Source organism: Sus scrofa, chromosome 1 (genome assembly GCF_054392235.1).
Source record: "Sus scrofa isolate SSC_HxYL_T2T_F1_AM1 chromosome 1, Sscrofa_HxYL_maternal_Yorkshire_Landrace_v2.0, whole genome shotgun sequence".
NCBI classification, from domain to species: domain Eukaryota; kingdom Metazoa; phylum Chordata; class Mammalia; order Artiodactyla; family Suidae; genus Sus; species Sus scrofa.
The window spans coordinates 97,557,415-97,695,616 of NC_139383.1; positions in this window are offsets into that span (position 1 = coordinate 97,557,415).

The following is a 138,202-nucleotide window of genomic DNA, read 5'->3' on the forward strand; positions in this document are numbered from 1 at the left end:
GTTTGGAGTTGGTTTCCAGCTATAGCGATGACCTGCAAACCACCAGTGTACACGGAGCAGCAGGAAGCCCTGACCCTCCTTGTTCCTATGGCAAGCACTGGGCTAGGGGGGAAACCAGAAAGCGCTGCTTTCCTGAGCAAAGACACATTGGGGCTGAGCGTGGTTTCCCGAGGAGAGTTTCACTTTCGCGAATGCAGCTCCCAGAACCTAGTTTTGTGCCTTTTGTGAGATGGGCCCTAGCTGGGTCCCTCCTTACCTGTAGAAAGGTGAGGGGGTGGGGCCCTTGCACACAAGGCATATTCTGGCCCCATCCGCCTCCTCCCTGAAGTAGAGCACGTTTGGAGTTGGTTTCCATCTCTAGCAATGACCTGCAAAGCACCAGTGCACAGGGAGCAGGAGGCAGCCCAGACCCTCCTTGTTCCTATGGCGAGCAATGGGCTAGGGGAGAAACCAGAAAGCGCTGCTTTCCTGAGCAAAGACGCATTGGGGCTGAGCTTGGTTTCCCGAGGAGAGTTTCACTTTCGCGAAAGCAGCTGCCAGAAGCTAGTTTTGTGCCTTTTCTGAGATCGACCCTAGCTGGGTCGCTCCCTAGGTGGCAAAGTGTGGGGTGTTGGGGCCAGTGCACACAAGGCCTTTTCAGGCCCCATCCGCCTTCTCCCTGAAGTAGAGCACGTTTGGAGTTGGTTTCCAGCTATAGCGATGACCTGCAAACCACCAGTGTACACGGAGCAACAGGAAGCCCTGACCCTCCTTGTTCCTATGGCAAGCACTGGGCTAGGGGGGAAACCAGAAAGCGCTGCTTTCCTGAGCAAACACGCATTGGGGCTGAGCGTGGTTTCCCGAGGAGAGTTTCACTTTCGCGAATGCAACTCCCAGAAGCTAGTTTTGAGCCTTTTGTGAGATGGGCCCTAGCTGGGTCCCTCCCTACCTGTAGAAAGGTGAGGTGGTGGGGCCCTTGCACACAAGGCATATTCTGGCCCCATCCGCCTCCTCCCTGAAGTAGAGCACGTTTGGAGTTGGTTGCCAGCTCTAGCAATGACCTGCAAAGCACCAGTGCACAGGGAGCAGGAGGCAGCCCAGACCCTCCTTGTTCCTATGGCAAGCACTGGGCTAGGGGGGAAACCAGAAAGCGCTGCTTTCCTGAGCAAAGACGCATTGGGGCTGAGCGTGGTTTCCCGAGGAGAGTTTCACTTTCGCGAATGCAGCTCCCAGAAGCTAGTTTTGTGCCTTTTGTGAGATGGGCCCTAGCTGGGTCCCTCCCTACCTGTAGAAAGGTGAGGTGGTGGGGCCCTTGCACACAAGGCATATTCTGGCCCCATCCGCCGCCTCCCTGAAGTAGAGCACGTTTGGAGTTGGTTTCCAGCTCTAGCAATGACCTGCAAAGCACCAGTGCACAGGGAGCAGGAGGCAGCCCAGACCCTCCTTGTTCCTATGGCGAGCAATGGGCTATGGGAGAAACCAGAAAGCGCTGCTTTCCTGAGCAAAGACGCATTGGGGCTGAGCTTGGATTCCCGAGGAGAGTTTCACTTTCGCGAAAGCAGCTGCCAGAAGCTAGTTTTGTGCCTTTTCTGAGATCGACCCTAGCTGGGTGGCTCCCTCGGTGGCAAAGTGTGGGGTGTTGGGGCCAGTGCACACAAGGCCTTTTCAGGCCCCATCCGCCTTCTCCCTGAAGTAGAGCACGTTTGGAGTTGGTTTCCAGCTATAGCGATGACCTGCAAAGCACCAGTGTACACGGAGCAGCAGGAAGACCAGACACTCCTTCTTCTTATGGCAAGCACTGGGCTAGGGGGGAAACCAGAAAGCGCTGCTTTCCTGAGCAAACACGCATTGGGGCTGAGCTTGGTTTCCCGAGGAGAGTTTCTCTTTCACGAACGCAGCTCCCAGAAGCTAGTTTTGTGCCTTTTGTGAGATGGGCCCTAGCTTGGTCCCTCCCTACCTGTAGAAAGGTGACGTGGTGGGGCCCTTGCACACAAGGCATATTCTGGCCCCATCCGCCTCCTCCCTGAAGTAGAGCACGTTTGGAGTTGGTTTCCAGCTCTAGCAATGACCTGCAAAGCACCAGTGCACAGGGAGCAGGAGGCAGCCCAGACCCTCCTTGTTCCTATGGCGAGCAATGGGCTAGGGGAGAAAAAAGAAAGCGCTGCTTTCCTGAGCAAAGACGCATTGGGCCTGAGCTTGGTTTCCCGAGGAGAGTTTCACTCTCGCAAATGAAGCTGCCAGAACCTAGTTTGTGCCTTTTCTGAGATGGGCCCTAGGTTTGTCCCTCCCTAGCTGGCGGAATATGGGGTGTTGGGGCCAGTGCACACAAGGCCTTTTCTGGCCCCATCCGCCTTCTCCGCAAAGGAGTGCACATTTGGAGTTGGTTTCCATCTCCAGAGACCACCAGCACAGCCCCAGTGCCAAGGGAGCAGTAGGCAGCACAGAACTTCCTTGGCCCTAAGGCAAGCAGAGACCTAGGGGAGAAACCGGAAAGCACTGCTTTCCTGAGCAAACACGCATTAGGGCTGAGCTTGGTTTCCCGAGGAGAGTTTCACTTTCGCGAAAGCAGCTGCCAGAAGCTAGTTTTGGGCCTTTTCTGAGATGGTCCCTAGCTGGGTCCCGCCGTAGGTGGCAAAGGGTGGGGTTTTGGGGCCAGTGCACACAAGGCCTTTTCAGGCCCCATCCGCCTTCTCCCTGAAGTAGAGCACGTTTGGAGTTGGTTTCCAGCTATAGCGATGACCTGCAAACCACCAGTGTACACGGAGCAGCAGGAAGCCCTGACCCTCCTTGTTCCTATGGCAAGCACTGGGCTAGGGGGGAAACCAGAAAGCGCTGCTTTCCTGAGCAAAGACACATTGGGGCTGAGCGTGGTTTCCCGAGGAGAGTTTCACTTTCGCGAATGCAGCTCCCAGAACCTAGTTTTGTGCCTTTTGTGAGATGGGCCCTAGCTGGGTCCCTCCTTACCTGTAGAAAGGTGAGGGGGTGGGGCCCTTGCACACAAGGCATATTCTGGCCCCATCCGCCTCCTCCCTGAAGTAGAGCACGTTTGGAGTTGGTTTCCATCTCTAGCAATGACCTGCAAAGCACCAGTGCACAGGGAGCAGGAGGCAGCCCAGACCCTCCTTGTTCCTATGGCGAGCAATGGGCTAGGGGAGAAACCAGAAAGCGCTGCTTTCCTGAGCAAAGACGCATTGGGGCTGAGCTTGGTTTCCCGAGGAGAGTTTCACTTTCGCGAAAGCAGCTGCCAGAAGCTAGTTTTGTGCCTTTTCTGAGATCGACCCTAGCTGGGTCGCTCCCTAGGTGGCAAAGTGTGGGGTGTTGGGGCCAGTGCACACAAGGCCTTTTCAGGCCCCATCCGCCTTCTCCCTGAAGTAGAGCACGTTTGGAGTTGGTTTCCAGCTATAGCGATGACCTGCAAACCACCAGTGTACACGGAGCAACAGGAAGCCCTGACCCTCCTTGTTCCTATGGCAAGCACTGGGCTAGGGGGGAAACCAGAAAGCGCTGCTTTCCTGAGCAAACACGCATTGGGGCTGAGCGTGGTTTCCCGAGGAGAGTTTCACTTTCGCGAATGCAACTCCCAGAAGCTAGTTTTGAGCCTTTTGTGAGATGGGCCCTAGCTGGGTCCCTCCCTACCTGTAGAAAGGTGAGGTGGTGGGGCCCTTGCACACAAGGCATATTCTGGCCCCATCCGCCTCCTCCCTGAAGTAGAGCACGTTTGGAGTTGGTTGCCAGCTCTAGCAATGACCTGCAAAGCACCAGTGCACAGGGAGCAGGAGGCAGCCCAGACCCTCCTTGTTCCTATGGCAAGCACTGGGCTAGGGGGGAAACCAGAATGCGCTGCTTTCCTGAGCAAAGACGCATTGGGGCTGAGCGTGGTTTCCCGAGGAGAGTTTCACTTTCGCGAATGCAGCTCCCAGAAGCTAGTTTTGTGCCTTTTGTGAGATGGGCCCTAGCTGGGTCCCTCCCTACCTGTAGAAAGGTGAGGTGGTGGGGCCCTTGCACACAAGGCATATTCTGGCCCCATCCGCCGCCTCCCTGAAGTAGAGCACGTTTGGAGTTGGTTTCCAGCTCTAGCAATGACCTGCAAAGCACCAGTGCACAGGGAGCAGGAGGCAGCCCAGACCCTCCTTGTTCCTATGGCGAGCAATGGGCTATGGGAGAAACCAGAAAGCGCTGCTTTCCTGAGCAAAGACGCATTGGGGCTGAGCTTGGTTTCCCGAGGAGAGTTTCACTTTCGCGAAAGCAGCTGCCAGAAGCTAGTTTTGGGCCTTTTCTGAGATGGTCCATAGCTGGGTCCCGCCGTAGGTGGCAGAGGATGGGGTGTTGGGGCCAGTGCACACAAGGCCTTTTCAGGCCCCATCCGCCTTCTCCCTGAAGTAGAGCACGTTTGGAGTTGGTTTCCAGCTATAGCGATGACCTGCAAACCACCAGTGTACACGGAGCAGCAGGAAGCCCTGACCCTCCTTGTTCCTATGGCAAGCACTGGGCTAGGGGGGAAATCAGAAGGCGCTGCTTTCCTGAGCAAACACGCATTGGGGCTGAGCTTGGTTTCCCGAGGAGAGTTTCACTTTCGCGAATGCAGCTCCCAGAAGCTAGTTTTGTGCCTTTTCTGAGATGGGCCCTAGGTGGGTCCCTCCCTAGCTGGCGAAAGTTGGGCTGGTGGGGCCCTTGCACACAAGGCCTTTTCAGGCCCCATCCGCCTACTCCCTGAAGTAGAGCACGTTTGGAGTAGGTTTCCAGGTCCAGCGACCACCAGCAAAGCACCAGTGCACAGGGAGCAGGAGGCAGCCCAGACGATCCTTGTTCCTATGGCAAGCAGAGACCTAGGGGGGAAACCAGAAAGCGCTGCTTTCCTGAGCAAAGACGCATTGTGGCTGAGCTTGGTTTCCCGAGGAGAGTTTCACTTTCGCGAATGAAGCTGCCCGAACCTAGTTTTCTGCCTTTTCTGAGATGGGCCCCAGCTGGTTCCTCCCTAGGTGGCAGAATGTGGGGTGCTGAGGCCACTGCACACAAGGCCTTTTCATGCCCCATCCGCCTTCTCCCTGAAGTAGAGCACCTTTGGAGTTGGTTTCCAGCTCTAGCGATGCCCTGCAAAGCACCAGTGCACAGAGAGCAGGAAGCAGCCCAGAACCACCTTGTTCCTATTGCGAGCAATGGGCTAGGGGAGAAACCAGAAAGCGCTGCTTTCCTGAGCAAACTCGCATTGGGGCTGAGCTTGGATTCCCGAGGAGAGTTTCACTTTCGTGAAAGCAGCTGCCAGAAGCTAGTTTTGGGCCTTTTCTGAGATGGTCCCTAGCTGGGTCCCGCCGTAGGTGGCAAAGTGTGGGGTGTTGGCGCCTGTGCACACAAGGCCTTTTCAGGCCCCATCCGCCTTCTCCCTGAAGTAGAGCACGTTTGGAGTTGGTTTCCAGCTATAGCGATGACCTGCAAACCACCAGTGTACACGGAGCAGCAGGAAGCCCTGACCCTCCTTGTTCCTATGGCAAGCACTGGGCTAGGGGGGAAACCAGAAAGCGCTGCTTTCCTGAGCAAAGACGCATTGGGGCTGAGCGTGGTTTCCCGAGGAGAGTTTCACTTTCGCGAATGCAGCTCCCAGAAGCTAGTTTTGAGCCTTTTGTGAGATGGGCCCTAGCTGGGTCCCTCCCTACCTGGAGAAAGGTGAGGTGGTGGGGCCCTTGCACACAAGGCATATTCTGGCCCCATCCGCCTCCTCCCTGAAGTAGAGCACGTTTGGAGTTGGTTTCCAGCTCTAGCAATGACCTGCAAAGCACCAGTGCACAGGGAGCAGGAGGCAGCCCAGACCCTCCTTGTTCCTATGGTGAGCAATGGGCTAGGGGAGAAACCAGAAAGCGCTGCTTTCCTGAGCAAACTCGCATTGGGGCTGAGCTTGGATTCCCGAGGAGAGTTTCACTTTCGCGAAAGCAGCTGCCAGAAGCTAGTTTTGTGCCTTTTCTGAGATCGACCCTAGCTGGGTCGCTCCCTAGGTGGCAAAGTGTGGGGTGTTGGGGCCAGTGCACACAAGGCCTTTTCAGGCCCCATCCGCCTTCTACCTGAGGTAGAGCACGTTTGGATTTGGTTACCTGCTATAGCGATGACCTGCAAAGCACCAGTGTACACGGAGCAGCAGGAAGACCAGACACTCCTTCTTTCTATGGCAAGCACTGGGCTAGGGGGGAAACCAGAAAGCGCTGCTTTCCTGAGCAAACACGCATTGGGGCTGAGCTTGGTTTCCCGAGGAGAGTTTCTCTTTCACGAACTCAGCTCCCAGAAGCTAGTTTTGTGCCTTTTGTGAGATGGGCCCTAGCTGGGTCCCGCCTTAAGTGGCAAAGTGTGGGGTGTTGGGGCCAGTGCACACAAGGCCTTTTCAGGCCCCATCCGCCTTCTCCCTGAAGTAGAGCACGTTTGGAGTTGGTTTCCAGCTATAGCGATGACCTGCAAACCACCAGTGTACACGGAGCAGCAGGAAGCCCTGACCCTCCTTGTTCCTATGGCAAGCACTGGGCTAGGGGGGAAACCAGAAAGCGCTGCTTTCCTGAGCAAAGACGCATTGGGGCTGAGCGTGGTTTCCCGAGGAGAGTTTCACTTTCGCGAATGCAGCTCCCAGAAGCTAGTTTTGAGCCTTTTGTGAGATGGGCCCTAGCTGGGTCCCTCCCTACCTGTAGAAAGGTGAGTTGGTGGGGCCCTTGCACACAAGGCATATTCTGGCCCCATCCGCCTCCTCCCTGAAGTAGAGCACGTTTGGAGTTGGTTTCCAGCTCTAGCAATGACCTGCAAAGCACCAGTGCACAGGGAGCAGGAGGCAGCCCAGACCCTCCTTGTTCCTATGGCGAGCAATGGGCTAGGGGAGAAACCAGAAAGCGCTGCTTTCCTGAGCAAACTCGCATTGGGGCTGAGCTTGGTTTCCCGAGGAGAGTTTCACTTTCGCGAAAGCAGCTGCCAGAAGCTAGTTTTGTGCCTTTTCTGAGATCGACCCTAGCTGGGTGGCTCCCTCGGTGGCAAAGTGTGGGGTGTTGGGGCCAGTGCACACAAGGCCTTTTCAGGCCCCATCCGCCTTCTCCCTGAAGTAGAGCACGTTTGGAGTTGGTTACCTGCTATAGTGATGACCCGCAAAGCACCATTGTACACGGAGCAGCAGGAAGACCAGACACTCCTTCTTCCTATGGCAAGCAATGGGCTAGGGGGGAAACCAGAAAGCGCTGCTTTCCTGAGCAAACACGCATTGGGGCTGAGCTTGGTTTCCCGAGGAGAGTTTCACTTTCACGAACGCAGCTCCCAGAAGCTAGTTTTATGCCTTTTGTGAGATGGGCCCTAGCTGGGTCCCTCCCTACCTGTAGAAAGGTGAGGTGGTGGGGCCCTTGCACACAAGGCATATTCTGGCCCCATCCGCCTCCTCCCTGAAGTAGAGCACGTTTGGAGTTGGTTTCCAGCTCTAGCAATGACCTGCAAAGCACCAGTGCACAGGGAGCAGGAGGCAGCCCAGACCCTCCTTGTTCCTATGGTGAGCAATGGGCTAGGGGAGAAACCAGAAAGCGCTGCATTCCTGAGCAAACACGCATTGGGGCTGAGCTTGGTTTCCCGAGGAGAGTTGCACTTTCGCGAATGCAGCTCCCAGAAGCTAGTTTTGTGCCTTTTCTGAGATGGGCCCTAGGTGGGTCCCTCCCTAGCTGGCGAAAGTTGGGCTGGTGGGGCCCTTGCACACAAGGACTTTTCAGGCCCCATCCGCCTTCTCCCTGAAGTAGAGCACGTTTGGAGTAGGTTTCCAGGTCCAGCGACCACCAGCAAAGCACCAGTGCACAGGGAGCAGGAGGCAGCCCAGACCCTCCTTGTTCCTATGGCAAGCAGAGACCTAGGGGTGAAACCAGAAAGCGCTGCTTTCCTGAGCAAAGACGCATTGGGGCTGAGCTTGGTTTCCCGAGGAGAGTTTCACTCTCGCAAATGAAGCTGCCAGAACCTAGTTTTGTGCCTTTTCTGAGATGGGCCCTAGGTGTGTCCCTCCCTATCTGGCGGAATATGGGGTGTTGGGGCCAGTGCACACAAGGCCTTTTCTGGCCCCATCAGCCTTCTCCCTGAAGTAGAGCACCTTTGGAGTTGGTTTCCAGCTCTAGCGATGCCCTGCAAAGCACCAGTGCACAGAGAGCAGGAAGCAGCCCAGAACCTCCTTGTTCCTATGGCGAGGAAGGGGCTAGGGGAGAAACCAGAAAGCGCTGCTTTCCTGAGCAAACTCGCATTGGGGCTGAGCTTGGTTTCCCGAGGAGAGTTTCACTTTCGCGAAAGCAGCTGCCAGAAGCTAGTTTTGTGCCTTTCTGAGATCGACCCTAGCTGGGTAGCTCCCTCGGTGGCAAAGTGTGGGGTGTTGGGGCCAGTGCACACAAGGCCTTCTCAGGCCCCATCCGCCTTCTCCCTGAAGTAGAGCACGTTTGGAGTTGGTTACCTGCTATAGCGATGACCTGCAAACCACCAGTGTACACGGAGCAGCAGGAAGCCCAGACACTCCTTGTTCCTATGGCAAGCACTGGGCTAGGGGGGAAACCAGAAAGCGCTGCTTTCCTGAGCAAACACGCATTGGGGCTGAGCTTGGTTTCCCGAGGAGAGTTTCACTTTCGCGAAAGCAGCTCCCAGAAGCTAGTTTTGTGCCTTTTCTGAGATGGGCCCTAGGTGGGTCCCTCCCTAGCTGGCGAAAGTTGGGCTGGTGGGGCCCTTGCACACAAGGCCTTTTCAGGCCCCATCCGCCTTCTCCCTGAAGTAGAGCACGTTTGGAGTAGGTTTCCAGGTCCAGCGACCACCAGCAAAGCACCAGTGCACAGGGAGCAGGAGGCAGCCCAGACCCTCCTTGTTCCTATGGCAAGCAGAGACCTAGGGGAGAAACCAGAAAGCGCTGCTTTCCTGAGCAAACACGCATTGGGGCTGAGCTTGGTTTCCCGAGGAGAGTTTCACTCTCGCAAATGAAGCTCACAGAAGCTAGTTTTGTGCCTTTTCTGAGATGGGCCCAGGGTGTGTCCCTCCCTAGCTGGCGGAATATGGGGTGTTGGGGCCAGTGCACACAAGGCCTTTTCTGGCCCCATCCGCCTTCTCTGCAAAGGAGTGCACATTTGGAGTTGGTTTCCATCTCCAGAGACCACCAGCACCGCCCCAGTGCCAAGGGAGCAGTAGGCAACACAGAACTTCCTTGGCCATAAGGCAAGCAGAGACCTAGGGGAGAAACTGGAAAGCACTGCTTTCCTGAGCAAACACGCATTAGGGCTGAGCTTGGTTTCCCGAGGAGAGTTTCACTTTCGCGAAAGCAGCTGCCAGAAGCTAGTTTTGTGCCTTTTCTGAGATGGTCCCTAGCTGGGTCCCGCCATAGGTGGCAAAGGGTGGGGTGTTGGGGCCAGTGCACACAAGGCCTTTTCAGGCCCCATCCGCCTTCTCCCTGAAGTAGAGCACGTTTGGAGTTGGTTTCCAGCTATAGCGATGACCTGCAAACCACCAGTGTACACGGAGCAGCAGGAAGCCCTGACCCTCCTTGTTCCTACGGCGAGCAATGGGCTAGGGGAGAAATCAGAAAGCGCTGCTATCCTGAGCAAAGACGCATTAGGGCTGAGCTTGGTTTCCTGAGGAGAGTTTCACTTTCACGTAGGCAGCTCCCAGAAGCTAGTTTTGTGCCTTTTGTGAGATGGGCCCTAGCTGGGTCCCTCCCTACTTGTAGAAAGGTGAGGTGGTGGGGCCCTTGCACACAAGGCATATTCTGGCCCCATCCACCTCCTCCCTGAAGTAGAGCACGTTTGGAGTAGGTTTCCAGGTCCAGCGACCACCAGCAAAGCACCAGTGCACAGGGAGCAGGAGGCAGCCCAGACCATCCTTGTTCCTATGGCAAGCACAGACCTAGGGGAGAAACCAGAAAGCGCTGCTTGCCTGAGCAAAGACGCATTGGGGCTGAGCTTGGTTTCCCGAGGAAAGTTTCACTCTCGCAAATGAAGCGGCCAGAAGCTAGTTTTGTGCCTTTTCTGAGATGGTCCCTAGGTGGGTCCCTCCCTAGCTGGCGAAAGTTGGGCTGGTGGGGCCCTTGCACACAAGGCCTTTTCAGGCCCCATCCGCCTTCTCCCTGAAGTAGAGCACGTTTGGAGTTGGTTTCCAGCTCTAGCGATGCCCTGCAAAGCACCAGTGCACAGAGAGCAGGAGGCAGCCCAGAACCTCCTTGTTCCTATGGCGAGCAATCTGCTAGGGGAGAAACCAGAAAGCGCTGCTTTCGTGAGCAAACACGCATTGGGGCTGAGCTTGGTTTCCCGAGGAGAGTTTCACTTTCGCGAAAGCAACTGCCCGAACCTAGTTTTTTGCCTTTTCTGAGATGGGCCCTAGCTGGGTCCCTCCCTAGCTGGCGGAATGTGGGTTCCTGGGGCCGGTGCACACAAGGCCATTTCAGGCCACATCCGCCTTCTCCCTGACGTAGAGCACCTTTGGAGTTGGTTTCCAGCTCTAGCGATGCCCTGCAAAGCACCAGTGCACAGAGAGCAGGAAGCAGCCCAGAACCTCCTTGTTCCTATGGCGAGCAATGGGCTAGGGGAGAAACCAGAAAGCGCTGCTTTCCTGAGCAAAGAAGCATTGGGGCTGAGCTTGGTTTCCCGAGGAGAGTTTCACTTTCGCGAAAGCAGCTGCCAGAAGCTAGTTTTGGGCCTTTCTGAGATCGACCCTAGCTGGGTCGCTCCCTCGGTGGCAAAGTGTGGGGTGTTGGGGCCAGTGCACACAAGGCCTTTTCAGGCCCCATCCGCCTTCTCCCTGAAGTAGAGCACGTTTGGAGTTGGTTACCCGCTATAGCGATGACCTGCAAACCACCAGTGTACAGGGAGCAGCAGGAAGCCCAGACACTCCTTGTTCCTATGGCAAGCACTGGGCTAGGGGGGAAACCAGAAAGCGCTGCTTTCCTGAGCAGACACGCATTGGGGCTGAGCTTGGTTTCCCGAGGAGAGTTTCACTTTCACGAACGCAGCTCCCAGAAGCTAGTTTTGTGCCTTTTGTGAGATGGGCCCTAGCTGGGTCCCTCCCTACTTGTAGAAAGGTGAGGTGGTGGGGCCCTTGCACACAAGGCATATTCTGGCCCCATCCGCCTCCTCCCTGAAGTAGAGCACGTTTGGAGTTGGTTTCTAGCTCTAGCAATGACCTGCAAACACCAGTGCACAGGGAGCAGGAGGCAGCCCAGACCCTCCTTGTTCCTATGGCGAGCAATGGGCTAGGGGAGAAACCAGAAAGCGCTGCTTTCCTGAGCAAAGACGCATTGGGGCTGAGCTTGGTTTCCCGAGGAGAGTTTTACTCTCGCGAATGCAGCTCCCAGAAGCTAGTTTTGTGCCTTTTCTGAGATGGGCCCTAGGTGTGTCCCTCCCTAGCTGGCGGAATATGGGGTGTTGGGGCCAGTGCACACAAGGCCTTTTCTGGCCCCATCCGCCTTCTCCGCAAAGGAGCGCACATTTGGAGTTGGTTTCCATCTCCAGAGACCACCAGCACAGCACCAGAGCCAAGGGAGCAGTAGGCAGCACAGAACCTCCTTGGCCCTAAGGCAAGCAGAGACCTAGGGGAGAAACCGGAAAGCGCTGCTTTCCTGAGCAAACACGCATTAGGGCTGAGCTTGGTTTCCCGAGGAGAGTTTCACTTTCGCGAATGCAGCTCCCAGAAGCTAGTTTTGTGCCTTTTGTGAGATGGGCCCTAGCTGGGTCCCTCCCTACTTGTAGAAAGGTGAGGTGGTGGGGCCCTTGCACACAAGGCATATTCTGGCCCCATCCGCCTCCTCCCTGAAGTAGAGCACGTTTGGAGTTGGTTTCCAGCTCTAGCAATGACCTGCAAAGCACCAGTGCACAGGGAGCAGGAGGCAGCCCAGACCCTCCTTGTTCCTATGGCGAGCAATGGGCTAGGGGAGAAACAAGAAAGCGCTGCTTTCCTGAGCAAAGACGCATTGGGGCTGAGCTTGGTTTCCCGAGGAGAGTTTCACTCTCGCAAATGAAGCTGCCAGAACCTAGTTTTGTGCCTTTTCTGAGATGGGCCCTAGGTGTGTCCCTCCCTAGCTGGCGGAATATGGGGTGTTGGGGCCAGTGCACACAAGGCCTTTTCTGGCCCCATCCTCCTTCTCCGCAAAGGAGTGCACATTTGGAGTTTGTTTCCATCTCCAGAGACCACCAGCACAGCCCCAGTGCCAAGGGAGCAGTAGGCAGCACAGAACTTCCTTGGCCCTAAGGCAAGCAGAGACCTAGGGGAGAAACCGGAAAGCACTGCTTTCCTGAGCAAACTCACATTAGGGCTGAGCTTGGTTTCCCGAGGAGAGTTTCACTTTCGCGAAAGCAGCTGCCAGAAGCTAGTTTTGGGCCTTTTCTGAGATGGTCCCTAGCTGGGTCCCGCCGTAGGTGGCAAAGGGTGGGGTGTTGGGGCCAGTGCACACAAGGCCTTTTCAGGCCCCATCCGCCTTCTCCCTGAAGTAGAGCACGTTTGGAGTTGGTTTCCAGCTATAGCGATGACCTGCAAACCACCAGTGTACACGGAGCAGCAGGAAGCCCTGACCCTCCTTGTTCCTATGGCAAGCACTGGGCTAGGGGGGAAACCAGAAAGCGCTGCTTTCCTGAGCAAAGACACATTGGGGCTGAGCGTGGTTTCCCGAGGAGAGTTTCACTTTCGCGAATGCAGCTCCCAGAAGCTAGTTTTGTGCCTTTTGTGAGATGGGCCCTAGCTGGGTCCCTCCCTACCTGTAGAAAGGTGATGGGGTGGGGCCCTTGCACACAAGGCATATTCTGGCCCCATCCGCCTCCTCCCTGAAGTAGAGCACGTTTGGAGTTGGTTTCCAGCTCTAGCAATGACCTGCAAAGCACCAGTGCACAGGGAGCAGGAGGCAGCCCAGACCCTTCTTGTTCCTATGGCGAGCAGAGACCTAGGGGAGAAACCAGAAAGCGCTGCTTTCCTGAGCAAAGACGCATTGGGGCTGAGCTTGGTTTCCCGAGGAGAGTTTCACTCTCGCAAATGAAGCTGCCAGAACCTAGTTTTGTGCCTTTTCTGAGATGGGCCCTAGGTGTGTCCCTCCCTAGCTGGCGGAATATGGGGTGTTGGGGCCAGTGCACACAAGGCCTTTTCTGGCCCCATCCGCCTTCTCCGCAAAGGAGTGCACATTTGAAGTTGGTTTCCATCTCCAGAGACCACCAGCACCGCCCCAGTGCCAAGGGAGCAGTAGGCAGCACAGAACTTCCTTGGCCCTAAGGCAAGCAGAGACCTAGGGGAGAAACCGGAAAGCACTGCTTTCCTGAGCAAACTCACATTAGGGCTGAGCTTGGTTTCCCGAGGAGAGTTTCACTTTCGCGAAAGCAGCTGCCAGAAGCTAGTTTTGGGCCTTTTCTGAGATGGTCCCTAGCTGGGTCCCGCCGTAGGTGGCAAAGTGTGGGGTGTTGGGGCCAGTGCACACAAGGCCTTTTCAGGCCCCATCCGCCTTCTCCCTGAAGTAGAGCACGTTTGGAGTTGGTTACCTGCTATAGCGATGACCTGCAAAGCACCAGTGTACACGGAGCAGCAGGAAGCCCTGACCCTCCTTGTTCCTATGGCAAGCACTGGGCTAGGGGGGAAACCAGAAAGCGCTGCTTTCCTGAGCAAAGACGCATTGGGGCTGAGCGTGGTTTCCCGAGGAGAGTTTCACTTTCGCGAATGCAGCTCCCAGAAGCTAGTTTTGAGCCTTTTGTGAGATGGGCCCTAGCTGGGTCCCTCCCTACCTGTAGAAAGGTGAGTTGCTGGGGCCCTTGCACACAAGGCATATTCTGGCCCCATCCGCCTCCTCCCTGAAGTAGAGCACGTTTGGAGTTGGTTTCCAGCTCTAGCAATGACCTGCAAAGCACCAGTGCACAGGGAGCAGGAGGCAGCCCAGACCCTCCTTGTTCCTATGGCGAGCAATGGGCTAGGGGAGAAACCAGAAAGCGCTGCTTTCCTGAGCAAACTCGCATTGGGGCTGAGCTTGGATTCCCGAGGAGAGTTTCACTTTCACGAAAGCAGCTGCCAGAAGCTAGTTTTGGGCCTTTTCTGAGATCGACCCTAGCTGGGTGGCTCCCTCGGTGGCAAAGTGTGGGGTGTTGGGGCCAGTGCACACAAGGCCTTTTCAGGCCCCATCCGCCTTCTCCCTGAAGTAGAGTACGTTTGGAGTTGGTTTCCAGCTATAGCGATGACCTGCAAAGCACCAGTGTACACGGAGCAGCAGGAAGACCAGACACTCCTTCTTCTTATGGCAAGCACTGGGCTAGGGGGGAAACCAGAAAGCGCTGCTTTCCTGAGCAAACACGCATTGGGGCTGAGCTTGGTTTCCCGAGGAGAGTTTCTCTTTCACGAACGCAGCTCCCAGAAGCTAGTTTTGTGCCTTTTGTGAGATGGGCCCTAGCTTGGTCCCTCCCTACCTGTAGAAAGGTGACGTGGTGGGGCCCTTGCACACAAGGCATATTCTGGCCCCATCCGCCTCCTCCCTGAAGTAGAGCACGTTTGGAGTTGGTTTCCAGCTCTAGCAATGACCTGCAAAGCACCAGTGCACAGGGAGCAGGAGGCAGCCCAGACCCTCCTTGTTCCTATGGCGAGCAATGGGCTAGGGGAGAAAAAAGAAAGCGCTGCTTTCCTGAGCAAAGACGCATTGGGCCTGAGCTTGGTTTCCCGAGGAGAGTTTCACTCTCGCAAATGAAGCTGCCAGAACCTAGTTTGTGCCTTTTCTGAGATGGGCCCTAGGTGTGTCCCTCCCTAGCTGGCGGAATATGGGGTGTTGGGGCCAGTGCACACAAGGCCTTTTCTGGCCCCATCCGCCTTCTCCGCAAAGGAGTGCACATTTGGAGTTGGTTTCCATCTCCAGAGACCACCAGCACAGCCCCAGTGCCAAGGGAGCAGTAGGCAGCACAGAACTTCCTTGGCCCTAAGGCAAGCAGAGACCTAGGGGAGAAACCGGAAAGCACTGCTTTCCTGAGCAAAGTCACATTAGGGCTGAGCTTGGTTTCCCGAGGAGAGTTTCACTTTCGCGAAAGCAGCTGCCAGAAGCTAGTTTTGGGCCTTTTCTGAGATGGTCCCTAGCTGGGTCCCGCCGTAGGTGGCAAAGGGTGGGGTTTTGGGGCCAGTGCACACAAGGCCTTTTCAGGCCCCATCCGCCTTCTCCCTGAAGTAGAGCACGTTTGGAGTTGGTTTCCAGCTATAGCGATGACCTGCAAACCACCAGTGTACACGGAGCAGCAGGAAGCCCTGACCCTCCTTGTTCCTATGGCAAGCACTGGGCTAGGGGGGAAACCAGAAAGCGCTGCTTTCCTGAGCAAAGACACATTGGGGCTGAGCGTGGTTTCCCGAGGAGAGTTTCACTTTCGCGAATGCAGCTCCCAGAACCTAGTTTTGTGCCTTTTGTGAGATGGGCCCTAGCTGGGTCCCTCCTTACCTGTAGAAAGGTGAGGGGGTGGGGCCCTTGCACACAAGGCATATTCTGGCCCCATCCGCCTCCTCCCTGAAGTAGAGCACGTTTGGAGTTGGTTTCCATCTCTAGCAATGACCTGCAAAGCACCAGTGCACAGGGAGCAGGAGGCAGCCCAGACCCTCCTTGTTCCTATGGCGAGCAATGGGCTAGGGGAGAAACCAGAAAGCGCTGCTTTCCTGAGCAAAGACGCATTGGGGCTGAGCTTGGTTTCCCGAGGAGAGTTTCACTTTCGCGAAAGCAGCTGCCAGAAGCTAGTTTTGTGCCTTTTCTGAGATCGACCCTAGCTGGGTCGCTCCCTAGGTGGCAAAGTGTGGGGTGTTGGGGCCAGTGCACACAAGGCCTTTTCAGGCCCCATCCGCCTTCTCCCTGAAGTAGAGCACGTTTGGAGTTGGTTTCCAGCTATAGCGATGACCTGCAAACCACCAGTGTACACGGAGCAACAGGAAGCCCTGACCCTCCTTGTTCCTATGGCAAGCACTGGGCTAGGGGGGAAACCAGAAAGCGCTGCTTTCCTGAGCAAAGACGCATTGGGGCTGAGCGTGGTTTCCCGAGGAGAGTTTCACTTTCGCGAATGCAACTCCCAGAAGCTAGTTTTGAGCCTTTTGTGAGATGGGCCCTAGCTGGGTCCCTCCCTACCTGTAGAAAGGTGAGGTGGTGGGGCCCTTGCACACAAGGCATATTCTGGCCCCATCCGCCTCCTCCCTGAAGTAGAGCACGTTTGGAGTTGGTTTCCAGCTCTAGCAATGACCTGCAAAGCACCAGTGCACAGGGAGCAGGAGGCAGCCCAGACCCTCCTTGTTCCTATGGCGAGCAATGGGCTAGGGGAGAAACCAGAAAGCGCTGCTTTCCTGAGCAAACACGCATTGGGGCTGAGCTTGGTTTCCCGAGGAGAGTTGCACTTTCGCGAATGCAGCTCCCAGAAGCTAGTTGTGTGCCTTTTCTGAGATGGGCCCTAGGTGGGTCCCTCCCTAGCTGGCGAAAGTTGGGCTGGTGGGGCCCTTGCACACAAGGCCTTTTCAGGCCCCATCCGCCTTCTCCCTGAAGTAGAGCACGTTTGGAGTAGGTTTCCAGGTCCAGCGACCACCAGCAAAGCACCAGTGCACAGGGAGCAGAGGCAGCCCAGACCCTCCTTGTTCCTATGGCAAGCAGAGACCTAGGGGAGAAACCAGAAAGCGCTGCTTTCCTGAGCAAACACGCATTGGGGCTGAGCTTGGTTTCCCGAGGAGAGTTTCACTCTCGCAAATGAAGCTGCCAGAACCTAGTTTTGTGCCTTTTCTGAGATGGGCCCTAGGTGTGTCCCTCCCTAGCTGGCGGAATATGGGGTGTTGGGGCCAGTGCACACAAGGCCTTTTCTGGCCCCATCCGCCTTCTCCGCAAAGGAGTGCACATTTGGAGTTGGTTTCCATCTCCAGAGACCACCAGCACAGCCCCAGTGCCAAGGGAGCAGTAGGCAGCACAGAACTTCCTTGGCCCTAAGGCAAGCACAGACCTAGGGGAGAAACCGGAAAGCACTGCTTTCCTGAGCAAACACGCATTAGGGCTGAGCTTGGTTTCCCGAGGAGAGTTTCACTTTCGCGAAAGCAGCTGCCAGAAGCTAGTTTTGTGCCTTTTGTGAGATGGGCCCTAGCTGGGTCCCGCCATAGGTGGCAAAGGGTGGGGTGTTGGGGCCAGTGCACACAAGGCCTTTTCAGGCCCCATCCGCCTTCTCCCTGAAGTAGAGCACGTTTGGAGTTGGTTACCTGCTATAGCGATGACCTGCAAAGCACCAGTGTACACGGAGCAGCAGGAAGACCAGACACTCCTTCTTCCTATGGCAAGCACTGAGCTAGGGGGGAAACCAGAAAGCGCTGCTTTCCTGAGCAAACACGCATTGGGGCTGAGCTTGGTTTCCCGAGGAGAGTTTCTCTTTCACGAACGCAGCTCCCAGAAGCTAGTTTTGTGCCTTTTGTGAGATGGGCCCTAGCTGGGTCCCTCCCTACCTGTAGAAAGGTGACGTGGTGGGGCCCTTGCACACAAGGCATATTCTGGCCCCATCCGCCTCCTCCCTGAAGTAGAGCACGTTTGGAGTTGGTTTCCAGCTCTAGCAATGACCTGCAAAGCACCAGTGCACAGGGAGCAGGAGGCAGCCCAGACCCTCCTTGTTCCTATGGCGAGCAATGGGCTAGGGGAGAAACCAGAAAGCGCTGCTTTCCTGAGCAAAGACGCATTGGGCCTGAGCTTGGTTTCCCGAGGAGAGTTTCACTCTCGCAAATGAAGCTGACAGAACCTAGTTTTGTGCCTTTTCTGAGATGGGCCCTAGGTGTGTCCCTCCCTAGCTGGCGGAATATGGGGTGTTGGGGCCAGTGCACACAAGGCCTTTTCTGGCCCCATCCGCCTTCTCCGCAAAGGAGTGCACATTTGGAGTTGGTTTCCATCTCCAGAGACCACCAGCACAGCCCCAGTGCCAAGGGAGCAGTAGGCAGCACAGAACTTCCTTGGCCCTAAGGCAAGCAGAGACCTAGGGGAGAAACCGGAAAGCACTGCTTTCCTGAGCAAACTCGCATTAGGGCTGAGCTTGGTTTCCCGAGGAGAGTTTCACTTTCGCGAAAGCAGCTGCCAGAAGCTAGTTTTGTGCCTTTTCTGAGATGGTCCCTAGCTGGGTCCCGCCGTAGGTGGCAAAGGGTGGGGTGTTGGGGCCAGTGCACACAAGGCCATTTCAGGCCCCATCCGCCTTCTCCCTGAAGTAGAGCACGTTTGAAGTTGGTTTCCAGCTATAGCGATGACCTGCAAACCACCAGTGTACACGGAGCAGCAGGAAGCCCTGACCCTCCTTGTTCCTATGGCAAGCACTGGGCTAGGGGGGAAACCAGAAAGCGCTGCTTTCCTGAGCAAAGACGCATTGGGGCTGAGCGTGGTTTCCCGAGGAGAGTTTCACTTTCGCGAATGCAGCTCCCAGAAGCTAGTTTTGTGCCTTTTGTGAGATGGGCCCTAGCTGGGTCCCTCCCTACCTGTAGAAAGGTGAGGTGGTGGGGCCCTTGCACACAAGGCATATTCTGGCCCCATCCGCCTCCTCCCTGAAGTAGAGCACGTTTGGAGTTGGTTTCCATCTCTAGCAATGACCTCCAAAGCACCACTGCACAGGGAGCAGGAGGCAGCCCAGACCCTCCTTGTTCCTATGGCGAGCAATGGGCTAGGGGAGAAACCAGAAAGCGCTGCTTTCCTGAGCAAAGACGCATTGGGGCTGAGCTTGGTTTCCCGAGGAGAGTTTCACTTTCGCGAAAGCAGCTCCCAGAAGCTAGTTTTGTGCCTTTTCTGAGATGGTTCCTAGCTGGGTCCCGCCGTAGGTGGCAAAGTGTGGGGTGTTGGGGCCAGTGCACACAAGGCCTTTTCAGGCCCCATCCGCCTTCTCCCTGAAGTAGAGCACGTTTGGAGTTGGTTTCCAGCTATAGCGATGACCTGCAAACCACCAGTGTACACGGAGCAACAGGAAGCCCTGACCCTCCTTGTTCCTATGGCAAGCACTGGGCTAGGGGGGAAACCAGAAAGCGCTGCTTTCCTGAGCAAACACGCATTGGGGCTGAGCGTGGTTTCCCGAGGAGAGTTTCACTTTCGCGAATGCAGCTCCCAGAAGCTAGTTTTGAGCCTTTTGTGAGATGGGCCCTAGCTGGGTCCCTCCCTACCTGTAGAAAGGTGAGTTGGTGGGGCCCTTGCACACAAGGCATATTCTGGCCCCATCCGTCTCCTCCCTGAAGTAGAGCACGTTTGGAGTTGGTTTCCAGCTCTAGCAATGACCTGCAAAGCACCAGTGCACAGGGAGCAGGAGGCAGCCCAGACCCTCCTTGTTCCTATGGCGAGCAATGGGCTAGGGGAGAAACCAGAAAGCGCTGCTTTCCTGAGCAAACTCGCATTGGGGCTGAGCTTGGATTCCCGAGGAGAGTTTCACTTTCACGAAAGCAGCTGCCAGAAGCTAGTTTTGTGCCTTTTCTGAGATGGTCCCTAGCTGGGTCCCGCCAAAGGTGGCAAAGAGTGGGGTGTTGGGGCCAGTGCACACAAGGCCTTTTCAGGCCCCATCCGCCTTCTCCCTGAAGTAGAGCACGTTTGGAGTTGGTTACCTGCTATAGCGATGACCTGCAAAGCACCAGTGTACACGGAGCAGCAGGAAGACCAGACACTCCTTCTTCCTATGGCAAGCACTGGGCTAGGGGGGAAACCAGAAAGCGCTGCTTTCCTGAGCAAACACGCATTGGGGCTGAGCTTGGTTTCCCGAGGAGAGTTTCTCTTTCACGAACGCAGCTCCCAGAAGCTAGTTTTGTGCCTTTTGTGAGATGGGCCCTAGCTGGGTCCCTCCCTACCTGTAGAAAGGTGAGGTGGTGGGGCCCTTGCACACAAGGCATATTCTGGCCCCATCTGCCTCCTCCCTGAAGTAGAGCACGTTGGGAGTTGGTTTCCAGCTCTAGCAATGACCTGCAAAGCACCAGTGCACAGGGAGCAGGAGGCAGCCCAGACCCTCCTTGTTCCTATGGCGAGCAATGGGCTAGGGGAGAAACCAGAAAGCGCTGCTTTCCTGAGCAAACACGCATTGGGGCTGAGCTTGGTTTCCCGAGGAGAGTTGCACTTTCGCGAATGCAGCTCCCAGAAGCTAGTTTTGTGCCTTTTCTGAGATGGGCCCTAGGTGGGTCCCTCCCTAGCTGGCGAAAGTTGGGCTGTTGGGGCCCTTGCACACAAGGCCTTTTCAGGCCCCATCCGCCTTCTCCCTGAAGTAGAGCACGTTTGGAGTAGGTTTCCAGGTCCAGCGACCACCAGCAAAGCACCAGTGCACAGGGAGCAGGAGGCAGCCCAGACCCTCCTTGTTCCTATGGCAAGCAGAGACCTAGGGGAGAAACCAGAAAGCGCTGCTTTCCTGAGCAAAGACGCATTGGGGCTGAGCTTGGTTTCCCGAGGAGAGTTTCACTCTCGCAAATGAAGCTGCCAGAACCTAGTTTTGTGCCTTTTCTGAGATGGGCCCTAGGTGTGTCCCTCCCTAGGTGGCGGAATATGGGGTGTTGGGGCCAGTGCACACAAGGCCTTTTCTGGCCCCATCCGCCTTCTCCTCAAAGGAGTGCACATTTGGAGTTGGTTTCCATCTCCAGAGACCACCAGCACAGCCCCAGTGCCAAGGGAGCAGTAGGCAGCACAGAACTTCCTTGGCCCTAAGGCAAGCAGAGACCTAGGGGAGAAACCGGAAAGCACTGCTTTCCTGAGCAAACACGCATTAGGGCTGAGCTTGGTTTCCCGAGGAGAGTTTCACTTTCGCGAAAGCAGCTGCCAGAAGCTAGTTTTGTGCCTTTTGTGAGATGGTCCCTAGCTGGGTCCCGCCATAGGTGGCAAAGGGTGGGGTGTTGGGGCCAGTGCACACAAGGCCTTTTCAGGCCCCATCCGCCTTCTCCCTGAAGTAGAGTACGTTTGGAGTTGGTTTCCAGCTATAGCGATGACCTGCAAACCACCAGTGTACACGGAGCAGCAGGAAGCTCTGACCCTCCTTCTTCCTATGGCAAGCACTGGGCTAGGGGGGAAACCAGAAAGCGCTGCTTTCCTGAGCAAAGACGCATTGGGGCTGAGCGTGGTTTCCCGAGGAGAGTTTCACTTTCGCGAATGCAGCTCCCAGAAGCTAGTTTTGAGCCTTTTGTGAGATGGGCCCTAGCTGGGTCCCTCCCTACCTGTAGAAAGGTGAGGTGGTGGGGCCCTTGCACACAAGGCATATTCTGGCCCCATCCGCCTCCTCCCTGAAGTAGAGCACGTTTGGAGTTGTTTTCCAGCTCTAGCAATGACCTGCAAAGCACCAGTGCACAGGGAGCAGGAGGCAGCCCAGACCCTCCTTGTTCCTATGGCGAGCAATGGGCTAGGGGAGAAACAAGAAAGCGCTGCTTTCCTGAGCAAAGACGCATTGGGGCTGAGCTTGGTTTCCCGAGGAGAGTTTCACTTTCGCGAAAGCAGCTGCCAGAAGCTAGTTTTGGGCCTTTTCTGAGATGGTCCCTAGCTGGGTCCCGCCGAAGGTGGCAAAGTGTGGGGTGTTGGGGCCAGTGCCCACAAGGCCTTTTCAGGCCCCATCCAACTTCTCCCTGAAGTAGAGCACGTTTGGAGTTGGTTTCCAGCTATAGCGATGACCTGCAAACCACCAGTGTACACGGAGCAGCAGGAAGCCCTGACCCTCCTGGTTCCTATGGCAAGCATTGGGCTAGGGTGGAAACCAGAAAGCCCTGCTTTCCTGAGCAAAGACGCATTGGGGCTGAGCGTGGTTTCCCGAGGAGAGTTTCACTTTCGCGAATGCAGCTCCCAGAAGCTAGTTTTGTGCCTTTTGTGAGATGGGCCCTAGCTGGGTCCCTCCCTACCTGTAGAAAGGTGAGGTGGTGGGGCCCTTGCACACAAGGCATATTCTGGCCCCATCCGCCTCCTCCCTGAAGTAGAGCACGTTTGGAGTTGGTTTCCATCTCTAGCAATGACCTGCAAAGCACCAGTGCACAGGGAGCAGGAGGCAGCCCAGACCCTCCTTGTTCCTATGGCGAGCAATGGGCTAGGGGAGAAACCAGAAAGCGCTGCTTTCCTGAGCAAAGACGCATTGGGGCTGAGCTTGGTTTCCCGAGGAGAGTTGCACTCTCGCAAATGAAGCTGCCAGAACCTAGTTTTGTGCCTTTTCTGAGATGGGCCCTAGGTGTGTCCCTCCCTAGCTGGCGGAATATGGGGTGTTGGGGCCAGTGCACACAAGGCCTTTTCTGGCCCCATCCGCCTTCTCCGCAAAGGAGTGCACATTTGGAGTTGGTTTCCATCTCCAGAGACCACCAGCACAGCCCCAGTGCCAAGGGAGCAGTAGGCAGCACAGAACTTCCTTGGCCCTAAGGCAAGCAGAGACCTAGGGGAGAAACCGGAAAGCACTGCTTTCCTGAGCAAACACGCATTAGGGCTGAGCTTGGTTTCCCGAGGAGAGTTTCACTTTCGCGAAAGCAGCTGCCAGAAGCTAGTTTTGTGCCTTTTGTGAGATGGGCCCTAGCTGGGTCCCGCCATAGGTGGCAAAGGGTGGGGTGTTGGGGCCAGTGCACACAAGGCCTTTTCAGGCCCCATCCGCCTTCTCCCTGAAGTAGAGCACGTTTGGAGTTGGTTTCCAGCTATAGCGATGACCTGCAAACCACCAGTGTACACGGAGCAGCAGGAAGCCCTGACCCTCCTTGTTCCTATGGCAAGCACTGGGCTAGGGGGGAAACCAGAAAGCGCTGCTTTCCTGAGCAAAGACGCATTGGGGCTGAGCGTGGTTTCCCGAGGAGAGTTTCACTTTCGCGAATGCAGCTCCCAGAAGCTAGTTTTGTGCCTTTTGTGAGATGGGCCCTATCTGGGTACCTCCCTACCTGTAGAAAGGTGAGGTGGTGGGCCCTTGCACACAAGGCATATTCTGGCCCCATCCGCCTCCTCCCTGAAGTAGAGCACGTTTGGAGTTGGTTTCCAGCTCTAGCAATGACCTGCAAAGCACCAGTGCACAGGGAGCAGGAGGCAGCCCAGACCCTCCTTGTTCCTATGGCGAGCAATGGGCTAGGGGATAAACCAGAAAGCGCTGCTTTCCTGAGCAAACACGCATTGGGGCTGAGCTTGGTTTCCCGTGGAGAGTTTCACTTTCGCGAATGCAGCTCCCAGAAGCTAGTTTTGTGCCTTTTCTGAGATGGGCCCTAGGTGGGTCCCTCCCTAGCTGGCGAAAGTTGGGCTGGTGGGGCCCTTGCACACAAGGCCTTTTCAGGCCCCATCCGCCTTCTCCCTGAAGTAGAGCAAGTTTGGAGTAGGTTTCCAGGTCCAGCGACCACCAGCAAAGCACCAGTGCACAGGGAGCAGGAGGCAGCCCAGACCCTCCTTGTTCCTATGGCAAGCAGAGACCTAGGGGAGAAACCAGAAAGCGCTGCTTTCCTGAGCAAAGACGCATTGGGGCTGAGCTTGGTTTCCCGAGGAGAGTTTCAATTTCGCGAAAGCAGCTGCCAGAAGCTAGTTTTGAGCCTTTTCTGAGATGGGCCCTAGGTGTGTCCCTCCCTAGCTGGCGGAATATGGGGTGTTGGGTCCAGTGCACACAAGGCCTTTTCTGGCCCCATCCGCCTTCTCCGCAAAGGAGTGCACATTTGGAGTTGGTTTCCATCTCCAGAGACCACCAGCACAGCCCCAGTGCCAAGGGAGCAGTAGGCAGCACAGAACTTCCTTGGCCCTAAGGCAAGCAGAGACCTAGGGGAGAAACCGGAAAGCACTGCTTTCCTGAGCAAACACGCATTAGGGCTGAGCTTGGTTTCCCGAGGAGAGTTTCAATTTCGCGAAAGCAGCTCCCAGAAGCTAGTTTTGTGCCTTTTGTGAGATGGTCCCTAGCTGGGTCCCGCCATAGGTGGCAAAGGGTGGGGTGTTGGGGCCAGTGCACACAAGGCCTTTTCAGGCCCCATCCGCCTTCTCCCTGAAGTAGAGCACGTTTGGAGTTGGTTACCTGCTATAGCGATGACCTGCAAACCACCAGTGTACACGGAGCAGCAGGAAGACCAGACATTCCTTCTTCTTATGGCAAGCACTGGGCTAGGGGGGAAACCAGAAAGCGCTGCTTTCCTGAGCAAACACGCTTTGGGGCTGAGCTTGGTTTCCCGAGGAGAGTTTCTCTTTCACGAACGCAGCTCCCAGAAGCTAGCTATGTGCCTTTTGTGAGATGGGCACTAGCTGGGTCCCTCCCTACCTGTAGAAAGGTGAGGTGGTGGGGCCCTTGCACACAAGGCATATTCTGGCCCCATCCGCCTCCTCCCTGAAGTAGAGCACGTTTGGAGTTGGTTTCCAGCTCTAGCAATGACCTGCAAAGCACCAGTGCACAGGGAGCAGGAGGCAGCCCAGACCCTCCTTGTTCCTATGGCGAGCAATGGGCTAGGGGAGAAACCAGAAAGCGCTGCTTTCCTGAGCAAACACGCATTGGGGCTGAGCTTGGTTTCCCGAGGAGAGTTGCACTTTCGCGAATGCAGCTCCCAGAAGCTAGTTTTGTGCCATTTCTGAGATGGGCCCTAGGTGGGTCCCTCCCTAGCTGGCGAAAGTTGGGCTGGTGGGGCCCTTGCACACAAGGCCTTTTCAGGCCCCATCCGCCTTCTCCCTGAAGTAGAGCACGTTTGGAGTTGGTTTCCAGCTATAGCGATGACCTGCAAACCACCAGTGTACACGGAGCAGCAGGAAGCCCTGACCCTCCTTGTTCCTATGGCAAGCACTGGGCTAGGGGGGAAACCAGAAAGCGCTGCTTTCCTGAGCAAAGACGCATTGGGGCTGAGTGTGGTTTCCCGAGGAGAGTTTCACTTTCGCGAATGCAGCTCCCAGAAGCTAGTTTTGTGCCTTTTTGAGATGGGCCCTAGCTGGGTCCCTCCCTACCTGTAGAAAGGTGAGGTGGTGGGGCCCTTGCACACAAGGCATATTCTGGCCCCATCCGCCTCCTCCCTGAAGTAGAGCACGTTTGGAGTTGGTTTCCAGCTCTAGCAATGACCTGCAAAGCACCAGTGCACAGGGAGCAGGAGGCAGCCCAGACCCTCCTTGTTCCTATGGCAAGCAGAGACCTAGGGGAGAAACCAGAAAGCGCTGCTTTCCTGAGCAAAGACGCATTGGGGCTGAGCTTGGTTTCCCGAGGAGAGTTTCACTCTCGCAAATGAAGCTGCCAGAACCTAGTTTTGTGCCTTTTCTGAGATGGGCCCTAGGTGTGTCCCTCCCTAGCTGGCGGAATATGGGATGATGGGGCCAGTGCACACAAGGCCTTTTCTGGCCCCATCCGCCTTCTCCGCAAAGGAGTGCACATTTGGAGTTGTTTTCCATCTCCAGAGACCACCAGCACAGCCCCAGTGCCAAGGGAGCAGTAGGCAACACAGAACTTCCTTGGCCCTAAGGCAAGCAGAGACCTAGGGGAGAAACCGGAAAGCACTGCTTTCCTGAGCAAACACGCATTAGGGCTGAGCTTGGTTTCCCGAGGAGAGTTTCAATTTCGCGAAAGCAGCTCCCAGAAGCTAGTTATGTGCCTTTTCTGAGATGGTCCCTAGCTGGGTCCCGCCGAAGGTGGCAAAGGGTGGGGTGTTGGGGCCAGTGCACACAAGGCCTTTTCAGGCCCCATCCGCCTTCTCCCTGAAGTAGAGCACGTTTGGAGTTGGTTTCCAGCTATAGCGATGACCTGCAAACCACCAGTGTACACGGAGCAGCAGGAAGCCCTGACCTTCCTGTTCCTATGGCAAGCACTGGGCTAGGGGGGAAACTAGAAAGCGCTGCTTTCCTGAGCAAAGACGCATTGGGGCTGAGCTTGGTTTCCCGAGGAGAGTTGCACTTTCGCGAATGCAGCTCCCAGAAGCTAGTTTTGTGCCTTTTGTGAGATGGGCCCTAGCTGGGTCCCTCCCTACCTGTAGAAAGGTGAGGTGGTGTGGCCCTTGCACACAAGGCATATTCTGGCCCCATCCGCCTCCTCCCTGCAGTAGAGCACGTTTGGAGTTGGTTTCCAGCTCTAGCAATGACCTGCAAAGCACCAGTGCACAGGGAGCAGGAGGCAGCCCAGACCCTCCTTGTTCCTATGGGGAGCAATGGGCTAGGGGAGAAACCAGAAAGCGCTGCTTTCCTGAGCAAACACGCATTGGGGCTGAGCTTGGTTTCCCGAGGAGAGTTGCACTGTCGCGAATGCAGCTCCCAGAAGCTACTTTTGTGCCTTTTCTGAGATGGGCCCTAGGTGGGTCCCTCCCTAGCTGGCGAAAGTTGGGCTGGTGGGGCCCTTGCACACAAGGCCTTTTCAGGCCCCATCCGCCTTCTCCCTGAAGTAGAGCACGTTTGGAGTAGGTTTCCAGGTCCAGCGACCACCAGCAAAGCACCAGTGCACAGGGAGCAGGAGGCAGCCCAGACCCTCCTTGTTCCTATGGCAAGCAGAGACCTAGGGGAGAAACCAGAAAGCGCTGCTTTCCTGAGCAAACACGCATTGGGGCTGAGCTTGGTTTCCCGAGGAGAGTTTCACTCTGCAAATGAAGCTCACAGAAGCTAGTTTTGTGCCTTTTCTGAGATGGGCCCTAGGTGTGTCCCTCCCTAGCTGGCGGAATATGGGGTGATGGGGCCAGTGCACACAAGGCCTTTTCTGGCCCCATCCACCTTCTCCGCAAAGGAGTGCACATTTGGAGTTGGTTTCCATCTCCAGAGACCACCAGCACAGCCCCAGTGCCAAGGGAGCAGTAGGCAACACAGAACTTCCTTGGCCCTAAGGCAAGCAGAGACCTAGGGGAGAAACCGGAAAGCACTGCTTTCCTGAGCAAACACGCATTAGGGCTGAGCTTGGTTTCCCGAGGAGAGTTTCAATTTCGCGAAAGCAGCTCCCAGAAGCTAGTTTTGTGCCTTTTCTGAGATGGTCAGTAGCTGGGTCCCGCCGTAGGTGGCAAAGGGTGGGGTGTTGGGGCCAGTGCACACAAGGCCTTTTCAGGCCCCATCCGCCTTCTCCCTGAAGTAGAGCACGTTTGGAGTTGGTTTCCAGCTATAGCGATGACCTGCAAACCACCAGTGTACACGGAGCAGCAGGAAGCCCTGACCCTCCTTGTTCCTATGGCAAGCACTGGGCTAGGGGGGAAACCAGAAAGCGCTGCTTTCCTGAGCAAAGACGCATTGGGGCTGAGCGTGGTTTCCCGAGGAGAGTTTCACTTTCGCGAATGCAGCTCCCAGAAGCTAGTTTTGTGCCTTTTGTGAGATGGGCCCTAGCTGGGTCCCTCCCTACCTGTAGAAAGGTGAGGTGGTGGGGCCCTTGCACACAAGGCATATTCTGGCCCCATCCGCCTCCTCCCTGAAGTAGAGCACGTTTGGAGTTGGTTTCCAGCTCTAGCAATGACCTGCAAAGCACCAGTGCACAGGGAGCAGGAGGCAGCCCAGACCCTCCTTGTTCCTATGGCGAGCAATGGGCTAGGGGAGAAACCAGAAAGCGCTGCTTTCCTGAGCAAAGACGCATTGGGGCTGAGCTTGGTTTCCCGAGGAGAGTTGCACTTTCGCGAATGCAGCTCCCAGAAGCTAATTTTGTGCCTTTTCTGAGATGGGCCCTAGGTGGGTCCCTCCCTAGCTGGCGAAAGTTGGGCTGGTGGGGCCCTTGCACACAAGGACTTTTCAGGCCCCATCCGCCTACTCCCTGAAGTAGAGCACGTTTGGAGTAGGTTTCCAGGTCCAGCGACCACCAGCAAAGCACCAGTGCACAGGGAGCAGGAGGCAGCCCAGACCCTCCTTGTTCCTATGGCAAGCAGAGACCTAGGGGAGAAACCAGAAAGCGCTGCTTTCCTGAGCAAAGACGCATTGGGGCTGAGCTTGGTTTCCCGAGGAGAGTTTCACTCTCGCAAATGAAGCTGCCCGAACCTAGTTTTGTGCCTTTTCTGAGATGGGCCCTAGCTGGGTCCCTCCCTAGCTGGCGGAATATGGGGTGTTGGGGCCAGTGCACACAAGGCCTTTTCTGGCCCCATCTGCCTTCTCCGCAAAGGAGTGCACATTTGGAGTTGGTTTCCATCTCCAGAGACCACCAGCACCGCCCCAGTGCCAAGGGAGCAGTAGGCAGCACAGAACTTCCTTGGCCCTAAGGCAAGCAGAGACCTAGGGGAGAAACCAGAAAGCGCTGCTTTCCTGAGCAAAGACGCATTGGGCCTGAGCTTGGTTTCCCGAGGAGAGTTTCACTTTCGCGAAAGCAGCTGCCAGAAGCTAGTTTTGTGCCTTTTCTGAGATGGTCCCTAGCTGGGTCCGCCGTAGGTGGCAAAGTGTGGGGTGTTGGGGCCAGTGCACACAAGGCCTTTTCAGGCCCCATCCACCTTCTCCCTGAAGTAGAGCACGTTTGGAGTTGGTTTCCAGCTATAGCGATGACCTGCAAACCACCAGTGTACACGGAGCAGCAGGAAGCCCTGACCCTCCTTGTTCCTATGGCAAGCACTGGGCTAGGGGGGAAACCAGAAAGCGCTGCTTTCCTGAGCAAAGACGCATTGGGGCTGAGCTTGGTTTCCCGAGGAGAGTTTCACTTTCGCGAATGCAGCTCCCAGAAGCTAGTTTTGAGCCTTTTGTGAGATGGGCCCTAGCTGGGTCCCTCCCTACCTGTAGAAAGGTGAGGTGGTGGGGCCCTTGCACACAAGGCATATTCTGGCCCCATCCGCCTCCTCCCTGAAGTAGAGCACGTTTGGAGTTGGTTTCCAGCTCTAGCAATGACCTGCAAAGCACCAGTGCACAGGGAGCAGGAGGCAGCCCAGACCCTCCTTGTTCCTATGGCGAGCAATGGGCTAGGGGAGAAACCAGAAAGCGCTGCTTTCCTGAGCAAACACGCATTGGGGCTGAGCTTGGTTTCCCGAGGAGAGTTTCACTTTCGCGAATGCAGCTCCCAGAAGCTAGTTTTGTGCCTTTTCTGAGATGGGCCCTAGGTGGGTCCCTCCCTAGCTGGCGAAAGTTGGGCTGGTGGGGCCCTTGCACACAAGGCCTTTTCAGGCCCCATCCGCCTTCTCCCTGAAGTAGAGCACGTTTGGAGTAGGTTTCCAGGTCCAGCGACCACCAGCAAAGCACCAGTGCACAGGGAGCAGGAGGCAGCCCAGACCCTCCTTGTTCCTATGGCGAGAAATGGGCTAGGGGAGAAACCAGAAAGCGCTGCTTTCCTGAGCAAAGACGCATTGGGGCTGAGCTTGGTTTCCCGAGGAGAGTTTCACTCTGCAAATGAAGCTCACAGAAGCTAGTTTTGTGCCTTTTCTGAGATGGGCCCTAGGTGTGTCCCTCCCTAGCTGGCGGAATATGGGGTGTTGGGGACAGTGCACACAAGGCCTTTTCTGGCCCCATCCGCCTTCTCCGCAAAGGAGTGCACATTTGGAGTTGGTTTCCATCTCCAGAGACCACCAGCACCGCCCCAGTGCCAAGGGAGCAGTAGGCAGCACAGAACTTCCTTGGCCCTAAGGCAAGCAGAGACCTAGGGGAGAAACCGGAAAGCACTGCTTTCCTGAGCAAACACGCATTAGGGCTGAGCTTGGTTTCCCGAGGAGAGTTTCACTTTCGCTAAAGCAGCTCCCAGAAGCTAGTTTTGTGCCTTTTCTGAGATGGTCCCTAGCTGGGTCCCGCCGTAGGTGGCAAAGGGTGGGGTGTTGGGGCCAGTGCACACAAGGCCTTTTCAGGCCCCATCCGCCTTCTCCCTGAAGTAGAGCACGTTTGGAGTTGGTTTCCAGCTATAGCGATGACCTGCAAAGCACCAGTGCACAGGGAGCAGGAGGCAGCCCAGACCCTCCTTGTTCCTATGGCGAGCAATGGGCTAGGGGAGAAACCAGAAAGCGCTGCTTTCCTGAGCAAACACGCATTGGGGCTGAGCTTGGTTTCCCGAGGAGAGTTGCACTTTCGCGAATGCAGCTCCCAGAAGCTAGTTTTGTGCCTTTTCTGAGATGGGCCCTAGCTGGGTCCCTCCCTAACTGGCGAAAGTTGGGCTGGTGGGGCCCTTGCACACAAGGCCTTTTCAGGCCCCATCCGCCTTCTCCCTGAAGTAGAGCACGTTTGGAGTAGGTTTCCAGGTCCAGCGACCACCAGCAAAGCACCAGTGCACAGGGAGCAGGAGGCAGCCCAGACCCTCCTTGTTCCTATGGCAAGCAGAGACCTAGGGGAGAAACCAGAAAGTGCTGCTTTCCTGAGCAAAGACGCATTGGGGCTGAGCTTGGATTCCCGAGGAGAGTTTCACTCTCGCAAATGAAGCTTCCAGAACCTAGTTTTGTGCCTTTTCTGAGATGGGCCCTAGGTGTGTCCCTCCCTAGCTGGCGGAATATGGGGTGTTGGGGCCAGTGCACACAAGGCCTTTTCTGGCCCCATCCGCCTTCTCCGCAAAGGAGTGCACATTTGGAGTTGGTTTCCATCTCCAGAGACCACCAGCACCGCCCCAGTGCCAAGGGAGCAGTAGGCAGCACAGAACTTCCTTGGCCCTAAGGCAAGCAGAGACCTAGGGGAGAAACCGGAAAGCACTGCTTTCCTGAGCAAACACGCATTAGGGCTGAGCTTGGTTTCCCGAGGAGAGTTTCACTTTCGCGAAAGCAGCTGCCAGAAGCTAGTTTTGGGCCTTTTCTGAGATGGTCCCTAGCTGGGTCCGCCGTAGGTGGCAAAGTGTGGGGTGTTGGGGCCAGTGCACACAAGGCCTTTTCAGGCCCCATCCACCTTCTCCCTGAAGTAGAGCACGTTTGGAGTTGGTTTCCAGCTATAGCGATGACCTGCAAACCACCAGTGTACACGGAGCAGCAGGAAGCCCTGACCCTCCTTGTTCCTATGGCAAGCACTGGGCTAGGGGGGAAACCAGAAAGCGCTGCTTTCCTGAGCAAAGACGCATTGGGGCTGAGCTTGGTTTCCCGAGGAGAGTTTCACTTTCGCGAATGCAGCTCCCAGAAGCTAGTTTTGAGCCTTTTGTGAGATGGGCCCTAGCTGGGTCCCTCCCTACCTGTAGAAAGGTGAGGTGGTGGGGCCCTTGCACACAAGGCATATTCTGGCCCCATCCGCCTCCTCCCTGAAGTAGAGCACGTTTGGAGTTGGTTTCCAGCTCTAGCAATGACCTGCAAAGCACCAGTGCACAGGGAGCAGGAGGCAGCCCAGACCCTCCTTGTTCCTATGGCGAGCAATGGGCTAGGGGAGAAACCAGAAAGCGCTGCTTTCCTGAGCAAACACGCATTGGGGCTGAGCTTGGTTTCCCGAGGAGAGTTGCACTTTCGCGAATGCAGCTCCCAGAAGCTAGTTTTGTGCCTTTTCTGAGATGGGCCCTAGGTGGGTCCCTCCCTAGCTGGCGAAAGTTGGGCTGGTGGGGCCCTTGCACACAAGGCCTTTTCAGGCCCCATCCGCCTTCTCCCTGAAGTAGAGCACGTTTGGAGTAGGTTTCCAGGTCCAGCGACCACCAGCAAAGCACCAGTGCACAGGGAGCAGGAGGCAGCCCAGACCCTCCTTGTTCCTATGGCGAGAAATGGGCTAGGGGAGAAACCAGAAAGCGCTGCTTTCCTGAGCAAAGACGCATTGGGGCTGAGCTTGGTTTCCCGAGGAGAGTTTCACTCTGCAAATGAAGCTCACAGAAGCTAGTTTTGTGCCTTTTCTGAGATGGGCCCTAGGTGTGTCCCTCCCTAGCTGGCGGAATATGGGGTGTTGGGGCCAGTGCACACAAGGCCTTTTCTGGCCCCATCCGCCTTCTCCGCAAAGGAGTGCACATTTGGAGTTGGTTTCCATCTCCAGAGACCACCAGCACCGCCCCAGTGCCAAGGGAGCAGTAGGCAGCACAGAACTTCCTTGGCCCTAAGGCAAGCAGAGACCTAGGGGAGAAACCGGAAAGCACTGCTTTCCTGAGCAAACACGCATTAGAGCTGAGCTTGGTTTCCCGAGGAGAGTTTCACTTTCGCGAAAGCAGCTCCCAGAAGCTAGTTTTGTGCCTTTTCTGAGATGGTCCCTAGCTGGGTCCCGCCGTAGGTGGCAAAGGGTGGGGTGTTGGGGCCAGTGCACACAAGGCCTTTTCAGGCCCCATCCGCCTTCTCCCTGAAGTAGAGCACGTTTGGAGTTGGTTTCCAGCTATAGCGATGACCTGCAAAGCACCAGTGCACAGGGAGCAGGAGGCAGCCCAGACCCTCCTTGTTCCTATGGCGAGCAATGGGCTAGGGGAGAAACCAGAAAGCGCTGCTTTCCTGAGCAAACACGCATTGGGGCTGAGCTTGGTTTCCCGAGGAGAGTTGCACTTTCGCGAATGCAGCTCCCAGAAGCTAGTTTTGTGCCTTTTCTGAGATGGGCCCTAGCTGGGTCCCTCCCTAACTGGCGAAAGTTGGGCTGGTGGGGCCCTTGCACACAAGGCCTTTTCAGGCCCCATCCGCCTTCTCCCTGAAGTAGAGCACGTTTGGAGTAGGTTTCCAGGTCCAGCGACCACCAGCAAAGCACCAGTGCACAGGGAGCAGGAGGCAGCCCAGACCCTCCTTGTTCCTATGGCAAGCAGAGACCTAGGGGAGAAACCAGAAAGTGCTGCTTTCCTGAGCAAAGACGCATTGGGGCTGAGCTTGGATTCCCGAGGAGAGTTTCACTCTCGCAAATGAAGCTTCCAGAACCTAGTTTTGTGCCTTTTCTGAGATGGGCCCTAGGTGTGTCCCTCCCTAGCTGGCGGAATATGGGGTGTTGGGGCCAGTGCACACAAGGCCTTTTCTGGCCCCATCCGCCTTCTCCGCAAAGGAGTGCACATTTGGAGTTGGTTTCCATCTCCAGAGACCACCAGCACCGCCCCAGTGCCAAGGGAGCAGTAGGCAGCACAGAACTTCCTTGGCCCTAAGGCAAGCAGAGACCTAGGGGAGAAACCGGAAAGCACTGCTTTCCTGAGCAAACACGCATTAGGGCTGAGCTTGGTTTCCCGAGGAGAGTTTCACTTTCGCGAAAGCAGCTCCCAGAAGCTAGTTTTGTGCCTTTTCTGAGATGGTCCCTAGCTGGGTCCTGCCATAGGTGGCAAAGGGTGGGGTGTTGGGGCCAGTGCACACAAGGCCTTTTCAGGCCCCATCCGCCTTCTCCCTGAAGTAGAGCACGTTTGGAGTTGGTTTCCAGCTATAGCGATGACCTGCAAACCACCAGTGTACACGGAGCAGCAGGAAGCCCTGACCCTCCTTGTTCCTCTGGCAAGCACTGGGCTAGGGGGGAAACCAGAAAGCGCTGCTTTCCTGAGCAAAGACGCATTGGGAGTGAGCGTGGTTTCCCGAGGAGAGTTTCACTTTCGCGAATGCAGCTCCCAGAAGCTAGTTTTGTGCCTTTTGTGAGATGGGCCCTAGCTGGGTCCCTCCCTACCTGTAGAAAGGTGAGGTGGTGGGGCCCTTGCACACAAGGCATATTCTGGCCCCATCCGCCTCCTCCCTGAAGTAGAGCACGTTTGGAGTTGGTTTCCAGCTCTAGCAATGACCTGCAAAGCACCAGTGCACAGGGAGCAGGAGGCAGCCCAGACCCTCCTTGTTCCTATGGCGAGCAATGGGCTAGGGGAGAAACCAGAAAGCGCTGCTTTCCTGAGCAAACACGCATTGGGGCTGAGCTTGGTTTCCCGAGGAGAGTTGCACTTTCGCGAATGCAGCTCCCAGAAGCTAGTTTTGTGCCTTTTCTGAGATGGGCCCTAGGTGGGTCCCTCCCTAGCTGGCGAAAGTTGGGCTGGTGGGGCCCTTGCACACAAGGCCTTTTCAGGCCCCATCCGCCTTCTCCCTGAAGTAGAGCACGTTTGGAGTAGGTTTCCAGGTCCAGCGACCACCAGCAAAGCACCAGTGCACAGGGAGCAGAGGCAGCCCAGACCCTCCTTGTTCCTATGGCAAGCAGAGACCTAGGGGAGAAACCAGAAAGCGCTGCTTTCCTGAGCAAAGACGCATTGGGGCTGAGCTTGGTTTCCCGAGGAGAGTTTCACTCTCGCAAATGAAGCTGCCAGAACCTAGTTTTGTGCCTTTTCTGAGATGGGCCCTAGGTGTGTCCCTCCCTAGCTGGCGGAATATGGGGTGATGGGGCCAGTGCACACAAGGCCTTTTCTGGCCCCATCCGCCTTCTCCGCAAAGGAGTGCACATTTGGAGTTGGTTTCCATCTCCAGAGACCACCAGCACCGCCCCAGTGCAAAGGGAGCAGTAGGCAACACAGAACTTCCTTGGCCCTAAGGCAAGCAGAGACCTAGGGGAGAAACCGGAAAGCACTGCTTTCCTGAGCAAACACGCATTAGGGCTGAGCTTGGTTTCCCGAGGAGAGTTTCACTTTCGCGAAAGCAGCTGCCAGAAGCTAGTTTTGTGCCTTTTCTGAGATGGTCCCTAGCTGGGTCCTGCCATAGGTGGCAAAGGGTGGGGTGTTGGGGCCAGTGCACACAAGGCCTTTTCAGGCCCCATCCGCATTCTCCCTGAAGTAGAGCACGTTTGGAGTTGGTTTCCAGCTATAGCGATGACCTGCAAACCACCAGTGTACACGGAGCAGCAGGAAGCCCTGACCCTCCTTGTTCCTATGGCAAGCACTGGGCTAGGGGGGAAACCAGAAAGCGCTGCTTTCCTGAGCAAAGACGCATTGGGGCTGAGCTTGGTTTCCCGAGGAGAGTTTCACTTTCGCGAATGCAGCTCCCAGAAGCTAGTTTTGTGCCTTTTGTGAGATGGGCCCTAGCTGGGTCCCTCCCTACCTGGAGAAAGGTGAGGTGGTGGGGCCCTTGCACACAAGGCATATTCTGGCCCCATCCGCCTCCTCCCTGAAGTAGAGCACGTTTGGAGTTGGTTTCCAGCTCTAGCAATGACCTGCAAAGCACCAGTGCACAGGGAGCAGGAGGCAGCCCAGACCCTCCTTGTTCCTATGGCGAGCAATGGGCTAGGGGAGAAACCAGAAAGCGCTGCTTTCCTGAGCAAACACGCATTGGGGCTGAGCTTGGTTTCCCGAGGAGAGTTGCACTTTCGCGAATGCAGCTCCCAGAAGCTAGTTTTGTGGCTTTTCTGAGATGGGCCCTAGGTGGGTCCCTCCCTAGCTGGCGAAAGTTGGGCTGGTGGGGCCCTTGCACACAAGGACTTTTCAGGCCCCATCCGCCTACTCCCTGAAGTAGAGCACGTTTGGAGTAGGTTTCCAGGTCCAGCGACCACCAGCAAAGCACCAGTGCACAGGGAGCAGGAGGCAGCCCAGACCCTCCTTGTTCCTATGGCAAGCAGAGACCTAGGGGAGCAACCAGAAAGCGCTGCTTTCCTGAGCAAAGACGCATTGGGGCTGAGCTTGGTTTCCCGAGGAGAGTTTCACTCTGCAAATGAAGCTCACAGAAGCTAGTTTTGTGCCTTTTCTGAGATGGGCCCTAGGTGTGTCCCTCCCTAGCTGGCGGAATATGGGGTGTTGGGGCCAGTGCACACAAGGCCTTTTCTGGCCCCATCCGCCTTCTCCGCAAAGGAGTGCACATTTGGAGTTGGTTTCCATCTCCAGAGACCACCAGCACAGCCCCAGTGCCAAGGGAGCAGTAGGCAACACAGAACTTCCTTGGCCCTAAGGCAAGCAGAGACCTAGGGGAGAAACCGGAAAGCACTGCTTTCCTGAGCAAACACGCATTAGGGCTGAGCTTGGTTTCCCAAGGAGAGTTTCAATTTCGCGAAAGCAGCTCCCAGAAGCTAGTTTTGTGCCTTATCTGAGATGGTCCCTAGCTGGGTCCCGCCGTAGGTGGCAAAGGGTGGGGTGTTGGGGCCAGTGCACACAAGGCCTTTTCAGGCCCCATCCGCCTTCTCCCTGAAGTAGAGCACGTTTGGAGTTGGTTTCCAGCTATAGCGATGACCTGCAAACCACCAGTGTACACGGAGCAGCAGGAAGCCCTGACCCTCCATGTTCCTATGGCAAGCACTGGGCTAGGGGGGAAACCAGAAAGCGCTGCTTTCCTGAGCAAAGACGCATTGGGGCTGAGCGTGGTTTCCCGAGGAGAGTTTCACTTTCGCGAATGCAGCTCCCAGAAGCTAGTTTTGTGCCTTTTGTGAGATGGGCCCTAGCTGGGTCCCTCCCTACCTGGAGAAAGGTGAGGTGGTGGGGCCCTTGCACACAAGGCATATTCTGGCCCCATCCGCCTCCTCCCTGAAGTAGAGCACGTTTGGAGTTGGTTTCCAGCTCTAGCAATGACCTGCAAAGCACCAGTGCACAGGGAGCAGGAGGCAGCCCAGACCCTCCTTGTTCCTATGGCGAGCAATGGGCTAGGGGAGAAACCAGAAAGCGCTGCTTTCCTGATCAAACACGCATTGGGGCTGAGCTTGGTTTCCCGAGGAGAGTTGCACTTTCGCGAATGCAGCTCCCAGAAGCTAGTTTTGTGGCTTTTCTGAGATGGGCCCTAGGTGGGTCCCTCCCTAGCTGGCGAAAGTTGGGCTGGTGGGGCCCTTGCACACAAGGACTTTTCAGGCCCCATCCGCCTACTCCCTGAAGTAGAGCACGTTTGGAGTAGGTTTCCAGGTCCAGCGACCACCAGCAAAGCACCAGTGCACAGGGAGCAGGAGGCAGCCCAGACCCTCCTTGTTCCTATGGCAAGCAGAGACCTAGGGGAGCAACCAGAAAGCGCTGCTTTCCTGAGCAAAGACGCATTGGGGCTGAGCTTGGTTTCCCGAGGAGAGTTTCACTCTGCAAATGAAGCTCACAGAAGCTAGTTTTGTGCCTTTTCTGAGATGGGCCCTAGGTGTGTCCCTCCCTAGCTGGCGGAATATGGGGTGTTGGGGCCAGTGCACACAAGGCCTTTTCTGGCCCCATCCGCCTTCTCCGCAAAGGAGTGCACATTTGGAGTTGGTTTCCATCTCCAGAGACCACCAGCACAGCCCCAGTGCCAAGGGAGCAGTAGGCAACACAGAACTTCCTTGGCCCTAAGGCAAGCAGAGACCTAGGGGAGAAACCGGAAAGCACTGCTTTCCTGAGCAAACACGCATTAGGGCTGAGCTTGGTTTCCCAAGGAGAGTTTCAATTTCGCGAAAGCAGCTCCCAGAAGCTAGTTTTGTGCCTTATCTGAGATGGTCCCTAGCTGGGTCCCGCCGTAGGTGGCAAAGGGTGGGGTGTTGGGGCCAGTGCACACAAGGCCTTTTCAGGCCCCATCCGCCTTCTCCCTGAAGTAGAGCACGTTTGGAGTTGGTTTCCAGCTATAGCGATGACCTGCAAACCACCAGTGTACACGGAGCAGCAGGAAGCCCTGACCCTCCATGTTCCTATGGCAAGCACTGGGCTAGGGGGGAAACCAGAAAGCGCTGCTTTCCTGAGCAAAGACGCATTGGGGCTGAGCGTGGTTTCCCGAGGAGAGTTTCACTTTCGCGAATGCAGCTCCCAGAAGCTAGTTTTGTGCCTTTTGTGAGATGGGCCCTAGCTGTGTCCCTCCCTACCTGGAGAAAGGTGAGGTGGTGGGGCCCTTGCACACAAGGCATATTCTGGCCCCATCCGCCTCCTCCCTGAAGTAGAGCACGTTTGGAGTTGGTTTCCACCTCTAGCAATGACCTGCAAAGCACCAGTGCACAGGGAGCAGGAGGCAGCCCAGACCCTCCTTGTTCCTATGGCGAGCAATGGGCTAGGGGAGAAACCAGAAAGCGCTGCTTTCCTGATCAAACACGCATTGGGGCTGAGCTTGGTTTCCCGAGGAGAGTTGCACTTTCGCGAATGCAGCTCCCAGAAGCTAGTTGTGTGCCTTTTCTGAGATGGGCCCTAGGTGGGTCCCTCCCTAGCTGGCGAAAGTTGGGCTGGTGGGGCCCTTGCACACAAGGCCTTTTCAGGCCCCATCCGCCTTCTCCCTGAAGTAGAGCACGTTTGGAGTTGGTTTCCAGGTCCAGCGACCACCAGCAAAGCACCAGTGCACAGGGAGCAGGAGGCAGCCCAGACCCTCCTTGTTCCTATGGCAAGCAGAGACCTAGGGGAGAAACCAGAAAGCGCTGCTTTCCTGAGCAAAGACGCATTGGGGCTGAGCTTGGTTTCCCGAGGAGAGTTTCACTCTGCAAATGAAGCTCACAGAAGCTAGTTTTGTGCCTTTTCTGAGATGGGCCCTAGGTGTGTCCCTCCCTAGCTGGCGGAATATGGGGTGTTGGGGCCAGTGCACACAAGGCCTTTTCTGGCCCCATCCGCCTTCTCCGCAAAGGAGTGCACATTTGGAGTTGGTTTCCATCTCCAGAGACCACCAGCACAGCCCCTGTGCCAAGGGAGCAGTAGGCAACACAGAACTTCCTTGGCCCTAAGGCAAGCAGAGGCCTAGGGGAGAAACCGGAAAGCACTGCTTTCCTGAGCAAACACGCATTAGGGCTGAGCTTGGTTTCCCGAGGAGAGTTTCAATTTCATGAAAGCAGCTCCGAGAAGCTAGTTTTGTGCCTTTTCTGATATGGTACCTAGCTGGGTCCCGCCATAGGTGGCAAAGGGTGGGGTGTTGGGGCCAGTGCACACAAGGCCTTTTCAGGCCCCATCCGCCTTCTCCCTGAAGTAGAGCACTTTGGAGTTGGTTTCCAGCTATAGCGATGACCTGCAAACCACCAGTGTACATGGAGCAGCAGGAAGCCCTGACCCTCCTTGTTCCTATGGCAAGCACTGGGCTAGGGGGGAAACCAGAAAGCGCTGCTTTCCTGAGCAAAGACGCATTGGGGCTGAGTGTGGTTTCCCGAGGAGAGTTTCACTTTCGCGAATGCAGCTCCCAGAAGCTAGTTTTGTGCCTTTTGTGAGATGGGCCCTAGCTGGGTCCCTCCCTACCTGTAGAAAGGTGAGGTGGTGGGGCCCTTCCACACAAGGCATATTCTGGCCCCATCCGCCTCCTCCCTGAAGTAGAGCACGTTTGGAGTTGGTTTCCAGCTCTAGCAATGACCTGCAAAGCACCAGTGCACAGGGAGCAGGAGGCAGCCCAGACCCTCCTTGTTCCTATGGCGAGCAATGGGCTAGGGGAGAAACCAGAAAGCGCTGCTTTCCTGAGCAAACACGCATTGGGGCTGAGCTTGGTTTCCCGAGGAGAGTTGCACTTTCGCGAATGCAGCTCCCAGAAGCTAGTTTTGTGCCTTTTCTGAGATGGGCCCTAGGTGGGTCCCTCCCTAGCTGGCGAAAGTTGGGCTGGTGGGGCCCTTGCACACAAGGACTTTTCAGGCCCCATCCGCCTACTCCCTGAAGTAGAGCACGTTTGGAGTAGGTTTCCAGGTCCAGCGACCACCAGCAAAGCACCAGTGCACAGGGAGCAGGAGGCAGCCCAGACCCTCCTTGTTCCTATGGCAAGCAGAGACCTAGGGGAGCAACCAGAAAGCGCTGCTTTCCTGAGCAAAGACGCATTGGGGCTGAGCTTGGTTTCCCGAGGAGAGTTTCACTCTGCAAATGAAGCTCACAGAAGCTAGTTTTGTGCCTTTTCTGAGATGGGCCCTAGGTGTGTCCCTCCCTAGCTGGCGGAATATGGGGTGTTGGGGCCAGTGCACACAAGGCCTTTTCTGGCCCCATCCGCCTTCTCCGCAAAGGAGTGCACATTTGGAGTTGGTTTCCATCTCCAGAGACCACCAGCACAGCCCCAGTGCCAAGGGAGCAGTAGGCAACACAGAACTTCCTTGGCCCTAAGGCAAGCAGAGACCTAGGGGAGAAACCGGAAAGCACTGCTTTCCTGAGCAAACACGCATTAGGGCTGAGCTTGGTTTCCCAAGGAGAGTTTCAATTTCGCGAAAGCAGCTCCCAGAAGCTAGTTTTGTGCCTTATCTGAGATGGTCCCTAGCTGGGTCCCGCCGTAGGTGGCAAAGGGTGGGGTGTTGGGGCCAGTGCACACAAGGCCTTTTCAGGCCCCATCCGCCTTCTCCCTGAAGTAGAGCACGTTTGGAGTTGGTTTCCAGCTATAGCGATGACCTGCAAACCACCAGTGTACACGGAGCAGCAGGAAGCCCTGACCCTCCATGTTCCTATGGCAAGCACTGGGCTAGGGGGGAAACCAGAAAGCGCTGCTTTCCTGAGCAAAGACGCATTGGGGCTGAGCGTGGTTTCCCGAGGAGAGTTTCACTTTCGCGAATGCAGCTCCCAGAAGCTAGTTTTGTGCCTTTTGTGAGATGGGCCCTAGCTGGGTCCCTCCCTACCTGGAGAAAGGTGAGGTGGTGGGGCCCTTGCACACAAGGCATATTCTGGCCCCATCCGCCTCCTCCCTGAAGTAGAGCACGTTTGGAGTTGGTTTCCAGCTCTAGCAATGACCTGCAAAGCACCAGTGCACAGGGAGCAGGAGGCAGCCCAGACCCTCCTTGTTCCTATGGCGAGCAATGGGCTAGGGGAGAAACCAGAAAGCGCTGCTTTCCTGATCAAACACGCATTGGGGCTGAGCTTGGTTTCCCGAGGAGAGTTGCACTTTCGCGAATGCAGCTCCCAGAAGCTAGTTTTGTGCCTTTTCTGAGATGGGCCCTAGGTGGGTCCCTCCCTAGCTGGCGAAAGTTGGGCTGGTGGGGCCCTTGCACACAAGGCCTTTTCAGGCCCCATCCGCCTTCTCCCTGAAGTAGAGCACGTTTGGAGTTGGTTTCCAGGTCCAGCGACCACCAGCAAAGCACCAGTGCACAGGGAGCAGGAGGCAGCCCAGACCCTCCTTGTTCCTATGGCAAGCAGAGACCTAGGGGAGAAACCAGAAAGCGCTGCTTTCCTGAGCAAAGACGCATTGGGGCTGAGCTTGGTTTCCCGAGGAGAGTTTCACTCTGCAAATGAAGCTCACAGAAGCTAGTTTTGTGCCTTTTCTGAGATGGGCCCTAGGTGTGTCCCTCCCTAGCTGGCGGAATATGGGGTGTTGGGGCCAGTGCACACAAGGCCTTTTCTGGCCCCATCCGCCTTCTCCGCAAAGGAGTGCACATTTGGAGTTGGTTTCCATCTCCAGAGACCACCAGCACAGCCCCTGTGCCAAGGGAGCAGTAGGCAACACAGAACTTCCTTGGCCCTAAGGCAAGCAGAGGCCTAGGGGAGAAACCGGAAAGCACTGCTTTCCTGAGCAAACACGCATTAGGGCTGAGCTTGGTTTCCCGAGGAGAGTTTCAATTTCACGAAAGCAGCTCCGAGAAGCTAGTTTTGTGCCTTTTCTGATATGGTACCTAGCTGGGTCCCGCCATAGGTGGCAAAGGGTGGGGTGTTGGGGCCCGTGCACACAAGGCCTTTTCAGGCCCCATCCGCCTTCTCCCTGAAGTAGAGCACTTTGGAGTTGGTTTCCAGCTATAGCGATGACCTGCAAACCACCAGTGTACATGGAGCAGCAGGAAGCCCTGACCCTCCTTGTTCCTATGGCAAGCACTGGGCTAGGGGGGAAACCAGAAAGCGCTGCTTTCCTGAGCAAAGACGCATTGGGGCTGAGTGTGGTTTCCCGAGGAGAGTTTCACTTTCGCGAATGCAGCTCCCAGAAGCTAGTTTTGTGCCTTTTGTGAGATGGGCCCTAGCTGGGTCCCTCCCTACCTGTAGAAAGGTGAGTTGCTGGGGCCCTTGCACACAAGGCATATTCTGGCCCCATCCGCCTCCTCCCTGAAGTAGAGCACGTTTGGAGTTGGTTTCCAGCTCTAGCAATGACCTGCAAAGCACCAGTGCACAGGGAGCAGGAGGCAGCCCAGACCCTCCTTGTTCCTATGGGGAGCAATGGGCTAGGGGAGAAACCAGAAAGCGCTGCTTTCCTGAGCAAACACGCATTGGGGCTGAGCTTGGTTTCCCGAGGAGAGTTTCACTTTCGCGAATGCAGCTCCCAGAAGCTAGTTGTGTGCCTTTTCTGAGATGGGCCCTAGGTGGGTCCCTCCCTAGCTGGCGAAAGTTGGGCTGGTGGGGCCCTTGCACACAAGGCCTTTTCAGGCCCCATTCGCCTTCTCCCTGAAGTAGAGCACGTTTGGAGTAGGTTTCCAGGTCCAGCGACCACCAGCAAAGCACCAGTGCACAGGGAGCAGGAGGCAGCCCAGACCCTCCTTGTTCCTATGGCAAGCAGAGACCTAGGGGAGAAACCAGAAAGTGCTGCTGTCCTGAGCAAAGACGCATTGTGGCTGGGCTTGGTTTCCCGAGGAGAGTTTCACTCTCGCAAATGAAGCTGCCAGAACCTAGTTTTGTGCCTTTTCTGAGATGGGCCCTAGGTGTGTCCCTCCCTAGCTGGCAGAATATGGGGTGTTGGGGCCAGTGCACACAAGGCCTTTTCTGGCCCCATCCGCCTTCTCCGCAAAGGAGTGCACATTTGGAGTTGGTTTCCATCTCCAGAGACCACCAGCACAGCCCCAGTGCCAAGGGAGCAGTAGGCAACACAGAACTTCCTTGGCCCTAAGGCAAGCAGAGACCTAGGGGAGAAACCGGAAAGCACTGCTTTCCTGAGCAAACACGCATTAGGGCTGAGCTTGGTTTCCCGAGGAGAGTTTCACTTTCGCGAAAGCAGCTGCCAGAAGCTAGTTTTGTGCCTTTTCTGAGATGGTCCCTAGCTGGGTCCCGCCGTAGGTGGCAAAGGGTGGGGTGTTGGGGCCAGTGCACACAAGGCCTTTTCAGGCCCCATCCGCCTTCTCCCTGAAGTAGAGCACGTTTGGAGTTGGTTTCCAGCTATAGCGATGACCTGCAAACCACCAGTGTACACGGAGCAGCAGGAAGCCCTGACCCTCCTTGTTCCTATGGCAAGCACTGGGCTAGGGGGGAAACCAGAAAGCGCTGCTTTCCTGAGCAAAGACGCATTGGGGCTGAGCGTGGTGTCCCGAGGAGAGTTTCACTTTCGCGAATGCAGCTCCCAGAAGCTAGTTTTGTGCCTTTTGTGAGATGGGCCCTAGCTGGGTCCCTCCCTACCTGGAGAAAGGTGAGGTGGTGGGGCCCTTGCACACAAGGCATATTCTGGCCCCATCCGCCTCCTCCCTGAAGTAGAGCACGTTTGGAGTTGGTTTCCAGCTCTAGCAATGACCTGCAAAGCACCAGTGCACAGGGAGCAGGAGGCAGCCCAGACCCTCCTTGTTCCTATGGCGAGCAATGGGCTATGGGAGAAACCAGAAAGCGCTGCTTTCCTGAGCAAACACGCATTGGGGCTGAGCTTGGTTTCCCGAGGAGAGTTGCACTTTCGCGAATGCAGCTCCCAGAAGCTAGTTTTGTGCCTTTTCTGAGATGGGCCCTAGGTGGGTCCCTCCCTAGCTGGCGAAAGTTGGGCTGGTGGGGCCCTTGCACACAAGGCCTTTTCAGGCCCCATCCGCCTTCTCCCTGAAGTAGAGCACGTTTGGAGTAGGTTTCCAGGTCCAGCGACCACCAGCAAAGCACCAGTGCACAGGGAGCAGGAGGCAGCCCAGACCCTCCTTGTTCCTATGGCAAGCAGAGACCTAGGGGAGAAACCAGAAAGCGCTGCTTTCCTGAGCAAACACGCATTGGGGCTGAGCTTGGTTTCCCGAGGAGAGTTTCACTCTCGCAAATGAAGCTGCCAGAACCTAGTTTTGTGCCTTTTCTGAGATGGGCCCTAGGTGTGTCCCTCCCTAGCTGGCGGAATATGGGGTGTTGGGGCCAGTGCACACAAGGCCTTTTCTGGCCCCATCCGCCTTCTCCGCAAAGGAGTGCACATTTGGAGTTGGTTTCCATCTCCAGAGACCACCAGCACAGCCCCAGTGCCAAGGGAGCAGTAGGCAGCACAGAACTTCCTTGGCCCTAAGGCAAGCAGAGACCTAGGGGAGAAACCGGAAAGCACTGCTTTCCTGAGCAAACACGCATTAGGGCTGAGCTTGGTTTCCCGAGGAGAGTTTCACTTTCGCGAAAGCAGCTGCCAGAAGCTAGTTTTGTGCCTTTTCTGAGATGTTCCCCAACTGGGTCCCGCCATAGGTGGCAAAGGGTGGGGTGTTGGGGCCAGTGCACACAAGGCCTTTTCAGGCCCCATCCGCCTTCTCCCTGAAGTAGAGCACGTTTGGGGTTGGTTTCCAGCTATAGCGATGACCTGCAAACCACCAGTGTACACGGAGCAGCAGGAAGCCCTGACCCTCCTTGTTCCTATGGCAAGCACTGGGCTAGGGGGGAAACCAGAAAGCGCTGCTTTCCTGAGCAAAGACGCATTGGGGCTGAGTGTGGTTTCCCGCGGAGAGTTTCACTTTCGCGAATGCAGCTCCCAGAAGCTAGTTTTGAGCCTTTTGTGAGATGGGCCCTAGCTGGGTCCCTCCCTACCTGTAGAAAGGTGAGGTGGTGGGTCCCTTGCACACAAGGCATATTCTGGCCCCATCCGCCTCCTCCCTGAAGTAGAGCACGTTTGGAGTTGGTTTCCAGCTCTAGCAATGACCTGCAAAGCACCAGTGCACAGGGAGCAGGAGGCAGCCCAGACCCTCCTTGTTCCTATGGCGAGCAATGGGCTAGGGGAGAAACCAGAAAGCGCTGCTTTCCTGAGCAAACACGCATTGGGGCTGAGCTTGGTTTCCCGAGGAGAGTTGCACTTTCGCGAATGCAGCTCCCAGAAGCTAGTTGTGTGCCTTTTCTGAGATGGGCCCTAGGTGGGTCCCTCCCTAGCTGGCGAAAGTTGGTCTGGTGGGGCCCTTGCACACAAGGCCTTTTCAGGCCCCATCCGCCTTCTCCCTGAAGTAGAGCACGTTTGGAGTAGGTTTCCAGGTCCAGCGACCACCAGCAAAGCACCAGTGCACAGGGAGCAGGAGGCAGCCCAGACCCTCCTTGTTCTTATGGCAAGCAGAGACCTAGGGGAGAAACCAGAAAGCGCTGCTTTCCTGAGCAAAGATGCATTGGGGCTGAGCTTGGTTTCCCGAGGAGAGTTTCACTCTGCAAATGAAGCTCACAGAAGCTAGTTTTGTGCCTTTTCTGAGATGGGCCCTAGCTGGGTCCCTCCCTAGCTGGCGGAATATGGGGTGTTGGGGCCAGTGCACACAAGGCCTTTTCTGGCCCCATCCGCCTTCTCCGCAAAGGAGTGCACATTTGGAGTTGGTTTCCATCTCCAGAGACCACCAGCACAGCCCCAGTGCCAAGGGAGCAGTAGCAGCACAGAACTTCCTTGGCCCTAAGGCAAGCAGAGACCTAGGGGAGAAACCGGAAAGCACTGCTTTCCTGAGCAAACACGCATTAGGGCTGAGCTTGGTTTCCCGAGGAGAGTTTCACTTTCGCGAAAGCAGCTGCCAGAAGCTAGTTTTGTGCCTTTTCTGAGATGTTCCCCAACTGGGTCCCGCCATAGGTGGCAAAGGGTGGGGTGTTGGGGCCAGTGCACACAAGGCCTTTTCAGGCCCCATCCGCCTTCTCCCTGAAGTAGAGCACGTTTGGGGTTGGTTTCCAGCTATAGCGATGACCTGCAAACCACCAGTGTACACGGAGCAGCAGGAAGCCCTGACCCTCCTTGTTCCTATGGCAAGCACTGGGCTAGGGGGGAAACCAGAAAGCGCTGCTTTCCTGAGCAAAGACGCATTGGGGCTGAGTGTGGTTTCCCGCGGAGAGTTTCACTTTCGCGAATGCAGCTCCCAGAAGCTAGTTTTGAGCCTTTTGTGAGATGGGCCCTAGCTGGGTCCCTCCCTACTTGTAGAAAGGTGAGGTGGTGGGGCCCTTGCACACAAGGCATATTCTGGCCCCATCCGCCTCCTCCCTGAAGTAGAGCACGTTTGGAGTTGGTTTCCAGCTCTAGCAATGACCTGCAAAGCACCAGTGCACAGGGAGCAGGAGGCAGCCCAGACCCTCCTTGTTCCTATGGCGAGCAATGGGCTAGGGGAGAAACCAGAAAGCGCTGCTTTCCTGAGCAAACACGCATTGGGGCTGAGCTTGGTTTCCCGAGGAGAGTTGCACTTTCGCGAATGCAGCTCCCAGAAGCTAGTTGTGTGCCTTTTCTGAGATGGGCCCTAGGTGGGTCCCTCCCTAGCTGGCGAAAGTTGGGCTGGTGGGGCCCTTGCACACAAGGCCTTTTCAGGCCCCATCCGCCTTCTCCCTGAAGTAGAGCACGTTTGGAGTAGGTTTCCAGGTCCAGCGACCACCAGCAAAGCACCAGTGCACAGGGAGCAGGAGGCAGCCCAGACCCTCCTTGTTCTTATGGCAAGCAGAGACCTAGGGGAGAAACCAGAAAGCGCTGCTTTCCTGAGCAAAGATGCATTGGGGCTGAGCTTGGTTTCCCGAGGAGAGTTTCACTCTGCAAATGAAGCTCACAGAAGCTAGTTTTGTGCCTTTTCTGAGATGGGCCCTAGCTGGGTCCCTCCCTAGCTGGCGGAATATGGGGTGTTGGGGCCAGTGCACACAAGGCCTTTTCTGGCCCCATCCGCCTTCTCCGCAAAGGAGTGCACATTTGGAGTTGGTTTCCATCTCCAGAGACCACCAGCACAGCCCCAGTGCCAAGGGAGCAGTAGGCAACACAGAACTTCCTTGGCCCTAAGGCAAGCAGAGACCTAGGGGAGAAACCGGAAAGCACTGCTTTCCTGAGCAAACACGCATTAGGGCTGAGCTTGGTTTCCCGAGGAGAGTTTCACTTTCGCGAAAGCAGCTCCCAGAAGCTAGTTTTGTGCCTTTTCTGAGATGGGCCCTAGCTGGGTCCCGCCGTAGGTGGCAAAGGGTGGGGTGTTGGGGCCCGTGCACACAAGGCCTTTTCAGGCCCCATCCGCCTTCTCCCTGAAGTAGAGCACGTTTGGAGTTGGTTACCTGCTATAGCGATGACCTGCAAAGCACCAGTGTACACGGAGCAGCAGGAAGCCCTGACCCTCCTTGTTCCTATGGCAAGCACTGGGCTAGGGGGGAAACCAGAAAGCGCTGCTTTCCTGAGCAAAGACGCATTGGGGCTGAGTGTGGTTTCCCGAGGAGAGTTTCACTTTCGCGAATGCAGCTCCCAGAAGCTAGTTTTGAGCCTTTTGTGAGATGGGCCCTAGCTGGGTCCCTCCCTACCTGTAGAAAGGTGAGGTGGTGGGGCCCTTGCACACAAGGCATATTCTGGCCCCATCCGCCTCCTCCCTGAAGTAGAGCACGTTTGGAGTTGGTTTCCAGCTCTAGCAATGACCTGCAAAGCACCAGTGCACAGGGAGCAGGAGGCAGCCCAGACCCTCCTTGTTCCTATGGCGAGCAATGGGCTAGGGGAGAAACCAGAAAGCGCTGCTTTCCTGAGCAAACACGCATTGGGGCTGAGCTTGGTTTCCCGAGGAGAGTTGCACTTTCGCGAATGCAGCTCCCAGAAGCTAGTTTTGTGCCTTTTCTGAGATGGGCCCTAGGTGGGTCCCTCCCTAGCTGGCGAAAGTTGGGCTGGTGGGGCCCTTGCACACAAGGCCTTTTCAGGCCCCATCCGCCTTCTCCCTGAAGTAGAGCACGTTTGGAGTAGGTTTCCAGGTCCAGCGACCACCAGCAAAGCACCAGTGCACAGGGAGCAGGAGGCAGCCCAGACCCTCCTTGTTCCTATGGCAAGCAGAGACCTAGGGGAGAAACCAGAAAGCGCTGCTTTCCTGAGCAAAGATGCATTGGGGCTGAGCTTGGTTTCCCGAGGAGAGTTTCACTCTGCAAATGAAGCTCACAGAAGCTAGTTTTGTGCCTTTTCTGAGATGGGCCATAGGTGTGTCCCTCCCTAGCTGGGGGAATATGGGGTGTTGGGGCCAGTGCACACAAGGCCTTTTCTGGCCCCATCCGCCTTCTCCGCAAAGGAGTGCACATTTGGAGTTGGTTTCCATCTCCAGAGACCACCAGCACAGCCCCAGTGCCAAGGGAGCAGTAGGCAGCACAGAACTTCCTTGGCCCTAAGGCAAGCAGAGACCTAGGGGAGAAACCGGAAAGCACTGCTTTCCTGAGCAAACACGCATTAGGGCTGAGCTTGGTTTCCCGAGGAGAGTTTCACTTTCGCGAAAGCAGCTGACAGAAGCTAGTTTTGTGCCTTTTCTGAGATGTTCCCCAACTGGGTCCCGCCATAGGTGGCAAAGGGTGGGGTGTTGGGGCCAGTGCACACAAGGCCTTTTCAGGCCCCATCCGCCTTCTCCCTGAAGTAGAGCACGTTTGGGGTTGGTTTCCAGCTATAGCGATGACCTGCAAACCACCAGTGTACACGGAGCAGCAGGAAGCCCTGACCCTCCTTGTTCCTATGGCAAGCACTGGGCTAGGGGGGAAACCAGAAAGCGCTGCTTTCCTGAGCAAAGACGCATTGGGGCTGAGTGTGGTTTCCCGAGGAGAGTTTCACTTTCGCGAATGCAGCTCCCAGAAGCTAGTTTTGAGCCTTTTGTGAGATGGGCCCTAGCTGGGTCCCTCCCTACCTGTAGAAAGGTGAGGTGGTGGGGCCCTTGCACACAAGGCATATTCTGGCCCCATCCGCCTCCTCCCTGAAGTAGAGCACGTTTGGAGTTGGTTTCCAGCTCTAGCAATGTCCTGCAAAGCACCAGTGCACAGGGAGCAGGAGGCAGCCCAGACCCTCCTTGTTCCTATGGCGAGCAATGGGCTAGGGGAGAAACCAGAAAGCGCTGCTTTCCTGAGCAAACACGCATTGGGGCTGAGCTTGGTTTCCCGAGGAGAGTTGCACTTTCGCGAATGCAGCTCCCAGAAGCTAGTTTTGTGCCTTTTCTGAGATGGGCCCTAGGTGGGTCCCTCCCTAGCTGGCGAAAGTTGGGCTGGTGGGGCCCTTGCACACAAGGCCTTTTCAGGCCCCATCCGCCTTCTCCCTGAAGTAGAGCACGTTTGGAGTAGGTTTCCAGGTCCAGCGACCACCAGCAAAGCACCAGTGCACAGGGAGCAGGAGGCAGCCCAGACCCTCCTTGTTCCTATGGCAAGCAGAGACCTAGGGGAGAAACCAGAAAGCGCTGCTTTCCTGAGCAAAGATGCATTGGGGCTGAGCTTGGTTTCCCGAGGAGAGTTTCACTCTGCAAATGAAGCTCACAGAAGCTAGTTTTGTGCCTTTTCTGAGATGGGCCCTAGGTGTGTCCCTCCCTAGCTGGCGGAATATGGGGTGTTGGGGCCAGTGCACACAAGGCCTTTTCAGGCCCCATCCGCCTTCTCCGCAAAGGAGTGCACATTTGGAGTTGGTTTCCATCTCCAGAGACCACCAGCACAGCCCCAGTGCCAAGGGAGCAGTAGGCAACACAGAACTTCCTTGGCCCTAAGGCAAGCAGAGACCTAGGGGAGAAACCGGAAAGCACTGCTTTCCTGAGCAAACACGCATTAGGGCTGAGCTTGGTTTCCCGAGGAGAGTTTCAATTTCGCGAAAGCAGCTCCCAGAAGCTAGTTTTGTGCCTTTTCTGAGATGGTCCCTAGCTGGGTCCCGCCGTAGGTGGCAAAGGGTGGGGTGTTGGGGCCCGTGCACACAAGGCCTTTTCAGGCCCCATCCGCCTTCTCCCTGAAGTAGAGCACGTTTGGAGTTGGTTTCCAGCTATAGCGATGACCTGCAAACCACCAGTGTACACGGAGCAGCAGGAAGCCCTGACCCTCCTTGTTCCTATGGCAAGCACTGGGCTAGGGGGGAAACCAGAAAGCGCTGCTTTCCTGAGCAAAGACGCATTGGGGCTGAGTGTGGTTTCCCGAGGAGAGTTTCACTTTCGCGAATGCAGCTCCCAGAAGCTAGTTTTGAGCCTTTTGTGAGATGGGCCCTAGCTGGGTCCCTCCCTACCTGTAGAAAGGTGAGGTGGTGGGGCCCTTGCACACAAGGCATATTCTGGCCCCATCCGCCTCCTCCCTGAAGTAGAGCACGTTTGGAGTTGGTTTCCAGCTCTAGCAATGACCTGCAAAGCACCAGTGCACAGGGAGCAGGAGGCAGCCCAGACCCTCCTTGTTCCTATGGCAAGCAATGGGCTAGGGGAGAAACCAGAAAGCGCTGCTTTCCTGAGCAAACACGCATTGGGGCTGAGCTTGGTTTCCCGAGGAGAGTTGCACTTTCGCGAATGCAGCTCCCAGAAGCTAGTTTTGTGCCTTTTCTGAGATGGGCCCTAGGTGGGTCCCTCCCTAGCTGGCGAAAGTTGGGCTGGTGGGGCCCTTGCACACAAGGCCTTTTCAGGCCCCATCCGCCTTCTCCCTGAAGTAGAGCACGTTTGGAGTAGGTTTCCAGGTCCAGCGACCACCAGCAAAGCACCAGTGCACAGGGAGCAGGAGGCAGCCCAGACCCTCCTTGTTCCTATGGCAAGCAGAGACCTAGGGGAGAAACCAGAAAGCGCTGCTTTCCTGAGCAAAGATGCATTGGGGCTGAGCTTGGTTTCCCGAGGAGAGTTTCACTCTGCAAATGAAGCTCACAGAAGCTAGTTTTGTGCCTTTTCTGAGATGGGCCCTAGGTGTGTCCCTCCCTAGCTGGCGGAATATGGGGTGTTGGGGCCAGTGCACACAAGGCCTTTTCTGGCCCCATCCGCCTTCTCCGCAAAGGAGTGCACATTTGGAGTTGGTTTCCATCTCCAGAGACCACCAGCACAGCCCCAGTGCCAAGGGAGCAGTAGGCAACACAGAACTTCCTTGGCCCTAAGGCAAGCAGAGACCTAGGGGAGAAACCGGAAAGCACTGCTTTCCTGAGCAAACACGCATTAGGGCTGAGCTTGGTTTCCCGAGGAGAGTTTCAATTTCGCGAAAGCAGCTCCCAGAAGCTAGTTTTGTGCCTTTTCTGAGATGGTCCCTAGCTGGGTCCCGCCGTAGGTGGCAAAGGGTGGGGTGTTGGGGCCCGTGCACACAAGGCCTTTTCAGGCCCCATCCGCCTTCTCCCTGAAGTAGAGCACGTTTGGAGTTGGTTTCCAGCTATAGCGATGACCTGCAAACCACCAGTGTACACGTAGCAGCAGGAAGCCCTGACCCTCCTTGTTCCTATGGCAAGCACTGGGCTAGGGGGGAAACCAGAAAGCGCTGCTTTCCTGAGCAAAGACGCATTGGGGCTGAGTGTGGTTTCCCGAGGAGAGTTTCACTTTCGCGAATGCAGCTCCCAGAAGCTAGTTTTGAGCCTTTTGTGAGATGGGCCCTAGCTGGGTCCCTCCCTACCTGTAGAAAGGTGAGGTGGTGGGGCCCTTGCACACAAGGCATATTCTGGCCCCATCCGCCTCCTCCCTGAAGTAGAGCACGTTTGGAGTTGGTTTCCAGCTCTAGCAATGACCTGCAAAGCACCAGTGCACAGGGAGCAGGAGGCAGCCCAGACCCTCCTTGTTCCTATGGCGAGCAATGGGCTAGGGGAGAAACCAGAAAGCGCTGCTTTCCTGAGCAAACACGCATTGGGGCTGAGCTTGGTTTCCCGAGGAGAGTTGCACTTTCGCGAATGCAGCTCCCAGAAGCTAGTTTTGTGCCTTTTCTGAGATGGGCCCTAGGTGGGTCCCTCCCTAGCTGGCGAAAGTTGGGCTGGTGGGGCCCTTGCACACAAGGCCTTTTCAGGCCCCATCCGCCTTCTCCCTGAAGTAGAGCACGTTTGGAGTAGGTTTCCAGGTCCAGCGACCACCAGCAAAGCACCAGTGCACAGGGAGCAGGAGGCAGCCCAGACCCTCCTTGTTCCTATGGCAAGCAGAGACCTAGGGGAGAAACCAGAAAGCGCTGCTTTCCTGAGCAAAGATGCATTGGGGCTGAGCTTGGTTTCCCGAGGAGAGTTTCACTCTGCAAATGAAGCTGCCAGAACCTAGTTTTGTGCCTTTTCTGAGATGGGCCCTAGGTGTGTCCCTCCCTAGCTGGCGGAATATGGGGTGTTGGGGCCAGTGCACACAAGGCCTTTTCTGGCCCCATCCGCCTTCTCCGCAAAGGAGTGCACATTTGGAGTTGGTTTCCATCTCCAGAGACCACCAGCACAGCCCCAGTGCCAAGGGAGCAGTAGGCAACACAGAACTTCCTTGGCCCTAAGGCAAGCAGAGACCTACGGGAGAAACCGGAAAGCACTGCTTTCCTGAGCAAACACGCATTAGGGCTGAGCTTGGTTTCCCGAGGAGAGTTTCAATTTCACGAAAGCAGCTCCCAGAAGCTAGTTTTGTGCCTTTTCTGAGATGGTCCCTAGCTGGGTCCCGCCGTAGGTGGCAAAGGGTGGGGTGTTGGGGCCCGTGCACACAAGGCCTTTTCAGGCCCCATCCGCCTCCTCCCTGAAGTAGAGCACGTTTGGAGTTGGTTTCCAGCTCTAGCAATGACCTGCAAAGCACCAGTGCACAGGGAGCAGGAGGCAGCCCAGACCCTCCTTGTTCCTATGGCGAGCAATGGGCTAGGGGAGAAACCAGAAAGCGCTGCTTTCCTGAGCAAACACGCATTGGGGCTGAGCTTGGTTTCCCGAGGAGAGTTGCACTTTCGCGAATGCAGCTCCCAGAAGCTAGTTTTGTGCCTTTTGTGAGATGGGCCCTAGCTGGGTCCCTCCCTAGCTGGCGAAAGTTGGGCTGGTGGGGCCCTTGCACACAAGGCCTTTTCAGGCCCCATCCGCCTACTCCCTGAAGTAGAGCACGTTTGGAGTAGGTTTCCAGGTCCAGCGACCACCAGCAAAGCACCAGTGCACAGGGAGCAGGAGGCAGCCCAGACCCTCCTTGTTCCTATGGCAAGCAGAGACCTAGGGGAGAAACCAGAAAGCGCTGCTTTCCTGAGCAAAGACGCATTGGGGCTGAGCTTGGTTTCCGGAGGAGAGTTTCACTCTCGCAATGAAGCTGCCCGAACCTAGTTTTGTGCCTTTTCTGAGATGGGCCCTAGCTTGGTCCCTTCCTAGCTGGCGGAATGTGGGTTGCTGGGGCCGGTGCACACAAGGCCTTTTCAGGCCCCATCCGCCTTCTCCCTGAAGTAGAGCACCTTTGGAGTTGGTTTCCAGCTCTAGCGATGCCCAGCAAACACCAGTGCTCAGGGAGAAGGAGGCAGCCCAGAACCTCCTTGTTCCTATGGCGAGCAATGGGCTAGGAGAGAAACAAGAAAGCGCTGCTTTCCTGAGCAAACTCGCACTGGGGCTGAGCTTGGTTTCCCGAGGAGAGTTGCACTTTCGCGAATACAGCTCCCAGAAGCTAGTTTTGTGCCTTTTCTGAGATGGGCCATAGCTGGGTCGCTCCCTAGGTGGCAGAGGATGGGGTGTTGGGGCCAGTGCACACAAGGCCTTTTCAGGCCCCATCCGCCTTCTCCCTGAAGTAGAGCACGTTTGGAGTTGGTTTCCAGCTCTAGCAATGACCTGCAAACACCAGTGCACAGGGAGAAGGAGGCAGCCCAGACCCTCCTTGTTCCTATGGCGAGCAATGGGCTAGGGGAGAAATCAGAAAGCGCTGCTTTCCTGAGCAGACACGCATTGGGGCTGAGCTTGGTTTACTGAGGAGAGTTTCACTCTCGCAAATGAAGCTGCCCGAACCAAGTTTTGTGCCTTTTCTGAGATGGTCCCTAGCTGGGTCCCTCCCTACCTGTAGAAAGGTGAGGTGGTGGGGCCCTTGCACACAAGGCATATTCTGGCCCCATCCGCCTCCTCCCTGAAGTAGAGCACGTTTGGAGTTGGTTTCCAGCTCTAGCAATGACTTGCAAGGCACCAGTGCAGAGGGAGCAGGAGGCAGCCCAGACCCTCCTTGTTCCTATGGCAAGCAGAGACCTAGGGGAGAAACCAGAAAGCGCTGCTTTCCTGAGCAAAGATGCATTGGGGCTGAGCTTGGTTTCCCGAGGAGAGTTTCACTCTCGCAAATGAAGCTGCCAGATCCTAGTTTTGTGCCTTTTCTGAGATGGGCCCTAGGTGTGTCCCTCCCTAGCTGGCGGAATATGGGGTCTTGGGGCCAGTGCACACAAGGCCTTTTCAGGCCCCATCCGCCTTCTCCGCAAAGGAGTGCACATTTGGAGTTGGTTTCCATCTCCAGAGACCACCAGCACAGCAGCAGTGCCAAGGGAGCAGTAGGCAGCACAGAACCTCCTTGGCCCTAAGGGAAGCAGAGACCTAGGGGAGAAACCGGAAAGCGCTGCTTTCCTGAGCAAACACGCATTGGGGCTTAGCTTGGTTTCCCGAGGAGAGTTTCACTTTCGCGAATGCAGCTCCCAGAAGCTAGTTTTGTGCCTTTTCTGAGATGGGCCCTAGGTGGGTCCCTCCCTAGCTGGCGAAAGTTGGGCTGGTGGGGCCAGTGCACACAAGGCCTTTTCAGGCCCCATCCGCCTTCTCCCTGAAGTAGAGCACGTTTGGAGTAGGTTTCCAGGTCCAGCGACCACCAGCAAAGCACCAGTGCACAGGGAGCAGGAGGCAGCCCAGACCCTCCTTGTTCCTATGGCAAGCAGAGACCTAGGGGAGAAACCAGAAAGCGCTGCTTTCCTGAGCAAAGACGCATTGGGGCTGAGCTTGGTTTCCCGAGGAGAGTTTCACTCTCGCAAATGAAGCTGCCCGAACCTAGTTTTGTGCCTTTTCTGAGATGGACCCTAGCTTGTTCCCTCCCTAGCTGGCGGAATGTGGGTTGCTGGGGCCGGTGCACACAAGGCCTTTTCAGGCCCCATCCGCCTTCTCCCTGAAGTAGAGCACCTTTGGAGTTGGTTTCCAGCTCTAGCGATGCCCAGCAAACACCAGTGCTCAGGGAGAAGGAGGCAGCCCAGAACCTCCTTGTTCCTATGGCGAGCAATGGGCTAGGAGAGAAACAAGAAAGCGCTGCTTTTCTGAGCAAACTCGCATTGGGGCTGAGCTTGGTTTCCCGAGGAGAGCTGCACTTTCACGAATGTAGCTCCCAGAAGCTAGTTTTGTGCCTTTTCTGAGATGGTACCTAGCTGGGTCCCGCCGTAGGTGGCAAAGGGGTGGGGTGTTGGGGCCAGCACACAAGGCCTTTTCAGGCCCCATCTGCTTCTCCCTGAAGTAGAGCACGTTTCGAGTTGGTTTCCAGCTATAGCAATGACCTGCAATCCACCAGTGTACACGGAGCAGCAGGAAGCCCTGACCCTTCTTGTTCCTATGGCAAGCACTGGGCTAGGGGGGAAACCAGAAAGCGCTGCTTTCCTGAGCAAACACGCATTGGGGCTGAGCTTGTTTTCCCGAGGAGAGTTTCACTCGCAGGAACGCAGCTCCCAGAAGCTAGTTTTGTGCCTTTTGTGAGATGGGCCCTAGCTGGGTCCTTCCCTACCTGTAGAAAGGTGAGGTGGTGGGGCCCTTGCACACAAGGCCTTTTCAGGCCCCATCCGCCTCCTCCCTGAAGTAGAGCACGTTTGGAGTTGTTTTCCAGCTCTAGCAATGACCTGCAAAGCACCAGTGCACAGGGAGTAGGAGGCAGCCCAGACACTCCTTGTTCCTATGGCGAGCAATGGGCTAGGGGAGAAACCAGAAAGCGCTGCTTTCCTGAGCAAACTCGCATTGGGGCTGAGCTTGGTTTCCCGAGGAGAGTTGCACTTTCGCGAATGCAGCTCCCAGAAGCTAGTTTTGTGCCTTTTCTGAGATGGTCCCTAGCTGGGTCCCGCCGTAGGTGGCAAAGGGTGGGGTGTTGGGGCCAGTGCACACAAGGCCTTTTCAGGCCCCATCCACCTTCTCCCTGAAGTAGAGCACGTTTGGAGTTGGTTTCCAGCTCTAGCAATGACCTGCAAAGCACCAGTGCACAGGGAGCAGGAGGCAGCCCAGACCCTCCTTGTTCCTATGGCGAGCAATGGGCTAGGGGAGAAACCAGAAAGCGCTGCTTTCCTGAGCAAACACGCATTGGGGCTGAGCTTGGTTTCCCGAGGAGAGTTGCACTTTCGCGAATGCAGCTCCCAGAAGCTAGTTTTGTGCCTTTTGTGAGATGGGCCCTAGCTGGGTCCCTCCCTAGCTGGCGAAAGTTGGGCTGGTGGGGCCATTGCACACAAGGACTTTTCAGGCCCCATCCGCCTACTCCCTGAAGTAGAGCACGTTTGGAGTAGGTTTCCAGGTCCAGCGACCACCAGCAAAGCACCAGTGCACAGGGAGCAGGAGGCAGCCCAGACCCTCCTTGTTCCTTTGGCAAGCAGAGACCTAGGGGAGAAACCAGAAAGCGCTGCTTTCCTGAGCAAAGACGCATTGGGGCTGAGCTTGGTTTCCGGAGGAGAGTTTCACTCTCGCAAATGAAGCTGCCCGAACCTAGTTTTGTGCCTTTTCTGAGATGGGCCCTAGCTTGGTCCCTTCCTAGCTGGCGGAATGTGGGTTGCTGGGGCCGGTGCACACAAGGCCTTTTCAGGCCCCATCCGCCTTCTCCCTGAAGTAGAGCACCTTTGGAGTTGGTTTCCAGCTCTAGCGATGCCCAGCAAACACCAGTGCTCAGGGAGAAGGAGGCAGCCCAGAACCTCCTTGTTCCTATGGCGAGCAATGGGCTAGGAGAGAAACAAGAAAGCGCTGCTTTCCTGAGCAAACTCGCATTGGGGCTGAGCTTGGTTTCCCGAGGAGAGTTGCACTTTCGCGAATACAGCTCCCAGAAGCTAGTTTTGTGCCTTTTCTGAGATGGGCCATAGCTGGGTCGTTCCCTAGGGGGCAGAGGATGGGGTGTTGGGGCCAGTGCACACAAGGCCTTTTCAGGCACCATCCGCCTTCTCCCTGAAGTAGAGCACGTTTGGAGTTGGTTTCCAGCTCTAGCAATGACCTGCAAACACCAGTGCACAGGGAGAAGGAGGCAGCCCAGACCCTCCTTGTTCCTATGGCGAGCAATGGGCTAGGGGAGAAATCAGAAAGCGCTGCTTTCCTGAGCAGACACGCATTGGGGCTGAGCTTGGTTTACTGAGGAGAGTTTCACTCTCGCAAATGAAGCTGCCCGAACCTAGTTTTGTGCCTTTTCTGAGATGGTTCCTAGCTGGGTCCCTCCCTAGCTGGCGGAATGTGGGTTGCTGGGGCCGGTGCACACAAGGCATTTTCAGGCCCCATCCGCCTTCTCCCTGAAGTAGACCACCTTTGGAGTTGGTTTCCAGCTCTAGCGATGCCCAGCAAACACCAGTGCTCAGGGAGAAGGAGGCAGCCCAGAACCTCCTTGTTCCTATGGCGAGCAATGGGCTAGGAGAGAAACAAGAAAGCGCTGCTTTTCTGAGCAAACTCGCATTGGGGCTGAGCTTGGTTTCCCGAGGAGAGTTGCACTTTTGCGAATGCAGCTCCCAGAAGCTAGTTTTGTGCCTTTTCTGAGATGGGCCATAGCTGGGTCCCTTCCTAGGGGGCAGAGGATGGGGTGTTGGGGCCAGTGCACACAAGGCCTTTTCAGGCCCCATCCGCCTTCTCCCTGAAGTAGAGCACGTTTGGAGTTGGTTTCCAGCTCTAGCAATGACGTGCAAACACCAGTGCACAGGGAGAAGGAGGCAGCCCAGACCCTCCTTGTTCCTATGGCGAGCAATGGGCTAGGGGAGAAATCAGAAAGCGCTGCTTTCCTGAGCAGACACGCATTGGGGCTGAGCTTGGTTTACTGAGGAGAGTTTCACTCTCGCAAATGAAGCTGCCCGAACCTAGTTTTGTGCCTTTTCTGAGATGGTCCCTAGCTGGGTCCCTCCCTACCTGTAGAAAGTTGAGGTGGTGGGGCCCTTACACACAAGGCATATTCTGGCCCCATCCGCCTCCTCCCTGAAGTAGAGCACGTTTGGAGTTGGTTTCCAGCTCTAGCAATGACTTGCAAGGCACCAGTGCACAGGGAGCAGGAGGCAGCCCAGACCCTCCTTGTTCCTATGGCAAGCAGAGACCTAGGGGAGAAACCAGAAAGCGCTGCTTTCCTGAGCAAATATGCATTGGGGCTGAGCTTGGTTTCCCGAGGAGAGTTTCACTCTCGCAAATTAAGCTGCCAGATCCTAGTTTTGTGCATTTTCTGAGATGGGCCCTAGGTGTGTCCCTCCCTAGGTGTTGGGGCGGAATATGGGGTCTTGGGGCCAGTGCACACAAGGCCTTTTCAGGCCCCATCCGCCTTCTCCGCAAAGGAGTGCACATTTGGAGTTGGTTTCCATCTCCAGAGACCACCAGCACAGCAGCAGTGCCAAGGGAGCAGTAGGCAGCACAGAACCTCCTTGGCCCTAAGGGAAGCAGAGACCTAGGGGAGAAACCGGAAAGCGCTGCTTTCCTGAGCAAACACGCATTGGGGCTTAGCTTGGTTTCCCGAGGAGAGTTTCACTTTCGCGAATGCAGCTCTCAGAAGCTAGTTTTGTGCCTTTTCTGAGATGGGCCCTAGGTGGGTCCCTCCCTAGCTTGCGAAAGTTGGGCTGGTGGGGCCAGTGCACACAAGGCCTTTTCAGGCCCCATCCGCCTTCTCCCTGAAGTAGAGCACGTTTGGAGTAGGTTTCCAGGTCCAGCGACCACCAGCAAAGCACCAGTGCACAGGGAGCAGGAGGCAGCCCAGACCCTCCTTGTTCCTATGGCAAGCAGAGACCTAGGGGAGAAACCAGAAAGCGCTGCTTTCCTGAGCAAAGACGCATTGGGGCTGAGCTTGGTTTCCCGAGGAGAGTTTCACTCTCGCAAATGAAGCTGCCCGAACCTAGTTTTGTGCCTTTTCTGAGATGGACCCTAGCTTGGTCCCTCCCTAGCTGGCGGAATGTGGGTTGCTGGGGCCGGTGCACACAAGGCCTTTTCAGGCCCCATCCGCCTTCTCCCTGAAGTAGAGCACCTTTGGAGTTGGTTTCCAGCTCTAGCGATGCCCAGCAAACACCAGTGCTCAGGGAGAAGGAGGCAGCCCAGAACCTCCTTGTTCCTATGGCGAGCAATGGGCTAGGAGAGAAACAAGAAAGCGCTGCTTTTCTGAGCAAACTCGCATTGGGGCTGAGCTTGGTTTCCCGAGGAGAGTTGCACTTTTGCGAATGCAGCTCCCAGAAGCTAGTTTTGTGCCTTTTCTGAGATGGGCCATAGCTGGGTCCCTTCCTAGGGGGCAGAGGATGGGGTGTTGGGGCCAGTGCACACAAGGCCTTTTCAGGCCCCATCCGCCTTCTCCCTGAAGTAGAGCACGTTTGGAGTTGGTTTCCAGCTCTAGCAATGACCTGCAAACACCAGTGCACAGGGAGAAGGAGGCAGCCCAGACCCTCCTTGTTCCTATGGCGAGCACTGGGCTAGGGGAGAAACCAGAAATCGCTGCTATCCTGAGCAAACACGCATTGGAGTTGAGCTTGGTTTCCCGTAGAGAGTTTCACTCTCGCGAATGCAGCTCCCAGAACGTAGTTTTGTGCCTTTTCTGAGATGGGCCCTAGCTGGGTTCCTCCCTAACTGGCAGAATGTGGGTTGCTGGGGCCAGTGCACACAAGGCATTTTCAGGCCCCATCCGCCTTCTCCCTGAAGTAGAGCACCTTTGGATTTGGTTTCCAGCTCTAGCGATGCCCTGCAAAGCACCCGTGCACAGAGAGCCGGAGGCAGCCCAGACCCTCCTTGTTTCTATGGCAAGCAGAGACCTAGGGGAGAAACCAGAAAGCGCTGCTTTCCTGAGCAAAGACGCATTGGGGCTGAGCTTGGTTTCCCGAGGAGAGTTTCACTCTCGCAAATGAAGCTGCCAGAACATAGTTTTGTGCCTTTTCTGAGATGGGCCCTAGGTGTGTCCCTCCCTAGCTGGCGGAATATGGGGTTTTGGGGCCAGTGCACACAAGGCCTTTTCTGGCCCCATCCACCTTCTCCGCAAAGGAGTGCACATTTGGAGTTGGTTTCCATCTCCAGAGACCACCAGCACAGCCCCAGTGCCAAGGGAGCTGTAGGCAGCACAGAACCTCCTTGGCCCTAAGGGAAGCAGAGACCTATGGGAGAAACCGGAAAGCGCTGCTTTCCTGAGCAAACACGCATTGGGGCTGAGCTTGGTTTCCCGAGGAGAGTTGCACTTTCGCGAATGCAGCTCCCAGAAGCTAGTTTTTTGCCTTTTCTGAGATGGGCCCTAGCTGGGTTTCTCCCCAGCTGGCAGAATGTGGGGTGCTGAGGCCAGTGCACACAAGGCCTTTTTAGGCCCCATCCGCCTTCTCCCTGAAGTAGAGCACGTTTGGAGTTGGTTTCCAGCTCTAGAAATGCCCTGCAAAGCACCAGTGCACAGAGAACAGGAGGCAGCCCAGAACCTCCTTGTTACTATGGCGAGCAATGGGCTAGGGGAGAAACCAGAAAGCGCTGCTTTCCTGAGCAAAGACGCATTGGGGCTGAGCTTGGTTTCCCGAGGAGAGTTTCACTCTCGCAAATGAAGCTGCCCGAACCTAGTTTTGTGCCTTTTCTGAGATGGGCCCTAGGTTGGTCCCTCCCTAGCTGGCGGAATGTTGGGTGCTGGGGCCTGTGCACACAAGGCCTTTTCTGGCCCCATCCGCCTTCTCCGCAAAGGAGTGCATATTTGGAGTTGGTTTCCAGCTCCAGAGACCACCAGCAAAGCACCAGTGCCAAGGGAGCATTAGGCAGAACAGAATATCCATGGCCCTAAGGCAAGCAGAGACCTAGAAGAGAAACCGGAAAGCGCTGCTTTCCTGAGCAAACAAGCATTGGGGCTGAGCTTGGTTTCCCGAGGAGTGTTTCACTCTCGCGAATGCTCCCAGAAGCTAGTTTTGTGCCTTTTCTGAGATGGGCCATAGCTGGGTCCCACCCTATGTGGCAAAGGGTGAGGTGCTGGGGCCAGTGACAAAAGGCCTTTTTAGGACCCATCTGCTTTCTCCATGAATTATAGCACGTTTGGACATGGTATCCAGCTCTAGCGATGACCTGCAAACCACCAGTGCACACGGAGCAGTAGGAAGCCCAGACCCACCTCATTCCTACGGCAAGAAATAGGCAAGGGGGGAAACCAGAAAGCGCTGCTTTCTTGAGCAAACACGCATTGGGGTTGAGCTTGGTTTCCCGAGGAGAGTTTCAATTTCGCGAACGCAGCTGCCAGAAGCTAGTTTTGTGCGTTTTCTGAGATGGGCCCTAGCTGGGTCCCTCCCTAGGTGGCAAAGTGTGGGGTGTTGGCGCCAGTGCACACAAGGCCTTTTCAGGCCCCATCTGCCTTCTCCCTGAAATAGAGCAACTTTGGAGTTGGTTTCCAGCTCTAGCGATGCCCTGCAAAGCACAAGAGCACAGAGAGCAGGAGGCAGCCCAGAACCTCCTTCGCCCTAGGGCAAGCAGAGACCTAGGGGAGAAACCGGAAAGCGCTGCTTTCTTGAGCAAACACGCATTGGGGCTGAGCTTGATTTCCCGAGGAAAGTTTCACACTCGCAAATGAAGCTGCCAGAAGCTAGTTTTGTGCCTTTTCTGAGATGGGCCCTAGGTGGGTCCCTCCCTAGCTGGCAGAATGTGGGGTGCTGGGGCCAGTGCTCAAAAGGTCTTTTCTGGCCCCATCCGCCTTTTCCCTGAAGTAGAGCACATTTGGAGTTGGTTTCCAGCTCTTGCGATGCCCTGCAAAGCACCAGTGCACAGAGAGCAGGAGGCAGCCCAGACCCTCCTTGTTCCTAGGGCAAGCAATGGGCTAGGGGAGAAACCAGAAAGCGCTGCTTTCCTGAGCAAAGACGCATTGGGGCTGAGCTTGGTTTCCCGAGGAGAATTTCACTCTCGCAAATGAAGCTGCCCGAACCTAGTTTTGTGCCTTTTCTGAGATGGGCCCTAGCTGGGTCCCTCCCTAGCTGGCGGAATGTGGTTTGCTGGGGCCAGTGCACACAAGGCCTTTTCTGGCCCCATCCGCCTTCTCCGCAAAGGAGTGCACATTTGGAGTTGGTTTCCAGCTGCAGAGACCACCAGCAAAGCCCCAGTGCCAAGGGAGCAGTAGGCAGCACAGAACTTCCTTGGCCCTAAGGCAAGGAAAGACCTAGGGGAGAAACCGGAAAGCACTGCTTTCCTGAGCAAACACGCATTGGGGCTGAGCTTGGTGCCCCGAGGAGGGTTGCACTTTCGCAAATGCAGCTCCCAGAAGCTAGCTTTGTGCCTTTTCTGAGATGGTCCCTAGCTGGGTCCCTCCCTAGGTGGCAAAGGGTGGGGTGTTTGGGCCAATGCACACAAGGCCTTTTCAGGCCCCATCCGCCTTCTCCCTGAAGTACAGCACGTTTGGAGTTGGTTTCCAGTTTTAGGGATGACCTGCAAACCACCAGTGCACATGGAGCAGTAGGAAGCCCAGACTCTCCGAGTTCCTATGGCAAGCATTGGGCTAGGGGGGAAACCAGAAAGCGCTGCTTTCCTGAGCAAACACGCATTGGGGCTGAGCTTGGTTTCCCGAGGAGAGTCTCACTTTCACGAACGCAGCTCCCAGAAGCTAGTTTTGTGCCTTTTGTGAGATGGGCCCTAGCTGGGTCCCTCCCTACCTGTAGAAAGGGGAGGTGGTGGGGCCCTTGCACACAAGGCATATTCTGGCCCCATCCGCCTTCTCCCTGAAGTAGAGCAACTTTGGAGTTGGTTTCCAGCTCTAGCCATGCCCTGCAAATCAGCAGTGCAGAGAGAGCAGGAGGCAGCCCAGAACCTCCTTGTTCCTATGGCGAGCAATGGGCTAGGGGAGAAACCAGAATGCGCTGCTTTCCTTAGAAAACACGCATTGGGGCTGAGCTTGGTTTCCCGAGGAAAGTTTCACTCTCGCAAATGAAGCTGCCAGAAGCTAGTTTTGTGCCTTTTCTGAGATGGGCCCTGGCTGGGTCCCTCCCTAGCTGGCGGAATGTGGGGTGCTGGGGGCAGTGCACACAAGGCATATTCTGGCCCCATCCGCCTTCTCCGCAAAGGAGTGCACATTTGGAGTTGGTTTCCAGCTGCAGAGACCACTAGCACAGCACCAGTGCCAAGGGAGCAGTAGGCAGCACAGAACTTCCTTGGACCTAATGCAAGCAGAGACCTAGGGGAATAACCGGAAAGCGCTGCTTTCCTGAGCAAACACGCATTGGGGCTGAGCTTGGTTTCCCGAGGAGAGTTTCACTCTCGCGAATGCAGCTGCCAGAAGCTAGTTTTGTGCTTTTTCTGAGATGGTCCCTAGCTGGGTCCCGCCGTAGGTGGCAAAGGGTGGGGTGTTGGGGCCAGTGCACACAAGGCCTTTTCAGGCCCCATCTGCTTCTCCCTGAAGTAGAGCACGTTTCGAGTTGGTTTCCAGCTATAGCAATGACCTGCAATCCACCAGTGTACACGGAGCAGCAGGAAGCCCTGACCCTTCTTGTTCCTATGGCAAGCACTGGGCTAGGGGGGAAACCAGAAAGCGCTGCTTTCCTGAGCAAACACGCATTGGGGCTGAGCTTGTTTTCCCGAGGAGAGTTTCACTCGCAGGAACGCAGCTCCCAGAAGCTAGTTTTGTGCCTTTTGTGAGATGGGCCCTAGCTGGGTCCTTCCCTACCTGTAGAAAGGTGAGGTGGTGGGGCCCTTGCACACAAGGCCTTTTCAGGCCCCATCCGCCTCCTCCCTGAAGTAGAGCACGTTTGGAGTTGTTTTCCAGCTCTAGCAATGACCTGCAAAGCACCAGTGCACAGGGAGTAGGAGGCAGCCCAGACACTCCTTGTTCCTATGGCGAGCAATGGGCTAGGGGAGAAACCAGAAAGCGCTGCTTTCCTGAGAAAACACGCATTGGGGCTGAGCTTGGTTTCCCGAGGAGAGTTGCACTTTCGCGAATGCAGCTCCCAGAAGCTAGTTTTGTGCCTTTTCTGAGATGGTCCCTAGCTGGGTCCCGCCGTAGGTGGCCAAGGGTGGGGTGTTAGGGCCAGTGCACACAAGGCCTTTTCAGGCACCATCTGCTTCTCCCTGAAGTAGAGCACGTCTCGAGTTGGTTTCCAGCTATAGCAATGACCTGCAAATCAGCAGTGCAGAGAGAGCAGGAGGCAGCCCAGAACCTCCTTGTTCCTATGGCGAGCAATGGGCTAGGGGAGAAACCAGAATGCGCTGCTTTCCTTAGAAAACACGCATTGGGGCTGAGCTTGGTTTCCCGAGGAAAGTTTCACTCTCGCAAATGAAGCTGCCAGAAGCTAGTTTTGTGCCTTTTCTGAGATGGTCCCTAGCTGGGTCCCGCCGTAGGTGGCAAAGTGTGGGGTGTTGGGGCCAGTGCACACAAGGCCTTTTCAGGCCCCATCCACCTTCTCCCTGAAGTAGAGCACCTTTGGAGTTGGTTTCCAGCTCTAGCGATGACCTGCAAACCACCAGTGTACACGGAGCAGCAGGAAGCCCTAACCCTCCTTGTTCCTATGGCAAGTACAGGGCTAGGGGCGAAAGCAGAAAGCGCTGCTTTGCTGAGCAAACACGCATTGGGGCTGAGCGTGGTTTCCCGAGGAGAGTTTCACTCTCCCAAATGAAGCTGCCAGAACCTAGTTTTGTGCCTTTTCTGAGGGTGGCCCTTGGTGGGTCCCTCCCTAGCTGGTGGAATGTGGTTTGCTGGGGCCAGTGCACACAAGGCCTTTTCTGGCCCCATCCGCCTTCTCCGCAAAGGAGTGCACATTTAGAGTTGGTTTCCATCTCCAGAGACCACCAGCACAGCCCCAGTGCCAAGGGAGCAGTAGGCAGCACAGAACATCCTTGGCCCTAAGGCAAGCACAGACCTAGGGGAGAAACCGGAAAGCACTGCTTTCCTGAGCAAACACGCATTGGGGCTGAGCTTGGTTTCCCGAGGAGAGTTTCACTCTCGCGAATGCAGCTGCCAGAAGCTAGTTTTGTGCCTTTTCTGAGATGGTCCCTAGCTGGGTCCCTTCCTACGTGGCAAAGGGTGGGCTGTTGGGGCCAGTGCACACAAGGCCTTTTCTGGCCCCATCCGCTTTCTCCCTGAAGTAGAACACCTTTGGAGTTGGTTTCCAGCTCTAGCGATGCCCTGCAAAGCACCAGAGCACAGATAGCAGGAGGCAGCCCAGAATCTCCTTGTTCCTATGGCGAGCAATGGGCTAGGGGAGAAACCAGAAAGCGCTGCTTTCCTAGCAAAGACGCATTGGGGCTGAGCTTGGTTTCCCGAGGAGAGTTTCACTCTCGCAAATGAAGCTGCCAGAACCTAGTTTTGTGCCTTTTCTGAGGTGGGCCCTTGGTGGGTCCCTCCCTAGCTGGCGGAATGTGTGTTGCTGGGGCGAGTGAACACAAGGCCTTTTCTGGCCCCATCCGCCTTCTCCGCAAAGGAGTGCACATTTGGAGTCGGTTTCCAGCTGCAGAGACCACCAACACAGCCCCAGTGCCAAGGGAGCAGTAGGCAGCACAGAACTTCCTTGGCCCCAAGGCAAGCAGAGACCTAGGGGAGAAACCGGAAAGCACTGCTTTCCTGAGCAAACACGCATTGGGGGTGAGCTTGGTTTCCCGAGGAGAGTTTCACTTTCGCGAATGCAGCTGCCAGAAGCTAGTTTTGTGCCTTTTCTGAGATGGTCCCTAGCTGCGTCCCGCCGTAGGTGGCAAAGGGTGGTGTGTTTGGGCCAGTGCACACAAGGCCTTTTCTGGCCCCATCCGCCTTCTCCCTGAAGTAGAGCACGTTTGGAGTTGGTTTCCTGCTATAGCGATGACCTGCAAACCACCAGTGTACACGGAGCAGCAGGAAGCCCAGACACTCCTTGTTCCTATGGCAAGCAATGGGCTAGGGGGGAAACCAGAAAGCGCTGCTTTCCTGAGCAAACACGCATTGGGGCAGAGCTTGGTTTCCCGAGGAATGTTTCACTCTCGCAAATGAAGCTGCCAGCACCTAGTTTTGTGCCTTTTCTGAGATGGGCCCTTGGTGGGTCCCTCCCTAGCTGGCGGAATGTGGGTTGCTGGGGCCAGTGCACACAAGGCCTTTTCTGGCCCCATCCGCCTTCTCCGCAAAAGAGTGCACATTTGGAGTTGGTTTCCAGCTCCGGAGACCACCAGCACAGCACCAGTGCCCAGTGAGCACTAGGCAGCACAGAACATCCTTGGCCCTAAGGCAAGCAGAGACCTAGGGGAGTAAGCGGAAAACGCTGCTTTCCTGAGCAAACACGCATTGGGGCTGAGCTTGGTTTCCCAAGTTGAGTTTCACTTTCGCGAATGCAGCTGCCAGAAGCTAGTTTTGTGCCTTTTCTGAGATGGGCCCTAGCTGGGTCCCTTCCTACGTGGCAAAGGGTGGGGTGTTGGGGCCAGTGCACACAAGGCCTTTTCAGGCCCCATCCGCCTTCTCCGCAAAGGAGTGCACATTTGGAGTCGGTTTCCAGCTGCAGAGACCACCAGCACAGCCCCAGTGCCAAGGGAGCAGTAGGCAGCACAGAACCTCCTTGGCCCTAAGGCAAGCAGAGACCTAGGGGAGAAACCGGAAAGCACTGCTTTCCTGAGCAAACACGCATTGGGGCTGAGCTTGGTTTCCCGAGGAGAGTTTCACTTTCGCGAATGCAGCTGCCAGAAGCTAGTTTTGTGCCTTTTCTGAGATGGTCCCTAGCTGGGTCCCGCCGTAGGTGGCAAAGGGTGGGGTGTTGGGGCCAGTGCACACAAGGCCTTTTCAGGCCCCATCCGCTTCTCCCTGAAGTAGAGCACGTTTCGAGTTGGTTTCCAGCTATAGCAATGACCTGCAATCCACCAGTGTACACGGAGCAGCAGGAAGCCCTGATCCTCCTTGTTCCTATGGCAAGCACTGGGCTAGGGGGGAAACCAGAAAGTGCTGCTTTCCTGAGCAAACACGCATTGGGGCTGAGCTTGTTTTCCCGAGGAGAGTTTCACTCGCAGGAACGCAGCTCCCAGAAGCTAGTTTTGTGCCTTTTGTGAGATGGGCCCTAGCTGGGTCCTTCCCTACCTGTAGAAAGGTGAGGTGGTGGGGCCCTTGCACACAAGGCCTTTTCAGGCCCCATCCGCCTCCTCCCTGAAGTAGAGCACGTTTGTAGTTGTTTTCCAGCTCTAGCAATGACCTGCAAAGCACCAGTGCACAGGGAGCAGGAGGCAGCCCATACACTCCTTGTTCCTATGGCGAGCAATGGGCTAGGGGAGAAACCAGAAAGTGCTGCTTTCCTGAGCAAACACGCATTGGGGCTGAGCTTGGTTTCCCGTGGAGAGTTGCACTTTCGCGAATGCAGCTCCCAGAAGCTAGTTTTGTGCCTTTTCTGAGATGGTCCCTAGCTGGGTCCCGCCGTAGGTGGCAAAGGGTGGGGTGTTGGGGCCAGTGCACACAAGGCCTTTTCAGGCCCCATCCGCCTTCTCCCTGAAGTAGAGCACGTTTGGAGTTGGTTTCCAGCTATAGCGATGACCTGCAAACCACCAGTGTACACGGAGCAGCAGGAAGCCCTAACCCTCCTTGTTCCTATGGCAAGTACAGGGCTAGGGGCAAAACCAGAAAGCGCTGCTTTCCTGAGCAAAGACGCATTGGGGCTGAGCTTGGTTTCCCGAGGAGAGTTTCACTCTCGCAAATGAAGCTGCCAGAACCTAGTTTTGTGCCTTTTCTGAGGGTGGCCCTTGGTGGGTCCCTCCCTAGCTGGTGGAATGTGGTTTGCTGGGGCCAGTGCACACAAGGCCTTTTCTGGCCCCATCCGCCTTCTCCGCAAAGGAGTGCACATTTGGAGTTGGTTTCCAGCTGCAGAGACCACCAGCACAGCCCCAGTGCCAAGGGAGCAGTAGGCAGCACAGAACTTCCTTGGCCCTAAGGCAAGCACAGACGTAGGGGAGAAACCGGAAAGCACTGCTTTCCTGAGCAAACACGCATTGGGGCTGAGCTTGGTTTCCCGAGGAGAGTTTCACTTTCGCGAATGCAGCTGCCAGAAGCTAGTTTTGTGCCTTTTCTGAGATGGTCCCTAGCTGGGTCCCTTCCTACGTGGCAAAGGGTGGGCTGTTGGGGCCAGTGCACACAAGGCCTTTTCAGGCCCCATCCGCCTTCTCCCTGAAGTAGAACACCTTTGGAGTTGGTTTCCAGCTCTAGCGATGCCCTGCAAAGCACCAGAGCACAGATAGCAGGAGTCAGCCCAGAATCTCCTTGTTCCTATGGCGAGCAATGGGCTAGGGGAGAAACCAGAAAGCGCTGCTTTCCTAGCAAAGACGCATTGGGGCTGAGCTTGGTTTCCCGAGTTGAGATTCACTTTCGCGAATGCAGCTGCCAGAAGCTAGTTTTGTGCCTTTTCTGAGATGGGCCCTAGCTGGGTCCCTTCCTACGTGGCAAAGGGTGGGGTGTTGGGGCCAGTGCACACAAGGCCTTTTCAGGCCCCATCCGCCTTCTCCGCAAAGGAGTGCACATTTGGAGTCGGTTTCCAGCTGCAGAGACCACCAGCACAGCCCCAGTGCCAAGGGAGCAGTAGGCAGCACAGAACTTACTTGGCCCTAAGGCAAGCAGAGACCTAGGGGAGAAACCGGAAAGCACTGCTTTCCTGAGCAAACACGCATTGGGGCTGAGCTTGGTTTCCCGAGGAGAGTTTCACTTTCGCGAATGCAGCTGCCAGAAGCTAGTTTTCTGCCTTTTCTGAGATGGGCCCTAGCTGGGTCCCGCCGTAGGTGGCAAAGGGTGGGGTGTTGGGGCCAGTGCACACAAGGCCTTTTCAGGCCCCATCCACTTCTCCCTGAAGTAGAGCACGTTTCGAGTTGGTTTCCATCTATAGCAATGACCTGCAATCCACCAGTGTACACGGAGCAGCAGGAAGCCCTGACCCTCCTTGTTCCTATGGCAAGCACTGGGCTAGGGGGGAAACCAGAAAGCGCTGCTTTCCTGAGCAAACACGCATTGGGGCTGAGCTTGTTTTCCCGAGGAGAGTTACACTTTCACGAACGCAGCTCCCAGAAGCTAGTTTTGTGCCTTTTGTGAGATGGGCCCTAGCTGGGTCCTTCCCTACCTGTAGAAAGGTGAGGTGGTGGGGCCCTTGCACACAAGGCCTTTTCAGGCCCCATCCGCCTCCTCTCTGAAGTAGAGCACGTTTGTAGTTGTTTTCCAGCTCTAGCAATGACTTGCAAAGCACCAGTGCACAGGGAGCAGGAGGCAGCCCAGACACTCCTTGTTCCTATGGCGAGCAATGGGCTAGGGGAGAAACCAGAAAGCGCTGCTTTCCTGAGCAAACACGCATTGGGGCTGAGCTTGGTTTCCCGAGGAGAGTTTCACTCTCGCAAATGAAGCTGCCAGAACCTAGTTTTGTGCCTTTTCTGAGGGTGGCCCTTGGTGGGTCCCTCCCTAGCTGGTGGAATATGGTTTGCTGGGGCCAGTGCACACAAGGCCTTTTCTGGCCCCATCCGCCTTCTCCGCAAAGGAGTGCACATTTGGAGTTGGTTTCCAGCTGCAGAGACCACCAGCACAGCCCCAGTGCCAAGGGAGCAGTAGGCAGCACAGAACTTCCTTGGCCCTAAGGCAAGCACAGACGTAGGGGAGAAACCGGAAAGCACTGCTTTCCTGAGCAAACACGCATTGGGGCTGAGCTTGGTTTCCCGAGGAGAGTTTCACTTTCGCGAATGCAGCTCCCAGAAGCTAGTTTTGTGCCTTTTCTGAGATGGTCCCTAGCTGGGGCCCTTCCTACGTGGCAAAGGGTGGGCTGTTGGGGCCAGTGCACACAAGGCCTTTTCAGGCCCCATCCGCCTTCTCCCTGAAGTAGAACACCTTTGGAGTTGGTTTCCAGCTCTAGCGATGCCCTGCAAAGCACCAGAGCACAGATAGCAGGAGGCAGCCCAGAATCTCCTTGTTCCTATGGCGAGCAATGGGCTAGGGGAGAAACCAGAAAGCGCTGCTTTCCTAGCAAAGACGCATTGGGGCTGAGCTTGGTTTCCCGAGGAGAGTTTCACTCTCGCAAATGAAGCTGCCAGAACCTAGTTTTGTGCCTTTTCTGAGGTGGGCCCTTGGTGGGTCCCTCCCTAGCTGGCGGAATGTGTGTTGCTGGGGCCAGTGCACACAAGGCCTTTTCTGGCCCCATCCGCCTTCTCCGCAAAGGAGTGCACATTTGGAGTCGGTTTCCAGCTGCAGAGACCACCAGCACAGCCCCAGTGCCAAGGGAGCAGTAGGCAGCACAGAACTTCCTTGGCCCCAAGGGAAGCAGAGACCTAGGGGAGAAACCAGAAAGCACTGCTTTCCTGAGCAAACACGCATTGGGGGTGAGCTTGGTTTCCCGAGGAGAGTTTCACTTTCGCGAATGCAGCTGCAAGAAGCTAGTTTTGTGCCTTTTCTGAGATGGTCCCTAGCTGGGTCCCGCCGTAGGTGGCAAAGGGTGGGGTGTTGTGGCCAGTGTACACAAGGCCTTTTCTGGCCCCATCCGCCTTCTCCCTGAAGTAGAGCACGTTTGGAGTTGGTTTCCAGCTATAGCGATGACCTGCAAACCACCAGTGTACACGGAGCAGCAGGAAGCCCAGACCCTCCTTGTTCCTATGGCAAGCAATGGGCTAGGGGGGAAACCAGAAAGCGCTGCTTTCCTGAGCAAACACGCATTGGGGCTGAGCTTGGTTTCCCGAGGAAATTTTCACTCTCGCAAATGAAGCTGCCAGCACCTAGTTTTGTGCCTTTTCTGAGATGGGCCCTTGGTGGGTCCCTCCCTAGCTGGCAGAATGTGGGTTGCTGGGGCCAGTGCACACAAGGCCTTTTCTGGCCCCATCCGCCTTCTCCGCAAAAGAGTGCACATTTGGAGTTGGTTTCCAGCTCCGGAGACCACCAGCACAGCACCAGTGCCCAGTGAGCACTAGGCAGCACAGAACATCCTTGGCCCTAAGGCAAGCAGAGACCTAGGGGAGTAAGCGGAAAACGCTGCTTTCCTGAGTAAACACGCATTGGGGCTGAGCTTGGTTTCCCAAGGAGAGTTTCACTTTCGCGAATGCAGCTCCCAGAAGCTAGTTTTGTGCCTTTTCTGAGATGGGCCCTAGCTGGGTCCCTTCCTACGTGGCAAAGGGTGGGGTGTTGGGGCCAGTGCACACAAGGCCTTTTCAGGCCCCATCCGCCTTCTCCCTGAAGTAGAGCACGTTTGGTGTAGTTTTCCTGGTCCAGCGACCACCAGCAAAGCACCAGTGCACAGGGAGCAGGAGGCTACCCAGACCCTCTTGTTCCTATGGCAAGCACAGACCTAGGGGAGAAATCAGAAGGCGCTGCTTTCCTGAGCAAACACGCATTGGGCTGAGGTTGGTTTCCCGATGAGAGTTTCACTCTCGCGAATTCAGCTCCCAGAAGCTAGTTTTCTGCCTTTTCTGAGATGGGCCCCAGCTGGTTCCTCCCTAGGTGGCAGAATGTGGGGTGCTGAGGCCACTGCACACAAGGCCTTTTCAGGCCCCATCCGTCTTCTCCCTGAGTAGAGCACGTTTGGAGTTGGTTTCCAGCTCTAGCGATGACCTGCAAACCACCAGTGTACACGGAGCAGCAGGAAGCCCTGACCCTCCTTGTTCCTATGGCAAGCACTGGGCTAGGGGGGAAACCAGAAAGCGCTGCTTTCCTGAGCAAAGACGCTTTAGGGTGAGCTTGGTTTCCCGAGGAGAGTTTCAATTTCGCGAATGCAGCTGCCAGAAGCTAGTTTTGTGCCTTTTCTGAGATGGGCCCTAGCTGGGTCCCTTCCTACGTGGCAAAGGGTGGGGTGTTGGGGACAGTGCACACAAGGCCTTTTCAGGCCCCATCCGCCTTCTCCCTGAAGTAGAGCACGTTTGGTGTAGTTTTCCTGGTCCAGCGACCACCAGCAAAGCACCAGTGCACAGGGAGCAGGAGGCTACCCAGACCCTCTTGTTCCTATGGCAAGCACAGACCTAGGGGAGAAATCAGAAGGCGCTGCTTTCCTGAGCAAAGACGCATTGGGGCTGAGCTTGTTTTCCCGAGGAGAGTTTCACTCGCAGGAACGCAGCTCCTAGAAGCTAGTTTTGTGCCTTTTGTGAGATGGGCCCTAGCTGGGTCCTTCCCTACCTGTAGAAAGGTGAGGTGGTGGGGCCCTTGCACACAAGGCATATTCTGGCCCCATCCGCCTTCTCCCTGAAGTAGAGCACCTTTGGAGTTGGTTTCCAGCTCTAGCGATGCCCTGCAAAGCACCAGTGCACAGAGAGCAGGAGGCAGCCCAGAACCTCCTTGTTCCTATGGCGAGCAATCTGCTAGGGGAGAAACCAGAAAGCGCTGCTTTCGTGAGCAAACACGCATTGGGGCTGAGCTTGGTTTCCCTAGGAGAGTTTCACTCTCGCAAATGAAGCTGCCAGAACCTAGTTTTGTGCCTTTTCTGAGAAGGGCCCTAGGTGTGTCCCTCCCTAGCTGGTGGAATATGGGGGGTTGGGGCCAGTGCACACAAGGCCTTTTCTGGCCCCATCCGCCTTCTCCGCAAAGGAGTGCACATTTGGAGTTGGTTTCCAGCTGCAGAGACCACCAGCACAGCACCAGTGCCAAGGGAGCAGTAGGCAGCACAGAACCTCCTTGGCCCTAAGGCAAGCAGAGACCTAGGGGAGAAACCGGAAAGCGCTGCTTTCCTGAGCAAACACACATTGGGGCTTAGCTTGGTTTCCCAAGGAGAGTTTCACTCTCGCGAATGCAGCTCCCAGAAGCTAGTTTTGTGCCTTTTCTGAGATGGGCCCTAGCTGGGTTCCTCCCTAGCTGGCAGAATGTGGGGTGCTGGGGCCACTGCACACAAGCACTTTTCAGGCCCCATCCGCCTTCTCCCTGAAGTAGAACACCTTTGGAGTTGGTTTCCAGCTCTAGCGATGCCCTGCAAAGCACCAGAGCACAGATAGCAGGAGGCAGCCCAGAATCTCCTTGTTCCTATGGCGAGCAATGGGCTAGGGGAGAAACCAGAAAGCGCTGCTTTCCTGAGCAAAGACGCATTGGGGCTGAGCTTGGTTTCCGGAGGAGAGTTTCACTCTCGCAAGTGAAGCTGCCAGAACCTAGTTTTGTGCCTTTTGTGAGGTGGGCCCTTGGTGGGTCCCTCCCTAGCTGGCGGAATGTGGGTTGCTGGGGCCAGTGCACACAAGGCCTTTTCTGGCCCCATCCGCCTTCTCCGCAAAGGAGTGCACATTTGGAGTCGGTTTCCAGCTGCAGAGACCACCAGCACAGCCCCAGTGCCAAGGGAGCAGTAGGCAACACAGAACTTCCTTGGCCCTAAGGCAAGCAGAGACCTAGGGGAGAAACCGGAAAGCACTGCTTTCCTGAGCAAAGACGCATTGGGGGTGAGCTTGGTTTCCCGAGGAGAGTTTCAATTTCGCGAATGCAGCTGCCAGAAGCTAGTTTTGTGCCTTTTCTGAGATGGTCCCTAGCTGGGTCCCACCGTAGGTGGCAAAGGGTGGGGTGTTGGGGCCAGTGCACACAAGGCCTTTTCAGGCCCCATCCGCCTTCTCCCTGAAGTAGAGCACGTTTGGATTTGGTTTCCAGCTATAGCGATGACCTGCAAACCACCAGTGTACACGGCAGCAGGAAGCCCTGACCCTCCTTGTTCCTATGGCAAGCACTGCGCTAGGGGGGAAACCAGAAAGCGCTGCTTTCCTGAGCAAACACGCATTGGGGCTGAGCTTTGTTTCCCGAGGAGAGTTTCACTCGCAGGAACGCAGCTCCCAGAAGCTAGTTTTGTGCCTTTTGTGAGATGGGCCCTAGCTGGGTCCTTCCCTACCTGTAGAAAGGTGAGGTGGTGGGGCCCTTGCACACAAGCCTTTTTCGGGCCCCATCCGCCTCCTCCCTGAAGTAGAGCACGTTTGGAGTTGGTTTCCAGCTCTAGCAATGACCTGCAAAGCACCAGTGCACAGGGAGCAGGAGGCAGCCCAGACACTACTTGTTCCTATGGCGAACAATCTGCTAGGGGAGAAACCAGAAAGCGCTGCTTTCCTAGCAAAGACGCATTGGGGCTGAGCTTGGTTTCCCGAGGAGAGTTTCACTTTCGCGAATGCAGCTGCCAGAAGCTAGTTTTGTGCCTTTTCGGAGATGGGCCCTACGTGGGTCCCTCCCTAGCTGGCAGAATATGGGGTGCTGGGGCCAGTGCTCAAAAGGCCTTTTCTGTCCCCATCCGCCTTCTCCCTGAAGTAGAGCACCTTTGGAGTTGGTTTACAGCTCTAGCGATGACCTGCAAACACCAGTGCACAGGGAGAAGGAGGCAGCCCGGAACCTCCTTGTTCCTATGGCGAGCAATCTGCTAGGGGAGAAACCAGAAAGCGCTGCTTTCCTGAGCAAACACGCATTGGGGCTGAGCTTGGTTTCACTAGGAGAGTTTCACTCTCGCAAATGAAGCTGCCAGAACCTAGTTTTGTGCCTTTTCTGAGATGGGCCCTAGGTGTGTCCCTCCCTAGCTGGTGGAATATGGGGTGTTGGGGCCAGTGCACACAAGGCCTTTTCTGGCCCCATCCACCTTCTCCGCAAAGGAGTGCACATTTGGAGTTGGTTTCCATCTCCAGAGACCACCAGCACAGCACCAGTGCCAAGGGAGCAGTAGGCAGCACAGAACCTCCTTGGCCCTAAGGCAAGCAGAGACCTAGGGGAGAAACCGGAAAGCGCTGCTTTCCTGAGCAAACACGCATTGGGGCTTAGCTTGGTTTCCCAAGGAGAGTTTCACTTTCACGAATGCAGCTCCCAGAAGCTAGTTTTGTGCCTTTTCTGAGATGGGCCCGAGCTGGGTCCCTCCCTAGGTGGCAGAGGATGGGGTGTTGGGGCCACTGCACACAAGGCCTTTTCAGGCCCCATCCGCCTTCTCCCTGAAGTAGAGCACGTTTGGAGTTGGTTTCCACCTCCAGCAATGACCTGCAAACACCAGTGCAGAGGGAGCAGGAGGCAGCCCAGACCCTCCTTGTTACTATGGCGAGCAATGGGCTAGGGGAGAAATCAGAAAGCGTTGCTTTCCTGAGCAAACACGCATTGGGGCTGAGCTTGGTTTCCTGAGGAGAGTTTCACTTTCACGAACGCAGCTCCCAGAAGCTAGTTTTGTGCCTTTTGTGAGGTGGGCCCTAGCTGGGTCCCTCCCTACCTGTAGAAAGTTGAGTTGGTGGGGCCCTTGCACACAAGCCTTTTTCTGGCCCCATCCGCCTCCTCCCTGAAGTAGAGCACGTTTGGAGTTGGTTTCCAGCTCTAGCAATGACCTGCAAAGCACCAGTGCACAGGTAGCCGGAGGCAGCCCAGACCCTCCTTGTTCCTATGGCGAGCAATGGGCTAGGGGAGAAACCAGAAAGCGCTGCTTTCCTGAGCAAAGACGCATTGGGGCTGAGCTTGGTTTCCCGAGGAGAGTTTCACTTTCGCGAATGCAGCTCCCAGAAGCTAGTTTTGTGCCTTTTGTGAGATGGGCCCTACGTGGGTCCCTCCCTAGCTGGCAGAATATGGGGTGCTGGGGCCAGTGCTCAAAAGGCCTTTTCTGTCCCCATCCGCCTTCTCCCTGAAGTAGAGAACTTTTGGAGTTGGTTTCCACCTCTAGCAATGACCTGCAAACACCAGTGCACAGGGAGAAGGAGGCAGCCCGGAACCTCCTTGTTCCTATGGCGAGCAATCTGCTAGGGGAGAAACCAGAAAGCGCTGCTTTCGTGAGCAAACACGCATTGGGGCTGAGCTTGGTTTCACTAGGAGAGTTTCACTCTCGCAAATGAAGCTGCCAGAACCTAGATTTGTGCCTTTTCTGAGATGGGCCCTAGGTGTGTCCCTCCCTAGCTGGTGGAATATGGGGTGTTGGGGCCAGTGCACACAAGGCCTTTTCTGGCCCCATCCACCTTCTCCGCAAAGGAGTGCACATTTGGAGTTGGTTTCCATCTCCAGAGACCACCAGCACAGCACCAGTGCCAAGGGAGCAGTAGGCAGCACAGAACCTCCTTGGCCCTAAGGCAAGCAGAGACCTAGGGGAGAAACCGGAAAGCGCTGCTTTCCTGAGCAAACACGCATTGGGGCTTAGCTTGGTTTCCCAAGGAGAGTTTCACTTTCGCGAATGCAGCTCCCAGAAGCTAGTTTTGTGCCTTTTCTGAGATGGGCCCTAGCTGGGTCCCTCCCTAGGTGGCAGAGGATGGGGTGTTGGGGCCACTGCACACAAGGCCTTTTCAGGCCCCATCCGCCTTCTCCCTGAAGTAGAGCACGTTTGGAGTTGGTTTCCACCTCCAGCAATGACCTGCAAACACCAGTGCAGAGGGAGCAGGAGGCAGCCCAGACCCTCCTTGTTACTATGGCGAGCAATGGGCTAGGGGAGAAATCAGAAGGCGTTGCTTTCCTGAGCAAACAGGCATTGGGGCTGAGCTTGGTTTCCTGAGGAGAGTTTCACTTTCACGAACGCAGCTCCCAGAAGCTAGTTTTGTGCCTTTTGTGAGGTGGGCCCTAGCTGGGTCCCTCCCTATCTGTAGAAAGTTGAGTTGGTGGGGCCCTTGCACACAAGGCTTTTTCTGGCCCCAACCGCCTCCTCCCTGAAGTAGAGCACGTTTGCAGTTGGTTTCCAGCTCTAGCAATGACCTGCAAAGCACCAGTGCACAGGTAGCCGGAGGCAGCCCAGACCCTCTTTGTTCCTATGGCGAGCAATGGGCTAGGGGAGAAACCAGAAAGCGCTGCTTTCCTGAGCAAAGACGCATTGGGGCTGAGCTTGGTTTCCCGAGGAGAGTTTCACTTTCGCGAATGCAGCTCCCAGAAACTAGTTTTGTGCCTTTTCTGAGATGGGCCCTAGGTGGGTCCCTCCCTAGCTGGCGAAAGTTGGGCTGGTGGTGCCCTTGCACACAAGGCCTTTTCAGGCCCCATCCGCCTTCTCCCTGAAGTAGAGCACGTTTGGAGTAGGTATCCAGGTCTAGCGATCACCAGCAAAGCACCAGTGCACAGGGAGCAGGAGGCAGCCCAGACCCTCCTTGTTCCTATAGCAAGCAGAGACCTAGGGGAGAAACCAGAAAGCGCTGCTTTCCTGAGCAAAGACGCATTGAGTCTGAGCTTGGTTTCCCGAGGAGAGTTTCACTCTGGCGAATGCAGCTCCCAGAAGCTAGTTTTGTGCCTTCTCGGAGATGGGCCCTAGCTGGGTCCCTCCCTACATGGCAGAATGTGGGGTGCTGGGGCCAGTGCACACAAGGACTTTTCAGGCCCCATCCGCCTTCTCCCTAAGGTAGAGCAAGTTTGGAGTTGGTTTCCAGCTCTAGCGATGCCCTGCAGAGCACCAGAGCACAGATAGCAGGAGGCAGCCCAGAATCTCCTTGTTCCTATGGCGAGCAATGGGCTAGGGGAGAAACAAGAAAGCGCTGCTTTCCTGAGCAAACACGCATTGCTGCTGAGCTTGTTTTCCCTAGGAGAGTTTCACTCGCAGGAACGCAGCTCCCAGAAGCTAGTTTTGTGCCTTTTGTGAGATGGGCCCTAGCTGGGTCCTTCCATACCTGTAGAAAGGTGAGGTGGTGGGGCCCTTGCACACAAGGCATATTCTGGCCCCATCCGCCTTCTGCCTGAAGTAGAGCACGTTTGGAGTTGGTTTCCACCTCTAGCAATGACCTGCATACACCAGTGCACAGGGAGAAGGAGGCAGCCCAGACCCTCCTTGTTACTATGGCGAGCAATGTGCTAGGGGAGAAATCAGAAAGCGCTGCTTTCCTGAGCAAACACGCATTGGGGCTGAGCTTGGTTTCCTGAGGAGAGTTTCACTTTCACGAACGCAGCTCCCAGAAGCTAGTTTTGTGCCTTTTGTGAGGTGGGCCCTAGCTGGGTCCCTCCCTACCTGTAGAAAGGTGAGTTGGTGGGGCCCTTGCACACAAGGCTTTTTCTGGCCCCATCCGCCTCCTCCCTGAAGTAGAGCACGTTTGCAGTTGGTTTCCAGCTCTAGCAATGACCTGCAAAGCACCAGTGCACAGGTAGCCGGAGGCAGCCCAGACCCTCCTTGTTCCTATGGCGAGCAAAGGGCTAGGGGAGAAACCAGAAAGCGCTGCTTTCCTGAGCAAAGACGCATTGGGGCTGAGCTTGGTTTCCCGAGGAGAGTTTCACTTTCGCGAATGCAGCTCCCAGAAACTAGTTTTGTGCCTTTTCTGAGATGGGCCCTAGGTGGGTCCCTCCCTAGCTGGCGAAAGTTGGGCTGGTGGGGCCCTTGCACACAAGGCCTTTTCAGGCCCCATCCGCCTTCTCCCTGAAGTAGAGCACGTTTGGAGTAGGTATCCAGGTCCAGCGACCACCAGCAAAGCACCAGTGCACAGGGAGCAGGAGGCAGCCCAGACCCTCCTTGTTCCTATGGCAAGCAGAGATCTAGGGGAGAAACCAGAAAGCGCTGCTTTCCTGAGCAAAGACGCATTGGGGCTGAGCTTGGTTTCCCGAGGAGAGTTTCACTCTCGCGAATGCAATTCCCAGAAGCTAGTTTTGTGCCTTTTCTGAGATGGGCCCTAGCTGGGTTCCTCCCTAGCTGGCAGAATGTGGGGTGCTGGGGCCACTGCACACAAGCACTTTTCAGGCCCCATCCGCCTTCTCCCTGAAGTAGAACACCTTTGGAGTTGGTTTCCAGCTCTAGCGATGCCCTGCAAAGCACCAGAGCACAGATAGCAGGAGGCAGCCCAGAATCTCCTTGTTCCTATGGCGAGCAATGGGCTAGGGGAGAAACAAGAAAGCGCTGCTTTCCTGAGCAAAGACGCATTGGGGCTGAGCTTGGTTTCCGGAGGAGAGTTTCACTCTCGCAAATGAAGCTGCCAGAAGCTAGTTTTGTGCCTTTTCTGAGCTGGGCCCTTTGTGGGTCCCTCCCTAGCTGGCGGAATGTGGGTTGCTGGGGCCAGTGCACACAAGGCCTTTTCTGGCCCCATCCGCCTTCTCCGCAAAGGAGTGCACATTTGGAGTCGGTTTCCAGCTGCAGAGACCACCAGCACAGCCCCAGTGCCAAGGGAGCAGTAGGCAGCACAGAACTTCCTTGGCCCTAAGGCAAGCAGAGACCTAGGGGAGAAACCGGAAAGCACTGCTTTCCTGAGCAAACACGCATTGGGGGTGAGCTTGGTTTCCCGAGGAGAGTCTCACTTTCGCGAATGCAGCTGCCAGAAGCTAGTTTTGTGCCTTTTCTGAGATGGTGCCTAGCTGGGTCCCACCGTAGGTGGCAAAGGGTGGGGTGTTGGGGCCAGTGCACACAAGGCCTTTTCAGGCCCCATCCGCCTTCTCCCTGAAGTAGAGCACGTTTGGATTTGGTTTCCAGCTATAGCGATGACCTGCAAACCACCAGTGTACACGGAGCAGCAGGAAGCCCAGACACTCCTTCTTCCTATGGCAAGCACTGGGCTAGGGGGGAAACCAGAAAGCGCTGCTTTCCTGAGCAAACACGCATTGGGGCTGAGCTTGGTTTCCCGAGGAGAGTTTCACTCGCAGGAACGCAGCTCCCAGAAGCTAGTTTTGTGCCTTTTGTGAGATGGGCCCTAGCTGGGTCCTTCCCTACCTGTAGAAAGGTGAGGTGGTGGGGCCCTTGCACACAAGGCATATTCTGGCCCCATCCGCCTCCTCCCTGAAGTAGAGCACGTTTGGAGTTGTTTTCCAGCTCTAGCAATGACCTGCAAAGCACCAGTGCACAGGGAGCAGGAGGCAGCCCAGACACTATTTGTTCCTATGGCGAGCAATCTGCTAGGGGAGAAACCAGAAAGCGCTGCTTTCCTAGCAAAGACGCATTGGGGCTGAGCTTGGTTTCCCGAGGAGAGTTTCACTTTCGCGAATGCAGCTCCCAGAAGCTAGTTTTGTGCCTTTTCTGAGATGGGCCCTACGTGGGTCCCTCCCTAGCTGGCAGAATATGGGGTGCTGGGGCCAGTGCTCAAAAGGCCTTTTCTGTTCCCATCCGCCTTCTCCCTGAAGTAGAGCACCTTTGGAGTTGGTTTCCAGCTCTAGCGATGACCTGCAAACACCAGTGCACAGGGAGAAGGAGGCAGCCCGGAACCTCCTTGTTCCTATGGCGAGCAATCTGCTAGGGGAGAAACCAGAAAGCGCTGCTTTCCTGAGCAAACACGCATTGGGGCTGAGCTTGGTTTCACTAGGAGAGTTTCACTCTCGCAAATGAAGCTGCCAGAACCTAGTTTTGTGCCTTTTCTGAGATGGGCCCTAGGTGTGTCCCTCCCTAGCTGGTGGAATATGGGGTGTTGGGGCCAGTGCACACAAGGCCTTTTCTGGCCCCATCCACCTTCTCCGCAAAGGAGTGCACATTTGGAGTTGGTTTCCATCTCCAGAGACCACCAGCACAGCACCAGTGCCAAGGGAGCAGTAGGCAGCACAGAACCTCCTTGGCCCTAAGGCAAGCAGAGACCTAGGGGAGAAACCGGAAAGCGCTGCTTTCCTGAGCAAACACGCATTGGGGCTTAGCTTGGTTTCCCAAGGAGAGTTTCACTTTCACGAATGCAGCTCCCAGAAGCTAGTTTTGTGCCTTTTCTGAGATGGGCCCTAGCTGGGTCCCTCCCTAGGTGGCAGAGGATGGGGTGTTGGGGCCACTGCACACAAGGCCTTTTCAGGCCCCATCCGCCTTCTCCCTGAAGTAGAGCACGTTTGGAGTTGGTTTCCACCTCCAGCAATGACCTGCAAACACCAGTGCAGAGGGAGCAGGAGGCAGCCCATACCCTCCTTGTTACTATGGCGAGCAATCTGCTAGGGGAGAAACCAGAAAGCGCTGCTTTCCTAGCAAAGACGCATTGGGGCTGAGCTTGGTTTCCCGAGGAGAGTTTCACTTTCGCGAATGCAGCTCCCAGAAGCTAGTTTTGTGCCTTTTCTGAGATGGGCCCTACGTGGGTCCCTCCCTAGCTGGCAGAATATGGGGTGCTGGGGCCAGTGCTCAAAAGGCCTTTTCTGTCCCCATCCGCCTTCTCCCTGAAGTAGAGCACCTTTGGAGTTGGTTTCCAGCTCTAGCGATGACCTGCAAACACCAGTGCACAGGGAGAAGGAGGCAGCCCGGAACCTCCTTGTTCCTATGGCGAGCAATCTGCTAGGGGAGAAACCAGAAAGCGCTGCTTTCCTGAGCAAACACGCATTGGGGCTGAGCTTGGTTTCACTAGGAGAGTTTCACTCTCGCAAATGAAGCTGCCAGAACCTAGTTTTGTGCCTTTTCTGAGATGGGCCCTAGGTGTGTCCCTCCCTAGCTGGTGGAATATGGGGTGTTGGGGCCAGTGCACACAAGGCCTTTTCTGGCCCCATCCACCTTCTCCGCAAAGGAGTGCACATTTGGAGTTGGTTTCCATCTCCAGAGACCACCAGCACAGCACCAGTGCCAAGGGAGCAGTAGGCAGCACAGAACCTCCTTGGCCCTAAGGCAAGCAGAGACCTAGGGGAGAAACCGGAAAGCGCTGCTTTCCTGAGCAAACACGCATTGGGGCTTAGCTTGGTTTCCCAAGGAGAGTTTCACTTTCACGAATGCAGCTCCCAGAAGCTAGTTTTGTGCCTTTTCTGAGATGGGCCCTAGCTGGGTCCCTCCCTAGGTGGCAGAGGATGGGGTGTTGGGGCCACTGCACACAAGGCCTTTTCAGGCCCCATCCGCCTTCTCCCTGAAGTAGAGCACGTTTGGAGTTGGTTTCCACCTCCAGCAATGACCTGCAAACACCAGTGCAGAGGGAGCAGGAGGCAGCCCATACCCTCCTTGTTACTATGGCGAGCAATGGGCTAGGGGAGAAATCAGAAAGCGTTGCTTTCCTGAGCAAACCCGCATTGGGGCTGAGCTTGGTTTCCTGAGGAGAGTTTCACTTTCACGAACGCAGCTCCCAGAAGCTAGTTTTGTGCCTTTTGTGAGGTGGGCCCTAGCTGGGTCCCTCCCTACCTGTAGAAAGTTGAGTTGGTGGGGCCCTTGCACACAAGCCTTTTTCTGGCCCCATCCGCCTCCTGCCTGAAGTAGAGCACGTTTGCAGTTGGTTTCCAGCTCTAGCAATGACCTGCAAAGCACCAGTGCACAGGTAGCTGGAGGCAGCCCAGACCCTCCTTGTTCCTATGGCGAGCAATGGGCTAGGGGAGAAACCAGAAAGCGCTGCTTTCCTGAGCAAAGACGCATTGGGGCTGAGCTTGGTTTCCCGAGGAGAGTTTCACTTTCGCGAATGCAGCTCCCAGAAGCTAGTTTTGTGCCTTTTGTGAGATGGGCCCTACGTGGGTCCCTCCCTAGCTGGCAGAATATGGGGTGCTGGGGCCAGTGCTCAAAAGGCCTTTTCTGTCCCCATCCGCCTTCTCCCTGAAGTAGAGAACTTTTGGAGTTGGTTTCCAGCTCTAGCGATGACCTGCAAACACCAGTGCACAGGGAGAAGGAGGCAGCCCGGAACCTCCTTGTTCCTATGGCGAGCAATCTGCTAGGGGAGAAACCAGAAAGCGCTGCTTTCCTGAGCAAACACGCATTGGGGCTGAGCTTGGTTTCCCTAGGAGTGTTTCACTCTCGCAAATGAAGCTGCCAGAACCTAGTTTTGTGCCTTTTCTGAGATGGGCCCTAGGTGTGTCCCTCCCTAGCTGGTGGAATATGGGGTGTTGGGGCCAGTGCACACAAGGGCTTTTCTGGCCCCATCCACCTTCTCCGCAAAGGAGTGCACATTTGGAGTTGGTTTCCATCTCCAGAGACCACCAGCACAGCACCAGTGCCAAGGGAGCAGTAGGCAGCACAGAACCTCCTTGGCCCTAAGGCAAGCAGAGACCTAGGGGAGAAACCGGAAAGCGCTGCTTTCCTGAGCAAACACGCATTGGGGCTTAGCTTGGTTTCCCAAGGAGAGTTTCACTTTCTCGAATGCAGCTCCCAGAAGCTAGTTTTGTGCCTTTTCTGAGATGGGCCCTAGCTGGGTCCCTCCCTAGGTGGCAGAGGATGGGGTGTTGGGGCCACTGCACACAAGGCCTTTTCAGGCCCCATCCGCCTTCTCCCTGAAGTAGAGCACGTTTGGAGTTGGTTTCCAGCTCTAGCAATGACCTGCAAACACCAGTGCAGTGGGAGCAAGAGGCAGCCCAGACCCTCCTTGTTACTATGGCGAGCAATGGGCTAGGGGAGAAATCAGAAAGCGTTGCTTTCCTGAGCAAACACGCATTGGGGCTGAGCTTGGTTTCCTGAGGAGAGTTTCACTTTCACTAACGCAGCTCCCAGAAGCTACTTTTGTGCCTTTTGTGAGGTGGGCCCTAGCTGGGTCCCTCCCTACCTGTAGAAAGTTGAGTTGGTGGGGCCCTTGCACACAAGGCTTTTTCTGGCCCCATCCGCCTCCTCCCTGAAGTAGAGCACGTTTGCAGTTGGTTTCCAGCTCTAGCAATGACCTGCAAAGCACCAGTGCACAGGTAGCCGGAGGCAGCCCAGACCCTCCTTGTTCCTATGGCGAGCAATGGGCTAGGGGAGAAACCAGAAAGCGCTGCTTTCCTGAGCAAAGACGCATTGGGGCTGAGCTTGGTTTCCCGAGGAGAGTTTCACTTTCGCGAATGCAGCTCCCAGAAGCTAGTTTTGTGCCTTTTGTGAGATGGGCCCTACGTGGGTCCCTCCATAGCTGGCAGAATATGGGGTGCTGGGGCCAGTGCTCAAAAGGCCTTTTCTGTCCCCATCCGCCTTCTCCCTGAAGTAGAGCACCTTTGGAGTTGGTTTCCAGCTCTAGCGATGATCTGCAAACACCAGTGCACAGGGAGAAGGAGGCAGCCCGGAACCTCCTTGTTCCTATGGCGAGCAATCTGCTAGGGGAGAAACCAGAAAGCGCTGCTTTCGTGAGCAAACACGCATTGGGGCTGAGCTTGGTTTCCCTAGGAGTGTTTCACTCTCGCAAATGAAGCTGCCAGAACCTAGTTTTGTGCCTTTTCTGAGATGGGCCCTAGGTGTGTCCCTCCCTAGCTGGTGGAATATGGGGTGTTGGGGCCAGTGCACACAAGGCCTTTTCTGGCCCCATCCACCTTCTCCGCAAAGGAGTGCACATTTGGAGTTGGTTTCCATCTCCAGAGACCACCAGCACAGCACCAGTGCCAAGGGAGCAGTAGGCAGCACCGAACCTCCTTGGCCCTAAGGCAAGCAGAGACCTAGGGGAGAAACCGGAAAGCGCTGCTTTCCTGAGCAAACACGCATTGGGGCTTAGCTTGGTTTCCCAAGGAGAGTTTCACTTTCGCGAATGCAGCTCCCAGAAGCTAGTTTTGTGCCTTTTCTGAGATGGGCCCTAGCTGGGTCCCTCCCTAGGTGGCAGAGGATGGGGTGTTGGGGCCACTGCACACAAGGCCTTTTCAGGCCCCATCCGCCTTCTCCCTGAAGTAGAGCACGTTTGGAGTTGGTTTCCACCTCCAGCAATGACCTGCAAACACCAGTGCAGAGGGAGCAGGAGGCAGCCCATACCCTCCTTGTTACTATGGCGAGCAATGGGCTAGGGGAGAAATCAGAAATCGTTGCTTTCCTGAGCAAACCCGCATTGGGGCTGAGCTTGGTTTCCTGAGGAGATTTTCACTTTCACGAACGCAGCTCCCAGAAGCTAGTTTTGTGCCTTTTGTGAGGTGGGCCCTAGCTGGGTCCCTCCCTACCTGTAGAAAGTTGAGATGGTGGGGCCCTTGCACACAAGCCTTTTTCTGGCCCCATCCGCCTCCTCCCTGAAGTAGAGCACGTTTGGAGTTGGTTTCCAGCTCTAGCAATGACCTGCAAAGCACCAGTGCACAGGTAGCTGGAGGCAGCCCAGACCCTCCTTGTTCCTATGGCGAGCAATGGGCTAGGGGAGAAACCAGAAAGCGCTGCTTTCCTGAGCAAAGACGCATTGGGGCTGAGCTTGGTTTCCCGAGGAGAGTTTCACTCTCGCGAATGCAGCTCCCAGAAGCTAGTTTTGTGCCTTCTCGGAGATGGGCCCTAGCTGGGTCCCTCCCTACCTGGCAGAATGTGGGGTGCTGGGGCCAGTGCACACAAGGACTTTTCAGGCCCCATCCGCCTTCTCCCTAAAGTAGAGCAAGTTTGGAGTTGGTTTCCAGCTCTAGCGATGCCCTGCAAAGCACCAGAGCACAGATAGCAGGAGGCAGCCCAGAATCTCCTTGTTCCTATGGCGAGCAATGGCCTAGGGGAGAAACCAGAAAGCGCTGCTTTCCTGAGCAAACACGCATTGCTGCTGAGCTTGTTTTCCCTAGGAGAGTTTCACTCGCAGGAACGCAGCTCCCAGAAGCTAGTTTTGTGCCTTTTGTGAGATGGGCCCTAGCTGGGTCCTTCCATACCTGTAGAAAGGTGAGGTGGTGGGGCCCTTGCACACAAGGCATATTCTGGCCCCATCCGCCTTCTGCCTGAAGTAGAGCACGTTTGGAGTTGGTTTCCACCTCTAGCAATGACCTGCATACACCAGTGCACAGGGAGAAGGAGGCAGCCCAGACCCTCCTTGTTACTATGGCGAGCAATGTGCTAGGGGAGAAATCAGAAAGCGCTGCGTTCCTGAGCAAACACGCATTGGGGCTGAGCTTGGTTTCCTGAGGAGAGTTTCACTTTCACGAACGCAGCTCCCAGAAGCTAGTTTTGTGCCTTTTGTGAGGTGGGCCCTAGCTGGGTCCCTCCCTACCTGTAGAAAGGTGAGTTGGTGGGGCCCTTGCACACAAGGCTTTTTCTGGCCCCATCCGCCTCCTGCCTGAAGTAGAGCACGTTTGCAGTTGGTTTCCAGCTCTAGCAATGACCTGCAAAGCACCAGTGCACAGGTAGCAGGAGGCAGCCCAGACCCTCCTTGTTCCTATGGCGAGCAAAGGGCTAGGGGAGAAACCAGAAAGCGCTGCTTTCCTGAGCAAAGACGCATTGGGGCTGAGCTTGGTTTCCCGAGGAGAGTTTCACTTTCGCGAATGCAGCTCCCAGAAGCTAGTTTTGTGCCTTTCCTGAGATGGGCCATAGGTGGGTCCCTCCCTACCTGGCGAAAGTTGGGCTGGTGGGGCCCATGCACACAAGGCCTTTTCAGGCCCCATCCGCCTTCTCCCTGAAGTAGAGCACGTTTGGAGTAGGTATCCAGGTTCAGCGACCACCAGCAAAGCACCAGTGCACAGGGAGCAGGAGGCAGCCCAGACCCTGCTTGTTCCTATGGCAAGCAGAGACCTAGGGGAGAAACCAGAAAGCGCTGCTTTCCTGAGCAAACACGCATTGGGGCTAAGCTTGGTTTCCCGAGGAGAGTTTCACTCTCGCGAATGCAGCTCCCAGAAGCTAGTTTTGTGCCTTTTCTGAGATGGGCCATAGCTGGGTCCCTCCCTAGGTGGCAGAGGATGGGGTGGTGGGGCCAGTGCACACAAGGCCTTTTCAGGCCCCTTCCGCCTTCTCCCTGAAGTAGAGCACGTTTGCAGTTGGTTTCCAGCTCTAGCAATGACCTGCAAACACCAGTGCACAGTGAGAAGGAGGCAGCCCAGACCCTCCTTGTTACTATGGCGAGCAATGGGCTAGGGGAGAAATCAGAAAGCGCTGCTTTCCTGAGCAAACACGCATTGGGGCTAAGCTTGGTTTCCTGAGGAGAGTTTCACTTTCACGAACGCAGCTCCCAGAAGCTAGTTTTGTTCCTTTTGTGAGATGATCCCTAGCTGGGTCCCTCCCTACCTGTAGAAAGGTGAGGTGTTAGGTACCTTGCATACAAGGCATATTCTGGCCCCATCCGCCTTCTCCCTGAAGTAGAGCACGTTTGGAGTAGGTTTCCAGGTCCAGCGACCACCAGCAAAGCACCAGTGCACAGGGAGCAGGAGGCAGCCTAGACCCTCCTTGTTCCTATGGCAAGAACAGACCTAGGGTAGAAACCAGAACGCGCTGCTTTCCTGAGCAAACACGCATTGGGGCTGAGCTTGGTTTCCCGAGGAGAGTTTCACTCTCGTGAAAGCAGCTCCCAGAAGGTAGTTTTGTGCCATTTCTGAAATGGGCCCTAGCTGGGTTCCTGCCTAGCTGGCAGAATGTGGGGTGGTGGTGCCCGTGCACACAAGGCCTTTTCAGGCCCCATCCGCCTTCTCCCTGAAGTAGAGCACCTTTGGAGTTGGTTTCCAGCTCTAGCAATGACCTGCAAACACCAGTGCACAGGGAGAAGGAGGCAGCCCAGATCCTCCTTGTTACTATGGCGAGCAATGGGCTAGGGGGGAAACCAGAAAGCGGTGCTTTCCTGAACAAACAGGCATTGGGGATGAGCTTGGTTTCCCGAGGAGAGTTTCACTTTCAAGAACGCAGCTCCCAGAAGCTTGTTTTGTGCCTTTACTGAGATGGGCCCTAGCTGGGTCTCTCACTAGCTGGCGGAATGTGGAGTTCTGGGGCCAGTGCACACAAGGCCTTTTCAGGCCCCATCCGCCTTCTCCCTGAAGTAGAGCACATTTGGAGTTGGTTTCCAGCTCCAGCGACCACCAGCAAAGCACCAGTGCACAGGGAGCAGGAGGCAGCCCAGACCCTCCTTGTTCCTATGGCGAGCAATGGGCTAGGGGAGAAACCAGAAAGCGCTGCATTCCTGAGCAAAGACGCATTGGGGCTGAGCTTGGTTTCCCGAGGAGAGTTGCACTCTCGCGAATGCAGCTCCCAGAAGCTAGTTTTGTGCCTTTTCTGAGATGGGCCCTAGGTGGGACCCTCCCTGGCTGCCAAAGCGTGGGGTGCTTGGGACAGTGCACACAAGGCCTTTTCTGGCCCCGTCCGCCTTCTCCGCAAAGGAGAGCACGTTTGGAGTTGGTTTACAGCTCTAACGATGACCTGCAAATCACCAGTGCACAGGGAGCAAGAAGAAGCCCAGACCCTCCTTGTTCCTATGGCGAGCAATGGGCTAGGGGAGAAACCTGAAAGCGCTGCTTTCCTGAGCAAATACGCATTGGGGCTGAGCTTGGTTCCAAAAGGGAGTTTCACTTTCGCGAATGCAGCTGCCAGAAGCTAGTTTTGTGCCTTTTCTGTGATGGGCCCTAGGTGGTTCCCTCCCTAGCTGGCGGAATGTGGGATGTTGGAGCCAGTGCACACAAGGCCTTTTCAGACCCCATCCATATTCTCCCCAAAGGAGAGCATGTTTGTAGTTGCTTTCCAGCTCCAGCGAGCACCAGTACAGCACCAGTGCCCAGGGAACAGGAGGCAGCCCAGACCCTCATTGTTCCAAGGCAAGCAGACACCTAGGGGAGAAACCGGAAAGCGCTGCTTTCCTGAGCAAACACGCATTGGGGCTGAGCTTGGTTTCCCGAGGAGAGTTTCACTTTCACGAATGCAGCTCCCAGAAGCTAGTTTTGTGCCTTTTCTGAGATGGGGCCTAGGTGGGTCTCTCCCTAGCTGGCGGAATGTGGGTTTCTGGGGCCAGTGCACACAAGGCCTTTTCTGGCCCCTTCCACCTTCTCCGCAAAGGAGAGCACATTTGGAGTTGGTTTCCAGCTCCAGCGACCACCATTAAAGCACCCATGCACAGTCAGGAAGAGGCAGCCCAGACCCTCCTTGTTCCTATGGAAGCAATGGGCTAGGGGTGAAACCAGAAAGCGCTGCTTTCCTGAGCAAAGACGCATTGGGGCTGAGCTTGGTTTCCCGAGGAGAGTTTCACTCTCATGAATGCAGCTGCCAGATTCAGGTTTTGTGCCTTTTCTTAGATTGGCCCTAGCTGGGCCCCTCCCTAGCTGGCAAAGGGTGGGGTGCTTGGGCCTGTGCACACAAGGTTTTTTCTGGCCCCATGCGCCTTCTCCCTGAGGTAGAGCACGTTTGGAGTTGGTTTCCAGCTCTAGCGATGACCTGCAAACCACCAGTGCACACGGAGCAGAAGGAAGCCCAGACCGTCCTTGTTCCTATGGCAAGCAATGGGCTGGGGGGAAACCAGAAAGCGGTGCTTTCCTGAACAAACAGGCTTTGGGGATGACCTTGGTTTCCCGAGGATAGTTTCACTTTCAAGAACGCAGCTCCCAGAAGCTAGTTTTGTGCCTTTTCTGAGATGGGCCCTTGCTGGGTCTCTCACTAGCTGGCGGAATGTGGGGTTCTGGGGCCAGTGCACACAAGGCCTTTTCAGGCCCCATCAGCCTTCTCCCTGAAGTAGAGGACATTTGGAGTTGGTTTCCAGCTCCAGCGACCACCAGCAAAGCACCAGTGCTCAGGGAGCAGGAGGCAGCCCAGACCATCCTTGTTCCTTTGGCAAGCAGAGACCAAGTGAGAAACCAGAAAGTGCTGCTTTCCTGAACAAACACGCATTGGGGCTGAGCCTGGTTTCCCGAGGAGAGTTTCACTCTCGCGAATGCAGCTGCCAGAAGCTAGTTTTGTGCCTTTTCTGAGATGGGCCCTAGGTGGGACCCTCCCTGGCTGGCAAAGGGTGGGGTGCTTGGGCCAGTGCACACAAGGCCTTTTCTGGCCCTGTCCGCCTTCTCCGCAAAGGAGAGCACGTTTGGAGTTGGTTTCCTGCTCTATCGATGACCTGCAAATCCCCAGTGCACAGGGAGCAAGAGGAAGCCCAGACCCTCCTTGTTCCTATGGCGAGCAATGGGCTGGGGGAGAAACCAGAAAGCGCTGCTTTCCTGAGCAAATACGCATTGGGGCTGAGCTTGGTTCCAAAGGAGAGTTTCCCTTTCGCGAATGCAGCTGCCAGAAGCTAGTTTTGTGCCTTTTCTGAGATGGGCCCTAGCTGGTTCCCTCCCTAGATGGCGGAATGTGGGGTGTTGGAGCCAGTGCACATAAGGCCTTTTCAAACCCCATCCGCATTCTCCCCAAAGGAGAGCATGTTTGTAGTTGCTTTCCAGCTCCAGCGAGCACTAGTACAGCACCAGTGCCCAGGGAAAAGGAGGCAGCCCAGACCCTCATTGTTGCTAAGGCTAGCACAGACCTAGGGGAGAAACCAGAATGCGCTGCTTTCCTGAGCAAACACTCATTGGGGCTGATCTTGGTTTCCCGAGGAGAGTTTCACTCTCGCGAATGCAGCTCCCAGAAGCTAGTTTTGTGCCTTTTCGGAGATGGGCCCTAGCTGGGTCCCTCCCTACCTGGCAGAATGTGGGGTGCTGGGGCCAGTGCACACAAGGCCTTTTCAGGCCCCATCCGTCTTCTCCCTGAAGTAGAGGACGTTTGCAGTTGGTTTCCAGCTCTAGCAATGACCTGCAAAGCACCAGTGCACACTCAGCAGGAGGAAGCCCGGAACCTCCTTGTTCCTATGGCAAGCAATGGGCTAGGGGGGAAATCAAAAAGCGCTGCTTTCCTGAGCAAACACGCATTGGGGCTGAGCTTGGTTTCCCGAGGAGAGTTTCACATTCATGAATGCAGCTGCCAGAAGCTAGTTTTGTGCCTTTTCTGAGATGGGCCCTAGGTGGGTCTCTCCCTAGCTGGCAGAATGTGGGGTTCTGGGGCCAGTGCACACAAGGCCTTTTCTGCCCCTGTCCGCCTTCTCCGCAAAGGAGAGCACGTTTGGAGTTGGTTTCCTGCTCTAGCGATGACCTGCAAATCCCCAGTGCACAGGGAGCAAGAGGAAGCCCAGACCCTCCTTGTTCCTATGGCGAGCAATCGGCTGGGGGAGAAACAAGAAAGCGCTGCTTTCGTTAGCAAACACGCATTGGGGCTGAGCTTGGATTCCCTAGGAGTGTTTCACTCTCGCAAATGAAGCTGCCAGAAGCTAGTTTTGTGCCTTTTCTGAGATGGGCCCTAGCTGGTTCCCTCCCTAGATGGCGGAATGTGGGGTGTTGGAGCCAGTGCACATAAGGCCTTTTCAAACCCCATCCGCATTCTCCCCAAAGGAGAGCATGTTTGTAGTTGCTTTCCAGCTCCAGCGAGCACTAGTACAGCACCAGTGCCCAGGGAAAAGGAGGCAGCCCAGACCCTCATTGTTCCTAAGGCTAGCACAGACCTAGGGGAGAAACCAGAATGCGCTGCTTTCCTGAGCAAACACTCATTGGGGCTGATCTTGGTTTCCCGAGGAGAGTTTCACTCTCGCGAATGCAGCTGCCAGAAGCTAGTTTTGTGCCTTTTCTGAGATGGGCCCTAGCTGGTTCCCTCCCTAGATGGCGGAATGTGGGGTGTTGGGGCCAGTGCACACAAGGCCTTTTCAGACCCCATCCGCATTCTCCCCAAAGGAGAGCATGTTTGTAGTTGCTTTCCAGCTCCAGCGAGCACCAGTACAGCACCAGTGCCCAGGGAAAAGAAGGCAGCCCAGACCCTCATTGTTCCTAAGGCTAGCACAGACCTAGGGGAGTAACCGGTAAGCGCTACTTTCCTGAGCAAAACGCATTGGGGCTGAGCTTGGGTTCCCCAGGGTAGTCTCACTTTCACGAAAGCAGCTCCCAGAAGCAATTTTGTGCCTTTTGTGAGATGGGCCCTTGCTGCGTCCCTCCCTAGCTGGCAAAGGGTGGGGTGCAGGGGCCAGTGCACACAAGGCCTTTTCAGGCCCCATCCGCATTCTCCCCAAAGGAGAGCATGTTTGTAGTTGCTTTCCAGCTCCAGCGAGCACCAGTACAGCACCAGTGCCCAGGGAACAGGAGGCAGCCCAGACCCTCATTGTTCGTAAGGCTAGCACAGACCTAGGGGAGAAACCAGAATGCACTGCTTTCCTGAGCAAACACTCATTGGGGCTGATCTTGGTTTCCCGAGGAGAGTTTCACTATCGCGAATGCAGCTCCCAGAAGCTAGTTTTGTGCCTTCTCGGAGATGGGCCCTAGCTGGGTCCCTCCCTACCTGGCAGAATGTGGGGTTCTGGGGCCATTTTACAGGAGGACATTTCTGGCCCCATCCGCCTTCTCTGCAAAGGAGAGCACATTTGCAGTTGGTTTCCAGCTGCAGCCACCACCAGCACAGCACCAGTGTCCAGGGAGCAGTAGGCAGCACAAAACCTCCTTGGCCTTAAGCAAGCAGAGACCTAGGGGAGTAACCGGAAAACGCTGCTTTCCTGAGCAATCACGCACTGGGGCTGAGCATGGTTTCCCGAGGAGAGTTTCACTTTCCTGAATGCAGCTGCCAGAAGCTAGTTTTGTGCCGTTTCTGAGATGGGCCTTTATTGGGTCCCTCCCAAGCTGGCAAAGGGTGGAGTGCTGGGGCCAGTGCACACAAGGCCTTTTCAAGCCCCATCCGTCTTCTCTCTGAAGTAGAGCATGTTTGGAGTTGGTTTCCAGCTCTAGAGATGACCTGCAAACAACCAGTGCACACGGAGCAGGAGGAAGCCCAGACCCTCCTTGTTCTTACGGCAAGCAATGGGCTAGGGGGGAAACCAGAAAGCGCTGTTTCCTGAGCAAAGACGCATTGGGGCTGAGCTTGGTTTCCCGAGGAGAGTTTCACTTTCACGAACGCAGCTCCCAGAAGTTAGTTTTGTGCCTTTTGTGGGATGGGCCATAGCTGGGTCCCTCCCTGCCTGTAGAAAGATGAGATGGTGGGGCCATTGCACACAAGGCATTTTCGGGCCCAATCCGCCTTCTCCCTGAAGTGAGCAGGTTTTGGGTTGCTTTCCAGCTCTATCAATGACCTGCAAACCACCAGTGCACAGGGAGCAGGAGGCAGCCCAGACCCTCCTTGTTCCTATGGGAAGCAATGGGCTAGGGGAGAAATCAGAAAGCGCTGCTTTCCTGAGCAAAAACGCATTGGGGCTGAGCTTGGTTTCACGAGGAGAGATTCACTTTCATGAATGCAGCTGACAGAAGCTAGTTTTGTGCCTTTTCTGAGATGGGCCCTAGCTGGGTCCCTCCCTACCTGTAGAAAGGTGAGGTGATAGGGCCATCGCACACAAGGACATTTCAGGCCCCATCCGCCTTCTCCCTGAAGTAGAGCCCATTTGGAGTAGGTTTCCAGTTCCAGGGACCACCAGAAAGCACCTCTGCACAGGGAGCAGGAGGCAGCCCAGACCCTCCTTATTCCTATGTCGAGCAATGTGCTAGGGGAGAAACCAGAAAGCGCTGCTTTCCTGAGCAAACACGCATTGGGGCTGAGCTTGGTTTCCTGAGGAATGTTTCACTCTCCCTAATGCAGCTCCCATAAGCTAGTTTTGTGCCTTTTCTGAGATGGGCCATAGCTGAGTCCCTCCCTAGCTGGCAATGTTTGGGGTGGTGGGTCCAGTGCACACAAGGCCTTTTCAGGCCCCATCCGCCTTCTCCCCGAGGTAGATGACGTTTGGAGTTGGTTTACAGCTCTAGCGATGACTGCAAAGCACCAGTGCACACGCAGCAGGAGGCAGCCCAGACCCTCCTTGGCCATAGGGCAAGCATAGACCTACGGAAGAAACAGGAAAGCGCTGCTTTCCTGAGCAAACACGCATTGGGGCTGAGCTTGGGTTCCCGAGGAGAGTTTCACTTTCGCGAATGCAACACCCAGAAGCTAATTTTTTTGCATTTTCTGAAATGGGCCCTAGCTGGGTCCCTCCCTAGCTAGCAAAGTATGGGGTTCTGGGTCCCATGCACACAAGGCCTTTTCAGGCCCCATCCGCCTTCTCCCTGAAGTAGAGCCCGTTTGGAGTTGGTTTCCAGCTCTAGAGATGACCTGCAAACAACCAGTGCACACGGAGCAGGAGGAAGCCCAGACCCTCCTTGTTCCTATGGCGAGCAATGGGCTAGGGGAGAAACCAGAAACCGAGGCTTTCCTGAGCAAACACGCATTGGGGCTGAGCTTGGTTTCCGGAGGAGAGTTTCACTTTCACGAACGCAGCTCCCAGAAGTTAGTTTTGTGCCTTTTGTGAGATGGGCCATAGCTGGGTCCCTCCCTGCCTGTAGAAAGATGAGATGGTGGGGCCATTGCACACAAGGCCTTTTCGGGCCCAATCCGCCTTCTCCCTGAAGTAGAGCACGTTTTGGGTTGGTTTCCAGCTCTATCAATGACCTGCAAACCACCAGTGCACAGGGAGCAGGAGGCAGCCCAGACCCTCCTAGTTCCTAAGGCAAGCAATGGGCTAGGGGAGAAACCAGAAGGCGCTGATTTCCTGAGCAAACACGCACTGGGGCTGAGCTTAGTTTCCCGAGGAGAGTTTCACTTTCGCGAATGCAGCTGCCAGAAGCTAGTGTTGTGCCTAATCTGAGATGGGCCCTAGCTGGGTCCCTCCCAGGATGGAAAAGGGTGGGGTGCATGGGACAGTGCACACAAGGCCTTTTCTGGCCCCATCCGCCTTCTCCCCAAAGTAGAGCACGTTTGTAGTTGGTTTCCAGCTCTAGCAAAGATCTGCAAACCACCAGTGCACAGGGAGCAGGAGGCAGACCAGACCCTCCTTGTTCCTATGGCGAGCAATGGGCTAGGGGAGAAACCAGAAAGCGCTGCTTTCCTGAGCAAACACGCATTGGGGCTGAGCTTGGTTTCCCGAGGAGAGTTTCACTTTCGCGAATGCAACACCCAGAAGCTAATTTTTTGCATTTTCTGAGATGGGCCATAGATGGGTCCCTCCCTAGCTGGCAAAGAATGGGGTTCTGTGTCCCATGCACACAAGGCCTTTTCAGGCCCCATCCGCCTTCTCCCTGAAGTAGAGCCCGTTTGGAGTTGGTTTCCAGCTCTAGCAATGACCTGCAAAGCAACAGTGCACAGGGAGCAGGAAGAAGCCTAGACCCTCCTTGTTCTTATTGCGAGCAATAGGCTAGGGGGAAACCAGAAAGCACTGCTTTCCTGAACAAACACGCATTGGGGCTGATCTTGGTTTCCTGAGGAGAGTTTCACTTTCGCAAATGTAGCTGCCAGAAGCTAGTTGTGTGCCTTTACTGAGATGGGCCCTAGGTGTGTCCCTCGCTATCTGGCGGAGTGTGGGGTTCTGGTGCCAGTGCACACAAGGCCTTTTCTTGCCCCATCCGCCTTCTCCACAACGGAGAGCACATTTGGATTTGGTTTCCAGCTCCAGAGACCACCAGCACAGCACCAGTGCCCAGGGAGCAGGAGGCAGCACAGAACCTCCTTGGCCCTAAGGCAAGCAGAGACCTAGGGGAGTAACCGGTAAGCGCTACTTTCCTGAGCAAACACGCATTGGGGCTGAGCTTGGGTTCCCCAGGGTAGTCTCACTTTCACGAAAGCAGCTCCCAGAAGCAATTTTGTGCCTTTTGTGAGATGGGCCCTTGCTGCGTCCCTCCCTAGCTGGCAAAGGGTGGGGTGCAGGGGCCAGTGCACACAAGGCCTTTTCAAGCCCCATCTGCCTTCTCCCTGAAGTAGAGAACGTTTGGAGTTGGTTTCCAGCTCTAGCAATGATCTGCAAAGCACCAGTGCACAGGGAGCAGGAGTCAGCCCTGACCCTCCTTGTTCCTATGGCAAGCAGTGGGCTAGGATAGAAATCAGAAAGCGCTGCTTTCCTGAGCAAACACGCATTTGGGCTGAGCTTGGTAGCCCGAGGAGAGTTTCACTTTCGCGAATTCAGCTCCCTGAAGCTAGTTTTGTGCCTTTTCTGTGATGGGCTCTAGGTGTGTCACTCCCTAGCTGGCATAAGTTGGGCTGGTGGGGCCACTGCACACAAGGACATTTCAGGCCCCATCCGCCTTCCCCCTGAAGTAGAGCCCGTTTGGAGTAGGTTTCCAGCTCCAGCGACCACCAGCAAAGCACCAGTACACAGGGAGCAGGAGGAAGCGCAGACCTCCTTGTTCCTATGGCGAGCAAAGTGCTAGGGGAGAAACCGGAAAGCGCTGCTTTCCTGAGCAAATACGCATTGGGGCTCAGCTTGGTATCCCGAGGAGAGTTTCACTTTCGCGAATGCAGCTCCAAGAAGTAGATTTGTGCCTTTTCTGAGATGGGCCCTAACGGGGTTCCTCCCTAGCTGGCAAAGGGTGGGTTTAAGGGGCCAGTGCGCACAAGGCCTTTTCAGGCCCCAACCGCCTTCTCCCTGAAGTAGAGTACATTTGGAGTTGGTTTCCAGCTCTAGCAATGACCTGCAAAGCACCAGTGCACAGAGAGCAGGAGGCAGCCCAGACCTCCTTGTTCCTATGGCGAGCAGTGGGCTAGGGGAGAAATCAGAAAGCGCTGCTTTGCTGAGCAAACAGGCATTGGGGATGAGCTTGTTTTCCCGAGGAGAGTATAACTTTCACGAACGCAGCTCCCAGAAGCTAGTTTTGTGCCTTTTCTAAGATGGGCCCTAGTTGGGTCCCTCCCTACATGTAGAAAGGTGAGGTGGTGGGGCCACTGCACACAAGGCCTTTTCAGGCCCCATACACCTTCTCCCCAAACGAGAGCACGTTCAGAGTTGGTTTACAGCTCCAGCGACCACCAGCAAAGCATCCGTGCACAGGGAGCATGAGGCAGCCCAGATCCTCCTTGTTCCTATGCTGAGCAATGGGCTAGGGGAGAAACCAGAAAGCGCTGCTTTCCTGAGCAAACACGCATTGGGGCTGAGCTTGGTTTCCGGAGGAGAGTTTCACTTTCACGAACGCAGCTCCCAGAAGTTAGTTTTGTGCCTTTTGTGAGATGGGCCATAGCTGGGTCCCTCCCTGCCTGTAGAAAGATGAGATGGTGGGGCCATTGCACACAAGGCCTTTTCGGGCCCAATCCGCCTTCTCCCTGAAGTAGAGCACGTTTTGGGTTGGTTTCCAGCTCTATCAATGACCTGCAAACCACCAGTGCACAGGGAGCAGGAGGCAGCCCAGACCCTCCTAGTTCCTAAGGCAAGCAATGGGCTAGGGGAGAAACCAGAAGGCGCTGATTTCCTGAGCAAACACGCACTGGGGCTGAGCTTAGTTTCCCGAGGAGAGTTTCACTTTCGCGAATGCAGCTGCCAGAAGCTAGTGTTGTGCCTAATCTGAGATGGGCCCTAGCTGGGTCCCTCACTAGATGGAAAAAGGTGGGGTGCATGGGCCAGTGCACACAAGGCTTTTCTGGCCCCATCCGCCTTCTCCCCAAAGTAGAGCACGTTTGTAGTTGGTTTCCAGCTCTAGCAAAGATCTGCAAACCACCAGTGCACAGGGAGCAGGTGGCAGACCAGACCCTCCTTGTTCCTATGGCGAGCAATGGGCTAGGGGAGAAACCAGAAAGCGCTGCTTTCCTGAGCAAACACGCATTGGGGCTGAGCTTGGTTTCCCGAGGAGAGTTTCACTTTCGCGAATGCAACACCCAGAAGCTAATTTTTTGCATTTTCTGAGATGGGCCATAGATGGGTCCCTCCCTAGCTGGCAAAGAATGGGGTTCTGTGTCCCATGCACACAAGGCCTTTTCAGGCCCCATCCGCCTTCTCCCTGAAGTAGAGCCCGTTTGGAGTTGGTTTCCAGCTCTAGCAATGACCTGCAAAGCAACAGTGCACAGGGAGCAGGAAGAAGCCTAGACCCTCCTTGTTCTTATTGCGAGCAATAGGCTAGGGGGAAACCAGAAAGCACTGCTTTCCTGAACAAACACGCATTGGGGCTGATCTTGGAGGAGAGTTTCACTTTCGCAAATGTAGCTGCCAGAAGCTAGTTGTGTGCCTTTACTGAGATGGGCCCTAGGTGTGTCCCTCGCTATCTGGCGGAATGTGGGGTTCTGGTGCCAGTGCACACAAGGCCTTTTCTTGCCCCATCCGCCTTCTCCACAACGGAGAGCACATTTGGAGTTGGTTTCCAGCTCCAGAGACCACCAGCACAGCACCAGTGCCCAGGGAGCAGGAGGCAGCACAGAACCTCCTTGGCCCTAAGGCAAGCAGAGACCTAGGGGAGTAACCGGTAAGCGCTACTTTCCTGAGCAAACACGCATTGGGGCTGAGCTTGGGTTCCCCAGGATAGTCTCACGTTCACGAAAGCAGCTCCCAGAAGCAATTTTGTGCCTTTTGTGAGATGGGCCCTTGCTGCGTCCCTCCCTAGCTGGCAAAGGGTGGGGTGAAGGGGCCAGTGCACACAAGGCCTTTTCAAGCCCCATCTGCCTTCTCCCTGAAGTAGAGAACGTTTGGAGTTGGTTTCCAGCTCTAGCAATGATCTGCAAAGCACCAGTGCACAGGGAGCAGGAGTCAGCCCTGACCCTCCTTGTTCCTATGGCAAGCAGTGGGCTAGGATAGAAATCAGAAAGCGCTGCTTTCCTGAGCAAACACGCATTGGGGCTGAGCTTGGTTGCCCGAGGAGAGTTTCACTTTCGCGAATTCAGCTCCCTGAAGCTAGTTTTGTGCCTTTTCTGTGATGGGCTCTAGGTGTGTCACTCCCTAGCTGGCATAAGTTGGGCTGGTGGGGCCACTGCACACAAGGACATTTCAGGCCCCATCCGCCTTCCCCCTGAAGTAGAGCCCGTTTGGAGTAGGTTTCCAGCTCCAGCGACCACCAGCAAAGCACCAGTACACAGGGAGCAGGAGGAAGCGCAGACCTCCTTGTTCCTATGGCGAGCAAAGTGCTAGGGGAGAAACCGGAAAGCGCTGCTTTCCTGAGCAAATACGCATTGGGGCTCAGCTTGGTATCCCGAGGAGAGTTTCACTTTCGCGAATGCAGCTCCAAGAAGTAGATTTGTGCCTTTTCTGAGATGGGCCCTAACGGGGTTCCTCCCTAGCTGGCAAAGGGTGGGTTTAAGGGGCCAGTGCGCACAAGGCCTTTTCAGGCCCCAACCGCCTTCTCCCTGAAGTAGAGTACATTTGGAGTTGGTTTCCAGCTCTAGCAATGACCTGCAAAGCACCAGTGCACAGAGAGCAGGAGGCAGCCCAGACCTCCTTGTTCCTATGGCGAGCAGTGGGCTAGGGGAGAAATCAGAAAGCGCTGCTTTGCTGAGCAAACAGGCATTGGGGATGAGCTTGTTTTCCCGAGGAGAGTATAACTTTCACGAACGCAGCTCCCAGAAGCTAGTTTTGTGCCTTTTCTAAGATGGGCCCTAGTTGGGTCCCTCCCTACATGTAGAAAGGTGAGGTGGTGGGGCCATTGCACACAAGGCCTTTTCAGGCCCCATCTGCCTTCTCCCTGAAGTAGAGCACGTTTTGAGTTGGTTACCAGCTCTAACAATGACCTGCAAACAACCAGTGCACACTGAGCAGGAGGCAGCACAGACCTCCTTGTTCCTATGGCGAGCAATGGTCTAGGGGAAAACCAGAAAGTGCTTCTTTCCTGAGCAAAGACGCATTGTGGCTGAGCTTGGTTTCCCGAGAAGTGTTTCGCTTTCATGAATGCAGCTGCCAGATGCTAGTTTTGTGCCTTTTCTGAGATGGGCCCTAGCTGGGTCCCTCCCTAGCTGTCGGAATGTGGGTTTCTGGGGCCAGTGCACACAAGGCCTTTTCTGGCCCCATCCGCCTTCTCTGCAAAGGAGAGCACATTTGGAGTTGGTTTCCAGCTCCAGCGACCACCAACAAAGCACCCGTGCACAGGGAGGAGGAGGCAGCCCAGACCCTCCTTGTTCCTTTGGCAAGAAATGGGCTAGGGTAGAAAGCAGAAAGCACTGCTTTCCTGAGCAAACACGCATTGGGGCTGAGCTTGGTTTCTCGAGGAGAGTTTCACTCTCGCGAATTCAGCTCCCAGGAGCTAGATTTGTGCCTTTTCTGAGATGGGCCCTAGGTGGGTCCCTCCCTACCTGGCGTTAGGTGGGCTGGTGGGGCCACTGCACACAAGGCCTTTTCAGGCCCCATACACCTTCTCCCCAAACGAGAGCACGTTCAGAGTTGGTTTACAGCTCCAGCGACCACCAGCAAAGCATCCGTGCACAGGGAGCATGAGGCAGCCCAGATCCTCCTTGTTCCTATGCTGAGCAATGGGCTAGGGGAGAAACCAGAAAGCGCTGCTTTCCTGAGCAAACACGCATTGGGGCTGAGCTTGGTTTCCGGAGGAGAGTTTCACTTTCACGAACGCAGCTCCCAGAAGTTAGTTTTGTGCCTTTTGTGAGATGGGCCATAGCTGGGTCCCTCCCTGCCTGTAGAAAGATGAGATGGTGGGGCCATTGCACACAAGGCCTTTTCGGGCCCAATCCGCCTTCTCCCTGAAGTAGAGCACGTTTTGGGTTGGTTTCCAGCTCTATCAATGACCTGCAAACCACCAGTGCACAGGGAGCAGGAGGCAGCCCAGACCCTCCTAGTTCCTAAGGCAAGCAATGGGCTAGGGGAGAAACCAGAAGGCGCTGATTTCCTGAGCAAACACGCACTGGGGCTGAGCTTAGTTTCCCGAGGAGAGTTTCACTTTCGCGAATGCAGCTGCCAGAAGCTAGTGTTGTGCCTAATCTGAGATGGGCCCTAGCTGGGTCCCTCACTAGATGGAAAAAGGTGGGGTGCATGGGCCAGTGCACACAAGGCTTTTCTGGCCCCATCCGCCTTCTCCCCAAAGTAGAGCACGTTTGTAGTTGGTTTCCAGCTCTAGCAAAGATCTGCAAACCACCAGTGCACAGGGAGCAGGTGGCAGACCAGACCCTCCTTGTTCCTATGGCGAGCAATGGGCTAGGGGAGAAACCAGAAAGCGCTGCTTTCCTGAGCAAACACGCATTGGGGCTGAGCTTGGTTTCCCGAGGAGAGTTTCACTTTCGCGAATGCAACACCCAGAAGCTAATTTTTTGCATTTTCTGAGATGGGCCATAGATGGGTCCCTCCCTAGCTGGCAAAGAATGGGGTTCTGTGTCCCATGCACACAAGGCCTTTTCAGGCCCCATCCGCCTTCTCCCTGAAGTAGAGCCCGTTTGGAGTTGGTTTCCAGCTCTAGCAATGACCTGCAAAGCAACAGTGCACAGGGAGCAGGAAGAAGCCTAGACCCTCCTTGTTCTTATTGCGAGCAATAGGCTAGGGGGAAACCAGAAAGCACTGCTTTCCTGAACAAACACGCATTGGGGCTGATCTTGGAGGAGAGTTTCACTTTCGCAAATGTAGCTGCCAGAAGCTAGTTGTGTGCCTTTACTGAGATGGGCCCTAGGTGTGTCCCTCGCTATCTGGCGGAATGTGGGGTTCTGGTGCCAGTGCACACAAGGCCTTTTCTTGCCCCATCCGCCTTCTCCACAACGGAGAGCACATTTGGAGTTGGTTTCCAGCTCCAGAGACCACCAGCACAGCACCAGTGCCCAGGGAGCAGGAGGCAGCACAGAACCTCCTTGGCCCTAAGGCAAGCAGAGACCTAGGGGAGTAACCGGTAAGCGCTACTTTCCTGAGCAAACACGCATTGGGGCTGAGCTTGGGTTCCCCAGGATAGTCTCACGTTCACGAAATCAGCTCCCAGAAGCAATTTTGTGCCTTTTGTGAGATGGGCCCTTGCTGCGTCCCTCCCTAGCTGGCAAAGGGTGGGGTGCAGGGGCCAGTGCACACAAGGCCTTTTCAAGCCCCATCTGCCTTCTCCCTGAAGTAGAGAACGTTTGGAGTTGGTTTCCAGCTCTAGCAATGATCTGCAAAGCACCAGTGCACAGGGAGCAGGAGTCAGCCCTGACCCTCCTTGTTCCTATGGCAAGCAGTGGGCTAGGATAGAAATCAGAAAGCGCTGCTTTCCTGAGCAAACACGCATTGGGGCTGAGCTTGGTTGCCCGAGGAGAGTTTCACTTTCGCGAATTCAGCTCCCTGAAGCTAGTTTTGTGCCTTTTCTGTGATGGGCTCTAGGTGTGTCACTCCCTAGCTGGCATAAGTTGGGCTGGTGGGGCCACTGCACACAAGGACATTTCAGGCCCCATCCGCCTTCCCCCTGAAGTAGAGCCCGTTTGGAGTAGGTTTCCAGCTCCAGCGACCACCAGCAAAGCACCAGTACACAGGGAGCAGGAGGAAGCGCAGACCTCCTTGTTCCTATGGCGAGCAAAGTGCTAGGGGAGAAACCGGAAAGCGCTGCTTTCCTGAGCAAATACGCATTGGGGCTCAGCTTGGTATCCCGAGGAGAGTTTCACTTTCGCGAATGCAGCTCCAAGAAGTAGATTTGTGCCTTTTCTGAGATGGGCCCTAACGGGGTTCCTCCCTAGCTGGCAAAGGGTGGGTTTAAGGGGCCAGTGCGCACAAGGCCTTTTCAGGCCCCAACCGCCTTCTCCCTGAAGTAGAGTACATTTGGAGTTGGTTTCCAGCTCTAGCAATGACCTGCAAAGCACCAGTGCACAGAGAGCAGGAGGCAGCCCAGACCTCCTTGTTCCTATGGCGAGCAGTGGGCTAGGGGAGAAATCAGAAAGCGCTGCTTTGCTGAGCAAACAGGCATTGGGGATGAGCTTGTTTTCCCGAGGAGAGTATAACTTTCACGAACGCAGCTCCCAGAAGCTAGTTTTGTGCCTTTTCTAAGATGGGCCCTAGTTGGGTCCCTCCCTACATGTAGAAAGGTGAGGTGGTGGGGCCATTGCACACAAGGCCTTTTCAGGCCCCATCTGCCTTCTCCCTGAAGTAGAGCACGTTTTGAGTTGGTTACCAGCTCTAACAATGACCTGCAAACAACCAGTGCACACTGAGCAGGAGGCAGCACAGACCTCCTTGTTCCTATGGCGAGCAATGGTCTAGGGGAAAACCAGAAAGTGCTTCTTTCCTGAGCAAAGACGCATTGTGGCTGAGCTTGGTTTCCCGAGAAGTGTTTCGCTTTCATGAATGCAGCTGCCAGATGCTAGTTTTGTGCCTTTTCTGAGATGGGCCCTAGCTGGGTCCCTCCCTAGCTGTCGGAATGTGGGTTTCTGGGGCCAGTGCACACAAGGCCTTTTCTGGCCCCATCCGCCTTCTCTGCAAAGGAGAGCACATTTGGAGTTGGTTTCCAGCTCCAGCGACCACCAACAAAGCACCCGTGCACAGGGAGGAGGAGGCAGCCCAGACCCTCCTTGTTCCTTTGGCAAGAAATGGGCTAGGGTAGAAAGCAGAAAGCACTGCTTTCCTGAGCAAACACGCATTGGGGCTGAGCTTGGTTTCTCGAGGAGAGTTTCACTCTCGCGAATTCAGCTCCCAGGAGCTAGATTTGTGCCTTTTCTGAGATGGGCCCTAGGTGGGTCCCTCCCTACCTGGCGTTAGGTGGGCTGGTGGGGCCACTGCACACAAGGCCTTTTCAGGCCCCATACACCTTCTCCCCAAACGAGAGCACGTTCAGAGTTGGTTTACAGCTCCAGCGACCACCAGCAAAGCATCCGTGCACAGGGAGCATGAGGCAGCCCAGATCCTCCTTGTTCCTATGCTGAGCAATGGGCTAGGGGAGAAACCAGAAAGCGCTGCTTTCCTGAGCAAACACGCATTGGGGCTGAGCTTGGTTTCCGGAGGAGAGTTTCACTTTCACGAACGCAGCTCCCAGAAGTTAGTTTTGTGCCTTTTGTGAGATGGGCCATAGCTGGGTCCCTCCCTGCCTGTAGAAAGATGAGATGGTGGGGCCATTGCACACAAGGCCTTTTCGGGCCCAATCCGCCTTCTCCCTGAAGTAGAGCACGTTTTGGGTTGGTTTCCAGCTCTATCAATGACCTGCAAACCACCAGTGCACAGGGAGCAGGAGGCAGCCCAGACCCTCCTAGTTCCTAAGGCAAGCAATGGGCTAGGGGAGAAACCAGAAGGCGCTGATTTCCTGAGCAAACACGCACTGGGGCTGAGCTTAGTTTCCCGAGGAGAGTTTCACTTTCGCGAATGCAGCTGCCAGAAGCTAGTGTTGTGCCTAATCTGAGATGGGCCCTAGCTGGGTCCCTCACTAGATGGAAAAAGGTGGGGTGCATGGGCCAGTGCACACAAGGCTTTTCTGGCCCCATCCGCCTTCTCCCCAAAGTAGAGCACGTTTGTAGTTGGTTTCCAGCTCTAGCAAAGATCTGCAAACCACCAGTGCACAGGGAGCAGGTGGCAGACCAGACCCTCCTTGTTCCTATGGCGAGCAATGGGCTAGGGGAGAAACCAGAAAGCGCTGCTTTCCTGAGCAAACACGCATTGGGGCTGAGCTTGGTTTCCCGAGGAGAGTTTCACTTTCGCGAATGCAACACCCAGAAGCTAATTTTTTGCATTTTCTGAGATGGGCCATAGATGGGTCCCTCCCTAGCTGGCAAAGAATGGGGTTCTGTGTCCCATGCACACAAGGCCTTTTCAGGCCCCATCCGCCTTCTCCCTGAAGTAGAGCCCGTTTGGAGTTGGTTTCCAGCTCTAGCAATGACCTGCAAAGCAACAGTGCACAGGGAGCAGGAAGAAGCCTAGACCCTCCTTGTTCTTATTGCGAGCAATAGGCTAGGGGGAAACCAGAAAGCACTGCTTTCCTGAACAAACACGCATTGGGGCTGATCTTGGAGGAGAGTTTCACTTTCGCAAATGTAGCTGCCAGAAGCTAGTTGTGTGCCTTTACTGAGATGGGCCCTAGGTGTGTCCCTCGCTATCTGGCGGAATGTGGGGTTCTGGTGCCAGTGCACACAAGGCCTTTTCTTGCCCCATCCGCCTTCTCCACAACGGAGAGCACATTTGGAGTTGGTTTCCAGCTCCAGAGACCACCAGCACAGCACCAGTGCCCAGGGAGCAGGAGGCAGCACAGAACCTCCTTGGCCCTAAGGCAAGCAGAGACCTAGGGGAGTAACCGGTAAGCGCTACTTTCCTGAGCAAACACGCATTGGGGCTGAGCTTGGGTTCCCCAGGATAGTCTCACGTTCACGAAAGCAGCTCCCAGAAGCAATTTTGTGCCTTTTGTGAGATGGGCCCTTGCTGCGTCCCTCCCTAGCTGGCAAAGGGTGGGGTGAAGGGGCCAGTGCACACAAGGCCTTTTCAAGCCCCATCTGCCTTCTCCCTGAAGTAGAGAACGTTTGGAGTTGGTTTCCAGCTCTAGCAATGATCTGCAAAGCACCAGTGCACAGGGAGCAGGAGTCAGCCCTGACCCTCCTTGTTCCTATGGCAAGCAGTGGGCTAGGATAGAAATCAGAAAGCGCTGCTTTCCTGAGCAAACACGCATTGGGGCTGAGCTTGGTTGCCCGAGGAGAGTTTCACTTTCGCGAATTCAGCTCCCTGAAGCTAGTTTTGTGCCTTTTCTGTGATGGGCTCTAGGTGTGTCACTCCCTAGCTGGCATAAGTTGGGCTGGTGGGGCCACTGCACACAAGGACATTTCAGGCCCCATCCGCCTTCCCCCTGAAGTAGAGCCCGTTTGGAGTAGGTTTCCAGCTCCAGCGACCACCAGCAAAGCACCAGTACACAGGGAGCAGGAGGAAGCGCAGACCTCCTTGTTCCTATGGCGAGCAAAGTGCTAGGGGAGAAACCGGAAAGCGCTGCTTTCCTGAGCAAATACGCATTGGGGCTCAGCTTGGTATCCCGAGGAGAGTTTCACTTTCGCGAATGCAGCTCCAAGAAGTAGATTTGTGCCTTTTCTGAGATGGGCCCTAACGGGGTTCCTCCCTAGCTGGCAAAGGGTGGGTTTAAGGGGCCAGTGCGCACAAGGCCTTTTCAGGCCCCAACCGCCTTCTCCCTGAAGTAGAGTACATTTGGAGTTGGTTTCCAGCTCTAGCAATGACCTGCAAAGCACCAGTGCACAGAGAGCAGGAGGCAGCCCAGACCTCCTTGTTCCTATGGCGAGCAGTGGGCTAGGGGAGAAATCAGAAAGCGCTGCTTTGCTGAGCAAACAGGCATTGGGGATGAGCTTGTTTTCCCGAGGAGAGTATAACTTTCACGAACGCAGCTCCCAGAAGCTAGTTTTGTGCCTTTTCTAAGATGGGCCCTAGTTGGGTCCCTCCCTACATGTAGAAAGGTGAGGTGGTGGGGCCATTGCACACAAGGCCTTTTCAGGCCCCATCTGCCTTCTCCCTGAAGTAGAGCACGTTTTGAGTTGGTTACCAGCTCTAACAATGACCTGCAAACAACCAGTGCACACTGAGCAGGAGGCAGCACATTCCTCCTTGTTCCTATGGCGAGCAATGGTCTAGGGGAAAACCAGAAAGTGCTTCTTTCCTGAGCAAAGACGCATTGTGGCTGAGCTTGGTTTCCCGAGAAGTGTTTCGCTTTCATGAATGCAGCTGCCAGATGCTAGTTTTGTGCCTTTTCTGAGATGGGCCCTAGCTGGGTCCCTCCCTAGCTGTCGGAATGTGGGTTTCTGGGGCCAGTGCACACAAGGCCTTTTCTGGCCCCATCTGCCTTCTCTGCAAAGGAGAGCACATTTGGAGTTGGTTTCCAGCTCCAGCGACCACCAACAAAGCACCCGTGCACAGGGAGGAGGAGGCAGCCCAGACCCTCCTTGTTCCTTTGGCAAGAAATGGGCTAGGGTAGAAAGCAGAAAGCACTGCTTTCCTGAGCAAACACGCATTGGGGCTGAGCTTGGTTTCTCGAGGAGAGTTTCACTCTCGCGAATTCAGCTCCCAGGAGCTAGATTTGTGCCTTTTCTGAGATGGGCCCTAGGTGGGTCCCTCCCTACCTGGCGTTAGGTGGGCTGGTGGGGCCACTGCACACAAGGCCTTTTCAGGCCCCATACACCTTCTCCCCAAACGAGAGCACGTTCAGAGTTGGTTTACAGCTCCAGCGACCACCAGCAAAGCATCCGTGCACAGGGAGCATGAGGCAGCCCAGATCCTCCTTGTTCCTATGCTGAGCAATGGGCTAGGGGAGAAACCAGAAAGCGCTGCTTTCCTGAGCAAACACGCATTGGGGCTGAGCTTGGTTTCCGGAGGAGAGTTTCACTTTCACGAACGCAGCTCCCAGAAGTTAGTTTTGTGCCTTTTGTGAGATGGGCCATAGCTGGGTCCCTCCCTGCCTGTAGAAAGATGAGATGGTGGGGCCATTGCACACAAGGCCTTTTCGGGCCCAATCCGCCTTCTCCCTGAAGTAGAGCACGTTTTGGGTTGGTTTCCAGCTCTATCAATGACCTGCAAACCACCAGTGCACAGGGAGCAGGAGGCAGCCCAGACCCTCCTAGTTCCTAAGGCAAGCAATGGGCTAGGGGAGAAACCAGTAGGCGCTGATTTCCTGAGCAAACACGCACTGGGGCTGAGCTTAGTTTCCCGAGGAGAGTTTCACTTTCGCGAATGCAGCTGCCAGAAGCTAGTGTTGTGCCTAATCTGAGATGGGCCCTAGCTGGGTCCCTCACTAGATGGAAAAAGGTGGGGTGCATGGGCCAGTGCACACAAGGCTTTTCTGGCCCCATCCGCCTTCTCCCCAAAGTAGAGCACGTTTGTAGTTGGTTTCCAGCTCTAGCAAAGATCTCCAAACCACCAGTGCACAGGGAGCAGGTGGCAGACCAGACCCTCCTTGTTCCTATGGCGAGCAATGGGCTAGGGGAGAAACCAGAAAGCGCTGCTTTCCTGAGCAAACACGCATTGGGGCTGAGCTTGGTTTCCCGAGGAGAGTTTCACTTTCGCGAATGCAACACCCAGAAGCTAATTTTTTGCATTTTCTGAGATGGGCCATAGATGGGTCCCTCCCTAGCTGGCAAAGAATGGGGTTCTGTGTCCCATGCACACAAGGCCTTTTCAGGCCCCATCCGCCTTCTCCCTGAAGTAGAGCCTGTTTGGATTTGGTTTCCAGCTCTAGCAATGACCTGCAAAGCAACAGTGCACAGGGAGCAGGAAGAAGCCTAGACCCTCCTTGTTCTTATTGCGAGCAATAGGCTAGGGGGAAACCAGAAAGCACTGCTTTCCTGAACAAACACGCATTGGGGCTGATCTTTGAGGAGAGTTTCACTTTCGCAAATGTAGCTGCCAGAAGCTAGTTGTGTGCCTTTACTGAGATGGGCCCTAGGTGTGTCCCTCGCTATCTGGCGGAATGTGGGGTTCTGGTGCCAGTGCACACAAGGCCTTTTCTTGCCCCATCCGCCTTCTCCACAACGGAGAGCACATTTGGAGTTGGTTTCCAGCTCCAGAGACCACCAGCACAGCACCAGTGCCCAGGGAGCAGGAGGCAGCACAGAACCTCCTTGGCCCTAAGGCAAGCAGAGACCTAGGGGAGTAACCGGTAAGCGCTACTTTCCTGAGCAAACACGCATTGGGGCTGAGCTTGGGTTCCCCAGGATAGTCTCACGTTCACGAAAGCAGCTCCCAGAAGCAATTTTGTGCCTTTTGTGAGATGGGCCCTTGCTGCGTCCCTCCCTAGCTGGCAAAGGATGGGGTGCAGGGGCCAGTGCACACAAGGCCTTTTCAAGCCCCATCTGCCTTCTCCCTGAAGTAGAGAACGTTTGGAGTTGGTTTCCAGCTCTAGCAATGATCTGCAAAGCACCAGTGCACAGGGAGCAGGAGTCAGCCCTGACCCTCCTTGTTCCTATGGCAAGCAGTGGGCTAGGATAGAAATCAGAAAGCGCTGCTTTCCTGAGCAAACACGCATTGGGGCTGAGCTTGGTTGCCCGAGGAGAGTTTCACTTTCACGAATTCAGCTCCCTGAAGCTAGTTTTGTGCCTTTTCTGTGATGGGCTCTAGGTGTGTCACTCCCTAGCTGGCATAAGTTGGGCTGGTGGGGCCACTGCACACAAGGACATTTCAGGCCCCATCCGCCTTCCCCCTGAAGTAGAGCCCGTTTGGAGTAGGTTTCCAGCTCCAGCGACCACCAGCAAAGCACCAGTACACAGGGAGCAGGAGGAAGCGCAGACCTCCTTGTTCCTATGGCGAGCAAAGTGCTAGGGGAGAAACCGGAAAGCGCTGCTTTCCTGAGCAAATACGCATTGGGGCTCAGCTTGGTATCCCGAGGAGAGTTTCACTTTCGCGAATGCAGCTCCAAGAAGTAGATTTGTGCCTTTTCTGAGATGGGCCCTAACGGGGTTCCTCCCTAGCTGGCAAAGGGTGGGTTTAAGGGGCCAGTGCGCACAAGGCCTTTTCAGGCCCCAACCGCCTTCTCCCTGAAGTAGAGTACATTTGGAGTTGGTTTCCAGCTCTAGCAATGACCTGCAAAGCACCAGTGCACAGAGAGCAGGAGGCAGCCCAGACCTCCTTGTTCCTATGGCGAGCAGTGGGCTAGGGGAGAAATCAGAAAGCGCTGCTTTGCTGAGCAAACAGGCATTGGGGATGAGCTTGTTTTCCCGAGGAGAGTATAACTTTCACGAACGCAGCTCCCAGAAGCTAGTTTTGTGCCTTTTCTAAGATGGGCCCTAGTTGGGTCCCTCCCTACATGTAGAAAGGTGAGGTGGTGGGGCCATTGCACACAAGGCCTTTTCAGGCCCCATCTGCCTTCTCCCTGAAGTAGAGCACGTTTTGAGTTGGTTACCAGCTCTAACAATGACCTGCAAACAACCAGTGCACACTGAGCAGGAGGCAGCACAGACCTCCTTGTTCCTATGGCGAGCAATGGTCTAGGGGAAAACCAGAAAGTGCTTCTTTCCTGAGCAAAGACGCATTGTGGCTGAGCTTGGTTTCCCGAGAAGTGTTTCGCTTTCATGAATGCAGCTGCCAGATGCTAGTTTTGTGCCTTTTCTGAGATGGGCCCTAGCTGGGTCCCTCCCTAGCTGTCGGAATGTGGGTTTCTGGGGCCAGTGCACACAAGGCCTTTTCTGGCCCCATCCGCCTTCTCTGCAAAGGAGAGCACATTTGGAGTTGGTTTCCAGCTCCAGCGACCACCAACAAAGCACCCGTGCACAGGGAGGAGGAGGCAGCCCAGACCCTCCTTGTTCCTTTGGCAAGAAATGGGCTAGGGTAGAAAGCAGAAAGCACTGCTTTCCTGAGCAAACACGCATTGGGGCTGAGCTTGGTTTCTCGAGGAGAGTTTCACTCTCGCGAATTCAGCTCCCAGGAGCTAGATTTGTGCCTTTTCTGAGATGGGCCCTAGGTGGGTCCCTCCCTACCTGGCGTTAGGTGGGCTGGTGGGGCCACTGCACACAAGGCCTTTTCAGGCCCCATACACCTTCTCCCCAAACGAGAGCACGTTCAGAGTTGGTTTACAGCTCCAGCGACCACCAGCAAAGCATCCGTGCACAGGGAGCATGAGGCAGCCCAGATCCTCCTTGTTCCTATGCTGAGCAATGGGCTAGGGGAGAAACCAGAAAGCGCTGCTTTCCTGAGCAAACACGCATTGGGGCTGAGCTTGGTTTCCGGAGGAGAGTTTCACTTTCACGAACGCAGCTCCCAGAAGTTAGTTTTGTGCCTTTTGTGAGATGGGCCATAGCTGGGTCCCTCCCTGCCTGTAGAAAGATGAGATGGTGGGGCCATTGCACACAAGGCCTTTTCGGGCCCAATCCGCCTTCTCCCTGAAGTAGAGCACGTTTTGGGTTGGTTTCCAGCTCTATCAATGACCTGCAAACCACCAGTGCACAGGGAGCAGGAGGCAGCCCAGACCCTCCTAGTTCCTAAGGCAAGCAATGGGCTAGGGGAGAAACCAGAAGGCGCTGATTTCCTGAGCAAACACGCACTGGGGCTGAGCTTAGTTTCCCGAGGAGAGTTTCACTTTCGCGAATGCAGCTGCCAGAAGCTAGTTTTGTGCCTAATCTGAGATGGGCCCTAGCTGGGTCCCTCACTAGATGGAAAAAGGTGGGGTGCATGGGCCAGTGCACACAGGGCTTTTCTGCCCCATCCGCCTTCTCCCCAAAGTAGAGCACGTTTGTAGTTGGTTTCCAGCTCTAGCAAAGATCTGCAAACCACCAGTGCACAGGGAGCAGGTGGCAGACCAGACCCTCCTTGTTCCTATGGCGAGCAATGGGCTAGGGGAGAAACCAGAAAGCGCTGCTTTCCTGAGCAAACACGCATTGGGGCTGAGCTTGGTTTCCCGAGGAGAGTTTCACTTTCGCGAATGCAACACCCAGAAGCTAATTTTTTGCATTTTCTGAGATGGGCCCTAGCTGGGTCCCTCCCTATCTGGCGAAATTTGGGCTGGTGGGGCCACTGCACACAAGGCGTTTTCAGGTCCCATCCGCCTTCTCCCTGAAGTAGAGCCCGTTTGGAATAGGTTTCCAGCTCCAGCGACCACCAGCAAAGCACCAGTGCACAGGGAACAGGAGGCAGCCCAGACCCTCCTTGTTCCTATGGCAAGTACAACCTAGGGGTGAAACCAGAAAGCGCTGCTTTCCTGAGCAAACACTCATTGGGGTTGAGCTTGGTTTCCCGAGGAGAGTTTCACTCTCGTGAATGCAGCTCCCAGAAGCTAGTTTTGTGCCTTTTCTGAGATGGGCCCTATCTGGGTCCCTCCCTACCTGTAGAAAGGTGAGGTGATATGGCCATCGCACACAAGGACATTTCAGGCCCCATCCGCCTTCTCCCTGAAATAGAGCCCATGTGGAGTAGGTTTCCAGCTCCAGCGACCACCAGAAAGCACCTGTGCCCAGGGAGCAGGAGGCAGCCCAGACCCTCCTTATTCCTATGGCGAGCAATGTGCTAGGGGAGAAACCAGAAAGCGCAGCTTTCCTGATCAAACATTCATTGGGGCTGAGCTTGGTTTCCTGAGGAAAGTTTCACTCTCCCTAATGCAGCTCCCAGAAGCTAGTTTTGTGCCTTTTCTGAGATGGGCCATAGCTGAGTCCCTCCCTAGGTGGCAATGTTTGGGGTGGTGGGTCCAGTGCACACAAGGCCTTTTCAGGCCCCATCCGCCTTCTCCCCGAGGTAGATGACGTTTGGAGTTGGTTTAGAGCTCTAGCAGTGACTGCAAAGCACCAGTGCACACGGAGCAGGAGGCAGCCCAGACACTCCTTGGCCATAGGGCAAGCATAGACCTACGGGAGAAACAGGAAAGCGCTGCTTTCCTGAGCAAACACGCATTGGGCTGAGCTTCGTTTCCAGACGAGAGTTTCACTTTGCGAATTCAGCTGCCAGAAGCTAGTTTTGTGCCTTTTCTGAGATGGGCCATAGATGGGTCCCTCCCTAGCTGGCAAAGTATGGGGTTCTGGATCCCATTCACACAAGGCCTTTTCAGGCCCCATCCGCCTTCTCCCTGAAGTAGAGCCCGTTTGGAGTTGGTTTCCAGCTCTAGCAATGACCTGCAAAGCAACAGTGCACAGGGAGCAGGAAGTAGCCTAGACCCTCCTTGTTCTTATTGCAGGCAATAGGCTAGGGGGAAACCAGAAAGCACTGCTTTCCTGAACAAACACGCATTGGGGCTGAGCTTGGTTTCCTGAGGAGAGTTTCACTTTCGCGAATTCAGCTCCCCGAAGCTAGTTTTGTGCCTTTTCTGAGATGGGCTCTAGGTGTGTCACTCCCTAGCTGGCATAAGTTGGGCTGGTGGGGCCACTGCACACAAGGACATTTCAGGCCCCATCCGCCTTCCCCCTGAAGTAGAGCCCGTTTGGAGTAGGTTTCCAGCTCCAGCGACCACCAGCAAAGCACCAGTACACAGGGAGCAGGAGGAAGCGCAGACCTCCTTGTTCCTATGGCGAGCAAAGTGCTAGGGGAGAAACCGGAAAGCGCTGCTTTCCTGAGCAAATACGCATTGGGGCTCAGCTTGGTATCCCGAGGAGAGTTTCACTTTCGTGAATGCAGCTCCAAGAAGTAGATTTGTGCCTTTTCTGAGATGGGACCTAACGGGGTTCCTCCCTAGCTGGCAAAGGGTGGGTTTAAGGGGCCAGTGCGCACAAGGCCTTTTCAGGCCCCAACCGCCTTCTCCCTGAAGTAGAGTATATTTGGAGTTGGTTTCCAGCTCTAGCAATGACCTGCAAAGCACCAGTGCACAGGGAGCAGGAGGCAACCCAGACCTCCTTGTTCCTATGGCGAGCAGTGGGCTAGGGGAGAAATCAGAAAGCGCTGCTTTGCTGAGCAAACAGGCATTGGGGATGAGCTTGTTTTCCCGAGGAGAGTATAACTTTCACGAACGCAGCTCCCAGAAGCTAGTTTTGTGCCTTTTCTAAGATGGGCCCTAGTTGGGTCCCTCCCTACATGTAGAAAGGTGAGGTGGTGGGGCCATTGCACACAAGGCCTTTTCAGGCCCCATCTGCCTTCTCCCTGAAGTAGAGCACGTTTTGAGTTGGTTACCAGCTCTAGCAATGACCTGCAAACAACCAGTGCACACTGAGCAGGAGGCAGCACAGACCTCCTTGTTCCTATGGTTTCTTGTTCCTTGGTTTCCAGAGGAGAGTTTCACTTTCACGAATGCTGCTGCCAGAAGCTAGTTTTGTGCCTTTTCTGAGATGGGCCATAGCTGAGTCCCTCCCTAGCTGGCCAAGGGTAGGGTGCTGGGTCCCATGCACACAAGGAATTTTCAGGCCCCATCCGCCTTCTCCCTGAAGTATAGCCCATTTGGAGTTGGTTTCCAGCTCTAGCAATGATCTGCAAAGCAGCAATGCACAGGGAGCAGGAAGAAGCCCAGACCCTCCTTGTTCTTATTGCGAGCAATAGGCTAGGGGGAAAGCAGAAAGCACTGCTTTCCTGAACAAACACGCATTGGGGCTGAGCTTGGTTTTTTGAGGAGAGTTTCACTTTCGCAAATGTAGCTGCCAGAAGCTAGTTTTGTGCCTTTTCTGAGATGGGCCCTAGGTGGGTCTCTAAATAGCTGGTGAAAGTTGGGGCCTTGGGGCCAGTGCACACAAGGCCTTTTCAGGCCCCATCCCCCTTCTCCTAAAGGAGAGCACGTTTGGAGTAGGATTCCAGCTCCAGCGACCACCAGCAAAGCACCATTGCCCAGGGAGCAGGAGGCAGCCCAGACCCACCTTGATCCTATGGCAAGCACAGACCTATGGGAGAAACCGGAAAGCGCTGCTTTCCTGAGCAAACACGCTTTGGGCTGAGCTTGGTTTCCCGAGGAGAATTTCACTCTTGCGAATGCAGCTGCCAGAAGCTAGTTTTGTGCCTTTTCTCAGATGGGCCCTAGGTGGGTCCCGCCCTAGCTGGCGGAATGTGGGGTTCTGGGGCCACTGCACACAAGGCCTTTTCAGGCCCCAACTGCCTTCTCCCTGAAGTAGAGCACGTTTGCAGTTGGTTTCCAGCTCTAGAGATGACCTGCAAAGCACTAGTGCACAGGGAGCACGAGGCAGCCCAGACCCTCCTTGTTCCTATGGTGAGCAATGGGCTAGGGGAAAAACCAGAAAGCGCTGCTTTCCTGAGCAAAGACGCATTGGGACAGAGCTTGGTTTCCCGAGGAGAGTTTCACTCTCGTGAATGCAGCTGCCAGAAGCTAGTTTTGTGCCTTTTCTGAGATGGGCCCTAGCTGGGTCTCTCCCTAGCTAGCGGAATGTGGGGTTCTGGGGCCAGTGCACACAAGGCCTTTTCTGGCCCCATCTGCCTTCTCCGCAAAGGAGAGCATATTTGGATTTGCTTTTCAGCTCCAGCGACCACCAGCAAGCCACCAGTGCACAGGGAGCAGGAGGCAGCCCGGACAATCCTTGCTCCTATGGCTAGCACAGACCTAGGGGAGAAACCAGAAAGCGCTGCTTTCCTGAGCAAACACTCATTGGGGCTGATCTTGGGTTCCCGAGGAGAGTTTCACTCTCGTGAATGCAGCTCCGAGAAGCTAGTTTTGTGCCTTTTCGGAGATGGGCCCTAGCTGGGTCCCTCCCTACCTGGCGGAATGTGGGGTGCTGGGGCCAGTGCACACAAGGCCTTTTCAGGCCCCATCCCCCTTCTCCCTGAAGTAGAGGACGTTTGCAGTTGGTTTCCAGCTCTAGCAATGACCTGCAAAGCACCAGTGCACACTCAGCAGGAGGCAGCCCAGAACCTCCTTGTTCCTAGGGGAAGCAATGGGCTACGGAAAACACCAGAAAGCGCTGCTTTCCTGAGCAAACACGGATTGGGGCTGAGCTTGGTTTCCCGAGGAGAGTTTCACTTTCATGAATGCAGCTGCCAGAAGCTAGTTTTGTGCCTTTTCTGAGATGGGCCCTAGGTGGGTCTCTCCGTAGCTGGCAGAATGTGGGGTTCTGGGGCCAGTGCACACAAGGACTTTTCTTTCCCCTTCCGCCTTTTCCGCAAAGGAGAGCACATTTGCAGTTGGTTTCCAGCTCCAGCGACCACCATCAAAGCACCCATGCACAGGCAGGAGGAGGCAGCCCAGACCCTCCTTGTTCCTATGGCAAGCAATGGGCTAGGGGAGAAACCAGAAAACGCTGCTTTCCTGAGCAAACACGCATTGGGGCTGAGCTTGGTTTCCCGAGGAGAGTTTTACTCTCGCGAATGCAGCTGCCAGAAGCTAGTTTTGTGCCTTTTCTGAGATGGGCCCTAGCTGGGACCCTCCCTAGCTGGCAAAGGGTGGGTGCCTGGGCCAGTGCACACAAGGCCTTTTTGGCCCCGTCCGCCTTCTCCGCAAAGGAGAGCACGTTTGGAGTTGGTTTCCAGCTCTATCGATGACCTGCACACCACCAGTGCACACGGAGCAGGAGGAAGCCCAGACTGTCCTTGTTCCTATGGCAAGCAATGGGCTAGGAGGGAAACCAGAAAGCGCTGCTTCCTGAGCAAACACACATTGGGGCTGAGCTTGGTTTCCCGAGGAGAGTTTCACTTTCACGAACGCAGCTCCTGGAAGCTAGTTTTGTGCCTTTTGTGAGATGGGCCCTAGCTGGGTCCCTCCTTACCTGTAGTAAGGTGAGGTGAAAGGGCCATCGCACACAAGGCCTTTTCAGGCCCCATCCGCCTTCTCCCTAAAGTAGAGCACGTTTGGAGTTGGTTTCCAGCTCTAGCAATGACCTACAAAGCACCAGTGCACAGGGAGCAGGAGGCAGCCCAGACCCTCCTTGTTCCTATGGCGAGCAAAGGACTAGGGGAGAAACCAGAAAGCGCTGCTTTCCTGAGCAAGCACGCATTGGGGCTGAGCTTGGTTTCCCGAGGAGAGTTTCACTTTCGCCAATACAGCTGCCAGAAGCTAGTTCCATGCCTTTTCTGAGATGGGCCCTAGGTGGGTCCCTCCCTACTTGGCGGAATGTGGGGTTCTGGGGCCAGTGCACACAAGGCTTCTTCTGGCCCCATCCGCGTTCTCCGCAAAGGAGAGCACGTTTGGAATTGGTTTCCAGCTCCAGCACCCACCAGCACAGCACCAGTGCCCAGGGAGCAAGAGGCAGCCCAGAATCTCCTTGGCCCTAAGGCAAGCACAGACCTAGGAGAGAAACCGGAAAGCGCTGCTTTCCTGAGCAAAGACGCATTGTGGCTGAGCTTTGTTTACCAAGGAGAGTTTCACTTTCGTGAATGCAGCTCCCAGAAGCTAGTTTTGTGCCTTTTGTGAGATGGGCTCTAAGTGTGTCCCTCCCTAGTTGGCGGAGTATGGGTTTCAGGGGGCAGAGCACACAAGGGTTTTTCTGGCCCCATCCGCCTTCTCCGCAAAGGAGGGCACATTTGGAGTTGGTTTCCAGCTCCAGCGACCACCAGCAAAGCACCAGTGCACAGGGAGCAGTAGGCAGCCCAGACCCTCCTTGTTCCTATGGCAAGCAATATGCTAGGGGAGAAACCAGTAACTGCTGCTTTCCTGAGCAAACACGCATTGGGGCTGAGCTTGGTTTCCCTAGGATTGTTTCACTTTCGTGAATGCAGCTCCCAGAAGCTAGTTTTGTGCCTTTTCTGAGATGGGCCCTAGCTGGGTCCCTCCCTAGCGGTGGAATGTGGGGTTCTGGGGCCAGTGCACACAAGGCCTTTTCAGGCCCCATCCGCCTTCTTCCTGAAGTAGAGAACGTTTGGAGTTGGTTTCCACCTCTAGCGATGACCTGCAAAACACCAGTGCACACGGAGCAGGAGCAGGAGGAAGCCCAGACCCATCTTGTTCATATGGCGAGAAATGGGCTAGTGGAGAAAGCAGGAAGCGCTGCTTCCTGAGCAAACACGCATTGGAGCTGAGCTTGGTTTTCCGAGGAGAGTTTCACTTTCACGAATGCAGCTGCAGAAACTAGTTTTGTGCCTTTTCTGTGATGGGCCCTAGGTTGGTCCCTCCCTAGGTAGTGAAAGGTGGGGTTCTGGGGCCAGTGCATACAAGGCTTTTCAGGCCCCATCCGCCTTCTCCCTGAAGTAGAGCACGTTTGGAGGTGTTTTCCAGCTCTAGCGATCACATATAAAGCACCAATGCACATGGAGCATGAGGAAGCCCAGACACTCCTTATTTCTATGGCGAGCAATGGGCTAGGGGAGAAACCAGAAAGCGCTGCTTTCCTGAGCAAATACGCATTGGGGCTGAGCTTGGTTCCAAAGGAGTGTTTCACTTTCGCGAATGCAGCTGCCAGAAGCTAGTTTTTTGCCTTTTCTGAGATGGGCCCTAGGTGGTTCCCTCCCTAGCTGGCGGAATGTGGGGTGTTGTGGCCAGTGCACACAAGGCCTTTTCAGACCCCATCCGCATTCTCCCCAAAGGAGAGCATGTTTGTAGTTGCTTTCCAGTTCCAGCGAGCACCAGTACAGCACCCGTGCCCAGGGAGCAGGAGGCAGCCCAGACCCTCATTGTTCCTAAGGCAAGCAGAGACCTAGGGGAGAAACCGGATAGCGCTGCTTTCCTGAGCAAACACGCATTGGGGCTGAGCTTGGTTTCCCGAGGAGAGTTTCAATTTCACGAATGCAGCTCCCAGAAGCTAGTTTTGTGCCTTTTCGGAGATGGGCCCTAGCTGGGTCCCTCCCTACCTGGTGAAAGCGGGGTAGTGGGGCCGGTGCACACAAGGCCTTGTCAGGCCCAATCCGCCTTCTCCCCAAAAGGAGAGCACGTTTGGATTTGGTTTCCAGCTCTAGCGATGACCTACAAAGCATCAGTGCCCAGGTTGGAAGAGGCAGCCGAGACACTCCTTGGCCCGAGGGCAAGGAGAGACAGGAAAGAAACCGGAAAGCGCTGCTTTCCTGAGCAAACACGCATTGGGGCTGTGCTTGGATTCCCGAGGAGAGTTTCACTTTCACGAATGCTGCTGCCAGAAGCTAGTTTTGTGCCTTTTCTGAGATGGGCCATAGCTGAGTCCCTCCCTAGCTGGCCAAGGGTAGGGTGCTGGGTCCCATGCACACAAGGAATTTTCAGGCCCCATCCACCTTCTCCCTGAAGTATAGCCCATTTGGAGTTGGTTTCCAGCTCTAGCAATGATCTGCAAAGCAGCAATGCACAGGGAGCAGGAAGAAGCCCAGACCCTCCTTGTTCTTATTGCGAGCAATAGGCTAGGGGGAAAGCAGAAAGCACTGCTTTCCTGAACAAACACGCATTGGGGCTGAGCTTGGTTTTTTGAGGAGAGTTTCACTTTCGCAAATGTAGCTGCCAGAAGCTAGTTTTGTGCCTTTTCTGAGATGGGCCCTAGGTGGGTCCCTCCCTAGCTGGCGAAAGTTGGGGCCTTGGGGCCACTGCACACAAGGCCTTTTCAGGCCCCATCCGCCTTCTCCTAAAGGAGAGCACGTTTGGAGTAGGTTTCCAGCTCCAGCGACCACCAGCAAAGCACCATTGCCCAGGGAGCAGGAGGCAGCCCAGACCCACCTTGATCCTATGGCAAGCACAGACCTATGGGAGAAACCGGAAAGCGCTGCTTTCCTGAGCAAACACGCATTGGGCTGAGCTTGGTTTCCCGAGGAGAATTTCACTCTTGCGAATGCAGCTGCCAGAAGCTAGTTTTGTGCCTTTTCTCAGATGGGCCCTAGGTGGTTCCCGCCCTAGCTGGCGGAATGTGGGGTTCTGGGGCCAGTGCACACACGGCCTTTTCAGGCCCCATCCGCCTTCTCCCCAAAGGAGAGCACCTTTGGAGTTGGTTTCCAGCTCCAGCGACCACCAGCACAGCACCAGTTCCCAGGGAGCAGGAGGAAGCGCAGACCGTCCTTGGCCATAGGGCAAATATAGACCTAGGGGAGAAACCGGAAAGCAATGCTTTCCTGACCAAACACGCATTAGGGCTGAGCCTGGTTTCCGGAGGAGAGTTTCACTTAGGCAAATGCAGCTGCCAGAAGCTAGTTTTGTGCCTTTTCTGAGATGGGCCGTAGGTGGGTCCCTCCCTACCTGGCGAAAGCGGGGAGCTCAGGCTAGTGCACACAAGGCGATTTCAGGCCCCATCCGCCTTCTCCCCAAAAGGAGAGCACGTTTGGACTTGGTTTCCAGCTCTAGCGATGACCTGCATAGTATCAGTGCCCGGGGAGGAAGAGGCAGCCCAGACACACCTTGGACACAGGGCAAGCAGAGACAGGGGAGAAACAGGAATGCGCTGCTTTCCTGAGCAAACACGCATTCGGGCTGTGCTTGGATTCCCGAGGAGAGTTTCACTTTCACGAATGCAGCTGCCAGAAGCTAGTTTTCTGCCTTTTCTGAGATGGGCCCTAGCTTGGTCCCTCCAAAGCTGGCGAAAGATCGGGTGCTGGCGACAGTGCACACAAGGCCTTTTCAGGCCCCATCCGCCTTCTCCCCAAAGGAGAGCACGTTTGGAGTTGGTTTCCAGCTCCAGCGCCCACCATCACAGCACCAGTGCCCAGGGAGCAGTAGGCAGCCCAGACCCTCCTTGGCCCTAGGGCAAGCACAGACCTAGGGGACAAAGCTGAAAGCTCTGCTTTCATGAGCAAACAAGCATTGGCGCTGAGCTTGGTGTCCCGAGGAGAGTTTCCCTTTGCGAATGCAGCACCCAGAAGATAGTTTTGTGCCTTTTCTGAGATGGGCCCTAGCTGCGTCCCTCCCTGGCTGGCAAAGTGTGGGGTGCAGGGGCCAGTGCACACAAGGACTTTTCAGGCCCCATCCACCTTCTCCCTGAATTACAGCACGTTTGGAGTTGGTTTCCTGCTCTAGCGATGCCCTGCAAAGAACCAGTGCACACGGAGCAGGAGGAAGCCCAGACCCTCCTTATTCCTATGGGGAGCAATGGGCTAGGGGAGAAACCAGAAAGCTCTGCTTTCCTGAGCAAACACGCATTGGGGCTGAGCTTGATTTCCCGAGGAGAGTTTCCCTTTCACGAATGCAGTAGCCAGAAGCTAGTTTTGTCCCGTTTCTGAGATGGTCCCTAGGTGGGTCCCTCCCTATATGGCAAAAAGTGGGGTGGTGGTGCCAGTGCACACACGGCCTTTTCAGGCCCCATCCGCCTTCTCCCTGATGTAGAGCACGTTTGGAGTTGGTTTCCAGCTCCAGCGACCACCAGCAAAGCACCAGTGCACAGGGAGGAGGAGGAAGCCCAGACCTTCATGTTCCTATGGCAAGCAATGGGCTAGGGGAGAAACCAGAAAGCGCTGCTTTCCTGAGCAAACACGCATTGGGGCTGAGGTTGCTTTCCGGAGGAGAGTTTCACTTTCACGAAGGCAGCTGCCAGAAACTAGTTTTGTGCCTTTTCTGAGATGGGCTTTAGCTGGGTCCCTCTCTAGCTGGAGAAAGTTGGGGTGGTGGGGCCAGTGCACACAAGCCCTTTTCAGGCCCCATCCCCCTTCTTCCTGAATTAGACTACGTTTGGAGTTGGTTTCCTGCTCTAGCGATGCCCTGCAAAGAACCAGTGCACAGGGAGCAGGAGGAAGCCGAGACCCTCCTTGATCCTATGGCGAGCAATGGGCTAGGGGAGAAACCAGAAAGCGAGGCTTTCCTGAGCAAACACTCATTGGGGCTGAGCTTGATTTCCCGAGGAAAGTTTCCCTTTCACTAATGCAGCTGCCAGAAGCTAGTTTTGTGCCTTTTCTGAAATGGGCCCTAGGTGGGTCCCTCCCTAGCTGGTGAAAGGTGGGTTGGTGGGGCCAGAGCACACAAGGTCTTTTCAGTCCCCATCCGCCTTCTTCGTGAAGTAGAGCACATTTGGAGTTGGTTTCCAGCTCCAGCGACCACCAGCAAAGCACCAGTGCACAGGGAGCAGGAGGCAGCCCAGACCCTCCTTTTTCATTTGGCAAGCAATGGGCTAGGGGAGAAACCAGAAAGCGCTGCTTTCCTGAGCAAACACGCGTCGGGGCTGACCTTGGTTTCCCGAGGAGAGTTTCACTTTTGCGAATGCTTCACCCAGAAGCTAGTTTTGTGCCTTTTCTGAGATGGGCCCTAGCTGTGTCCCTCCCTAGGTGGCAAAGGGTGGAGTGCAGGGGCCAGTGCACACAAGGTGTTTTCAGGCCCCAGCCGCCTTCTCCCTGATGTAGAGCACGTTTGGAGTTGGTTTCCAGCTCCAGCGACCACCAGCAAAGCACCAGTGCACACGGAGAAGGAGGAAGCCCAGACCCTCATGTTCCTATGGCGAGCAATGGTCTAGGGGAGAAACCAGAAAGCGCTGCTTGCCTGAGCAAACACGCATTGGGGCTGAGCTTGGTTGCCCAAGGACAGTTTCACTTTCACGAAGGCAGCTGCCAGAAGCTAGTTTTGTGCCTTTTCTGAGATGGGCCCTAGCTGGGTCCCTCCCTAGCTGGAGAAATTTGGGGTGGTGGGGCCAGTTCCCACAAGGCATTTTCAGGCCCCATTAGCCTTCTGCCTGAAGTAGAGCACTTTTGGTGTTGGTTTCCAGCTCTACCAATAACCTGCAAAGCACCAGTGCACACGGAGCAGGAGGAATCTGAGACCCTCCTTGTTCCTATGGCAAGCAATGGGTAGGGGAGAAACCAGAAAGCGCTGCTTTCCTGAGCAAACACGCATTGGGGCTGAGCTTGGTTTCCCGAGGGGAGTTTCACTTTCACTAATGCAGCTGCCAGAAGCTAGTTTTGTGCCTTTTCTGAGATGGGCCCTAGCTGTGTCCCTCCCCATCTGGCGAAAAGTGGGGTGGTGGGGCCAGTGCACACAAGGACTTTTCAGGCCCCATCCGCCTTCTCCCCAAACCGGTGCACGTTTGGAGTTGATTTCCAGCTCCAGCGACCACCAGCAAAGCACCATTGCACTGGTAGCAAGAGGCAGCCCAGATCCTCCTTGGCCCTAGGGCAAGCAGAGACCTAGGGGAGAAACCGGAAATCACTGCTTTCCTGAGCAAACACGCATTGGGGCTGAGCTTGGTTTCCCGAGGAGAGTTTCCCTTTCACGAAGGCAGCTCCCAGGAGCTAGATTTTTGCCTTTTCTGAGATGGGCCCTAGGTGGGTCCCTCCCTCGTTGGCAAAGTTTGGGGAGTTTGGTCCAGTATACACAAGGCCTTTTCAGGCCACATCCGCCTTCTCCCTGAAGTAGAGCACGTTTGGAGTTGTTTTCGAGCTCCAGCAACCACCAACAATGCACCAGTGCACTGGGAGACGGAGGCAGCCCAGACCCTCTTTGTTCCTATGTCGAGGAATGGGCTAGGGGAGAAAGAAGAAAGTGCTGCTTTCCTGAGCAAACACGCATTGGGGCTGAGCTTGGTTTCCGGAGGAGTATTTCACTTTCACGAATGAAGCTGCTATAAGCTAGTTTTCTGCCTTTTCTTAGATGGGCCCTAGGTGGGTCCCTCCCTAGCTGGCGAAAGGTGGGGTGGTGGGGCCAGTGCACACAAGGCCTTTTCAGGCCCCATCCGCCTTCTTCCTGAAGTAGAGCACGTTTGGAGTTGGTTTCCAGCTCCAGCGACCACCAGCACAGAACCATTGCCCAGGGAGCAGGAGGCAGCCCAGACCATCCTTGGCCCTAGGGCAAGGAGAGACCTAGGGGAGAAACCAGAATGCGCTGCTTTCCTGAGCAAACACGCATTGGGGCTGAGCTTGGTTTCCGGAGGAGAGTTTCACTTTCACGAACGCAGGTGCCAGAAGCTACTTTTGTGCCTTTTGTGAGATGTGCCCTAGCTTGGTCCCTCCCTAGCTGGAGAAAGTTGGGGTGGTGGGGCCAGTGTACACAAGGCCTTTTCAGGCCCCATCCACCTTCTCCCTGAAGTAGAGCACGTTTGGACTAGGTTTCCAGCTCTACCGATAACCTGCAAAGCACCAGTGCACACGGAGCAGGAGGAAGCCGAGACCCTCCTTGTTCCTATGGCGAGCAAATGGTAGGGGAGAAACCAGAAAGCGCTGCCTTCCTGAGCAAAGACGCATTGGGGATGAGCTTGGTTTCCCGAGGAGAGTTTCACTTTCATGAATGCAGCTGCCAGAAGCTAGTTTTGTGCCTTTTCTGAGAGGGGCCCTAGCTGGGTCCCTCCCTAGCTGGCAAAGGGTGGGGTGGAAGGCCGAGTGCACACAAGGCATTTTCAGGCCCCATCCCCATTCTCCCTGAAGTAGAGCACGTTTGGAGTTGGTTTCCAGCTCCAAGACCACCAGCCATGCACCCGTGCCCAGGGAGCAGGAGGCAGCCCAGACCCTCCTTGTTCCTATGGCGAGCAATGGCCTAGGGGAGAAACAAGAAAGCGCTGCTTTCCTGAGCAAACAAACATTGGGGTGAGCTTCGTTTCCCGAGGAGAGTTTCACTTTGCGAATGCAGCACCCAGAAGAGAGTTGTGTGCCTTTTCTGAGATGGGCCCTAGCTGGGTCCCTCCGTAGCTGGTGAAAGGTGGGATTCTGTGGCCAGTGCACACAAGGCCTTTTCAGGCCCCACACGCCTTCTCCCCAAAGGAGAGCACATTTGGAGTTGGTTTCCAGCTCCAGCGCCCACCATCACAGCACCAGTGCCCAGGGAGCAGTAGGCAGCGCAGACCCTCCTTGGCCCTAGGGCAAGCACAGACCTAGGGGACAAAGCTGAAAGCTCTGCTTTCATGAGCAAACACGCATTGGCGCTGAGCTTGGTGTCCCGAGGAGAGTTTCCCTTTGCGAATGCAACACCCAGAAGATAGTTTTGTGCCTTTTCTGAGATGGGCCCTAGCTGCGTCCCTCCCTGGCTGGCAAAGGGTGGGGTGCAGGGGCCAGTGCACACAAGGACTTTTCAGGCCCCATCCCCCTTCTCCCTAAATTAGAGCACGTTTGGATTGGTTTCCTGCTCTAGCGATTCCCTGCAAAGAACCAGTGCACACGGAACAGGAGGAAGCCCAGACCCTCCTTATTCCTATGGGGAGCAATGGGCTAGGGGAGAAACTAGAAAGCGCTGCTTTCCTGAGCAAACACGCATTGGGGCTGAGCTTGATTTCCCGAGGAGAATTTCACTCTTGCGAATGCAGCTGCCAGAAGCTAGTTTTGTGCCTTTTCTCAGATGGGCCCTAGGTGGGTCTCGCCCTAGCTGGCGGAATGTGGGGTTCTGGGGCCAGTGCACACACGGCCTTTTCAGGCCCCATCCGCCTTCTCCCTGATGTAGAGCACGTTTGGAGTTGGTTTCCAGCTCCAGCGACCACCAGCACAGCACCAGTTCCCAGGGAGCAGGAGGAAGCGCAGACCGTCCTTGGCCATAGGGCAAGTATAGACCTAGGGGAGAAACCGGAAAGCAATGCATTCCTGACCAAACACGCATTGGGGCTGAGCCTGGTTTCCGGAGGAGAGTTTCACTTAGGCAAATGCAGCTGCCAGAAGCTAGTTTTGTGCCTTTTCTGAGATGGGCCGTAGGTGGGTCCCTCCCTACCTGGCGAAAGCGGGGAGCTCAGGCTAGTGCACACAAGGCGATTTCAGGCCCCATCCGCCTTCTCCCCAAAAGGAGAGCACGTTTGGACTTGGTTTCCAGCTCTAGCGATGACCTGCATAGTATCACTGCCCGGGGAGGAAGAGGCAGCCCAGACACACCTTGGACACAGGGCAAGCAGAGACAGGGGAGAAACAGGAATGCGCTGCTTTCCTGAGCAAACACGCATTCGGGCTGTGCTTGGATTCCCGAGGAGAGTTTCACTTTCACGAATGCAGCTGTCAGAAGCTAGTTTTCTGCCTTTTCTGAGATGGGCCCTAGTTTGGTCCCTCCAAAGCTGGCGAAAGATCGAGTGCTGGCGACAGTGCACACAAGGCCTTTTCAGGCCCCATCCGCCTTCTCCCCAAAGGAGAGCACGTTTGGAGTTGGTTTCCAGCTCCAGCGCCCACCATCACAGCACCAGTGCCCAGGGAGCAGTAGGCAGCGCAGACCCTCCTTGGCCCTAGGGCAAGCACAGACCTAGGGGACAAAGCTGAAAGCTCTGCTTTCATGAGCAAACACGCATTGGCGCTGAGCTTGGTGTCCCGAGGAGAGTTTCCCTTTGCGAATGCAGCACCCAGAAGATAGTTTTGTGCCTTTTCTGAGATGGGCCCTAGCTGCGTCCCTCCCTGGCTGGCAAAGGGTGGGGTGCAGGGGCCAGTGCACACAAGGACTTTTCAGGCCCCATCCCCCTTCTCCCTAAATTAGAGCACGTTTGGATTGGTTTCCTGCTCTAGCGATTCCCTGCAAAGAACCAGTGCACACGGAGCAGGAGGAAGCCCAGACCCTCCTTATTCCTATGGGGAGCAATGGGCTAGGGGAGAAACTAGAAAGCGCTGCTTTCCTGAGCAAACACGCATTGGGGCTGAGCTTGATTTCCCGAGGAGAATTTCACTCTTGCGAATGCAGCTGCCAGAAGCTAGTTTTGTGCCTTTTCTCAGATGGGCCCTAGGTGGGTCTCGCCCTAGCTGGCGGAATGTGGGGTTCTGGGGCCAGTGCACACACGGCCTTTTCAGGCCCCATCCGCCTTCTCCCTGATGTAGAGCACGTTTGGAGTTGGTTTCCAGCTCCAGCGACCACCAGCACAGCACCAGTTCCCAGGGAGCAGGAGGAAGCGCAGACCGTCCTTGGCCATAGGGCAAGTATAGACCTAGGGGAGAAACCGGAAAGCAATGCATTCCTGACCAAACACGCATTGGGGCTGAGCCTGGTTTCCGGAGGAGAGTTTCACTTAGGCAAATGCAGCTGCCAGAAGCTAGTTTTGTGCCTTTTCTGAGATGGGCCGTAGGTGGGTCCCTCCCTACCTGGCGAAAGCGGGGAGCTCAGGCTAGTGCACACAAGGCGTTTTCAGGCCCCATCCGCCTTCTCCCCAAAAGGAGAGCACGTTTGGACTTGGTTTCCAGCTCTAGCGATGACCTGCATAGTATCACTGCCCGGGGAGGAAGAGGCAGCCCAGACACACCTTGGACACAGGGCAAGCAGAGACAGGGGAGAAACAGGAATGCGCTGCTTTCCTGAGCAAACACGCATTCGGGCTGTGCTTGGATTCCCGAGGAGAGTTTCACTTTCACGAATGCAGCTGTCAGAAGCTAGTTTTCTGCCTTTTCTGAGATGGGCCCTAGTTTGGTCCCTCCAAAGCTGGCGAAAGATCGGGTGCTGGCGACAGTGCACACAAGGCCTTTTCAGGCCCCATCCGCCTTCTCCCCAAAGGAGAGCACGTTTGGAGTTGGTTTCCAGCTCCAGCGCCCACCATCACAGCACCAGTGCCCAGGGAGCAGTAGGCAGCGCAGACCCTCCTTGGCCCTAGGGCAAGCACAGACCTAGGGGACAAAGCTGAAAGCTCTGCTTTCATGAGCAAACACGCATTGGCGCTGAGCTTGGTGTCCCGAGGAGAGTTTCCCTTTGCGAATGCAGCACCCAGAAGATAGTTTTGTGCCTTTTCTGAGATGGGCCCTAGCTGCGTCCCTCCCTGGCTGGCAAAGGGTGGGGTGCAGAGGCCAGTGCACACAAGGGCTTTTCAGGCCCCATACCCCTTCTCCCTGAATTAGAGCACGTTTTGAGTGGGTTTCCTGCTCTAGCGATGCCCTGCAAAGAACCAGTGCACACGGAGCAGGAGGAAGCGCAGACCCTCCTTATTCCTATGGGGAGCAATGGGCTAGGGGAGAAACCAGAAAGCGCTGCTTTCCTGAGCAAACACGCATTGGGGCTGAGCTTGATTTCCCGAGGAGAGTTTCCCTTTCACGAATGCAGTAGCCAGAAGCTAGTTTTGTCCCGTTTCTGAGATGGTCCCTAGGTGGGTCCCTCCCTATCCGGCAAAAAGTGGGGTGGTGGGGCCAGTGCACACACGGCCTTTTCAGGCCCCATCCGCCTTCTCCCTGATGTAGAGCACGTTTGGAGTTGGTTTCCAGCTCCAGCGACCACCAGCAAGGCACCAGTGCACAGGGAGCAGGAGGAAGCCCAGACCTTCATGTTCCTATGGCAAGCAATGGGTAGGGGAGAAACCAGAAAGCACTGCTTTCCTGAGCAAACACACATTGGGGCTGAGATTGCTTTCCGGAGGAGAGTTTCACTTTCACGAAGGCAGCTGCCAGAAACTAGTTTTGTGCCTTTTCTGAGATGGGCTTTAGCTGGGTCCCTCCCTAGCTGGAGAAAGTTGGGGTGGTGGGGCCAGTGCACACAAGCCCTTTTCAGGCCCCATCCGCCTTCTTCGTGAAGTAGAGCACATTTGGAGTTGGTTTCCATATCCAGCGACCACCAGCAAAGCACCAGTGCACAGGGAGCAGGAGGCAGCCCAGACCCTCCTTTTTCCTTTGGGAAGCAATTGGCGAGGTGAGAAACCAGAAAGCGCGGCTTTCCTGAGCAAACACGCATTGGGGCTGAACTTGGTTTCCCGAGGAGAGTTTCACTTTCCCGAAGGCAGCTCCCAGGAGCTAGATTTGTGCCTTTTCTGAGATGGGCCCTAGGTGGGTCCCTCCCTAGTTGGCAAAGGGTGGGGAGTTTGGGCAAGTGCACACAAGGCGTTTTCAGGCCCCATCCGCCTTCTCCCTGAAGTAGAGCACGTTTGGAGTTGGATTCCAGCTCCAGCGACCACCAGCAAAGCACCAGTGCACAGGGAGCCGGAGGCAGCCCAGACTCTCCTTGTTCCTATGGCGAGCAATGGGCTAGGGGAGAAACCAGAAAGCGCTGCTTTCCTGAGAAAACACGCATTGGGGCTGACCTTGGATTCCGGAGGAGAGTTTCACTTTCGCGAATGCAGTGGCTAGAAGCTAATTTTGTGCCTTTTCTGAGATGGGCCCTGGCTGGGTCCCTCCCTACCTGGAGAAGTGTGCGGTGTTGGGGCCAGTGCACACAAGGCCTTTTCAGGCCCCATCCACCTTCTACCTGAAGGAGAGCACGTTTGGAGTTGGTTTCCAGTTCTAGCAATGACCTGCAAAGCACCAGTGCACAGGGAGCAGGAGGCAGCCCAGACCCTCTTTGTTCCTATGGCGAGGAATGGGCTAGGGGAGAAACCAGAAAGCGCTGCTTTCCTGAGCAAACACGCATTGGGGCTGAGCTTGGTTTCCCGAGGAGTATTTCACTTTCATGAATGCAGCTGCTAGAAGCTAGTTTTCTGCCTTTCTGTGATGGGCCCTAGGTGGGTCCCTCCCTAGCTGGCGAAATTTGGGCTGGTGGGGCCACTGCACACAAGTCCTTTTCAGGCTCCATCCGCCTTCTTCGTGAATTAGAGCACGTTTGGAGTTGGTTTCCAGATCCAGCGACCACCAGAACAACACCAGTGCACAGGGAGCCGGAGGCACCCCAGACCCTCCTTGTTCCTAGGGCGAGCAATGGCCTAGGGGAGAAACCAGAAAGCGCTGCTTTCCTGAGCAAACACACATTGGGTTTGAGCTTGGTTTCCCGAGGAGAGTTTCACTTTGCGAATGCAGCACCCAGAAGATAGTTGTGTGCCTTTTCTGAGATGGGCCCTAGCTGGGTCCCTCTGTAGCTGGCAAAAGGTGGGATTCTGTGCCCAGTGCACACAAGGCCTTTTCAGGCCCCACCCGCCTTCTCCCCAAAGGAGAGCACATTTGGAGTTGGTTTCCAGCTCCAGCGCCCACCATCACAGCACCAGTGCCCAGGGAGCAGTAGGCAGCCCAGACCCTCCTTGGCCCTAGGGCAAGCACAGACCTAGGGGACAAAGCTGAAAGCTCTGATTTCATGAGCAAACACGCATTGGGGCTGAGATTGCTTTCCCGAGGACAGTTTCACTTTCACAAATGCAGCTTCCAGAAGCTTGTTTTGTGCGTTTCTGAGATGGGCCTTTGTGGGTCCCTCTCTAGCTGGGGAAATTTGGGCTGGTGGGGCCACTGCACACAAGGCCTGTTCAGGCCCAATCAGCCTTCTCCCTGAAGTAGAGCACGTTTGGAGTTTGTTTCGAGCTGCAGGAACCAGCAGCAAAGCACCAGTGCACTGGGAGCAGGAGGCAGCCCAGACCCACTTTGTTCCTATGGCGAGGAACGGGCCAGGGGAGAAACCAGAAAGCGCTGCTTTCCTGAGCAAACACGCATTGGGGCTGAGCTTGGTTTCCTGCGGAGAGTTTCCCTCTCGCGAATGCAGCTCCCAGAAGCTAGATTTGTGCCTTTTCTGAGATGGGCCATAGGTGGGTCCCTCCCTAGCTGGCTAAGTGTGGGGTGCCTGGGCCAGTGCACACAGGCCTTTTTCAGGCACCATCCGCCTTCTCCCTGATGTAGAGCACGTTTGGAGTTGGTTTCCAGCTCCAGCGACCACCAGCAAAGTACCAGTGCACAGGGAGCTGGAGGAAGCCCAGACCATCATGTTCCTATGGCGAGCAATGGACTAGGGGGGAAACCAGAAAGCGCTGCTTTCCATAGGAAACACGCATTGGGGCTGAGCTTGGTTTCCCGAGGAGAGTTTCACTTTCACGAAGGCAGGTGCCAGAAGCTAGTTTTGTGCATTTTCCGAGATGGGCCCCAGCTGTGTCCCTCCCTAGCTGGTGAAAAGTGGGTTGGTGGGGCCTGTGCACACAAGGACTTTTCAGGCCCCATCCGCCTTCTCCCCAAACCAGAGCATATAGGGAGTTGGTTTCCAGCTCCAGCGACCACCAGCATAGTACCAGTGCACAGGGAGCAAGAGGCAACCCATACCTTCCTTGTTCCTATGTCAAGCAATGGGGTAGGGGAGAAACCAAAAAGTGCTGCTTTCCTGAGCAAACACGCTTTCGGGCTGAGCTTGGTTTCCCGAGGAGAGTTTCACTTTCGCGAATGCAGCTGCCAGATGCTAGTTTTGTGCCTTTTCTCAGATGGGCCCTAGCTGGGTCCCTCCCTAGCTGGAGAAAGTTGGGGTGGTGGGGCCAGTGCACACACGGACTTTTCAGGCCCCATCCGCCTTCTCCCTGAAGTAGAGCACTTTTGGAGTTGGTTTCCAGTTCTAGCAATGACCTGCAATGCACCAGTGCACAGGGAGCATGAGGAACCCGAGACCCTCCTTGTTCCTATAGCGAGCAATGGGCTAGGGGAGAAACAAGAAAGCGTTGCTTTCCTGAGCAATCACGCATTGTGGCTTAGCTTGGTTTCCCGAGGAGAGTTTCACTTTCACAAATGCAGCTTCCAGAAAGTAGTTTTGTGCCTTTTCTGAGATGGGCCCTATGTGGGACCCTCCCAAACTGGCGAAAATGGGGTGGTGGGGCCAGTGCACACAAGGCCTTTTCAGGCCCCATCCGCCTTCTCCCTGAGGTACAGCACTTTTGGAGTTGGTTTCCACCTCCAGCGACCACCAGCAAAGCACCAGTGCACAGGGAGCAAGAGGCACCCCAGACCCTCATTGTTCCTATGGGATGCAATGGGGTAGGGGAGAAACCAGAAAGCGCTGCTTTACTGAGAATACACGCATTGGGGCTGGGTTTGGTTTCCCGAGGAGAGTTTCACTTTCGCGAATTCAGCAGCCAGAATATAGTTTTGTGCCTTTTCTGAGATGGGCCCTAGGTGGGACCCTCCCTAGCTGGCAAGTGTGGCGTGTTGGGGCCAGTGCACACCAGGACTTTTCAGGCCACATCCGCCTTCTCCCTGAAGTAGAGCACGTTTGGAGTTGGTTTCCAGCTCCATCGACCACCAGCACAGCACTAGTGGCCAGGGCGCATGAGGCAGCCCAGACCCTCCTTGGCCCTAAGGCAAGCAGGTCATCCAACGATGACCTGCAAAGCACCAGTGCACACGGAGCAGGAGGAAGCCCAGACCCTCCTTGCTCCTATGGCAAGTAATGGGCTAGTGGAGAAAACAGAATGCGCTGCTTTCCTGAGCAAACACGCATTGGGGCTGAGCTTGGTTTCCCGAGGAGAGTTTCACTTTCAGGAATGCAGCTTCCAGAAGCTAGTTTTGTGACTTTTCTGAGATGGCCCACAGGAGGGTCCCTCCCTAGCTGGCGAAAGTTGGGATGGGGTAACCTGCACATAAGGCCTTTTCAGGCCCCATCAGCCTTCTCCCCAAACCAGAGCACGTTTGGTGTTGGTTTCCAGCTCCAGCGACCACGAGCACAGCACTAGTGCCCAGTGCGCATGAGGCAGCCCAGACACTCCTTGGCCCTAGGGCTAACACAGACCTAGGGGTGAAACCAGAAAGCGCTGCTTTCCTGAGCAAACACGCATTGGGGCTAAGCTTGGTTTCCCGAGAAGAATTTCACCTTCACGACTGCAGCTGCCAGAAACAAGTTTTGTGCCTTTTCTTAGATGGGCACTAGGTGGGTCCCTCCCTAGCTAGTGAAAGTTGGGGTAGTGCGGCCATTGCACACGAGTCCTTTTCAGGCCCCATCCGCCTTCTCCCCAAACGAGAGCACGTTTGGTGTTGGTTTCCAGCTCCAGCCACCACCAGCAAAGCAGCAGTGCACAGGGAGCAGGAGGGAGCCCAGACCCTCCTTGTTCCTATGGCAAGCAATGGGGAGAAACCAGAAAGCGCTGCTTTCCTGAGCAAACACGCATTGGGGCTGAGCTTGGATTCACGAGGAGAGTTTCACTTTCGCGAATGCAGCTCCCAGAAGCTAGTTTTGTGCCTTTTCTGAGATGGGCCCTAGGTGGGTCCGTCCCTAGCTGGCGATTGTTGGGCTTTTGGGGCCACTGCACACATTGCATTTGCAGGCCTCATCGGCCTTCTCCCTGAAGTAGAGCACATTTGGAGTGGGTTTCCAGCTCCAGCGACCACCAGCAAAGCAACAGAGCACAGGGAGCTGGAGGAAACCCAGACCTTCCTTGTTCTTATGGCATGAAATGGGCTAGGGGAGAAACCAGAAAGTGCTGCTTTACTGAGCAAACACGCATTGGGCCTGAGCTTGGTTTCCCGAGGAGAGTTTCACTTTCACGAATGCAGCTCCCAGAAGCTAGTTTTGTGCCTTTTCTGAGATGGGCCCTAGCTGGGTCCCGCCCTACCTGGAGAAAGGTGGAGTGGTGGGGCCAGTGCACACAGGGCCTTTTCAGGCCCAATCAACCTTCTCCCTGAAGTAGAGCACGTTTGGTGTTGGTTTCCAGCTCCATCGACCACCAGCACAGCACTAGTGGCCAGGGCGCATGAGGCAGCCCAGACCCTCCTTGGCCCTAAGGCAAGCAGAGACCTATGGGAGAAACCGGAAAGCGCTGCTTTCCTGAGCAAACACGCATTGGGGCTGAGCTTGGTTTCCCGAGGAGAGTTTCACTTTCACGAACGCAGCTGCCAGAAGCCAGTTTTGTGCCTTTTCTGAGATGGGCCTTAGCTGGGTCCCTCCCTACCTGGAGAAAGGTGCGGTGGTGGGGCCAGTGCACACAAGGCCTTTTCAGGCCCCATCCACATTCACCGTGAAGTAGAGCACATTTGGAGTTGGTTTCCAGCTCCAGCGACCACCAGCACAGCACCAGTGCACATGGAGCAGGAGGCAGCCCAGACCCTCCTTGTTCCTATGGCAAGCAGAGACCTAGGGGAGAAACCAGAACGTGCTGCTTTCCTGTGCAAACACGCTTTGGGGCTGAGCGTGGATTCCCGAGGAGAGTTTCACTTTCGCAAATGCAGCTGCCAGAAGCTAGTTTTGTGCCTTTTCTGAGATGGGCCCTAGGTGGGTCTCACCCTAGGTGGCGAAAGTTGGGCTGGTTGGCCAGTGCACACAAGGACTTTTAGGCCCCATCCGCCTTCTCCCCAAAGGAGAGCACGTTAGGATTAGGTTTCCAGGTCCTGCGACCACCATCAAAGCACCAGTGCACAGGGAGCAGGAGGCAACCCAGACTCTACTTGTTCTTATGGCAAGCAAGGGGCTATGGGAGAAAGCAGAACGCGCTGCTTTCCTGAGCAAACACGCATTGGGGCTGAGCTTGTTTTCCCGAGGAGGGTTTCACTTTCGCGAATGCAGCTGCCAGAAGCTAGTTTTGTGCCTTTTCTGAGATGGGCCTTAGGTGGGTCACTCCATAGCTGTCGGAATGTGGTGTTCTGGGGCCAGTGCACACACGGCCTTTTTAGCCCCATCCGCCTTCTCCGCAAAGGAGAAAACATTTGGAGTTGGTTTCCAGCTCCAGTGACCACCAGCAAAGCAGCAGTGCACAGGGAGCAGGAGGCAGCCCAGACCCTCCTTGTTCCTAGGGCAATCACAGACCTAGGGGAGAAACCAGAAAGCGCTGCTTTCCTGAGCAAACATCTTGGGGCTGAGCTTGGTTTTCCGAGGAGAGTTTCACTCTTGCGAATGCAGCTGCTTGAAGCTAGTTTTGTGCCTTTTCTGAGATGGGCCCTAGGTGTGTCTCTCCCTAGCTGGCAAAGTGTGGCGTGTTGGGGGGGATGCCCACCAGGCTTTTTCAGGCCCCATCCGCATTCTCCCTGAAGTAGAGCACGTTTGGAGTGGGTTTACAGCTCTAGCCACGACCTGCAAAGCATCAGTGCACACGGAGCAGAAGGAAGCCCAGACGGTCCTTCTTCCTATGGCGAGAAATGGGCTAGGGGAGAATCGAGAATGCGCTGCTTTCCTGAGGAATCAGGCATTGGGGCTGAGCTTGGTTTCCCGAGGAGAGTTTCACTTTCGCGAATGCAGCTGCCAGAAGCTAGTTTTGTGGCTTTTCTGAGATGGTCCCTAGGTGGGTCCCTCCCTAGCTGGCGGAATTGGGGTTCTGTGGCCAGTGCACACAAGGCCTTTTCAGGCCCCATCCGCCTTCCTCCTGAAGTAGAGCACGTTTGAAGTGGGTTTACAGCTCTAGCGATGACATGCAAAGCAGCAGTGCACACGGAGCAGGAGGAAGCCCAGACCCTCCTTGTTCCTATTTCGAGCAATGGGCTAAGGGAGAAACCAGAATGCGCTGCTTTCCTGAGGAAAAACGCATTAGGGCTGAGCTTGGTTTCCCGAGGAGAGTTTCACTTTCGCGAATGCAACTGCAAGATGCTAGTTTTGTGCCTTTTCTCAGATGGGCCCTAGCTGGGTCCCTCCCCAGCTAGAGAAAGTTGGGGTGGTGGGTCCAGTGCACACAAGGCCTTTTTAGGCCCCATCCGCCATCTCCCTGAAGTAGAGAACGTTTGGTGTTGGTTTCCAGCCGCAGCGACCACCAGCTAAGCACCAGTGCCCAGGGCGCAGGAGGCAGCCCAGACCCTCCTTGTGCCTATGGCAAGCAGAGACCTAGGGGAGATACCAGAAGGCGCTGCTTTCCTGAGCAAACACGCATTGGGCCTGAGCTGGTTTCCCGAGGAGAGTTTCACTTTCACGAATGCAGCTGCCAGAAACTAGATTTTTACCTTTTCTGAGATGGGCCCTAGCTGAGTCCCTCCTTAGCTGGCAAAGGTTGGGGTGCTAGGGCCAGTGCACACAAGGCCTTTTCAGGCCCCATCCGCATTCTCCCCAAAGGAGAGCACGTTTGTAGTTTGTTTCCAGCTCCAGCGACCACCAGCAAAGCACCAGTGCACAGGGAACAGGAGGCAGCCCAGACCCTCCTTCTTCCTATGGCAAGCAATTGGCTAGTGGAGAAATCAGAAAGCTCTGCTTTCCTGAGCAAACACGCATTGGGGCTGAGCTTGGTTTCCTGAGGAGAGTTTCACTTTCACGAATGCAGCTGCCAGAAGCAAGTTTTGTGCCTTTTCTGAGATGGGCCCTAGGTGGGTCCCTCCCTAGGTGGCGGAATTGGGGTTCTGGGGCCAGTGCACACAAGGCATTTTCAGTCCCCATCCGCCTTTTCTCCCTGACGTAGAGCACGTTTGGTGTTGGTTTCCAGCCCCAGCGACCACCAGCTAAGCACCAGTGCACAGGGAGCAGGAGGCAGCCCAGACCCTCCTTGTTCCTATGGCAAGCACAGACCTAGTGGAGAAACCAGAAAGCGCTGCTTTCCTGAGCTAACACGCATTGGGGCTGAGATTGGGTCCCCTTGGAGAGTTTCACTCTCGTGAATTCAGCTCCCAGAAGCTAGTTTTTTGCCTTTTCTGAGATGGGCCCTTGCTGGGTCCCTCCATAGCTAGCAAAGTGTGGGTTGCTCTGGCCAGTGCACACAAGGCCTTTTCAGGCCCCATCCGCCTTCTCCCTGAGGTAGAGCACGTTTGGAGTGGTTTACAGCTGTAGCGATGACCTGCAAAACACCAGTGCTCACGGAGCAGGAGGAAGCCCAGACCCTCCTTGTTCCTATGGCGAGCAATCTGCTAGGGGAGAAACCAGAATGCGCTGCTTTCCTGAGGAAAAACGCATTGGGGCTGAGCTTGGTTTCCCGAGGAGAGTTTCACTTTCATGAATGCAGCTGTCAGAAAGTAGTTTTGTGGCTTTTCTGAGATGGGCCCTAGGTGGGTCCCTCCCTAGCTGGCGGAATGTGGGCTTCTGGGGTCAGTGCACACAAGGCCTTTTCAGGCCCCATCCGCCTTCTCTCCAAACCAGAGCAAATTTGGAGTTGGTTTCCAGCTCCAGCGACCACCAGCTAAGCACCAGTGCACAGGGAGCAGGAGGCAGCCCAGACCCTCCTTGTTCCTATGGCCAGCACAGACCTAGTGGAGAAACCAGAAAGCGCTGCTTTCCTGAGCTAACACGCATTGGGGCTGAGATTGGGTCCCCTTGGAGAGTTTCACTCTCGTGAATTCAGCTCCCAGAAGCTAGTTTTGTGCCTTTTCTGAGATGGGCCCTTGCTGGGTCCCTCCATAGCTAGCAAAGTGTGGGGTGCTCTGGCCAGTGCACACAAGGCCTTTTCAGGCCCCATCCGCCTTCTCCCTGAGGTAGAGCACGTTTGGAGTGGTTTACAGCTGTAGCGATGACCTGCAAAACACCAGTGCTCACGGAGCAGGAGGAAGCACAGACCCTCCTTGTTCCTATGGCGAGCAATGTGCTAGGGGAGAAACCAGAATGCGCTACTTTCCTGAGGAAAAACGCATTGGGGCTGAGCTTGGTTTCCCGAGGAGAGTTTCACTTTCATGAATGCAGCTGTCAGAAAGTAGTTTTGTGGCTTTTCTGAGATGGGCCCTAGGTGGGTCCCTCCCTAGCTGGCGGAATGTGGGCTTCTGGGGTCAGTGCACACAAGGCCTTTTCAGGCCCCATCCGCCTTCTCCCCAAACCAGAGCAAATTTGGAGTTGGTTTCCAGCTCCAGCGACCACCAGCAAAGCACCAGTGCACAGGGAGCAAGAGGCAACCTAGACCTTCCTTGTTCTTATGTCAAGAAATGGGCTAGGGGAGAAACCAGACAGCGCTGCTTTCCTGAGCAAACACGCATTGGGGCTGAGCTTGGTTTCCCGAGGAGAGTTTCACTCTAGTGAATTCAGCTCCCAGAAGCTAATTTTGTGCCTTTTCTGAGATGGGCCCTAGCTGGTTCCCTCCATAACTGGCAAAGTGTGGGGTGCTGTGGCCAGTGCACACATGTCCTTTTTAGGCCCCATCCGCCATCTCCCTGAAGTAGAGCACGTTAGCAGTTGGTTTCCAGCTCCAGCAACCACCAGCACAGCACCAGTGCCCAGGGAGCAGGAGGCACCCAGACCCTCCTGGCCCTAGTGGAAGCACAGACCTAGGGGACAAAGCTGAAAGCGCTGCTTTCCTGAACAAACATATATTAGATCTGAGCTTCATTTCCCGAGGAGAGTTTCCCTCTGGTGAATGCAGCTCCCAGAAACTAGTTTTGTGCCTTTTCTGAGATGGCCAATAGCTGGGTCCCTCCCTAGGTGGCAAAGTGTGGGGTGCTGTGGCCCGTGCACACAAGGCCTTTTCAGGCCCCATCCGCCTTCTCCCTGAAGTAGAGCACGTTTGGAGTTGGTTTCCATCTCTAGAGATGAATTGCATAGCACCAGTGAACACGGAGCTGGAGGTAGCCCAGACCCACCATATTCCTATGGCGAGCAATGGGCTAGGGGAGAAACAAGAAACCAATGCTTTCCTGAGCAAACACGCATTGGGACTGAGCTTGGTTTCCCGAGGAGAGTTTCACTTTCACGAATGCAGCTGCCAGAAGCTAGTTTTGTGCCTGTTCTGAGATGGGCCCCAGTTGGGTCTCTCCCGAGCTGGCGAAAGTTGAGCTGGTGGGGCCAGTGCACACAAGGCCTTTTCAGGCCCCATCCGCCTTCTCCCCATAGCAGAGCACGTTTGGAGTTGGTTTCCAGCTCCAGCGACCACCAGCAAAGCACCAGTGCGCAAGGAGCAGGAGGCAGGCCAGACCGTCCTTGTTCCTATGGCAAGAACAGATCTAGGGGTGAAACCAGAAAGCGCTGCTTTCCTGAGCAAACCCTCATTGGGGCTGAGCTTGGTTTCCCGAGGAGAGTTTCACTCTCGCGAATGCAGCTCCCAGAAGCTAGTTTTGTGCCTTTTCTAAGATGGGCCCTAGCTGGTTCCCTCCATAACTGGCAAAGTGTGGGGTGCTGTGGCCAGTGCACACAAGGCCTTTTTAGGCCCCATCCGCCATCTCCCTGAAGTAGAGAACGTTTGGTGTTGGTTTCCAGCCCCAGTGACCACCAGCTAAGCAGCAGTGCCCAGGGCGCAGGAGGCAGCCCAGACCCTCCTTGTGCCTATGGCAAGCACTGGCCTAGGGGTGAAACCAGAAAGCGCTGCTTTCCTGAGCAAACACGCATTGGGGCTTAGCTTGGTTTCCCGAGGAGAGTTTCACTCTTACGAGTGCAGCTCCCAGAAGCTAGTTTTGTGCCTTTTCTGAGATGGGCCCTAGGTGGTTCTCTCCCTATCTGGCGAAATTTGGGGTGCTGGGGCCAGTGCACACAAGGCCTTTTCAGGCCCCATCCGCCTTCTCCCTGAAGTAGAGCACGTTAGGAGTTGGTTTCCAGCTCCAGCAACCACCAGCACAGCACCAGTGCCCAGGGAGCAGGAGGCACCCAGACCCTCCTTGGCCCTAGTGGAAGCACAGACCTAGGGGACAAAGCTGAAAGCGCTGCTTTCCTGAAATAACACTCATTGGGGCTGAGCTTGGATTCCCGAGGAATGTTACACTCTCTCGAATGCAAGTACCAAAATCTAGTTTTGTGCCTTTTCTGAGATGGGTCCTAGGTGGGTCCCTCACAAGCTGGCGGAATGTGGGGTGCTGGGGCCAGGGCACACAAGGACTTTTCAGGCCGCAGCCGCCTTTCCCCCAAAGGAGACCACGTTTGGAGTTGGTTTCCAGCTCCAGCGACAACCACAAAGCACCAGCACAGGGAGCAGGAGGCAGCCGAGACCCTCCTTGTTCCTATGGCAAGCAGAGACCTAGGGGTGAAACCAGAAAGCGCTGGTTTCCTGAGCAAACACTCATTGAGGCTGAACTTGGTTTCCTGAGGAGAGTTTCACTTTCACATAGCACCTCCCAGAAGCTAGTTTTGTGCCTTTTCTGTGATGGGCCCTACGTGGGTCCCTCCCTAACTGGCAGAATGTGGGGTGATGGGGCCATTGCACACAAGGCCTTTTCCGGCCTCATCCCCCTTCTCCCCAAAGGAGAGCACGTTTGGAGTTGGTTTCCCGTTCCAGCGACCACCAGCACAGCACCAGTGCCCTGGGAGAAGGAGGCAGCCCAGACCCTCCTTGGCCATAGGGCAAGCATAGACCTACGGGAGAAATCGGAAAGCGCTGCTTTCCTGAGCAAACACGCATTAGGGCTGAGCTTGGTTTCCCGAGGAGAGTTTCACTTTCGCGAATGGAGCTGCCAGAAGCTAGTTTTGTGCCTTTTCTGAGATGGGCCCTGGCTGGGTCCCTCCCTAGCTGGCGACAGTAGGGCTGGTGGGGCCACTGCACACAAGGATTTTTCAGGCCCCATCCGCCTTCTCCCCAGAGGAGACCACGTTTAGAGTTGGTTTCCAGTTCTAACGATGACCTGCAAAGCACCAGTGTACACAGAGCTGGAGGCAGCCCAGACCCTCCTTGTTCCTATGGCAAGCAGAGACCTAGGGGTGAAACCAGAAAGCGCTACATTCCTGAGCAAACACGCATTGGGGCTGAGCTTGGTTTCCCGAAGAGAGTTTCACTTTCACAAACGCACCTCCCAGAAGCTAGTTTTGTGCCTTTTCTGAGATGGGCCCTAGGTGGGTCCCTCCCTTGCTGGCGAAAGATGGGCTGGTGGGGCCAGTGCACACAAGGCCTTTTCAGGCCCCATCCGCCTTCTCCCTGAAGTAGAGCACGTTAGGATTTGCTTTCCAGCTCCAGAGACCACCAAAAAAGCACCAGTGCACAGGCAGCAGGAGGCAGCCCAGACCCTCCTTGTTCCTATGGCAAGCAGAGACCTAGGGGTGAAACCAGAAAGCGCTGCTTACCTGAGCAAAAACGCATTGGGGCTGAGCTTGGTTTCCTGAAGAGAGTTTCACATTCACGAATGCAGCTGCCAGAAGCTAGTTTTGTGCCTTTTCTGAGATGGGCCCTAGGTGGGTCCCTGCCTAGCTGGCAAAGGTTGGGGTGCTTGGGCCAGTGCACACAAGGCGTTTTCAGGCCCCATCCATCTTCTCCCTGAAGTAGAGCACGTTTGGAGTTGGTTTCGAGCTCCAGCAACCACCAGCAGAGCAGCAGTGCACTGGGAGCAGGAGGCAGCCCAGACCCTCTTTGTTCCTATGGAGAGGAATGGGCTAGGGGCGAAACCAGAAAGCGCTGCTTACCTGAGCAAACACGCATTGGGGCTGAGCTTGGTTTCCTGAGGAGAGTTTCACTCTCGCGAATGCAGCTCCCAGAAGCTGGATTAGTGTCTTTTCTGAGATGGGCCCTAGCTGGGTCCCTCCCTAGCTGGCAAAGGTTGGGGTGTTGGGGCCAGTGCACACAAGGACTTTTCAGGCCCCATCCGCCTTCTCCACAACGGAGAGCACGTTTGGAGTTGGTTTCCAGCTTGAGCGATGACCTGCAAAGCACCAGTGCCCAGGGAGCAAGAGGCAGCCCAGAACCTCCTTGGCCCTATGGAAAGCAGAGACCTAAGGGAGAAACACGAAAGCGCTGCTTTCCAGAGCACACACGCATTGGGGCTGAGCTTGGTTTCCCGAGGAGAGTTTCCCTGTAGCAAATGAGGCTCCCAGAAGCTAGATTTGTGCCTTTTCTGATTAGGGCCCTAGCTGGGTCCGTCTCTAGCTGGCAAAGGGTGTGGTGTTTGGGCCAGTGCACACAAGGTCTTTTCAGGC